Source organism: Gorilla gorilla, chromosome 13 (assembly GCF_029281585.2).
Source record: "Gorilla gorilla gorilla isolate KB3781 chromosome 13, NHGRI_mGorGor1-v2.1_pri, whole genome shotgun sequence".
Lineage (NCBI taxonomy): Eukaryota > Metazoa > Chordata > Mammalia > Primates > Hominidae > Gorilla > Gorilla gorilla.
The window spans coordinates 5,050,160-5,194,338 of record NC_073237.2 but is presented as its reverse complement, the minus strand read 5'-3'; positions in this window follow the sequence as shown (position 1 = coordinate 5,194,338).

The following is a 144,179-nucleotide window of genomic DNA, read 5'->3' as shown; positions in this document are numbered from 1 at the left end:
GGAATGGAATGGAATGGAATGGAATGGAATGGAATGGAATGGAATCGAATGGAATGCAATGGAATGGAATGGAATGGAATGGAATGGAATGGAATGGAATGGAATGGAATCAACCCGAGTAGAATGGAATGGATTGGAATGGAATTGAATGGAATGGAATGGAATGGAATCGAATGGAATCGAATGGAATCGAATGGAATGCAATGGAATGGAATGGAATGGAATGGAATGGAATGGAATGGAATCAACCCGAGGAGAACGGAATGGAATGGAATGGAATGGAATGGAATGGAATGGAATGGAATGGAATGGAATTCAATGGAATAGAATGGAATGGAATCGAATGGAATCGAATGGAGATGAATGGAATGGAATGGATTGGAATGGAATGGAATCAACCAGAGTAGAATGGAATGTATTGGAATGGAATGGAATGGAATGGAATGGAATGGAATGGAATGGAATGGAAAGGAATGGAATGGAATGGAATGGAATGGAATCAATCAGAGTAGAACGGAATGGAATGGAATGGAATGCAATGGAATGGAATTCTATGGAACAGAATGGAATGGAAGGGAATGGAATGGAATGGAATGGAATCGAATGGAATCAAATGGAATCGAACGGAATGGAATGGAGTAGAATGGAATCAACCCGAGTAGAAGAGAATGGAATGGAATGGAATGGAATGGAATGGAATGGAATGGAATGGAATGGAATGGAATGGAATGGAATGGAATGGAATGGAATGAAATGGCATGAAATGGAATGGAATGGAATGGAATGGAATGGAATGGAATGGAATCAACCCGAGAAGAACGGAACGGAATGTAATGGAATGGAATGGGATGGAATGGAATCGAATGATATCGAATGGAATCGAATGGAATGGTATGGAATAGAATGGAATCAACCCGAGTGGAACGGAATGGAATGGAATGGAATGGAATGGAATGGAATGGAATGGAATGGAATGGAATGGAATGGAATGCAATGGAATGGAATGGAATGGAATGGAATGGAATGGAATGGAATGGAATGGAAAGGAATGGAATGGAATGGAATGGAATAGAATGGAATGGAATGGAATGGAATCGAATGGAATCGAATGGAATGGAGTGGAATGGAATGGAATGGAATGGAATGGAATGGAATGGAATGGAATCAACCCGAGTAGAACGGAATGGAATGGAATGGAATGTAATGGAATGGAATGGAATTCAATGGAACAGAATGGAATGGAATCGAATGGAATCGAATGGAGACGAAAGGAATGGAATGGAATGGAATGGAATGGAATCAACCAGAGTAGAATGGAATGTATTGGAATGGAATGGAATGGAATGGAATGGAATGGAATGGAATGGAATGGAATGGAATCGAATGGAATGGAATGGAATGGAATGGAATGGAATGGAATGGAATGGAATGGAATCAATCAGAGTAGAATGGAATGGAATGGTATGGAATGCAATGGAATGGAATGGAATGCAATGGAATGGAATTCAATGGAATACAATGGAATGGAAGGGAATGGAATGGAATGGAATCGAATGGAATCAAATGGAATCGAACGGAATGGAATGGAATAGAATGGAATCAACCCGAGTAGAACAGAATGGAATGGAATGTAATGAAATGGAATGGAATGGAATGGAATGGAATGGAATGGAATGGAATGGAATGGAATGAAATGGAATGGAATGGAATGGAATGGAATGGAATGGAATGGAATGGAATGGAATGGAATGGAATGGAATCAACCCGAGTAGAACGGAATGGGTTGGAATGGAAAGGAATGGAATGGAATGGAATGGAATGGAATGGAATGGAATGGAATGGAGTGGAATCAACCCGAGTAGAACGGAATGGGATGGAATGGAATGGAATGGAATGGAATGGAATGGAATGGAATGGAATGGAATGGAATAGAAAGGAATGGAATGGAATGGAATGGAATGGAATGGAATGGAATGGAATCGAATCGAATTTAATCGAATGGAATGCAATGGAATGGAATGGAATGGAATGGAATGGAATGGAATGGAATGGAATGGAATGGAATGGAAAGGAATGGAATCAACCCGAGTAGAACGGAATGGGTTGGAATGGAAAGGAATGGAATGGAATGGAATGGAATGGAATGGAATGGAATGGAGTGGAATCAACCCGAGTAGAACGGAATGGAATGTAATGAAATGGAATGGAATGGAATGGAATGGAATGGAATGGAATGGAATGGAATGGAATGGAATGAAATGGAATGGAATGGATTGGAATGTAATGGAAAGGAATGGAATGGAATCGAGTGGAATCAAATGGAATGGAATGGAATGGAATGGAATGGAATGGAATGGAATGTAATCAACCTGAGTAGAATGGAATGGATTGGAATGGAATGGAATGGAATGGAATCGAATGGAATCGAAAGAAATGGAATGGAATGGAATGGAATGAAATGGAATGGAATGGAATCAACCCGAGTAGAACGGAATGGAATGGAATGGAATGGAATGGGATGGAATGGAATCGAATGGAATCGAATGGAATGGAGTGGAATCGAATGGAATGGAATGGAATGGAATGGAATGGAATGGAATGGAACGGAATGGAATGGAAAGGAATCCACCCGAGTAGAATGGAATGGATTGGAATGGAATGGAAAGGAATGGAATGGAATTGAGTGGAATCGAATGGAATGGAATGGAATGGAATGGAATGGAATGGAATGGAATGGAATGGAATCAACCTGAGTAGAATGGAATGGATTGGAATGGAATGGAATGGAATGGAATCGAATGGAATCGAAAGAAATGGAATGGAATGGAATGGAATGAAATGGAATGGAATGGAATCAACCCGAGTAGATCGGAATGGAATGGAATGGAATGGAATGGGATGGAATGGAATGGAATGGAATGGAATGGAATGGAATCAACCCGAGTAGAATGGAATGGATTGGAATGGAATGGAATGGAATGGAATGGAATCGAATGGAATCGAATGGAATGGAGTGGAATGGAATGGAATGGAATGGAACGGAATGGAATGGAATGGAATGGAATGGAATCAACCCGAGTAGAACGGAATGGAATGGAATGGAATGGAATGGAATGGAATGGAATGGAATGGAATGGAATGGAATGGAATGGAATTCAATGGAATAGAATGGAATGGAATCGAATGGAATCGAATGGAGACGAATGGAATGGAATGGAATGGAATGGAATGGAATCAACCAGAGTAGAATGGAATGTATTGGAATGGAATGGAATGGAATGGAATGTAATGGAATGGAATCGAATGGAATGGAATGGAATGGAATGGAATGGAATGGAATGGAATGGAATGGAATGGAATCAATCAGAGTAGAACGGAATGGAATGGAATGGAATGCAATGGAATGGAATTCAATGGAATAGAATGGAATGGAAGGGAATGGAATGGAATGGAATGGAATCGAATGGAATCAAATGGAATCGAACGGAATGGAATGGAATAGAATGGAATCAACCTGAGTAGAACAGAATGGAATGGAATGGAATGGAATGGAATGGAATGGAATGGAATGGAATGGAATGGAATGGAATGGAATGGAATGGAATGAAATGCAATGGAATGGAATGGAATGGAATGGAATGGAATGGAATGGAATGGAATGGAATGGAATGGAATAGAATGGAATCAACCCGATTAGAATGGAATGGATTGGATTGGAAAGGAATGGAATGGAATGGAATGGAATGGAATGGAATGGAATGGAATGGAATGGAATGGAATGGAATCAATCCGAGTAGAATGGAATGGAATGGAATTCAATGTAACCGAAAGGAATTGATTCAACACATGTGGAACGGAACGGGATGGGACGGGACGGGACGGTATGGGACGGGTCGGGATGAGACGGAATGGAACGTAACGGAATGGCATGGAATCAACCCGAGTAGAATGGAATGGAATGGAATGGAATGGAAAGGAAAGGAATAGAATAGAATAGAATGGAATTGAACCAACCCGCGTGGAACGGAATGGAACGTAACGGAACCGAGCGTAACGGAATGGAAAGGAATCAACCCGAGTAAAACGGCACGGGACGGGACGGGACGGGACGGGACGGGACGGAACGGAACGGAACCAAACTCAATGGAATCAACCCGAGTAGAAAGGAATGGAGTAAATTGAAAGGAAAGGAATGGAATGGAATGGAATGCAATGGAATGGAATGGAATGGAATGGAATGGAATGGAATCGAATGGAATGGAATGGAATCGAAAGGAATGGAATGGAATGGAATGGAATGGAATGGAATGGAATGGAATGGAATGGAATGGAATGGAATGGAATGGAATGGAATGGAATGGAATGGAATCAACCCGAGTAGAATGGAATGGATTGGAATGGAATGGAATGGAATGGAATGGAATGGAGTCGAATGGAATCGAATGGAATGGAGTGGAATGGAATGGAATGGAATGGAATGGAATGGAATGGAATGGAATGGAATGGAATCAACCCGAGGAGAACGGAATGGAATGGAATGGAATGGAATGGAATGGAATGGAATGGAATGGAATGGAATGGAATGAAATGGAATGGAATGGAATGGAATGGAATGGAATGGAATGGAATAGAATGGAATCAACCTGAGTAGAATGGAATGGATTGGAATGGAAAGGAATGGAATGGAATGGAATGGAATGGAATGGAATGGAATGGAATGGAATGGAATGGAATCAATCCGAGTAGAATGGAATGGAATGGAATTCAATGTAACAGAAAGGAATTGATTCAACACATGTGGAACGGAACGGGATGGGACGGGACGGGACGGGATGGGACGGGTCGGGATGAGACGGAATGGAACGGAACGGAATGGCATGGAATCAACCCGAGTAGAATGGAATGGAATGGAATGGAATGGAAAGGAAAGGAATAGAATAGAATAGAATGGAATTGAACCAACCCACGTGGAACGGAATGGAACGTAACGGAAACGAGCGGAACGGAATGGAAAGGAATCAACCCGAGTAAAACGGCACGGGACGGGACGGGACGGGACGGGACGGGACGGGACGGGACGGGACGGAACGGAACGGAACCAAACTCAATGGAATCAACCCGAGTAGAACGGAATGGAGTAAATGGAAAGGAATGGAAAGGAATGGAATGGAATGGAATGGAATGGAATGGAGTGGAAAGGAATGGAATGGAATCGAATGGAATGGAATGGAATCGAATGGAATGGAATGGAATGGAATGGAATGGAATGGAATGGAATGGAATGGAATCAATCAGAGTAGAACGGAATGGAATGGAATGGAATGCAATGGAATGGAATTCAATGGAATAGAATGGAATGGAAGGGAATGGAACGGAATGGAATGGAATCGAATGGAATCAAATGGAATCGAACGGAATGGAATGGAATAGAATGGAATCAACCCGAGTAGAACAGAATGGAATGGAATGGAATGGAATGGAATGGAATGGAATGGAATGGAATGGAATGGAATGGAATGGAATGAAATGGAATGGAATGGAATGGAATGGAATGAAATGGAATGGAATGGAATGGAATGGAATGGAATGAAATGGAATAGAATGGAATCAACCCGAGTAGAATGGAATGGATTGGAATGGAAAGGAATGGAATGGAATGGAATCGAATGGAATGGAATGGAATGGAATGGAATGGAATGGAATGGAATCAATCCGAGTAGAATGGAATGGAATGGAATTCAATGTAACCGAAAGGAATTGATTCAACACATGTGGAACGGAACGGGATGGGACGGGACGGGACGGGATGGGACGGGTCGGGATGAGACGGAATGGAACGGAACGGAATGGCATGGAATCAACCCGAGTAGAATGGAATGGAATGGAATGGAATGGAAAGGAAAGGAATAGAATAGAATAGAATGGAATTGAACCAACCCGCGTGGAACGGAATGGAACGTAACGGAAACGAGCGGAACGGAATGGAAAGGAATCAACCCGAGTAAAACGGCACGGGACGGGACGGGACGGGACGGGACGGGACGGAACGGAACGGAACCAAACTCAATGGAATCAACCCGAGTAGAATGGAATGGAGTAAATGGAAAGGAATGGAATGGAATGGAATGGAATGCAATGGAATGGAATGGAATGGAATGGAATGGAATGGAATCGAATGGAATGGAATGGAATCGAATGGAATGGAATGGAATGGAATGGAATGGAATGGATTCAAATGGAATCGAATGGAATAGAATGGAATATAATGGAATGGAATGGAATGGAATGGAATGGAGTCAACCCGAGTAGAATGGAATGGATTGGAATGGAATGGAATGGAAAGGAATGGAATGGAATGGCATGGAATGGAATGGAATGGAAAGGAGTCAACCCGAGTAGAACTAAATGGAATGGAATGGAATGGAATGGAATGGAATGGAATGGAATGGAATGGAATGGAATCAACACGACTAGAACGGAATGGAATGGAATGGAATGGAATGGAATGGAATGGAATGGAATGGAATGGAATGAAATCCACCCGAGTAGAATGGAATGGATTGGAATGGAATGGAAAGGAATGGAATGGAATTGAGTGGAATCGAATGGAATGAAATGGAATGGAATGGAATGGAATGGAATGGAATGGAATGGAATGGAATCGAATCGAATTTAATCGAATGGAATGCAATGGAATGGAATGGAATGGAATGGATTGGAATGGAATGGAATCCACCCGAGTAGAATGGAATGGATTGGAATGGAATGGAAAGGAATGGAATGGAATCGAGTGGAATCGAATGGAATGGAATGGAATGGAATGGAATGGAATGGAATGGAATGGAATGGAATCAACCTGAGTAGAATGGAATTCATTGGAATGGAATGGAATGGAATGGAATCGAATGGAATCGAAAGAAATGGAATGGAATGGAATGGAATGAAATGGAAGGGAATGGAATCAACCCGAGTAGAACGGAATGGAATGGAATGGCATGGAATGGGATGGAATGGAATCGAATGATATCGAATGGAATCGAATGGAATGGAATGGAATAGAATGGAATCAACCCGAGTGGAAAGGAATGGAATGGAATGGAATGGAATGGAATAGAATGGAATGGAATGGAATGGAATGGAATGGAATGGAATAGAATGGAATGGAATCTAATGGAATCGAATGGAATGCAATGGAATGGAATGGAATGGAATGGAATGGAATGGAATGGAATGGAAAGGAATGGAATGGAATCAACCCGAGTAGAATGGAATGGATTGGAATGGAATGGAATGGAATGGAATGGAATCGAATGGAATCGAATGGAATGGAGTGGAATGGAATGGAATGGAATAGAATGGAATGGAATGGAATGGAATCAACACGAGTAGAACGGAATGGAATGGAATGGAATGGAATGGAATGGAATGGAATGGAATGGAATGGAATGGAATGGAATTCCATGGAATAGAATGGAATGGAATCGAATGGAATCGAATGGAGATGAATGGAATGGAATGGAATGGAATCAACCAGAGTAGAATGGAATGTATTGGAATGGAATGGAATGGAATGGAATGGAATGGAATGGAATGGAATGGAATGGAATGGAATGGAATGGAATGGAATCAATCAGAGTAGAACGGAATGGAATGGAATGGAATGGAATGGAATGGAATGGAATTCAATGGAATAGAATGGAATGGAAGGGAATGGAATGGAATGGAATGGAATCGAATGGAATCAAATGGAATCGAACGGAATGGAATGGAATAGAATGGAATCAACCCGAGTAGAACGGAATGGAATGGAATGGAATGGAATGGAATGGAATGGAATGGAATGGAATGGAATGGAATGGAATGGAATGGAATGGAATGGAATGGAATGGAATGGAATGGAAAGGGAATGCAATGGAATGGAATGGAATGGAATGAAATGGAATGGAATGGAATGGAATGGAATGGAATGGAATGGAATGGAATAGAATGGAATCAACCCGAGTAGAATGGAATGGATTGGAATGGAAAGCAATGGAATGGAATGGAATGGAATGGAATGGAATCAATCCGAGTAGAATGGAATGGAATGGAGTTCAATGTAACCGAAAGGAATTGAATCAACCCATGTGGAATGGAACGGGATGGGACGGGACGGGACGGGATGGGACGGGTCGGGATGGGACGGAATGGAACAGAACGGAATGGCATGGAATCAACCCGAGAAGAATGGAATGGAATGGAATAGAATGGAAGGGAAAGGAATAGAATAGAATAGAATGGAATTGAACCAACCCGCGTGGAACGGAATGGAACCGAACGGAAACGAGCGGAACGGAATGGAAAGGAATCAACCTGAGTAAAACGGCACGGGACGGGACGGGACGGGACGGGACGGGACGGAACGGAACGGAACCAAACTCAATGGAATCAACCCGAGTAGAACGGAATGGAGTAAATGGAAAGGAATGGAATGGAATGGAATGGAATGGAATGGAATGGAATGGAATGGAGTCAACCCGAGTAGAATGGAATGGATTGGAATGGAATGGAATGGAAAGGAATGGAATGGAATGGAATGGAATGGAATGGAATGGAATGGAATGGAATGGAATGGAATCAACCCGAGTAGAACTAAATGGAATGGAAAGGAATGGAATGGAATGGAATTGAATGGAATGGAATGGAATTCAATGGAGTAGAATGGAATGGAATAGAATGGAATGGAATGGAATGGAATGGAATGGAATGGAATGGAATGGAATGGAATGGAATCAACCCGACTAGAACGGAATGGAATGGAATGGAATGGAATGGAATGTAATGCAATGGAATGGAATGGAATGGAATGGAATGGAATGGAATGGAATGGAATGGAAAGGAATCCACCAGAGTAGAATGGAATGGATTGGAATGGAATGGAATGGAATGGAATGGAATCGAATGGAATCGAATGGAATGGAGTGGAATGGAATGGATTGGAATGGAATGGAATGGAATGGAATGGAATCGAATGGAATCGAATGGAATGGAGTGGAATGGAATGGAATGGAATAGAATGGAATGGAATGGAATGGAATGGAGTGGAATCAACCCGAGTAGAACAGAATGGAATGGAATGGAATGGAATGGAATGGAATGGAATGGAATGGAATGGAATGGAATAGAATAGAATCGAATTGAATCAACCCGCGTGGAACTGAATGGAAGGGAACGGAAAGGAACGGAACGGAGTGGAATGGAATCATCCCGAGTACAACGGCACGGGACGGGACGGGACGGGACGGGACGGGACGGGACGGGACGGGACGTGTCGGGACGGAACGGAACGGAACGGAACTCAGTGGATTCAAGCCGAGTAGAACGGAATGGAATGGAATGGAATGGAATGGAATGGAATGGAATGGAACGGAATGGAATGGAATGGAATTCCATGGAATAGAATGGAATGGAATCGAATGGAATCGAATGGAGATGAATGGAATGGAATGGAATGGAATGGAATGGAATGGAATGGAATGGAATGGAATGGAATCAATCAGAGTAGAACGGAATGGAATGGAATGGAATGGAATGGAATGGAATGGAATGGAATGGAATGGAATGGAACGGAATGGAATTCAATGGAATAGAATGGAATGGAATGGAATGGAATAAAATGAAATGGAATGGAATTGAATTGAATGGAATAGAATGGAATCGAATGGAATGGAATGGAATAGAAAGGAATGGAATGGAGTGGAATCAACCCGAGTAAAACAGAATGGAATGGAATGGAATGGAATGGAATGGAATGGAATCGAATGGAATAGAATGGAATGGAATGGAATGGAATGGAATGAACCCAAGTAGAATGGAATGGATTGGAATGGAATGGAATGGAATGGAATGGAATCGAATCGAATGGAACGCAATGGAATGGAATGGAATGGAATGGAATGGAATGGAATGGAATGGAATGGAATGGAATGGAATCAACCCGAGTAGAATGGAATGGATTGGAATGGACTGGAATGGAATGGAATGGAATGCAATCAATCCGAGTAGAATGGAATGGAATGGAATGGAATAGAATTCAATGTAATAGAATGGAATTGAATCAACCCGCGTGTAACGGAATGGAATGGAACGGAAAGGAACGGAATGGAATGGAACGGAATCAACCCGATCAGAACGGAACGGAATGGAACGGAACGGAACGGCATGGAATCAACCCGAGTAAAATGGAATGGAATGGAATGGAATGGAATGGAATGGAATGGAATGGAATAGAATAGAATGGAATTCAATCAACCCGCGTGGAACTGAATGGAAGGGAACGGAAAGGAATGGAACGGAGTGGAATGGAATCAACCCGAGTACAACGGCACGGGACGGGACGGGACGGGACGGGACGGGACGGGACGAGACGGGACGTGTCGGGACGGAACGGAACGGAACGGAACTCAATGGATTCAAGCCGAGTAGAACGGAATGGAATGGAATGGAATGGAATGGAATGGAATGGAATGGAATGGAATGGAATGGAATGGAATTCCATGGAATAGAATGGAATGGAATCGAATGGAATCGAATGGAGATGAATGGAATGGAATGGAATGGAATGGAATGGAATGGAATCGAATGGAATGCTCAACCCGAGGGGAATAGAATGGAATGGAATGGAATGGAATGGAATGGAATGGAATGGAATGGAGTGGAATCAACCCGAGTAGAACGGAATGGAATGGAATGGAATGGAATGGAATGGAATGGAATGGAATGGAATGGAATGGAATGGAATGGAATGGAATGGAATTCAATGGAATAGAATGGAATGGAATGGAATGGAATAAAATGAAATGGAATGGAATGGAATCGAATGGAATAGAATGGAATCGAATGGAATGGAATGGAATAGAATGGAATGGAATGGAATGGAATGGAGTGGAATCACCCCGAGTAGAACAGAATGGAATGGAATGGAATGGAATGGAATGGAATGGAATCGAATGGAATAGAATGGAATGGAATGGAATGGAATGGAATGAACCCAAGTAGAATGGAATGGATTGGAATGGAATGGAATGGAATGGAATGGAATGGAATCGAATCGAATGGAACGCAATGGAATGGAATGGAATGGAATGGAATGGAATGGAATGGAATGGAATGGAATGGAATGGAATCAACCCGAGTAGAATGGAATGGATTGGAATGGACTGGAATGGAATGGAATGGAATGCAATCAATCCGAGTAGAATGGAATGGAATGGAATGCAATAGAATTCAATGTAATAGAATGGAATTGAATCAACCCGCGTGTAACGGAATGGAATGGAACGGAAAGGAACGGAATGGAATGGAACGGAATCAACCAGATCAGAACGGAACGGAATGGAACGGAACGGAACGGCATGGAATCAACCCGAGTAAAATGGAATGGAATGGAATGGAATGGAATGGAATGGAATGGAATGGAATGGAATGGAATGGAATGGAATAGAATCAACCCGCGTGGAACTGAATGGAAGGGAACGGAAAGGAACGGAACGGAGTGGAATGGAATCAACCCGAGTACAACGGCACGGGACGGGACGGGACGGGACGGGACGGGACGGGACGGGACGGGACGTGTCGGGACGTAACGGAACGGAACGGAACTCAATGGATTCAAGCCGAGTAGAACGGAATGGAATGAAATGGAATGGAATGGAATGGAATGGAATGGAATGGAATGGAATGGAATGGAATGGAATGGAATGGAATGGAATTCCATGGAATAGAATGGAATGGAATCGAATGGAATCGAATGGAGATGAATGGAATGGAATGGAATGGAATGGAATGGAATTGAATGGAATGGAATGGAATCGAATGGAATGCTCAACCCGAGGGGAATGGAATGGAATGGAATGGAATGGAATGGAATGGAGTGGAATCAACCCGAGTAGAACGGAATGGAATGGAATGGAATGGAATGGAATGGAATGGAATCGAATGGAATCGAATGGAATGGAGTGGAATGGAATGGAATGGAATAGAATGGAATGGAATGGAATGGAATCAACCCGAGTAGAACGGAATGGAATGGAATGGAATGGAATGGAATGGAATGGAATGGAATGGAATGGAATGGAATGGAATGGAATGGAATGGAATAGAATGGAATGGAATGGAATGGAATTCCATGGAATAGAATGGAATGGAATCGAATGGAATCGAATGGAGATGAATGGAATGGAATGGAATGGAATGGAATGGAATGGAATCAACCAGAGTAGAATGGAATGTATTGGAATGGAATGGAATGGAATGGAATGGAATGGAATGGAATGGAATGGAATGGAATGGAATGGAATGGAATGGAATCAATCAGAGTAGAACGGAATGGAATGGAATGGAATGGAATGGAATGGAATGGAATTCAATGGAATAGAATGGAATGGAAGGGAATGGAATGGAATGGAATGGAATCGAATGGAATCAAATGGAATCGAACGGAATGGAATGGAATAGAATGGAATCAACCCGAGTAGAACGGAATGGAATGGAATGGAATGGAATGGAATGGAATGGAATGGAATGGAATGGAATGGAATGGAATGGAATGGAATGGAATCAACGCGAGTAGAAAGGAATGGAACGGAATGGAATGGAATGGAATGGAATGGAATGGAATGGAATGGAATGGAATTCAATGGAATAGAATGGAATGGAATCGAATGGAATTGAATGGAGACGAATGGAATGGAATGGAATGGAATGGAATGGAATCAACCAGAGTAGAATGGAATGTATTGGAATGGAATGGAATGGAATGGAATGGAATGGAATGGAATCGAATGGAATGGAATGGAATGGAATGGAATGGAATGGAATGGAATGGAATGGAATCAATCAGAGTAGAACGGAATGGAATGGAATGGAATGCAATGGAATGGATTTCAACGGAATAGAATGGAATGGAAGGGAATGGAATGGAATGGAATGGAATCGAATGGAATCAAATGGAATCGAACGGAATGGAATGGAATAGAATGGAATCAACCCGAGTAGAACAGAATGGAATGGAATGGAATGGAATGGAATGGAATGGAATGGAATGGAATGGAATGGAATGGAATGGAATGGAATGGAATGGAATGAAATGGAATGGAATGGAATGGAATGGAATGGAATGGAATGGAATAGAATGGAATCAACCCGAGTAGAATGGAATGGATTGGAATGGAAAGGAATGGAATGCAATGGAATCGAATGGAATGGAATGGAATGGAATGGAATGGAATGGAATGGAATGGAATGGAATGGAATGGAATGGAATTCAATGGAGTAGAATGGAATGGAATAGAATGGAATGGAATGGAATGGAATGGAATGGAATTGAATGGAATGGAATGGAATGGAATGAAATGGAATCAACACGACTAGAACGGAAAGGAATGGAATGGAATGGAATGGAATGGAATGGAATGGAATGGAATGGAATGGAATGGAATGGAATGGAATGGAATGGAATGGAATGGAATGGAATGGAAACCACCCGAGTAGAATGGAATGGATTGGAATGGAATGGAAAGGAATGGAATGGAATCGAGTGGAATCGATTGGAATGGAATGGAATGGAATGGAATGGAATGGAATGGAATGGAATGGAATGGAATCGAATCGAATTTAATCGATTGGAATGCAATGGAATGGAATGGAATGGTATGGATTGGAATGGAATGGAATCCACCCGAGTAGCATGGAATGGATTGGAATGGAATGGAAAGGAATGGAATGGAATCGAGTGGAATAGAATGGAATGGAATGGAATGGAATGGAATGGAATGGAATGGAATGGAATGGAATCAACCTGAGTAGAATGGAATGGATTGGAATGGAATGAAATGGAATGGAATGGAATCAACCCGAGTAGAACGGAATGGAATGGAATGGCATGGAATGGGATGGAATGGAATCGAATGATATCGAATGGAATCGAATGGAATGGAATGGAATAGAATGGAATCAACCCGAGTGGAACGGAATGGAATGGAATGGAATGGAATGGAATAGAATGGAATGGAATGGAATGGAATGGAATAGAATGGAATGGAATCTAATGGAATCGAATGGAATGCAATGGAATGGAATGGAATGGAAAGGAATGGAATGGAATGGAATGGAATGGAATGGAATGGAATGGAATCAACCCGAGTAGAATGGAATGGATTGGAATGGAATGGAATGGAATGGAATGGAATCGAATGGAATCGAATGGAATGGAGTGAAATGGAATGGAATGGAATAGAATGGAATGGAATGGAATGGAATCAGCCCGAGTAGAACGGAATGGAATGGAATGGAGTGGAATGGAATGGAATGGAATGGAATGGAATGGAATGGAATTCCATGGAATAGAATGGAATGGAATCGAATGGAATCGAATGGAGATGAATGGAATGGAATGGAATGGAATCAACCAGAGTAGAATGGAATGTATTGGAATGGAATGGAATGGAATGGAATGGAATGGAATGGAATGGAATGGAATGGAATGGAATGTAATGGAATGGAATGGAATGGAATCAGTCAGAGAAGAACGGAATGGAATGGAATGGAATGGAATGGAATGGAATGGAATGGAATTCAATGGAATAGAATGGAATGGAAGGGAATGGAATGGAATGGAATGGAATCGAATGGAATCAAATGGAATCAAACGGAATGGAATGGAATAGAATGGAATCAACCCGAGTAGAACGGAATGGAATTGAATGGAATGGAATGGAATGGAATGGAATGGAATGGAATCGAATGGAAAGGAATGGAATGGAATCGAATGGAATGGAATGGAATCGAATGGAATGGAATGGAATGGAATGGAATGGAATGGAATCGAACGGAATCGAATGGAATAGAATGGAATATAATGGAATGGAATGGAATGGAATGGAATGGAGTCAACCCGAGCAGAATGGAATGGATTGGAATGGAATGGAATGGAAAGGAATGGAATGGAATGGAATGGAATGGAATGGAATCTATCAGAGTAGAACGGAATGGAATGGAATGGAATGGAATGGAATGGAATGGAATTCAATGGAATAGAATGGAATGGAAGGGAATGGAATGGAATGGAATGGAATCGAATGGAATCAAATGGAATCGAACGGAATGGAATGGAATAGAATGGAATCAACCCGAGTAGAACGGAATGGAATGGAATGGAATGGAATGGAATGGAATGGAATGGAATGGAATGGAATGGAATGGAATGGAATGGAATGCAATGGAATGGAATGGAATGGAATGAAATGGAATGGAATGGAATGGAATGGAATGGAATAGAATGGAATCAACCCGAGTAGAATGGAATGGATTGGAATGGAAAGCAATGGAATGGAATGGAATGGAATGGAATGGAATCAATCCGAGTAGAATGGAATGGAATGGAGTTCAATGTAACCGAAAGGAATTGAATCAACCCATGTGGAATGGAACGGGATGGGACGGGACGGGACGGGATGGGACGGGTCGGGATGGGACGGAATGGAACGGAACGGAATGGCATGGAATCAACCCGAGAAGAATGGAATGGAATGGAATAGAATGGAAGGGAAAGGAATAGAATAGAATAGAATGGAAATGAACCAACCCGCGTGGAACGGAATGGAACCGAACGGAAACGAGCGGAACGGAATGGAAAGGAATCAACCTGAGTAAAACGGCACGGGACGGGACGGGACGGGACGGGACGGGACGGAACGGAACGGAACCAAACTCAATGGAATCAACCCGAGTAGAACGGAATGGAGTAAATGGAAAGGAATGGAATGGAATGGAATGGAATGGAATGGAATGGAATGGAATGGAATGGAGTCAACCCGAGTAGAATGGAATGGATTGGAATGGAATGGAATGGAAAGGAATGGAATGGAATGGAATGGAATGGAATGGAAAGGAATGGAATGGAATGGAATGGAATGGAATCAACCCGAGTAGAACTAAATGGAATGGAAAGGAATGGAATAGAATGGAATTGAATGGAATGGAATGGAATTCAATGGAGTAGAATGGAATGGAATAGAATGGAATGGAATGGAATGGAATGGAGTGGAATGGAATGGAATGGAATGGAATGGAATGGAATGGAATGGAATGGAATGGAATCAACCCGACTAGAACGGAATGGAATGGAATGGAATGGAATGGAATGGAATGGAATGGAATGGAATGGAATGGAATCGAATGGAATGGAATGGAATGGAATGGAATGGAATGGAATGGAATGGAACGGAATGGAAAGAATCCACCCGAGTAGAATGGAATGGATTGGAATGGAATGGAAAGGAATGGAATGGAATCGAGTGGAATCGAATGGAATGGAATGGAATGGAATGGAATGGAATGGAATGGAATGGAATGGAATGGAATGGAATGGAATGGAATCAACCTGAGTAGAAAGGAATGGATTGGAATGGAATGGAATGGAATGGAATCGAATGGAATCGAAAGAAATGGAATGGAATGGAATGGAATGAAATGGAATGGAATGGAATCAACCCTAGTAGAACGGAATGGAATGGAATGGAATGGAATGGGATGGAATGGAATGGAATGGAATGGAATGGAATGGAATGGAATGGAATGGAATGGAATCAACCCGAGTTGAATGGTATGGATTGGAATGGAATGGAATGGAATGGAATGGAATCGAATGGAATCGAATGGAATGGAGTGGAATGGAATGGAATGGAATGGAATGGAATGGAATGGAATGGAATGGAATGGAATGGAATGGAATCAACCCGAGTAGAACGGAATGGAATGGAATGGAATGGAATGGAATGGAATGGAATGGAATGGAATTCAATGGAATAGAATGGAATGGAATCGAATGGAATTGAATGGAGACGAATGGAATGGAATGGAATGGAATGGAATGGAATCAACCAGAGTAGAATGGAATGTATTGGAATGGAATGGAATGGAATGGAATGGAATGGAATGGAATGGAATCGAATGGAATGGAATGGAATGGAATGGAATGGAATGGAATGGAATGGAATGGAATGGAATCAATCAGAGTAGAACGGAATGGAATGGAATGGAATGCAATGGAATGGAATTCAACGGAATAGAATGGAATGGAAGGGAATGGAATGGAATGGAATGGAATCGAATGGAATCAAGTGGAATCGAACGGAATGGAATGGAATAGAATGGAATCAACCCGAGTAGAACAGAATGGAATGGAATGGAATGGAATGGAATGGAATGGAATGGAATGGAATCGAATGGAATGGAATGGAATGGAATGGAATGGAATGGAATGGAATGGAATGGAATGGAATGGAATGGAATGGAATGGAATGGAATGGAATGGAATCAACCTGAGTAGAATGGAATGGATTGGAATGGAATGAAATGGAATGGAATGGAATCAACCCGAGTAGAACGGAATGGAATGGAATGGCATGGAATGGGATGGAATGGAATCGAATGATATCGAATGGAATCGAATGGAATGGAACGGAATAGAATGGAATCAACCCGAGTGGAACGGAATGGAATGGAATGGAATGGAATGGAATAGAATGGAATGGAATGGAATGGAATGGAATGGAATAGAATGGAATGGAATCTAATGGAATCGAATGGAATGCAATGGAATGGAATGGAATGGAATGGAATGGAATGGAATGGAATGGAATGGAATGGAATGGAATGGAATCAACCCGAGTAGAATGGAATGGATTGGAATGGAATGGAATGGAATGGAATGGAATCGAATGGAATCGAATGGAATGGAGTGAAATGGAATGGAATGGAATAGAATGGAATGGAATGGAATGGAATCAACCCGAGTAGAACGGAATGGAATGGAATGGAATGGAATGGAATGGAATGGAATTGAATGGAATGGAATGGAATGGAATGGAATTCCATGGAATAGAATGGAATGGAATCGAATGGAATCGAATGGAGATGAATGGAATGGAATGGAATGGAATGGAATGGAATCAACCAGAGTACAATGGAATGTATTGGAATGGAATGGAATGGGATGGAATGGAATGGAAAGGAATGGAATGGAATGGAATGGAATGGAATCAATCAGAGATGAACGGAATGGAATGGAATGGAATGGAATGGAATGGAATGGAATGGAATTCAATGGAATAGAATGGAATGGAAGGGAATGGAATGGAATGGAATGGAATCGAATGGAATCAAATGGAATCAAACGGAATGGAATGGAATAGAATGGAATCAACCCGAGTAGAACGGAATGGAATGGAATGGAATGGAATGGAATGGAATGGAATGGAATGGAATCGAATGGAATGGAATGGAATGGAATCGAATGGAATGGAATGGAATCGAATGGAATGGAATGGAATGGAATGGAATGGAATGGAATGGAATGGAATCGAACGGAATCGAATGGAATAGAATGGAATATAATGGAATGGAATGGAATGGAATGGAATGGAGTCAACCCGAGCAGAATGGAATGGATTGGAATGGAATGGAATGGAAAGGAATGGAATGGAATGGAATGGAATGGAATGGAATGGAATTGAAAGGAGTCAACCCGAGTAGAACTAAATGGAAAGGAATGGAATGGAATGGAATGGAATGGAATGGAATGGAATGGAATGGAATTCAATGGAGTAGAATTGAATGGAATAGAATGGAATGGAATGAAATGGAATGGAATGGAATGGAATGGCATGGAATGGGATGGAATGGAATCGAATGATATCGAATGGAATCGAATGGAATGGAATGGAATAGAATGGAATCAACCCGAGTGGAACGGAATGGAATGGAATGGAATGGAATGGAATAGAATGGAATGGAATGGAATGGAATGGAATAGAATGGAATGGAATCTAATGGAATCGAATGGAATGCAATGGAATGGAATGGAATGGAATGCAATGGAATGGAATGGATTGGAATGGAATGGAATCAACCCGAGTAGAATGGAATGGATTGGAATGGAATGGAATGGAATGGAATGGAATCGAATGGAATCGAATGGAATGGAGTGGAATGGAATCGAATGGAATAGAATGGAATGGAATGGAATGGAATCAACCCGAGTAGAACGGAATGTAATGGAATGGAATGGAATGGAATGGAATGGAATGGAATGGAATGGAATGGAATGGAATGGAATTCCATGGAATAGAATGGAATGGAATCGAATGGAATCGAATGGAGATGAATGGAATGGAATGGAATGGAATGGAATGGAATGGAATCAACCAGAGTAGAATGGAATGTATTGGAATGGAATGGAATGGAATGGAATGGAATGGAATGGAATGGAATGGAATGGAATGGAATGGAATCAATCAGAGTAGAACGGAATGGAATGGAATGGAATGGAATGGAATGGAATGGAATGGAATTCAATGGAATATAATGGAATGGAAGGGAATGGAATGGAATGGAATGGAATGGAATGGAATCAAATGGAATCGAACGGAATGGAATGGAATAGAATGGAATCAACCCGAGTAGAACGGAATGGAATGGAATGGAATGGAATGGAATGGAATGGATTGGAATCGAATCGAATGGAATGGAATGGAATGGAATGGAATGGAATGGAATGAAATGGAATGGAATGGAATGGAATGGAATGGAATAGAATGGAATCAACCCGAGTAGAATGGAATGGATTGGAATGGAAAGGAATGGAATGGAATGGAATGGAATGGAATGGAATCAATCCGAGTAGAATGGAATGGAATGGAGTTCAATGTAACCGAAAGGAATTGAATCAACCCATGTGGAATGGAACGGGATGGGACGGGAAGGGACGGGATGGGACGGGTCGGGATGGGACGGAATGGAACGGAACGGAATGGCATGGAATCAACCAGAGAAGAATGGAATGGAATGGAATAGAATGGAAGGGAAAGGAATAGAATAGAATAGAATGGAATTGAACCAACCCGCGTGGAACGGAATGGAACAGAACGGAAACGAGCGGAACGGAATGGAAAGGAATCAACCTGAGTAAAACGGCACGGGACGGGACGGGACGGGACGGGACGGGACGGAACGGAACGGAACCAAACTCAATGGAATCAACCCGAGTAGAACGGAATGGAGTAAATGGAAAGGAATGGAATGGAATGGAATGGAATGGAATGGAATGGAATGGAATGGAATGGAATGGAATGGAATGGAGTCAACCCGAGTAGAATGGAATGGATTGGAATGGAATGGAATGGAGTCAACCCGAGTAGAATGGAATGGATTGGAATGGAATGGAATGGAATGGAATGGAATGGAATGGAATGGAATGGAATGGAATGGAATGGAATGGAATCAACCAGAGTAGAATGGAATGTATTGGAATGGAATGGAATGGAATGGAATGGAATGGAATGGAATCGAATGGAATGGAATGGAATGGAATGAAATGGAATGGAATGGAATGGAATGGAATGGAATGGAATGGAATGGAATCAATCAGAGTAGAACGGAATGGAATGGAATGGAATGCAATGGAATGGAATTCAATGGAATAGAATGGAATGGAAGGGAATGGAATGGAATGGAATGGAATCGAATGGAATCAAATGGAATCGAACGGAATGGAATGGAATAGAATGGAATCAACCCGAGTAGAACAGAATGGAATGGAATGGAATGGAATGGAATGGAATGGAATGGAATGGAATCGAATGGAATGGAATGGAATGGAATGGAATGGAATGGAATGGAATGGAATGGAATGGAATGGAATGGAATGGAATAGAATGGAATCAACCCGAGTAGAATGGAATGGATTGGAATGGAAAGGAATGGAATGCAATGGAATCGAATGGAATGGAATGGAATGGAATGGAATGGAATGGAATCAATCCGAGTAGAATGGAATGGAATGGAATTCAATGTAACCGAAAGGAATTGATTCAACCCATGTGGAACGGAACGGGATGGGACGGGACGGGACGGGATGGGACGGGTCGGGATGAGACGGAATGGAACGGAACGGAATGGCATGGAATCAACCCGAGTAGAATGGAATGGAATGGAATGGAATGGAAAGGAAAGGAATAGAATAGAATAGAATGGAATTGAACCAACCCGCGTGGAACAGAATGGAACGTAACGGAAACGAGCGGAACGGAATGGAAAGGAATCAACCCGAGTAAAACGGCACGGGACGGGACGGGACGGGACGGGACGGGACGGAACGGAACGGAACCAAACTCAATGGAATCAACCCGAGTAGAACGGAATGGAGTAAATGGAAAGGAATGGAATGGAATGGAATGGAATGGAATGGAATGGAATGGAATGGAATGGAATGGAATGGAATGGAATCGAATGGAATGGAATGGAATCGAATGGAATGGAATGGAATCGAATGGAATGGAATGGAATGGAATGGAATGGAATGGAATGGAATGGAATGGAATCAAATGGAATCGAATGGAATAGAATGGAATATAATGGAATGGAATGGAATGGAGTCAACCCGAGTAGAATGGAATGGATTGGAATGGAATGGAATGGAACGTAATGGAATGGAATGGAATGGAATGGAATGGAATGGAATGGAATCAACCCGAGTAGAACTAAATGGAATGGAAAGGAATGGAATGGAATGGAATGGAATGGAATGGAATTCAATGGAGTGGAATGGAAAGGAATGGAATGGAATGGAATGGAATGGAATGGAATTCAATGGAGTAGAATGGAAAGGAATAGAATGGAATGGAATGGAATGGAATGGAATGGAATGGAATGGAATGGAATGGAATGGAATGGAATGGAATCAACCCGACTAGAACGGAATGGAATGGAATGGAATGGAATGGAATGGAATGGAATGGAATGGAATGGAATGGAATGGAATGGAATGGAATCCACCCGAGTAGAATGGAATGGATTGGAATGGAATGGAAAGGAATGGAATGGAATCGAGTGGAATCGAATGGAATGAAATGGAATGGAATGGAATGGAATGGAATGGAATGGAATGGAATCAACCTGAGTAGAATGGAATGGATTGGAATGGAATGGAATGGAATGGAATCGAATGGAATCGAAAGAAATGGAACGGAATGGAATGCAATGAAATGGAATGGAATGGAATCAACCCGAGTAGAACGGAATGGAATGGAATGGAATGGAATGGGATGGAATGGAATCGAATGATATCGAATGGAATCGAATGGAATGGAATGGAATAGAATGGAATCAACCCGAGTGGAGCGGAATGGAACGGAATGGAATGGAATGGAATGGAATGGAATGGAATGGAATGGAAATCAACCTGAGTTGAACGGAATGGAATGGAATGGAATGGAATGGAATGGAATGGAATGGAATGGAATCAACCTGAGAAGAATGGAATGGATTGGAATGGAATGGAATGGAATGGAATCGAATGGAATCGAAAGAAATGGAATGGAATGGAATGGAATGAAATGGAATGGAATGGAATCAACCCGAGTAGAACGGAATGGAATGGAATGGAATGGAATGGGATGGAATGGAATGGAATGGAATGGAATGGAATGGAATGGAATGGGATGGAATGGAATGGAATGGAATGGAGTGGAATGGAATGGAATGGAATGGAATGGAATGGAATCAAGCCGAGTAGAATGGAATGGATTGGAATAGAATGGAATGGAATGGAATGGAATCGAATTGAATCGAATGGAATGGAGTGGAATGGAATGGAATGGAATGGAATGGAACGGAATGGAATGGAATGGAATGGAATCAACCCGAGTAGAACGGAATGGAATGGAATGGAATGGAATGGAATGGAATGGAATGGAATGGAATGGAATCAACCTGAGAAGAATGGAATGGATTGGAATGGAATGGAATGGAATAGAATCGAATGGAATCGAAAGAAATGGAATGGAATGGAATGGAATGAAATGGAATGGAATGGAATCAACCCGAGTAGAACGGAATGGAATGGAATGGAATGGAATGGGATGGAATGGAATGGAATGGAATGGAATGGAATGGAATGGAATGGAATGGAATCAACCCGAGTAGAATGGAATGGATTGGAATAGAATGGAATGGAATGGAATGGAATCGAATTGAATCGAATGGAATGGAGTGGAATGGAATGGAATGGAATGGAATGGAACGGAATGGAATGGAATGGAATGGAATCAACCCGAGTAGAACGGAATGGAATGGAATGGAATGGAATGGAATGGAATGGAATGGAATGGAATGGAATGGAATGGAATGGAATGGAATTCAATGGAATAGAATGGAATGGAATCGAATGGAATCGAATGGAGACGAATGGAATGGAATGGAATGGAATGGAATGGAATGGAATCAACCAGAGTAGAATGGAATGTATTGGAATGGAATGGAATGGAATGGAATGGAATGGAATGGAATGGAATGGAATCGAATGGAATGGAATGGAATGGAATGGAATGGAACGGAATGGAATGGAATGGAATGGAATCAATCAGAGTAGAACGGAATGGAATGGAATGGAATGCAATGGAATGGAATTCAATGGAATAGAATGGAATGGAAGGGAATGGAACGGAATGGAATGGAATCGAAAGGAATCAAATGGAATCGAACGGAATGAAATGGAATAGAATGGAATCAACCCGAGTAGAACAGAATGGAATGGAATGGAATGGAATGGAATGGAATGGAATGGAATGGAATGGAATGGAATGGAATGGAATAGAATGGAATCAACCCGAGTAGAATGGAATGGATTGGAATGCAAAGGAATGGAATGGAATGGAATCGAATGGAATGGAATGGAATGGAATGGAATGGAATGGAATGGAATCAATCCGAGTAGAATGGAATGGAATGGAATTCAATGTAACCGAAAGGAATTGATTCAACACATGTGGAACGGAACGGGATGGGACGGGACGGGACGGGATGGGACGGGTCGGGATGAGACGGAATGGAATGGAACGGAATGGCATGGAATCAACCCGAGTAGAATGGAATGGAATGGAATGGAATGGAAAGGAAAGGAATAGAATAGAATAGAATGGAATTGAACCAACCCGCGTGGAACGGAATGGAACGTAACGGAAACGAGCGGAACGGAATGGAAAGGAATCAACCCGAGTAAAACGGCACGGGACGGGACGGGACGGGACGGGACGGGACGGAACGGAACGGAACCAAACTCAATGGAATCAACCCGAGTAGAATGGAATGGAGTAAATGGAAAGGAATGGAATGGAATGGAATGGAATGCAATGGAATGGAATGGATTCGAACGGAATCGAATGGAATAGAATGGAATATAATGGAATGGAATGGAATGGAATGGAATGGAATCAACCCGACTAGAACGGAATGGAATGGAATGGAATGGAATGGAATGGAATGGAATGGAATGGAATGGAAATCAACCTGAGTAGAACGGAATGGAATGGAATGGAATGGAATGGAATGGAATGGAATGGAATGGAATGGAATGGAATGGAATCAACCTGAGAAGAATGGAATGGATTGGAATGGAATGGAATGGAATGGAATCGAATGGAATCGAAAGAAATGGAATGGAATGGAATGGAATGAAATGGAATGGAATGGAATCAACCCGAGTAGAACGGAATGGAATGGAATGGAATGGAATGGGATGGAATGGAATGGAATGGAATGGAATGGAATGGAATGGAATGGAATGGAATGGAATCAACCCGAGTAGAATGGAATGGATTGGAATAGAATGGAATGGAATGGAATGGAATCGAATTGAATCGTATGGAATGGAGTGGAATGGAATGGAATGGAATGGAATGGAACGGAATGGAATGGAATGGAATGGAATCAACCCGAGTAGAACGGAATGGAATGGAATGGAATGGAATGGAATGGAATGGAATGGAATGGAATGGAATGGAATGGAATGGAATTCAATGGAATAGAATGGAATGGAATCGAATGGAATCGAATGGAGACGAATGGAATGGAATGGAATGGAATGGAATGGAATCAACCCGACTAGAACGGAATGGAATGGAATGGAATGGAATGGAATCGAATGGAATGGAATGGAATCGAATGGAATGGAATGGAATGGAATGGAATGGAATGGAATGGAATGGAATGGAATGGATTCGAACGGAATCGAATGCAATAGAATGGATTATAATGGAATGGAATGGAATGGAATGGAATGGAGTCAACCCGAGTAGAATGGAATGGATTGGAATGGAATGGAATGGAAAGGAATGGAATGGAATGGCATGGAATGGAATGGAATGGAAAGGAGTCAACCCGAGTAGAACTAAATGGAATGGAATGGAATGGAATGGAATGGAATGGAATGGAATGGAATGGAATTCAATGGAGTAGAATGGAATGGAATAGAATGGAATGGAATGGAATGGAATGGAATGGAATGGAATGGAATGGAATGGAATGGAATCAACACGACTAGAACGGAATGGAATGGAATGGAATGGAATGGAATGGAATGGAATGGAATGGAATGGAATGGAATGGAATGGAATCCACCCGAGTAGAATGGAATGGATTGGAATGGAATGGAAAGGAATGGAATGGAATTGAGTGGAATCGAATGGAATGGAATGGAATGGAATGGAATGGAATGGAATGGAATGGAATGGAATGGAATCGAATCGAATTTAATCGAATGGAATGCAATGGAATGGAATGGAATGGAATGGATTGGAATGGAATGGAATCCACCCGAGTAGAATGGAATGGATTGGAATGGAATGGAAAGGAATGGAATGGAATCGAGTGGAATCGAATGGAATGGAATGGAATGGAATGGAATGGAATGGAATGGAATCAACCTGAGTAGAATGGAATGGATTGGAATGGAATGGAATGGAATGGAATCGAATGGAATCGAAAGAAATGGAATGGAATGGAATGGAATGAAATGGAAGGGAATGGAATCAACCCGAGTAGAACGGAATGGAATGGAATGGCATGGAATGGGATGGAATGGAATCGAATGATATCGAATGGAATCGAATGGAATGGAATGGAATAGAATGGAATCAACCCGAGTGGAACGGAATGGAATGGAATGGAATGGAATGGAATAGAATGGAATGGAATGGAATGGAATGGAATGGAATGGAATAGAATGGAATGGAATCTAATGGAATCGAATGGAATGCAATGGAATGGAATGGAATGGAATGGAATGGAATGGAATGGAATAAAATGGAATCAACCCGAGTAGAATGGAATGGATTGGAATGGAATGGAATGGAATGGAATGGAATCGAATGGAATCGAATGGAATGGAGTGGAATGGAATGGAATGGAATAGAATGGAATGGAATGGAATGGAATCAACCCGAGTAGAACGGAATGGAATGGAATGGAATGGAATGGAATGGAATGGAATGGAATGGAATGGAATTCCATGGAATAGAATGGAATGGAATCGAATGGAATCGAATGGAGATGAATGGAATGGAATGGAATGGATTGGAATGGAATCAACCAGAGTAGAATGGAATGTATTGGAATGGAATGGAATGCAATGGAATGGAATGGAATGGAATGGAATGGAATGGAATGGAATGGAATGGAATCAATCAGAGTAGAACGGAATGGAATGGAATGGAATGGAATGGAATGGAATGGAATTCAATGGAATAGAATGGAATGGAAGGGAATGGAATGGAATGGAATGGAATCGAATGGAATCAAATGGAATCGAACGGAATGGAATGGAATAGAATGGAATCAACCCGAGTAGAACGGAATGGAATGGAATGGAATGGAATGGAATGGAATGGAATGGAATGGAATGGAATGGAATGGAATGGAATGCAATGGAATGGAATGGAATAGAATGGAATCAACCCGAGTAGAATGGAATGGATTGGAATGGAAAGCAATGGAATGGAATGGAATGGAATGGAATGGAATCAATCCGAGTAGAATGGAATGGAATGGAGTTCAATGTAACCGAAAGGAATTGAATCAACCCATGTGGAATGGAACGGGATGGGACGGGACGGGACGGGATGGGACGGGTCGGGATGGGACGGAATGGAACGGAACGGAATGGCATGGAATCAACCCGAGAAGAATGGAATGGAATGGAATAGAATGGAAGGGAAAGGAATAGAATAGAATAGAATGGAATTGAACCAACCCGCGTGGAACGGAATGGAACCGAACGTAAACGAGCGGAACGGAATGGAAAGGAATCAACCTGAGTAAAACGGCACGGGACGGGACGGGACGGGACGGGACGGAACGGAACGGAACCAAACTCAATGGAATCAACCCGAGTAGAACGGAATGGAGTAAATGGAAAGGAATGGAATGGAATGGAATGGAATGGAATGGAATGGAGTCAACCCGAGTAGAATGGAATGGATTGGAATGGAATGGAATGGAAAGGAATGGAATGGAATGGAATGGAATGGAATGGAATGGAATGGAATGGAATGGAATGGAATCAACCCGAGTAGAACTAAATGGAATGGAAAGGAATGGAATGGAATGGAATTGAATGGAATGGAATGGAATTCAATGGAGTAGAATGGAATGGAATAGAATGGAATGGAATGGAATGGAATGGAATGGAATGGAATGGAATGGAATGGAATGGAATGGAATGGAATCAACCCGACTAGAATGGAATGGAATGGAATGGAATGGAATGGAATGGAATGGAATGGAATGGAATGGAATGGAATGGAATGGAACGGAATGGAAAGAATCCACCCGAGTAGAATGGAATGGATTGGAATGGAATGGAAAGGAATGGAATGGAATCGAGTGGAATCGAATGGAATGGAATGGAATGGAATGGAATGGAATGGAATGGAATGGAATGGAATGGAATGGAATGGAATGGAATGGAATCAACCTGAGTAGAAAGGAATGGATTGGAATGGAATGGAATGGAATGGGATGGAATGGAATCGAAAGAAATGGAATGGAATGGAATGGAATGAAATGGAATGGAATGGAATCAACCCGAGTAGAACGGAATGTAATGGAATGGAATGGAATGGGATGGAATGGAATGGAATGGAATGGAATGGAATGGAATGGAATGGAATGGAATCAACCCGAGTAGAATGGAATGGATTGGAATGGAATGGAATGGAATGGAATGGAATGGAATGGAATGGAATTCAATGGAATAGAATGGAATGGAATCGAATGGAATTGAATGGAGACGAATGGAATGGAATGGAATGGAATGGAATGGAATCAACCAGAGTAGAATGGAATGTATTGGAATGGAATGGAATGGAATGGAATGGAATGGAATGGAATGGAATGGAATGGAATGGAATCGAATGGAATGGAATGGAATGGAATGGAATGGAATGGAATGGAATGGAATGGAATGGAATCAATCAGAGTAGAACGGAATGGAATGGAATGGAATGCAATGGAATGGAATTCAATGGAATAGAATGGAATGGAAGGGAATGGAATGGAATGGAATGGAATCGAATGGAATCAAATGGAATCGAACGGAATGGAATGGAATAGAATGGAATCAACCCGAGTAGAACAGAATGGAATGGAATGGAATGGAATGGAATGGAATGGAATGGAATGGAATGGAATGGAATGGAATGGAATGGAATGGAATGGAATGAAATGGAATGGAATGGAATGGAATGGAATGGAATGGAATGGAATGGAATGGAATGGAATAGAATGGAATCAACCCGAGTAGAATGGAATGGATTGGAATGGAAAGAAATGGAATGCAATGGAATCGAATGGAATGGAATGGAATGGAATGGAATGGAATGGAATGGAATGGAATGGAATGGAATTCCATGGAGTAGAATGGAATGGAATAGAATGGAATGGAATGGAATGGAATGGAATGGAATGGAAAGGAATGGAATGGAATGGAATGGAATGGAATCAACACGACTAGAACGGAATGGAATGGAATGGAATGGAATGGAATGGAATGGAATGGAATGGAATGGAATGGAATGGAATGGAATCCACCCGAGTAGAATGGAATGGATTGGAATGGAATGGAAAGGAATGGAATGGAATCGAGTGGAATCGAATGGAATGGAATGGAATGGAATGGAATGGAATGGAATGGAATGGAATGGAATGGAATGGAATCGAATTTAATCGATTGGAATGCAATGGAATGGAATGGAATGGAATGGATTGGAATGGAATGGAATCCACCCGAGTAGAATGGAATGGATTGGAATGGAATGGAAAGGAATGGAATGGAATCGAGTGGAATCGAATGGAATGGAATGGAATGGAATGGAATGGAATGGAATGGAGTGGAATCAACCCGAGTAGAACGGAATGGAATGGAATGGAATGGAATGGAATGGAATGGAATGGAATGGAATGGAATGGAATGGAATGGAATGGAAAGGAATGGAATGGAATCAACCCGAGTAGAATGGAATGGATTGGAATGGAATGGAATGGAATGGAATGGAATGGAATGGAATCGAATGGAACGGAATGGAATCGAATGGAATGGAATGGAATGGAATGGAATGGAATGGAATGGAATGGAATCGAACGGAATCGAATGGAATAGAATGGAATATAATGGAATGGAATGGAATGGAATGGAATGGAATGGAATGGAATGGAATGGAATGGAGTCAACCCGAGTAGAATGGAATGGATTGGAATGGAATGGAATGGAAGTAATGGAATGGAATGGAATGGAATGCAATGGAATGGAATGGAATGGAATGGAATGGAATGGAATGGAATGGAATGGAATGGAATGGAATGGAATCAACCCGAGTAGAACTAAATGGAATGGAAAGGAATGGAATGGAATGGAATTGAATGGAATGGAATGGAATTCAATGTAGTAGAATGTAATGGAATAGAATGGAATGGAATGGAATGGAATGGAATGGAAAGGAATGGAATGGAATGGAATAGAATGGAATGAAACTGAATGGAATGGAATGGAATGGAATGGAATGGAATGGAATGGAATGGAATGGAATGGAATGGAATGGAATGGATTGGAATGGAATGGAATCAACCCGAGTAGAATGGAATGGAATGGAATGGAATGGAATGGAATGGAATGGAATGGAATGGAATCAATCCGAGTAGAATGGAATGGAATGGAATTCAATGTAACCGAAAGGAATTGAATCAACCCATGTGGAACGGAACGGGATGGGACGGGACGGGACGGGATGGGACGGGTCGGGATGGGACGGAATGGAACGGAATGGAACGGCATGGAATCAACCCGAGTAGAATGGAATGGAATGGAAAGGAATAGAATAGAATAGAATGGAATTGAACCAACCCGCGTGGAACGGAATGGAACGGAATGGAAACGAGCGGAACGGAATGCAAAGGAATCAACCCGAGTAAAACGGAACGGGACGGGACGGGACGGGATGGGACGGAACGGAACGTAACCAAACTCAATGGAATCAACCCGAGTAGAACGGAATGGAATAAATGGAAAGGAATGAAATGGAATGGAATGGAATGAAATGGAATGGAATGTAATGGAATGGAATGGAGTGGAATGGAATGGAATGGAATGGAATGGAATGGAATGGAATGGAATGGAATGGAGTGGAATGGAATGGAATGGAATGGAATGGAAATCAACCCGAGTAGAACGGAATGGAATGGAATGGAATGTAATGGAATGGAATGGAATGGAATGGAATGGAATGGAATGGAATGGAATGGAATGAGCCCGAGTGGAATGGAATGGAATGGAATGGAATGGAATGGAATGGAATGGAATGGAATGGAATGGAATCAACCCGAGTAGAATGGAATGGATTGGAATGGACTGGAATGGAATGGAATGGAATGCAATCAATCCGAGTAGAATGGAATGGAATGGAATGGAATGGAATTCAATGTAATAGAATGGAATTGAATCAACCCGCGTGTAACTGAATGGAACGGAACGGAAAGCAACGGAACGGAATGGAACGGAATCAACCCGATCAGAACGGAACGTAATTTGACGGGACGGGACGGGACGGGACGCGTCGGGATGGGACGCAATGGAACGGAACGGAACGGCATGGAATCAACCCGAGTAGAATGGAATGGAATGGAATGGAATGGAATGGAATGGAATGGAATGGAATAGAATAGAATGGAATTGAATCAACCCGCGTGGAACTGAATGGAACGGAACGGAAATGAACGGAACGGAGTGGAATGGAATCAACCCGAGTACAACGGCACGGGACGGGACGGGACGGGATGGGACGGGACGGGACGGGACGGGACGGGACGTGTCGGGACGGAACGGAACGGAACGGAACTCAATGGATTCAAGCCGAGTAGAAGGGAATGGAATAGAATGGAATGGAATGGAATGGAATGGAATGGAATGGAATGGAATGGAATGGAATGGAATGGAATCAACCCGAATAGAACGGAATGGAATGGAGTGGAATGGAATGGAATGGAATGGAATGGAATGGAATGGAATGGAATGGAAATCAACCTGAGTAGAACGGAATGGAATGGAATGGAATGGAATGGAATGGAATAGAATGGAATGGAAAGAACCCGAGTGGAATGGAATGGTTTGGAATGAAATGGAATGGAATGGAATGGAATGGAATGGAATCGAATGGAATGGAATGGAATGGAATGGAATGGAATGGAATGGAATGGAATGGAATGGAATGGAATAGAATAGAATGGAATTGAATCAACCCGCGTGGAACTGAATGGAACGGAACGGAAATGAACGGAACGGAGTGGAATGGAATCAACCCGAGTACAACGGCACGGGACGGGACGGGACGGGATGGGACGGGACGGGACGGGACGGGACGGGACGTGTCGGGACGGAACGGAACGGAACGGAACTCAATGGATTCAAGCCGAGTAGAACGGAATGGAATAGTATGGAATGGAATGGAATGGAATGGAATGGAATGGAATGGAATGGAATCAACCCGAATAGAACGGAATGGAATGGAGTGGAATGGAATGGAATGGAATGGAATGGAATGGAATGGAATGGAATGGAATGGAATGGAATGGAAATCAACCTGAGTAGAACGGAATGGAATGGAATGGAATGGAATGGAATGGAATGGAATGGAATGGAAAGAACCCGAGTGGAATGGAATGGAATGGAATGGAATGGAATGATGAACCCGAGTAGAATGGAATGGTTTGGAATGAAATGGAATGGAATGGAATGGAATGGAATCGAATGGAATGGAATGGAATGGAATGGAATGGAATGGAATGGAATGGAATGGAATGGAATGGAATGGAATCAACCCGAGTAGAACGGAATGGGTTGGAATGGAAAGGAATGGAATGGAATTGAATGGAATGGAATGGAGTGGAATCAAACCGATTAGAACGGAATGGAATGGAATGGAATGGAATGGAATGGAATGGAATGAAACGGAATGGAATGGAATCAACCCGAGTAGAACGGAATGGAATGGAATGGAATGGAATGGGATGGAATGGAATCGAATGATATCGAATGGAATCGAATGGAATGGAATCGAATGGAATCGAATGGAATGCAATGGAATGGAATGGAATGGAATGGAATGGAATGGAATGGAATGGAATGGAATGGAATGGAATCAACCCGAGTAGAATGGAATGGATTGGAATGGAATGGAATGGAATGGAATGGAATCGAATGGAATCGAATGGAATGGAGTGGAATGGAATGGAATGGAATGGAATGGAATGGAATGGAATGGAATGGAATCAACCCGAGTAGAACGGAATGGAATGGAATGGAATGGAATAGAATGGAATGGAATGGAATGGAATGGAATGGAATTCAATGGAATAGAATGGAATGGAATCGAATGGAATCGAATGGAGACGAATGGAATGGAATGGAATGGAATGGAATGGAATGGAATGATCAACCCGAGTGGAATGGAATGGAATGGAATGGAATGGAATGGAATGGAATGGAGTGGAATCAACCCGAGTAGAACGGAATGGAATGGAATGGAATGGAATGGAATGGAATGGAATGGAATGGAATGGAATGGAATCGAACGGAATCGAATGGAATGGAATGGAATATAATGGAATGTAATGTAATGGAATGGAATGGAATGGAGTCAACCCGAGTAGAATGGAATGGATTGGAATGGAATGGAATGGAAAGTAATGGAATGGAATGGATTGGAATGGAATGGAAAGGAATGGAATGGAATGGAATGGAATCAACCCGAGTAGAACTAAATGGAATGGAAAGGAATGGAATGGAATGGAATGGAATGGAATGGAATGGAATGGAATGGAATAGAATGGAATCAACCCGATTAGAACGGAATGGAATGGAATGGAATGGAATGGAATGGAATGGAATGGAATGGAATGGAATGGAACCGAATGGAATGTAATGGAATGGAATGGAATGGAATGGAAAGGAATGGAATGGAATGGAATCCACCCGAGTAGAATGCAATGGATTGGAATGGAATGGAATGGAATGGAATGGAATCGAGTGGAATGGAATGGAATGGAATGGAATGGAATGGAATGTAATGGAATGGAATGGAATCAACCCGAGTAGAATGGAATGGATTGGAATGGAATGGAATGGAATGGAATCGAATGGAATCGAATGGAATGGAATGGAATGGAATGGAATGAAATGGAAAGGAATGGAATCAACCCGAGAAGAACGGAATGGAATGGAATGGAATGGAATGGAATGGAATGGAATGGAATGGAATAGAATGGAATGGAATGGAATGGAATGGAATGGAATGGAATGGAATGGAATGGAATCGAATGATATCGAATGGAATCGAATGGAATGGAATGGAATAGAATGGAATCAACCCGAGTGGAACGGAATGGAATGGAATGGAATAGAATGGAATGGAATGGAATGTAATGGAATAGAATGGAATGGAATGGAATGGAATGGAATGGAATGGAATGGACTGGAATCGAATGGAATCGAATGGAATGCAATGGAATAGAATGGAATGGAATGGAATGGAATGGAATGGAATGGAATGGAATGGAATGGAATGGAATCAACCCGAATAGAACGGAAGGGAATGGATTGGAATGGAATGGAATGGAATGGAATGGAATGGAATGGAATGGAATGGAATGGAATGGAATGGAATGGAATGGAATGGAATGGAATCAAATGGAATCGAATGGAATCGAATGGAATCGAATGGAATGGAGTGGAATAGAATGGAATCAACCCGAGTAGAACGTAATGGAATGGAATGGAATGGAATGGAATGGAATGGAATGGAATGGAATGGAATGGAATGGAATGGAATGGAATGGAATGGAATGGAATGGAATGGAATGGAATGGAATCAACACGAGTAGAATGGAATGGATTGGAATGGAATGGAATGGAAGGGAATGGAATGGAATGGAATGGAATCGAATGGAATAGATTGGAATGGAATGGAATGGAATGGAATGGAATGGAATGGAATGGAATGGAATGGAATGGAATGGAATGGAATCAACCCGAGTAGAATGGAATGGATTGGAATGGAATGGAATGGAATTGAATGGAATTGAATGGAATCGAATGGAATCGAATTGAATAGAATGGAGTAGATTGGAATGGAATGGAATGGAATGGAATGGAATGGAATGGAATGGAATGGAATGGAATGGAATCAACCCGAGTACAGCGGAATGGAATGGAATGGAATGGAATGGAATGGAATGGAATGGAATGGAATGGAATGGAATGGAGTGGAATGGAATAGAATAGAATGGAATTGAATCAACCCGCGTGGAACTGAATGGAACGGAACGGAAATGAACGGAACGGAGTGGAATGGAATCAACCCGAGTACAACGGCACGGGACGGGACGGGACGGGATGGGACGGGACGGGACGGGACGGGACGGGACGTGTCGGGACTGAACGGAACGGAACGGAACTCAATGGATTCAAGCCGAGTAGAACGGAATGGAATAGTATGGAATGGAATGGAATGGAATGGAATGGAATGGAATGGAATGGAATCAACCCGAATAGAACGGAATGGAATGGAGTGGAATGGAATGGAATGGAATGGAATGGAATGGAATGGAATGGAATGGAATGGAATGGAATGGAAATCAACCTGAGTAGAACGGAATGGAATGGAATGGAATGGAATGGAATGGAATGGAATGGAATGGAAAGAACCCGAGTGGAATGGAATGGAATGGAATGGAATGGAATGATGAACCCGAGTAGAATGGAATGGTTTGGAATGAAATGGAATGGAATGGAATGGAATGGAATCGAATGGAATGGAATGGAATGGAATGGAATGGAATGGAATGGAATGGAATGGAATGGAATGGAATGGAATCAACCCGAGTAGAACGGAATGGGTTGGAATGGAAAGGAATGGAATGGAATTGAATGGAATGGAATGGAGTGGAATCAAACCGATTAGAACGGAATGGAATGGAATGGAATGGAATGGAATGGAATGGAATGAAACGGAATGGAATGGAATCAACCCGAGTAGAACGGAATGGAATGGAATGGAATGGAATGGGATGGAATGGAATCGAATGATATCGAATGGAATCGAATGGAATGGAATCGAATGGAATCGAATGGAATGCAATGGAATGGAATGGAATGGAATGGAATGGAATGGAATGGAATGGAATGGAATGGAATGGAATCAACCCGAGTAGAATGGAATGGATTGGAATGGAATGGAATGGAATGGAATGGAATCGAATGGAATCGAATGGAATGGAGTGGAATGGAATGGAATGGAATGGAATGGAATGGAATGGAATGGAATGGAATCAACCCGAGTAGAACGGAATGGAATGGAATGGAATGGAATAGAATGGAATGGAATGGAATGGAATGGAATGGAATTCAATGGAATAGAATGGAATGGAATCGAATGGAATCGAATGGAGACGAATGGAATGGAATGGAATGGAATGGAATGGAATGGAATGATCAACCCGAGTGGAATGGAATGGAATGGAATGGAATGGAATGGAATGGAATGGAGTGGAATCAACCCGAGTAGAACGGAATGGAATGGAATGGAATGGAATGGAATGGAATGGAATGGAATGGAATGGAATGGAATGGAATGGAATCGAACGGAATCGAATGGAATGGAATGGAATATAATGGAATGTAATGTAATGGAATGGAATGGAATCGAGTCAACCCGAGTAGAATGGAATGGATTGGAATGGAATGGAATGGAAAGTAATGGAATGGAATGGATTGGAATGGAATGGAAAGGAATGGAATGGAATGGAATGGAATCAACCCGAGTAGAACTAAATGGAATGGAAAGGAATGGAATGGAATGGAATGGAATGGAATGGAATGGAATGGAATGGAATAGAATGGAATCAACCCGATTAGAACGGAATGGAATGGAATGGAATGGAATGGAATGGAATGGAATGGAATGGAATGGAATGGAATGGAATGGAACCGAATGGAATGTAATGGAATGGAATGGAATGGAATGGAAAGGAATGGAATGGAATGGAATCCACCCGAGTAGAATGCAATGGATTGGAATGGAATGGAATGGAATGGAATGGAATCGAGTGGAATGGAATGGAATGGAATGGAATGGAATGGAATGTAATGGAATGGAATGGAATCAACCCGAGTAGAATGGAATGGATTGGAATGGAATGGAATGGAATGGAATCGAATGGAATCGAATGGAATGGAATGGAATGGAATGGAATGAAATGGAAAGGAATGGAATCAACCCGAGAAGAACGGAATGGAATGGAATGGAATGGAATGGAATGGAATGGAATGGAATGGAATAGAATGGAATGGAATGGAATGGAATGGAATGGAATGGAATGGAATGGAATGGAATCGAATGATATCGAATGGAATCGAATGGAATGGAATGGAATAGAATGGAATCAACCCGAGTGGAACGGAATGGAATGGAATGGAATAGAATGGAATGGAATGGAATGTAATGGAATAGAATGGAATGGAATGGAATGGAATGGAATGGAATGGAATGGACTGGAATCGAATGGAATCGAATGGAATGCAATGGAATAGAATGGAATGGAATGGAATGGAATGGAATGGAATGGAATGGAATGGAATGGAATGGAATCAACCCGAATAGAACGGAAGGGAATGGATTGGAATGGAATGGAATGGAATGGAATGGAATGGAATGGAATGGAATGGAATGGAATGGAATGGAATGGAATGGAATGGAATGGAATGGAATCAAATGGAATCGAATGGAATCGAATGGAATCGAATGGAATGGAGTGGAATAGAATGGAATCAACCCGAGTAGAACGTAATGGAATGGAATGGAATGGAATGGAATGGAATGGAATGGAATGGAATGGAATGGAATGGAATGGAATGGAATGGAATGGAATGGAATGGAATGGAATGGAATCAACACGAGTAGAATGGAATGGATTGGAATGGAATGGAATGGAAGGGAATGGAATGGAATGGAATGGAATCGAATGGAATAGATTGGAATGGAATGGAATGGAATGGAATGGAATGGAATGGAATGGAATGGAATGGAATGGAATGGAATGGAATCAACCCGAGTAGAATGGAATGGATTGGAATGGAATGGAATGGAATTGAATGGAATTGAATGGAATCGAATGGAATCGAATTGAATAGAATGGAGTAGATTGGAATGGAATGGAATGGAATGGAATGGAATGGAATGGAATGGAATGGAATGGAATGGAATCAACCCGAGTACAGCGGAATGGAATGGAATGGAATGGAATGGAATGGAATGGAATGGAATGGAATGGAATGGAATGGAGTGGAATGGAATGGAATTCAATGGAATAGAATGGAATGGAATGGAATGGAATGGAACGGAATGGAATGGAATGGAATCGAATGGAATCGAATGGAGTTGAATGCAATGGAATGGAATGGAATCAACCCGAGTAGAATGGAATGGATTGGAATGGAATGCAATGGAAGGGAATGGAATGGAATGGAATGGAATGAAATGGAATGGAATGGAATGGAAAGGAATGGAATGGAATCAACCCGAGTAGAACGGAATGGAATGGAATGGAACGGAATGGAATGGAATGGAATGGAATGGAATCGAACGGAATCGAATGGAATAGAATGGAATATAATGGAATGGAAAGGAATGGAATGGAATGGAGTCAACCCGAGTAGAATGGAATGGATTGGAATTGAATGGAATGGAAAGTAACGGAATGGAATGGAATTGAATGGAATGGAATGGAATGGAATGGAATGGAATGGAATGGAATGGAATCAACCCGAGTAGAACTAAATGGAATGGAAAGGGATGGAATGGAATGGAATTGAATGGAATGGAATGGAATTCAATGGAGTAGAATGGAATGGAATAGAATGGAATGGAATGGAATGGAATCGAATAGAATGGAATGGAATGGAATGGAATGGAATAGAATGGAATCAACCCGACTAGAACGGAAAGGAATGGAATGGAATGGAATGGAATGGAATGGAATGGAATCGAATGGAATGGAATGGAATGGAGTCAATCCGAGTAGAATGGAATGGATTGGAATGGAATGGAATGGAAAGTAAAGGAATGGAATGGAATGGAATGGAATGGAATGGAATGGAATGGAATTCAATGGAGTAGAATGGAATGGAATAGAATGGAATGGAATGGAACGGAATGGAAAGGAATGGAATGGAATGGAATGGAATAGAATGGAATCAACCCGACTAGAACGGAATGGAATGGAATGGAATGGAATGGAATGGAATGGAATGGAATGGAATGGAATGCAATGGAATCGAATGGAGTGGAATGGAATGGAATGGAATGGAATGGAACGGAATGGAATCCACCCGAGTAGAATGGAATGGATTGGAATGGAATGGAAAGAATGGAATGGAATCGAGTGGAATCGAATGGAATGGAATGGAATGGAATGGAATGGAATGGAATGGAATGGAATGGAATCAACCCGAGTAGAATGGAATGGATTGGAATGGAATGGAATGGAATGGAATAGAATGGAATCGAATGGAATGGAATGGAATGGAATGGAATGAAATGGAATGGAATGGAATCAACCCGAGTAGAACGGAATGGAATGGAATGGATTGGAATGGGATGGAATGGAATGGAATGGAATGGAATCAACCCGAGTAGAATGGAATGGATTGGAATGGAATGGAATGGAATGGAATGGAATCGAATGGAATCGAATGGAATGGAGTGGAATGGAATGGAATGGAATGGAATGGAATGGAATGGAATCAACCCGAGTAGAACGGAATGGAATGGAATGGAATGGAATGGAATGGAATGGAATGGAATGGAATGGAATGGAACGGAATGGAATGGAATGGAATGGAATTCAATGGAATAGAATGGAATGGAATCGAATGGAATCGAATGGAGAAGAATGGAATGGAATGGAATGGAATGGAATCAACCAGAGTAGAATGGAATGCATTGGAATGGAATGGAATGGAATGGAATGGAATGGAATGGAATGGAATGGAATGGAATGGAATGGAATGGAATGGAATGGAATGGAATCAATCAGAGTAGAATGGAATGGAATGGAATGGAATGCAATGGAATGGAATTCAATGGAATACAATGGAATGGAAGGGAATGGAATGGAATGGAATGGAATCGAATGGAATCAAATGGAATCGAACGGAATGGAATGGAATAGAATGGAATCAACCCGAGTACAACAGAATGGAATGGAATATAATGGAATGGAATGGAATGGAATCGAATGGAATGGAATGGAATGGAATGGAATGGAATGGAATGGAATGGAATGGAATGGAATGGAATGGAATGGAATGGAATGGAATGGAATCAACCCGAGTAGAACGGAATGGGTTGGAATGGAAAGGAATGGAATGGAATGGAATGGAATGGAATGGAATGGAATGGAATGGAGTGGAATCAACCCGAGTAGAACGGAATGGGATGGAATGGAATGGAATGGAATGGAATGGAATGGAATAGAAAGGAATGGAATGGAATGGAATGGAATGGAATGGAATGGAATGGAATGGAATGGAATGGAATCAACCCGAGTAGAATGGAATGGATTGGAATGGAATGGAATGGAATGGAATGGAATGGAATGGAATCGAATGGAATGGAATGGAATCGAATGGAATGGAATGGAATGGAATGGAATGGAATGGAATGGAATGGAATGGAATCGAAAGGAATCGAATGGAATAGAATGGAATATAATGGAATGGAATGGAATGGAATGGAGTCAACCCGAGTAGAATGGAATGTATTGGAATGGAATGGAATGGAAAGTAATGGAATGGAATGGAATGGAATGGAATGGAATGGAATGGAATGGAATGGAATGGAATGGAATGGAATGGAATGGAATCAACCCGACTAGAACGGAATGGAATGGAATGGAATGGAATGGAATGGAATGGAATGGAATTCAATGGAGTAGAATGGAATGGAATAGAATGGAATGGAATGGAATGGAATGGAATGGAATGGAATGGAATGCAATGGAATGGAATGGAATCAACCCGACTAGAACGGAATGGAATGGAATGGAATGGAATGGAATGGAATGGAATGGAATGGAATGGAATGGAATGGAATGGAATGGAATCCACCCGAATAGAATGGAATGGATTGGAATGGAATGGAAAGGAATGGAATGGAATCAAGTGGAATCGAATGGAATGGAATGGAATGGAATGGAATGGAATGGAATGGAATGGAATCAACCTGAGTAGAATTCAATGGATTGGAATGGAATGGAATGGAATGGAATCGAATGGAATCGAAAGAAATGGAATGGAATGGAATGGAATGAAATGGAATGGAATGGAATCAACCAGAGAAGAACGGAATGGAATGGAATGGAATGGAATGGGATGGAATGGAATCTAATGATATCGAATGGAATCGAATGGAATGGAATGGAATAGAATGGAATCAACCCGCGTGGAACGGAATGGAATGGAATGGAATGGAATGGAATGGAATGGAATGGAATGGAATGGAATGGAATGGAATGGAATGGAATGGAATGGAATGGAATGGAATCGAATGGAATGCAATGGAATGGAATGGAATGGAATGGAATGGAATGGAATGGAATGGAATGGAATGGAATTAACCCGAGTAGAATGGAATGGATTGGAATGGAATGGAATGGAATGGAATGGAATCAAATGGAATCGAATGGAATGGAGTGGAATGGAATGGAATGGAATGGAATGGAATGGAATGGAATGCAATCAACCCGAGGAGAACGGAATGGAATGGAATGGAATGGAATGGAATCGAATGGAATGGAATGGAATGGAATTCAATGGAATAGAATGGAATGGAATCGAATGGAATTGAATGGAGATGAATGGAATGGAATTGAATGGAATGGAATGGAATCAACCAGAGTAGAATGGAATGTATTGGAATGGAATGGAATGGAATGGAATGGAATGGAATCGAATGGAATGGAATGGAATGGAATGGAATGGAAGGGAATGGAATGGAATGGAATGGAATCGAATGGAATCAAATGGAATGGAGTCAACCCGAGTAGAATGGAATGGATTGGAATGGAATGGAATGGAACGTAATGGAATGGAATGGAATGGAATGGAATGGAATGGAATGGAATCAACCCGAGTAGAACTAAATGGAATGGAATGGAATGGAATGGAATGGAATGGAATTCAATGGAGTAGAATGGAATGGAATAGAATGGAATGGAATGGAATGGAATGGAATGGAATGGAATGGAATGCAATGGAATGGAATGGAATCAACCCGACTAGAACGGAATGGAATGGAATGGAATGGAATGGAATGGAATGGAATGGAATGGAATGGAATGGAATGGAATGGAATGGAATCCACCCGAATAGAATGGAATGGATTGGAATGGAATGGAAAGGAATGGAATGGAAAGTAATGGAATGGAATGGAATGGAATGGAATGGAATGGAATCGAGTGGAATCGAATGGAATGAAATGGAATGGAATGGAATGGAATGGAATGGAATGGAATGGAATCAACCTGAGTAGAATGGAATGGATTGGAATGGAATGGAATGGAATGGAATCGAATGGAATCGAAAGAAATGGAACGGAATGGAATGCAATGAAATGGAATGGAATGGAATCAACCCGAGTAGAACGGAATGGAATGGAATGGAATGGAATGGGATGGAATGGAATCGAATGATATCGAATGGAATCGAATGGAATGGAATGGAATAGAATGGAATCAACCCGAGTGGAGCGGAATGGAACGGAATGGAATGGAATGGAATGGAATGGAATGGAATGGAATGGAAATCAACCTGAGTTGAACGGAATGGAATGGAATGGAATGGAATGGAATGGAATGGAATGGAATGGAATCAACCTGAGAAGAATGGAATGGATTGGAATGGAATGGAATGGAATGGAATCGAATGGAATCGAAAGAAATGGAATGGAATGGAATGGAATGAAATGGAATGGAATGGAATCAACCCGAGTAGAACGGAATGGAATGGAATGGAATGGAATGGGATGGAATGGAATGGAATGGAATGGAATGGAATGGAATGGAATGGGATGGAATGGAATGGAATGGAATGGAGTGGAATGGAATGGAATGGAATGGAATGGAATGGAATCAAGCCGAGTAGAATGGAATGGATTGGAATAGAATGGAATGGAATGGAATGGAATCGAATTGAATCGAATGGAATGGAGTGGAATGGAATGGAATGGAATGGAATGGAACGGAATGGAATGGAATGGAATGGAATCAACCCGAGTAGAACGGAATGGAATGGAATGGAATGGAATGGAATGGAATGGAATGGAATGGAATGGAATCAACCTGAGAAGAATGGAATGGATTGGAATGGAATGGAATGGAATAGAATCGAATGGAATCGAAAGAAATGGAATGGAATGGAATGGAATGAAATGGAATGGAATGGAATCAACCCGAGTAGAACGGAATGGAATGGAATGGAATGGAATGGGATGGAATGGAATGGAATGGAATGGAATGGAATGGAATGGAATGGAATGGAATCAACCCGAGTAGAATGGAATGGATTGGAATAGAATGGAATGGAATGGAATGGAATCGAATTGAATCGAATGGAATGGAGTGGAATGGAATGGAATGGAATGGAATGGAACGGAATGGAATGGAATGGAATGGAACCAACCCGAGTAGAACGGAATGGAATGGAATGGAATGGAATGGAATGGAATGGAATGGAATGGAATGGAATGGAATGGAATGGAATGGAATTCAATGGAATAGAATGGAATGGAATCGAATGGAATCGAATGGAGACGAATGGAATGGAATGGAATGGAATGGAATGGAATGGAATCAACCAGAGTAGAATGGAATGTATTGGAATGGAATGGAATGGAATGGAATGGAATGGAATGGAATGGAATCGAATGGAATGGAATGGAATGGAATGGAATGGAACGGAATGGAATGGAATGGAATGGAATCAATCAGAGTAGAACGGAATGGAATGGAATGGAATGCAATGGAATGGAATTCAATGGAATAGAATGGAATGGAAGGGAATGGAACGGAATGGAATGGAATCGAAAGGAATCAAATGGAATCGAACGGAATGAAATGGAATAGAATGGAATCAACCCGAGTAGAACAGAATGGAATGGAATGGAATGGAATGGAATGGAATGGAATGGAATGGAATGGAATGGAATGGAATGGAATAGAATGGAATCAACCCGAGTAGAATGGAATGGATTGGAATGCAAAGGAATGGAATGGAATGGAATCGAATGGAATGGAATGGAATGGAATGGAATGGAATGGAATGGAATCAATCCGAGTAGAATGGAATGGAATGGAATTCAATGTAACCGAAAGGAATTGATTCAACACATGTGGAACGGAACGGGATGGGACGGGACGGGACGGGATGGGACGGGTCGGGATGAGACGGAATGGAATGGAACGGAATGGCATGGAATCAACCCGAGTAGAATGGAATGGAATGGAATGGAATGGAAAGGAAAGGAATAGAATAGAATAGAATGGAATTGAACCAACCCGCGTGGAACGGAATGGAACGTAACGGAAACGAGCGGAACGGAATGGAAAGGAATCAACCCGAGTAAAACGGCACGGGACGGGACGGGACGGGACGGGACGGGACGGAACGGAACGGAACCAAACTCAATGGAATCAACCCGAGTAGAATGGAATGGAGTAAATGGAAAGGAATGGAATGGAATGGAATGGAATGCAATGGAATGGAATGGATTCGAACGGAATCGAATGGAATAGAATGGAATATAATGGAATGGAATGGAATGGAATGGAATGGAATCAACCCGACTAGAACGGAATGGAATGGAATGGAATGGAATGGAATGGAATGGAATGGAATGGAATGGAAATCAACCTGAGTAGAACGGAATGGAATGGAATGGAATGGAATGGAATGGAATGGAATGGAATGGAATGGAATGGAATGGAATCAACCTGAGAAGAATGGAATGGATTGGAATGGAATGGAATGGAATGGAATCGAATGGAATCGAAAGAAATGGAATGGAATGGAATGGAATGAAATGGAATGGAATGGAATCAACCCGAGTAGAACGGAATGGAATGGAATGGAATGGAATGGGATGGAATGGAATGGAATGGAATGGAATGGAATGGAATGGAATGGAATGGAATGGAATGGAATCAACCCGAGTAGAATGGAATGGATTGGAATAGAATGGAATGGAATGGAATGGAATCGAATTGAATCGTATGGAATGGAGTGGAATGGAATGGAATGGAATGGAATGGAACGGAATGGAATGGAATGGAATGGAATCAACCCGAGTAGAACGGAATGGAATGGAATGGAATGGAATGGAATGGAATGGAATGGAATGGAATGGAATGGAATGGAATGGAATTCAATGGAATAGAATGGAATGGAATCGAATGGAATCGAATGGAGACGAATGGAATGGAATGGAATGGAATGGAATGGAATCAACCCGACTAGAACGGAATGGAATGGAATGGAATGGAATGGAATCGAATGGAATGGAATGGAATCGAATGGAATGGAATGGAATGGAATGGAATGGAATGGAATGGAATGGAATGGAATGGATTCGAACGGAATCGAATGCAATAGAATGGATTATAATGGAATGGAATGGAATGGAATGGAATGGAGTCAACCCGAGTAGAATGGAATGGATTGGAATGGAATGGAATGGAAAGGAATGGAATGGAATGGCATGGAATGGAATGGAATGGAAAGGAGTCAACCCGAGTAGAACTAAATGGAATGGAATGGAATGGAATGGAATGGAATGGAATGGAATGGAATGGAATTCAATGGAGTAGAATGGAATGGAATAGAATGGAATGGAATGGAATGGAATGGAATGGAATGGAATGGAATGGAATGGAATGGAATCAACACGACTAGAACGGAATGGAATGGAATGGAATGGAATGGAATGGAATGGAATGGAATGGAATGGAATGGAATGGAATGGAATCCACCCGAGTAGAATGGAATGGATTGGAATGGAATGGAAAGGAATGGAATGGAATTGAGTGGAATCGAATGGAATGGAATGGAATGGAATGGAATGGAATGGAATGGAATGGAATGGAATGGAATCGAATCGAATTTAATCGAATGGAATGCAATGGAATGGAATGGAATGGAATGGATTGGAATGGAATGGAATCCACCCGAGTAGAATGGAATGGATTGGAATGGAATGGAAAGGAATGGAATGGAATCGAGTGGAATCGAATGGAATGGAATGGAATGGAATGGAATGGAATGGAATGGAATCAACCTGAGTAGAATGGAATGGATTGGAATGGAATGGAATGGAATGGAATCGAATGGAATCGAAAGAAATGGAATGGAATGGAATGGAATGAAATGGAAGGGAATGGAATCAACCCGAGTAGAACGGAATGGAATGGAATGGCATGGAATGGGATGGAATGGAATCGAATGATATCGAATGGAATCGAATGGAATGGAATGGAATAGAATGGAATCAACCCGAGTGGAACGGAATGGAATGGAATGGAATGGAATGGAATAGAATGGAATGGAATGGAATGGAATGGAATGGAATGGAATAGAATGGAATGGAATCTAATGGAATCGAATGGAATGCAATGGAATGGAATGGAATGGAATGGAATGGAATGGAATGGAATAAAATGGAATCAACCCGAGTAGAATGGAATGGATTGGAATGGAATGGAATGGAATGGAATGGAATCGAATGGAATCGAATGGAATGGAGTGGAATGGAATGGAATGGAATAGAATGGAATGGAATGGAATGGAATCAACCCGAGTAGAACGGAATGGAATGGAATGGAATGGAATGGAATGGAATGGAATGGAATGGAATGGAATTCCATGGAATAGAATGGAATGGAATCGAATGGAATCGAATGGAGATGAATGGAATGGAATGGAATGGATTGGAATGGAATCAACCAGAGTAGAATGGAATGTATTGGAATGGAATGGAATGCAATGGAATGGAATGGAATGGAATGGAATGGAATGGAATGGAATGGAATGGAATCAATCAGAGTAGAACGGAATGGAATGGAATGGAATGGAATGGAATGGAATGGAATTCAATGGAATAGAATGGAATGGAAGGGAATGGAATGGAATGGAATGGAATCGAATGGAATCAAATGGAATCGAACGGAATGGAATGGAATAGAATGGAATCAACCCGAGTAGAACGGAATGGAATGGAATGGAATGGAATGGAATGGAATGGAATGGAATGGAATGGAATGGAATGGAATGGAATGCAATGGAATGGAATGGAATAGAATGGAATCAACCCGAGTAGAATGGAATGGATTGGATTGGAAAGCAATGGAATGGAATGGAATGGAATGGAATGGAATCAATCCGAGTAGAATGGAATGGAATGGAGTTCAATGTAACCGAAAGGAATTGAATCAACCCATGTGGAATGGAACGGGATGGGACGGGACGGGACGGGATGGGACGGGTCGGGATGGGACGGAATGGAACGGAACGGAATGGCATGGAATCAACCCGAGAAGAATGGAATGGAATGGAATAGAATGGAAGGGAAAGGAATAGAATAGAATAGAATGGAATTGAACCAACCCGCGTGGAACGGAATGGAACCGAACGTAAACGAGCGGAACGGAATGGAAAGGAATCAACCTGAGTAAAACGGCACGGGACGGGACGGGACGGGACGGGACGGAACGGAACGGAACCAAACTCAATGGAATCAACCCGAGTAGAACGGAATGGAGTAAATGGAAAGGAATGGAATGGAATGGAATGGAATGGAATGGAATGGAATGGAATGGAGTCAACCCGAGTAGAATGGAATGGATTGGAATGGAATGGAATGGAAAGGAATGGAATGGAATGGAATGGAATGGAATGGAATGGAATGGAATGGAATGGAATGGAATCAACCCGAGTAGAACTAAATGGAATGGAAAGGAATGGAATGGAATGGAATTGAATGGAATGGAATGGAATTCAATGGAGTAGAATGGAATGGAATAGAATGGAATGGAATGGAATGGAATGGAATGGAATGGAATGGAATGGAATGGAATGGAATGGAATGGAATCAACCCGACTAGAATGGAATGGAATGGAATGGAATGGAATGGAATGGAATGGAATGGAATGGAATGGAATGGAATGGAATGGAACGGAATGGAAAGAATCCACCCGAGTAGAATGGAATGGATTGGAATGGAATGGAAAGGAATGGAATGGAATCGAGTGGAATCGAATGGAATGGAATGGAATGGAATGGAATGGAATGGAATGGAATGGAATGGAATGGAATGGAATGGAATGGAATCAACCTGAGTAGAAAGGAATGGATTGGAATGGAATGGAATGGAATGGGATGGAATGGAATCGAAAGAAATGGAATGGAATGGAATGGAATGAAATGGAATGGAATGGAATCAACCCGAGTAGAACGGAATGTAATGGAATGGAATGGAATGGGATGGAATGGAATGGAATGGAATGGAATGGAATGGAATGGAATGGAATGGAATCAACCCGAGTAGAATGGAATGGATTGGAATGGAATGGAATGGAATGGAATGGAATGGAATGGAATGGAATTCAATGGAATAGAATGGAATGGAATCGAATGGAATTGAATGGAGACGAATGGAATGGAATGGAATGGAATGGAATGGAATCAACCAGAGTAGAATGGAATGTATTGGAATGGAATGGAATGGAATGGAATGGAATGGAATGGAATGGAATGGAATGGAATGGAATCGAATGGAATGGAATGGAATGGAATGGAATGGAATGGAATGGAATGGAATGGAATGGAATGGAATCAATCAGAGTAGAACGGAATGGAATGGAATGGAATGCAATGGAATGGAATTCAATGGAATAGAATGGAATGGAAGGGAATGGAATGGAATGGAATGGAATCGAATGGAATCAAATGGAATCGAACGGAATGGAATGGAATAGAATGGAATCAACCCGAGTAGAACAGAATGGAATGGAATGGAATGGAATGGAATGGAATGGAATGGAATGGAATGGAATGGAATGGAATGGAATGGAATGGAATGGAATGAAATGGAATGGAATGGAATGGAATGGAATGGAATGGAATGGAATGGAATGGAATGGAATAGAATGGAATCAACCCGAGTAGAATGGAATGGATTGGAATGGAAAGAAATGGAATGCAATGGAATCGAATGGAATGGAATGGAATGGAATGGAATGGAATGGAATGGAATGGAATTCCATGGAGTAGAATGGAATGGAATAGAATGGAATGGAATGGAATGGAATGGAATGGAATGGAAAGGAATGGAATGGAATGGAATGGAATGGAATCAACACGACTAGAACGGAATGGAATGGAATGGAATGGAATGGAATGGAATGGAATGGAATGGAATGGAATGGAATGGAATGGAATCCACCCGAGTAGAATGGAATGGATTGGAATGGAATGGAAAGGAATGGAATGGAATCGAGTGGAATCGAATGGAATGGAATGGAATGGAATGGAATGGAATGGAATGGAATGGAATGGAATGGAATGGAATCGAATTTAATCGATTGGAATGCAATGGAATGGAATGGAATGGAATGGATTGGAATGGAATGGAATCCACCCGAGTAGAATGGAATGGATTGGAATGGAATGGAAAGGAATGGAATGGAATCGAGTGGAATCGAATGGAATGGAATGGAATGGAATGGAATGGAATGGAATGGAGTGGAATCAACCCGAGTAGAACGGAATGGAATGGAATGGAATGGAATGGAATGGAATGGAATGGAATGGAATGGAATGGAATGGAATGGAATGGAATGGAATGGAAAGGAATGGAATGGAATCAACCCGAGTAGAATGGAATGGATTGGAATGGAATGGAATGGAATGGAATGGAATGGAATGGAATCGAATGGAACGGAATGGAATCGAATGGAATGGAATGGAATGGAATGGAATGGAATGGAATGGAATGGAATCGAACGGAATCGAATGGAATAGAATGGAATATAATGGAATGGAATGGAATGGAATGGAATGGAATGGAATGGAATGGAATGGAATGGAGTCAACCCGAGTAGAATGGAATGGATTGGAATGGAATGGAATGGAAGTAATGGAATGGAATGGAATGGAATGCAATGGAATGGAATGGAATGGAATGGAATGGAATGGAATGGAATGGAATGGAATGGAATGGAATGGAATCAACCCGAGTAGAACTAAATGGAATGGAAAGGAATGGAATGGAATGGAATTGAATGGAATGGAATGGAATTCAATGTAGTAGAATGTAATGGAATAGAATGGAATGGAATGGAATGGAATGGAATGGAAAGGAATGGAATGGAATGGAATAGAATGGAATGAAACTGAATGGAATGGAATGGAATGGAATGGAATGGAATGGAATGGAATGGAATGGAATGGAATGGAATGGAATGGATTGGAATGGAATGGAATCAACCCGAGTAGAATGGAATGGAATGGAATGGAATGGAATGGAATGGAATGGAATGGAATGGAATCAATCCGAGTAGAATGGAATGGAATGGAATTCAATGTAACCGAAAGGAATTGAATCAACCCATGTGGAACGGAACGGGATGGGACGGGACGGGACGGGATGGGACGGGTCGGGATGGGACGGAATGGAACGGAATGGAACGGCATGGAATCAACCCGAGTAGAATGGAATGGAATGGAAAGGAATAGAATAGAATAGAATGGAATTGAACCAACCCGCGTGGAACGGAATGGAACGGAATGGAAACGAGCGGAACGGAATGCAAAGGAATCAACCCGAGTAAAACGGAACGGGACGGGACGGGACGGGATGGGACGGAACGGAACGTAACCAAACTCAATGGAATCAACCCGAGTAGAACGGAATGGAATAAATGGAAAGGAATGAAATGGAATGGAATGGAATGAAATGGAATGGAATGTAATGGAATGGAATGGAGTGGAATGGAATGGAATGGAATGGAATGGAATGGAATGGAATGGAATGGAATGGAGTGGAATGGAATGGAATGGAATGGAATGGAAATCAACCCGAGTAGAACGGAATGGAATGGAATGGAATGTAATGGAATGGAATGGAATGGAATGGAATGGAATGGAATGGAATGGAATGGAATGAGCCCGAGTGGAATGGAATGGAATGGAATGGAATGGAATGGAATGGAATGGAATGGAATGGAATGGAATCAACCCGAGTAGAATGGAATGGATTGGAATGGACTGGAATGGAATGGAATGGAATGCAATCAATCCGAGTAGAATGGAATGGAATGGAATGGAATGGAATTCAATGTAATAGAATGGAATTGAATCAACCCGCGTGTAACTGAATGGAACGGAACGGAAAGCAACGGAACGGAATGGAACGGAATCAACCCGATCAGAACGGAACGTAATTTGACGGGACGGGACGGGACGGGACGCGTCGGGATGGGACGCAATGGAACGGAACGGAACGGCATGGAATCAACCCGAGTAGAATGGAATGGAATGGAATGGAATGGAATGGAATGGAATGGAATGGAATAGAATAGAATGGAATTGAATCAACCCGCGTGGAACTGAATGGAACGGAACGGAAATGAACGGAACGGAGTGGAATGGAATCAACCCGAGTACAACGGCACGGGACGGGACGGGACGGGATGGGACGGGACGGGACGGGACGGGACGGGACGTGTCGGGACGGAACGGAACGGAACGGAACTCAATGGATTCAAGCCGAGTAGAAGGGAATGGAATAGAATGGAATGGAATGGAATGGAATGGAATGGAATGGAATGGAATGGAATGGAATGGAATGGAATCAACCCGAATAGAACGGAATGGAATGGAGTGGAATGGAATGGAATGGAATGGAATGGAATGGAATGGAATGGAATGGAAATCAACCTGAGTAGAACGGAATGGAATGGAATGGAATGGAATGGAATGGAATAGAATGGAATGGAAAGAACCCGAGTGGAATGGAATGGTTTGGAATGAAATGGAATGGAATGGAATGGAATGGAATGGAATCGAATGGAATGGAATGGAATGGAATGGAATGGAATGGAATGGAATGGAATGGAATGGAATGGAATAGAATAGAATGGAATTGAATCAACCCGCGTGGAACTGAATGGAACGGAACGGAAATGAACGGAACGGAGTGGAATGGAATCAACCCGAGTACAACGGCACGGGACGGGACGGGACGGGATGGGACGGGACGGGACGGGACGGGACGGGACGTGTCGGGACGGAACGGAACGGAACGGAACTCAATGGATTCAAGCCGAGTAGAACGGAATGGAATAGTATGGAATGGAATGGAATGGAATGGAATGGAATGGAATGGAATGGAATCAACCCGAATAGAACGGAATGGAATGGAGTGGAATGGAATGGAATGGAATGGAATGGAATGGAATGGAATGGAATGGAATGGAATGGAATGGAAATCAACCTGAGTAGAACGGAATGGAATGGAATGGAATGGAATGGAATGGAATGGAATGGAATGGAAAGAACCCGAGTGGAATGGAATGGAATGGAATGGAATGGAATGATGAACCCGAGTAGAATGGAATGGTTTGGAATGAAATGGAATGGAATGGAATGGAATGGAATCGAATGGAATGGAATGGAATGGAATGGAATGGAATGGAATGGAATGGAATGGAATGGAATGGAATGGAATGGAATGGAATCAACCCGAGTAGAACGGAATGGGTTGGAATGGAAAGGAATGGAATGGAATTGAATGGAATGGAATGGAGTGGAATCAAACCGATTAGAACGGAATGGAATGGAATGGAATGGAATGGAATGGAATGGAATGAAACGGAATGGAATGGAATCAACCCGAGTAGAACGGAATGGAATGGAATGGAATGGAATGGGATGGAATGGAATCGAATGATATCGAATGGAATCGAATGGAATGGAATCGAATGGAATCGAATGGAATGCAATGGAATGGAATGGAATGGAATGGAATGGAATGGAATGGAATGGAATGGAATGGAATGGAATCAACCCGAGTAGAATGGAATGGATTGGAATGGAATGGAATGGAATGGAATGGAATCGAATGGAATCGAATGGAATGGAGTGGAATGGAATGGAATGGAATGGAATGGAATGGAATGGAATGGAATGGAATCAACCCGAGTAGAACGGAATGGAATGGAATGGAATGGAATAGAATGGAATGGAATGGAATGGAATGGAATGGAATTCAATGGAATAGAATGGAATGGAATCGAATGGAATCGAATGGAGACGAATGGAATGGAATGGAATGGAATGGAATGGAATGGAATGATCAACCCGAGTGGAATGGAATGGAATGGAATGGAATGGAATGGAATGGAATGGAGTGGAATCAACCCGAGTAGAACGGAATGGAATGGAATGGAATGGAATGGAATGGAATGGAATGGAATGGAATGGAATGGAATCGAACGGAATCGAATGGAATGGAATGGAATATAATGGAATGTAATGTAATGGAATGGAATGGAATGGAGTCAACCCGAGTAGAATGGAATGGATTGGAATGGAATGGAATGGAAAGTAATGGAATGGAATGGAATGGAATGGAATGGAATGGAATGGAATGGAATAGAATGGAATCAACCCGATTAGAACGGAATGGAATGGAATGGAATGGAATGGAATGGAATGGAATGGAATGGAATGGAATGGAACCGAATGGAATGTAATGGAATGGAATGGAATGGAATGGAAAGGAATGGAATGGAATGGAATCCACCCGAGTAGAATGCAATGGATTGGAATGGAATGGAATGGAATGGAATGGAATCGAGTGGAATGGAATGGAATGGAATGGAATGGAATGGAATGTAATGGAATGGAATGGAATCAACCCGAGTAGAATGGAATGGATTGGAATGGAATGGAATGGAATGGAATCGAATGGAATCGAATGGAATGGAATGGAATGGAATGGAATGAAATGGAAAGGAATGGAATCAACCCGAGAAGAACGGAATGGAATGGAATGGAATGGAATGGAATGGAATGGAATGGAATGGAATAGAATGGAATGGAATGGAATGGAATGGAATGGAATGGAATGGAATGGAATGGAATCGAATGATATCGAATGGAATCGAATGGAATGGAATGGAATAGAATGGAATCAACCCGAGTGGAACGGAATGGAATGGAATGGAATAGAATGGAATGGAATGGAATGTAATGGAATAGAATGGAATGGAATGGAATGGAATGGAATGGAATGGAATGGACTGGAATCGAATGGAATCGAATGGAATGCAATGGAATAGAATGGAATGGAATGGAATGGAATGGAATGGAATGGAATGGAATGGAATGGAATGGAATCAACCCGAATAGAACGGAAGGGAATGGATTGGAATGGAATGGAATGGAATGGAATGGAATGGAATGGAATGGAATGGAATGGAATGGAATGGAATGGAATGGAATCAAATGGAATCGAATGGAATCGAATGGAATCGAATGGAATGGAGTGGAATAGAATGGAATCAACCCGAGTAGAACGTAATGGAATGGAATGGAATGGAATGGAATGGAATGGAATGGAATGGAATGGAATGGAATGGAATGGAATGGAATGGAATGGAATGGAATGGAATGGAATGGAATGGAATCAACACGAGTAGAATGGAATGGATTGGAATGGAATGGAATGGAAGGGAATGGAATGGAATGGAATGGAATCGAATGGAATAGATTGGAATGGAATGGAATGGAATGGAATGGAATGGAATGGAATGGAATGGAATGGAATGGAATGGAATCAACCCGAGTAGAATGGAATGGATTGGAATGGAATGGAATGGAATTGAATGGAATTGAATGGAATCGAATGGAATCGAATTGAATAGAATGGAGTAGATTGGAATGGAATGGAATGGAATGGAATGGAATGGAATGGAATGGAATGGAATGGAATGGAATCAACCCGAGTACAGCGGAATGGAATGGAATGGAATGGAATGGAATGGAATGGAATGGAATGGAATGGAATGGAATGGAGTGGAATGGAATAGAATAGAATGGAATTGAATCAACCCGCGTGGAACTGAATGGAACGGAACGGAAATGAACGGAACGGAGTGGAATGGAATCAACCCGAGTACAACGGCACGGGACGGGACGGGACGGGATGGGACGGGACGGGACGGGACGGGACGGGACGTGTCGGGACGGAACGGAACGGAACGGAACTCAATGGATTCAAGCCGAGTAGAACGGAATGGAATAGTATGGAATGGAATGGAATGGAATGGAATGGAATGGAATGGAATGGAATCAACCCGAATAGAACGGAATGGAATGGAGTGGAATGGAATGGAATGGAATGGAATGGAATGGAATGGAATGGAATGGAATGGAATGGAATGGAAATCAACCTGAGTAGAACGGAATGGAATGGAATGGAATGGAATGGAATGGAATGGAATGGAATGGAAAGAACCCGAGTGGAATGGAATGGAATGGAATGGAATGGAATGATGAACCCGAGTAGAATGGAATGGTTTGGAATGAAATGGAATGGAATGGAATGGAATGGAATCGAATGGAATGGAATGGAATGGAATGGAATGGAATGGAATGGAATGGAATGGAATGGAATGGAATGGAATCAACCCGAGTAGAACGGAATGGGTTGGAATGGAAAGGAATGGAATGGAATTGAATGGAATGGAATGGAGTGGAATCAAACCGATTAGAACGGAATGGAATGGAATGGAATGGAATGGAATGGAATGGAATGAAACGGAATGGAATGGAATCAACCCGAGTAGAACGGAATGGAATGGAATGGAATGGAATGGGATGGAATGGAATCGAATGATATCGAATGGAATCGAATGGAATGGAATCGAATGGAATCGAATGGAATGCAATGGAATGGAATGGAATGGAATGGAATGGAATGGAATGGAATGGAATGGAATGGAATGGAATCAACCCGAGTAGAATGGAATGGATTGGAATGGAATGGAATGGAATGGAATGGAATCGAATGGAATCGAATGGAATGGAGTGGAATGGAATGGAATGGAATGGAATGGAATGGAATGGAATGGAATGGAATCAACCCGAGTAGAACGGAATGGAATGGAATGGAATGGAATAGAATGGAATGGAATGGAATGGAATGGAATGGAATTCAATGGAATAGAATGGAATGGAATCGAATGGAATCGAATGGAGACGAATGGAATGGAATGGAATGGAATGGAATGGAATGGAATGATCAACCCGAGTGGAATGGAATGGAATGGAATGGAATGGAATGGAATGGAATGGAGTGGAATCAACCCGAGTAGAACGGAATGGAATGGAATGGAATGGAATGGAATGGAATGGAATGGAATGGAATGGAATGGAATGGAATGGAATCGAACGGAATCGAATGGAATGGAATGGAATATAATGGAATGTAATGTAATGGAATGGAATGGAATCGAGTCAACCCGAGTAGAATGGAATGGATTGGAATGGAATGGAATGGAAAGTAATGGAATGGAATGGATTGGAATGGAATGGAAAGGAATGGAATGGAATGGAATGGAATCAACCCGAGTAGAACTAAATGGAATGGAAAGGAATGGAATGGAATGGAATGGAATGGAATGGAATGGAATGGAATGGAATAGAATGGAATCAACCCGATTAGAACGGAATGGAATGGAATGGAATGGAATGGAATGGAATGGAATGGAATGGAATGGAATGGAATGGAACCGAATGGAATGTAATGGAATGGAATGGAATGGAATGGAAAGGAATGGAATGGAATGGAATCCACCCGAGTAGAATGCAATGGATTGGAATGGAATGGAATGGAATGGAATGGAATCGAGTGGAATGGAATGGAATGGAATGGAATGGAATGGAATGTAATGGAATGGAATGGAATCAACCCGAGTAGAATGGAATGGATTGGAATGGAATGGAATGGAATGGAATCGAATGGAATCGAATGGAATGGAATGGAATGGAATGGAATGAAATGGAAAGGAATGGAATCAACCCGAGAAGAACGGAATGGAATGGAATGGAATGGAATGGAATGGAATGGAATGGAATGGAATAGAATGGAATGGAATGGAATGGAATGGAATGGAATGGAATGGAATGGAATCGAATGATATCGAATGGAATCGAATGGAATGGAATGGAATAGAATGGAATCAACCCGAGTGGAACGGAATGGAATGGAATGGAATAGAATGGAATGGAATGGAATGTAATGGAATAGAATGGAATGGAATGGAATGGAATGGAATGGAATGGAATGGACTGGAATCGAATGGAATCGAATGGAATGCAATGGAATAGAATGGAATGGAATGGAATGGAATGGAATGGAATGGAATGGAATGGAATGGAATGGAATCAACCCGAATAGAACGGAAGGGAATGGATTGGAATGGAATGGAATGGAATGGAATGGAATGGAATGGAATGGAATGGAATGGAATGGAATGGAATGGAATGGAATGGAATCAAATGGAATCGAATGGAATCGAATGGAATCGAATGGAATGGAGTGGAATAGAATGGAATCAACCCGAGTAGAACGTAATGGAATGGAATGGAATGGAATGGAATGGAATGGAATGGAATGGAATGGAATGGAATGGAATGGAATGGAATGGAATGGAATGGAATGGAATGGAATGGAATGGAATCAACACGAGTAGAATGGAATGGATTGGAATGGAATGGAATGGAAGGGAATGGAATGGAATGGAATGGAATCGAATGGAATAGATTGGAATGGAATGGAATGGAATGGAATGGAATGGAATGGAATGGAATGGAATGGAATGGAATGGAATGGAATCAACCCGAGTAGAATGGAATGGATTGGAATGGAATGGAATGGAATTGAATGGAATTGAATGGAATCGAATGGAATCGAATTGAATAGAATGGAGTAGATTGGAATGGAATGGAATGGAATGGAATGGAATGGAATGGAATGGAATGGAATGGAATGGAATCAACCCGAGTACAGCGGAATGGAATGGAATGGAATGGAATGGAATGGAATGGAATGGAATGGAATGGAATGGAATGGAGTGGAATGGAATGGAATTCAATGGAATAGAATGGAATGGAATGGAATGGAATGGAACGGAATGGAATGGAATGGAATCGAATGGAATCGAATGGAGTTGAATGCAATGGAATGGAATGGAATCAACCCGAGTAGAATGGAATGGATTGGAATGGAATGCAATGGAAGGGAATGGAATGGAATGGAATGGAATGAAATGGAATGGAATGGAATGGAAAGGAATGGAATGGAATCAACCCGAGTAGAACGGAATGGAATGGAATGGAACGGAATGGAATGGAATGGAATGGAATGGAATCGAACGGAATCGAATGGAATAGAATGGAATATAATGGAATGGAAAGGAATGGAATGGAATGGAGTCAACCCGAGTAGAATGGAATGGATTGGAATTGAATGGAATGGAAAGTAACGGAATGGAATGGAATTGAATGGAATGGAATGGAATGGAATGGAATGGAATGGAATGGAATGGAATCAACCCGAGTAGAACTAAATGGAATGGAAAGGGATGGAATGGAATGGAATTGAATGGAATGGAATGGAATTCAATGGAGTAGAATGGAATGGAATAGAATGGAATGGAATGGAATGGAATCGAATAGAATGGAATGGAATGGAATGGAATGGAATAGAATGGAATCAACCCGACTAGAACGGAAAGGAATGGAATGGAATGGAATGGAATGGAATGGAATGGAATCGAATGGAATGGAATGGAATGGAGTCAATCCGAGTAGAATGGAATGGATTGGAATGGAATGGAATGGAAAGTAAAGGAATGGAATGGAATGGAATGGAATGGAATGGAATGGAATGGAATTCAATGGAGTAGAATGGAATGGAATAGAATGGAATGGAATGGAACGGAATGGAAAGGAATGGAATGGAATGGAATGGAATAGAATGGAATCAACCCGACTAGAACGGAATGGAATGGAATGGAATGGAATGGAATGGAATGGAATGGAATGGAATGGAATGCAATGGAATCGAATGGAGTGGAATGGAATGGAATGGAATGGAATGGAACGGAATGGAATCCACCCGAGTAGAATGGAATGGATTGGAATGGAATGGAAAGAATGGAATGGAATCGAGTGGAATCGAATGGAATGGAATGGAATGGAATGGAATGGAATGGAATGGAATGGAATGGAATCAACCCGAGTAGAATGGAATGGATTGGAATGGAATGGAATGGAATGGAATAGAATGGAATCGAATGGAATGGAATGGAATGGAATGGAATGAAATGGAATGGAATGGAATCAACCCGAGTAGAACGGAATGGAATGGAATGGATTGGAATGGGATGGAATGGAATGGAATGGAATGGAATCAACCCGAGTAGAATGGAATGGATTGGAATGGAATGGAATGGAATGGAATGGAATCGAATGGAATCGAATGGAATGGAGTGGAATGGAATGGAATGGAATGGAATGGAATGGAATGGAATCAACCCGAGTAGAACGGAATGGAATGGAATGGAATGGAATGGAATGGAATGGAATGGAATGGAATGGAATGGAACGGAATGGAATGGAATGGAATGGAATTCAATGGAATAGAATGGAATGGAATCGAATGGAATCGAATGGAGAAGAATGGAATGGAATGGAATGGAATGGAATCAACCAGAGTAGAATGGAATGCATTGGAATGGAATGGAATGGAATGGAATGGAATGGAATGGAATGGAATGGAATGGAATGGAATGGAATGGAATGGAATGGAATGGAATCAATCAGAGTAGAATGGAATGGAATGGAATGGAATGCAATGGAATGGAATTCATTGGAATACAATGGAATGGAAGGGAATGGAATGGAATGGAATGGAATCGAATGGAATCAAATGGAATCGAACGGAATGGAATGGAATAGAATGGAATCAACCCGAGTACAACAGAATGGAATGGAATATAATGGAATGGAATGGAATGGAATCGAATGGAATGGAATGGAATGGAATGGAATGGAATGGAATGGAATGGAATGGAATGGAATGGAATGGAATGGAATGGAATGGAATCAACCCGAGTAGAACGGAATGGGTTGGAATGGAAAGGAATGGAATGGAATGGAATGGAATGGAATGGAATGGAATGGAATGGAGTGGAATCAACCCGAGTAGAACGGAATGGGATGGAATGGAATGGAATGGAATGGAATGGAATGGAATAGAATCAACCAGAGAAGAACGGAATGGAATGGAATGGAATGGAATGGGATGGAATGGAATCTAATGATATCGAATGGAATCGAATGGAATGGAATGGAATAGAATGGAATCAACCCGCGTGGAACGGAATGGAATGGAATGGAATGGAATGGAATGGAATGGAATGGAATGGAATGGAATGGAATGGAATGGAATGGAATGGAATGGAATGGAATGGAATCGAATGGAATGCAATGGAATGGAATGGAATGGAATGGAATGGAATGGAATGGAATGGAATGGAATGGAATTAACCCGAGTAGAATGGAATGGATTGGAATGGAATGGAATGGAATGGAATGGAATCAAATGGAATCGAATGGAATGGAGTGGAATGGAATGGAATGGAATGGAATGGAATGGAATGGAATGCAATCAACCCGAGGAGAACGGAATGGAATGGAATGGAATGGAATGGAATCGAATGGAATGGAATGGAATGGAATTCAATGGAATAGAATGGAATGGAATCGAATGGAATTGAATGGAGATGAATGGAATGGAATTGAATGGAATGGAATGGAATCAACCAGAGTAGAATGGAATGTATTGGAATGGAATGGAATGGAATGGAATGGAATGGAATCGAATGGAATGGAATGGAATGGAATGGAATGGAAGGGAATGGAATGGAATGGAATGGAATCGAATGGAATCAAATGGAATCGAACGGAATGGAATGGAGTAGAATGGAATCAACCCGAGTAGAACAGAATGGAATGGAATGGAATGGAATGGAATGGAATGGAATGGAATGGAATGGAATGGAATGGAATGGAATGGAATGAAATGGAATGGAATGGAATGGAATGGAATGGAATGGAATGGAATGGAATGGAATGGAATGGAATGGAATGGAATAGAATGGAATCAACCCGAGTAGAATGGAATGGATTGGAATGGAAAGGAATGGAATGGAATGGATTCGAATCGAGTGGAATGGAATGGAATGGAATGGAATCAATCCGAGTAGAATGGAATGGAATGGAATTCAATGTAACCGAAAGGAATTGATTCAACCCATGTGGAACGGAACAGGATGGGACGGGACGGGACGGGATGGGACGTGTCGGGATGGGACGGAATGGAACGGAACGGAATGGCATGGAATCAACCCGAGTAGAATGGAATGGAATGGAATGGAATGGAAAGGAAAGGAATAGAATAGAATAGAATGGAATTGAACCAACCCGCGTGGAACGGAATGGAACGTAACGGAAACGAGCGGAACGGAATGGAAAGGAATCAACCCGAGTAAAACGGAACGGGACGGGACGGGACGGGACGGAACGGAACGGAACCAAACTCAATGGAATCAACCCGAGTAGAACGGAATGGAGTAAATGGAATGGAATGGAATGGAATGGAATGGAATGGAATCGAATGGAATGGAATGGAATGGAATGGAATGGAATGGAATGGAATGGAATGGAATGGAATGGAATGGAATGGAATCGAGCGGAATCGAATGGAATAGAATGGAATATAATGGAATGGAATGGAAAGGAATGGAATGGAGTCAACCCGAGTAGAATGGAATGGATTGGAATGTAATGGAATGGAAAGTAATGGAATGGAATGGAATGTAATGGAATGGAATGGAATGGAATCAACCCGAGTAGAACTAAATGGAATGGAAAGGAATGGAATGGAATGGAATTGAATGGAATGGAATGGAATTCAATGGAGTAGAATGGAATGGAATAGAATGGAATGGAATGGAATGGAATGGAATGGAATGGAATGGAATGGAATGGAATGGAATGGAATCAACCCGACTAGAACGGAATGGAATGGAATGGAATGGAATGGAATGGAATGGAATGGAATGGAATGGAATGGAATGGAATCGAATGGAATGGAATGGAATGGAATGGAATGGAATGGAATGGAATGGAATGGAAAGGAATCCACCTGAGTAGAATGGAATGGATTGGAATGGAATGGAAAGGAATGGAATGGAATTGAGTGGAATCGAATGGAATGGAATGGAATGGAATGGAATGGAATGGAATGGAATCAACCTGAGTAGAATGGAATGGATTGGAATGGAATGGAATGGAATGGAATCGAATGGAATCGAAAGAAATGGAATGGAATGGAATGGAATGAAATGGAATGGAATGGAATCAACCCGAGTAGAACGGAATGGAATGGAATGGAATGGAATGGGATGGAATGGAATGGAATGGAATGGAATGGAATGGAATGGAATGGAATGGAATGGAATCAACCCGAGTAGAATGGAATGGATTGGAATGGAATGGAATGGAATGGAATGGAATCGAATGGAATCGAATGGAATGGAGTGGAATGGAATGGAGTGGAATGGAATGGAATGGAATGGAATGGAATGGAATGGAATGGAATCAACCCGAGTAGAACGGAATGGAATGGAATGGAATGGAATGGAATGGAATGGAATGGAATGGAATGGAATTCAATGGAATAGAATGGAATGGAATCGAATGGAATCGAATGGAGACGAATGGAATGGAATGGAATGGAATGGAACGGAATCAACCAGAGTAGAATGGAATGTGTTGGAATGGAATGGAATGGAATGGAATGGAATGGAATGGAATGGAATAGAATGGAATGGAATGGAATGGAATGGAATGGAATGGAATGGAATGGAATCAATCACAGTAGAACGGAATGGAATGGAATGGAATGGAATGGAATGGAATGGAATTCAATGGAATAGAATGGAATGGAAGGGAATGGAATGGAATGGAATGGAATCGAATGGAATCAAATGGAATCGAACGGAATGGAATGGAATAGAATGGAATCATCCCGATTAGAACGGAATGGAATGGAATGGAATGGAATGGAATGGAATGGAATGGAATGGAATGGAATGGAATCGAATGGAATGGAATGGAATGGAATGGAATGGAATGAAATGGAATGGAATGGAATGGAATGGAATCGAATGGAATGGAATGGAATGGCATAGAATGGAATCAACCAGAGTAGAATGGAATGGATTGGAATGGAATGGAATGGAATGGAATGGAGTGGAAAGGAATGGAATGGAATGGAATGGAATGGAATCAATCCGAGTAGAATGGAATGGAATGGAGTTCAATGTAACCGAAAGGAATTGAATCAACCCATGTGGAATGGAACGGGATGGGACGGGACGGGACGGGATGGGACGGGTCGGGATGGGACGGAATGGAACGGAACGGAATGGAAATCAACCTGAGTAGAACGGAATGGAATGGAATGGAATGGAATGGAATGGAATGGAATGGAATGGAATGAACCCGAGCGGAATGGAATGGAATGGAATGGAATGGAATGGAATCATGAACCCGAGTAGAATGGAACGGTTTGGAATGAAATGGAATGGAATGGAATGGAATGGAATCGAATGGAATGGAATGGAAGGGAATGGAATGGAATGGAATGGAATGGAATGGAATGGAATGGAATGGAATGGAACGGAATGGAATCAACCCGAGTAGAACGGAATGGGTTGGAATGGAAAGGAATGGAATGGAATGGAATGGAATGGAATGGAATGGAATGGAATGGAGTGGAATCAACCCGAGTAGAACGGAATGGAATGGAATGGAATGGAATGGAATGGAATGGAATGGAATGGAATGGAATGGAATGGAATAGAAAGGAATGGAATGGAATGGAATGGAATGGAATGGAATGGAATGGAATGGACTGGAATGGAATGGAATGGAATGGAATCAACCCGAGTAGAATGGAATGGATTGGAATGGAATGGAATGGAATGGAATGGAATGGAATGGAATGGAATCGAATGGAATGGAATGGAATCGAATGGAATGGAATGGAATGGAATGGAATGGAATGGAATGGAATGGAATGGAGTCAACCCGAGTAGAATGGAATGGATTGGAATGGAATGGAATGGAAAGTAATGGAATGGAATGGAATGGAATGGAATGGAATGGAATGGAATGGAATCAACCAGAGAAGAACGGAATGGAATGGAAAGGAATGGAATGGGATGGAATGGAATCGAATGATATCGAATGGAATCGAATGGAATGGAATGGAATAGAATGGAATCAACCCGAGTGGAACGGAATGGAATGGAATGGAATGGAATGGAATGGAATGGAATGGAATGGAATGGAATGGAATGGAATCGAATGGAATGCAATGGAATGGAATGGAATGGAATGGAATGGAATGGAATGGAATGGAATGGAATGGAATCAACCCGAGTAGAATGGAATGGATTGGAATGGAATGGAATGGAATGGAATGGAATCGAATGGAATCGAATGGAATGGAGTGGAATGGAATGGAATGGAATGGAATGGAATGGAATGGAATGGAATCAACCCGAGGAGAACGGAATGGAATGGAATGGAATGGAATGGAATGGAATGGAATGGAATGGAATGGAATGGAATGGAATGGAATTCAATGGAATAGAATGGAATGGAATCGAATGGAATCGAATGGAGATGAATGGAATGGAATTGAATGGAATGGAATGGAATCAACCAGAGTAGAATGGAATGTATTGGAATGGAATGGAATGGAATGGAATGGAATGGAATCGAATGGAATGGAATGGAATGGAATGGAATGGAATGGAATCAACCTGAGTAGAATGGAATGGATTGGAATGGATTGGAATGGAATGGAAAGGAATGGAATGGAATTGAGTGGAATCGAATGGAATGGAATGGAATGGAATGGAATGGAATGGAATGGAATGGAATGGAATGGAATGGAATCAACCTGAGTAGAATGGAATGGATTGGAATGGAATGGAATGGAATGGAATCGAATGGAATCGAAAGAAATGGAATGGAATGGAATGGAATGAAATGGAATGGAATGGAATCAACCCGAGTAGAACGGAATGGAATGGAATGGAATGGAATGGGATGGGATGGAATGGAATGGAATGGAATGGAATGGAATGGAATGGAATGGAATGGAATGGAATGGAATGGAATGGAATCAACCCGAGTAGAATGGAATGGATTGGAATGGAATGGAATGGAATGGAATGGAATCGAATGGAATCGAATGGAATGGAGTGGAATGGAATGGAATGGAATGGAATGGAATGGAATGGAATGGAATGGAATGGAATGGAATCAACCCGAGTAGAACGGAATGGAATGGAATGGAATGGAATGGAATGGAATGGAATGGAATGGAATGGAATGGAATGGAATGGAATGGAATTCAATGGAATAGAATGGAATGGAATCGAATGGAATCGAATGGAGACGAATGGAATGGAATGGAATGGTATGGAATGGAATCAACCAGAGTAGAATGGAATGTATTGGAATGGAATGGAATGGAACGGAATGGAATGGAATGGAATGGAATGGAATGGAATGGAATGGAATGGAATGGAATGGAATGGAATGGAATGGAATCAATCAGAGTAGAACGGAATGGAATGGAATGGAATGGAATGGAATGGAATGGAATTCAATGGAATAGAATGGAATGGAAGGGAATGGAATGGAATGGAATGGAATCGAATGGAATCAAATGGAATCGAACGGAATGGAATGGAATAGAATGGAATCAACCCGAGTAGAACGGAATGGAATGGAATGGAATGGAATGGAATGGAATGGAATGGAATGGAATGGAATGGAATCGAATGGAATGGAATGGAATGGAATGGAATGGAATGGAATGGAATGGAATGGAATGGAATGGAATGAAATGGAATGGAATGGAATGGAATGGAATGGAATGGAATGGAATGGAATGGAATGGAATGAAATGGAATGGAATGGAATGGAATGGAATCGAATGGAATGGAATGGAATGGCATAGAATGGAATCAACCCGAGTAGAATGGAATGGATTGGAATGGAATGGAATGGAATGGAATGGAATGGAATGGAATGGAATGGAATGGAATGGAATGGAATCAATCCGAGTAGAATGGAATGTATTGGAATGGAATGGAATGGAATGGAATGGAATGGAATCGAATGGAATGGAATGGAATGGAATGGAATGGAATGGAATGGAATGGAATGGAATCAATCAGAGTAGAACGGAATGGAATGGAATGGAATGCAATGGAATGGAATTCTATGGAACAGAATGGAATGGAAGGGAATGGAATGGAATGGAATGGAATCGAATGGAATCAAATGGAATCGAAAGGAATGGAATGGAATGGAATGGAATGGAATGCAATGGAATGGAATAGAATGGAATCAACCCGAGTAGAATGGAATGGATTGGAATGGAAAGGAATGGAATGGAATGGAATCGAATCGAGTGGAATGGAATGGAATGGAATGGAATCAATCCGAGTAGAATGGAATGGAATGGAATTCAATGTAACCGAAAGGAATTGATTCAACCCATGTGGAACGGAATAGGATGGGACGGGACGGGACGGGATGGGAAGGGTCGGGATGGGACGGAATGGAACGGAACGGAATGGCATGGAATCAACCCGAGTAGAATGGAATGGAATGGAATGGAATGGAAAGGAAAGGAATAGAATAGAATAGAATGGAATTGAACCAACCCGCGTGGAACGGAATGGAACGTAACGGAAACGAGCGGAACGGAATGGAAAGGAATCAACCCGAGTAAAACGGAACGGGACGGGACGGGACGGGACGGGACGGGATGGAACGGAACGGAACCAAACTCAATGGAATCAACCCGAGTAGAACGGAATGGAGTAAATGGAATGGAATGGAATGGAATGGAATGGAATGGAATGGAAAGGAATGGAATGGAATGGAATGGAATCGAGCGGAATCGAATGGAATAGAATGGAATATAATGGAATGGAATGGAATGGAATGGAATCATGAACCCGAGTAGAATGGAACGGTTTGGAATGAAATGGAATGGAATGGAATGGAATGGAATCGAATGGAATGGAATGGAATGGAATGGAATGGAATGGAATGGAACGGAATGGAATGGAATGGAACGGAATGGAATCAACCCGAGTAGAACGGAATGGGTTGGAATGGAAAGGAATGGAATGGAATGGAATGGAATGGAATGGAATGGAGTGGAATCAACCCGAGTAGAACGGAATGGAATGGAATGGAATGAAATGGAATGGAATGGGATGGAATGGAATCGAATGATATCGAACAGAATAGAATGGAATGGTATGGAATAGAATGGAATCAACACGAGTGGAACGGAATGGAATGGAATGGAATGGAATGGAATGGAATGGAATGGAATGGAATGGAATAGAAAGGAATGGAATGGAATGGAATGGAATGGAATGGAATGGAATGGAATGGAATGGATTGGAATGGAATGGAATGGAATGGAATCAACCCGAGTAGAATGGAATGGATTGGAATGGAATGGAATGGAATGGAATGGAATGGAATGGAATCGAATGGAATGGAATGGAATCGAATGGAATGGAATGGAATGGAATGGAATGGAACGGAATCGAATGGAATAGAATGGAATATAATGGAATGGAATGGAATGGAATGGAATGGAATGGAATGGAATGGAGTCAACCCGAGTAGAATGGAATGGATTGGAATGGAATGGAATGGAAAGTAATGGAATGGAATGGAATGGAATGGAATGGAATGGAATGGAATGGAATGGAATGGAATGGAATGGAATCAACCCGAGTAGAACTAAATGGATTGGAAAGGAATGGAATGGAATGGAATTGAATGGAATGGAATGGAATTCAATGGAGTAGAATGGAATGGAATAGAATGGAATGGAATGGAATGGAATGGAATGGAATGGAATGGAATGGAATGGAATGGAATGGAATGCAATGGAATGCAATGGAATGGAATGGAATCAACCCGACTAGAACGGAATGGAATGGAATGGAATGGAATGGAATCGAATGGAATGGAATGGAATGGAATGGAATGGAATGAAATGGAATGGAATGGAATGGAATGGAATCGAATGGAATGGAATGGAATGGCATAGAATGGAATCAACCAGAGTAGAATGGAATGGATTGGAATGGAATGGAATGGAATGGAATGGAATGGAATGGAATGGAATGGAATGGAATCAATCCGAGTAGAATGGAATGGAATGGAGTTCAATGTAACCGAAAGGAATTGAATCAACCCATGTGGAATGGAACGGGATTGGACGGGACGGGACGGGATGGGACGGGTCGGGATGGGACGGAATGGAACGGAACGGAATGGAAATCAACCTGAGTAGAACGGAATGGAATGGAATGGAATGGAATGGAATGGAATGAACCCGAGCGGAATGGAATGGAATGGAATGGAATGGAATGGAATCATGAACCTGAGTAGAATGGAACGGTTTGGAATGAAATGGAATGGAATGGAATGGAATGGAATCGAATGGAATGGAATGGAAGGGAATGGAATGGAATGGAATGGAATGGAATGGAATGGAATGGAATGGAATGGAACGGAATGGAATCAACCCGAGTAGAACGGAATGGGTTGGAATGGAAAGGAATGGAATGGAATGGAATGGAATGGAATGGAGTGGAATCAACCCGAGTAGAACGGAATGGAATGGAATGGAATGGAATGGAATGGAATGGAATGGAATGGAATGGAATGGAATGGAATGGAATAGAAAGGAATGGAATGGAATGGAATGGAATGGAATGGAATGGAATGGAATGGAATGGAATGGATTGGAATGGAATGGAATGGAATGGAATCAACCCGAGTAGAATGGAATGGATTGGAATGGAATGGAATGGAATGGAATGGAATGGAATGGAATGGAATCGAATGGAATGGAATGGAATCGAATGGAATGGAATGGATTGGAATGGAATGGAACGGAATCGAATGGAATTGAATGGAATATAATGGAATGGAATGGAATGGAATGGAATGGAATGGAATGGAATGGAATGGAGTCAACCCGAGTAGAATGGAATGGATTGGAATGGAATGGAATGGAAAGTAATGGAATGGAATGGAATGGAATGGAATGGAATGGAATGGAATCAACCAGAGAAGAACGGAATGGAATGGAATGGAATGGAATGGGATGGAATGGAATCGAATGATATCGAATGGAATCGAATGGAATGGAATGGAATAGAATGGAATCAACCCGAGTGGAACGGAATGGAATGGAATGGAATGGAATGGAATGGAATGGAATGGAATGGAATGGAATGGAATGGAATGGAATGGAATGGAATGGAATGGAATCAACCCGAGTAGAATGGAATGGATTGGAATGGAATGGAATGGAATGGAATGGAATCGAATGGAATCGAATGGAATGGAGTGGAATGGAATGGAATGGAATGGAATGGAATGGAATGGAATGGAATCAACCCGAGGAGAACGGAATGGAATGGAATGGAATGGAATGGAATGGAATGGAATGGAATGGAATTCAATGGAATAGAATGGAATGGAATTGAATGGAATCGAATGGAGATGAATGGAATGGAATTGAATGGAATGGAATGGAATCAACCAGAGTAGAATGGAATGTATTGGAATGGAATGGAATGGAATGGAATGGAATGGAATGGAATGGAATCGAATGGAATGGAATGGAATGGAATGGAATGGAATGGAATGGAATCAACCTGAGTAGAATGGAATGGATTGGAATGGATTGGAATGGAATGGAAAGGAATGGAATGGAATTGAGTGGAATCGAATGGAATGGAATGGAATGGAATGGAATGGAATGGAATGGAATGGAATGGAATGGAATCAACCTGAGTAGAATGGAATGGATTGGAATGGAATGGAATGGAATGGAATCGAATGGAATCGAAAGAAATGGAATGGAATGGAATGGAATGAAATGGAATGGAATGGAATCAACCCGAGTAGAACGGAATGGAATGGAATGGAATGGAATGGGATGGAATGGAATGGAATGGAATGGAATGGAATGGAATGGAATGGAATGGAATGGAATCAACCCGAATAGAATGGAATGGATTGGAATGGAATGGAATGGAATGGAATGGAATCGAATGGAATCGAATGGAATGGAGTGGAATGGAATGGAATGGAATGGAATGGAATGGAATGGAATGGAATGGAATGGAATGGAATGGAATCAACCCGAGTAGAACGGAATGGAATGGAATGGAATGGAATGGAATGGAATGGAATGGAATGGAATGGAATGGAATGGAATGGAATTCGATGGAATAGAATGGAATGGAATCGAATGGAATCGAATGGAGACGAATGGAATGGAATGGAATGGAATGGAATGGAATGGAATGGAATCAACCAGAGTAGAATGGAATGTATTGGAATGGAATGGAATGGAACGGAATGGAATGGAATGGAATGGAATGGAATGGAATGGAATGGAATGGAATGGAATGGAATGGAATGGAATGGAATGGAATCAATCAGAGTAGAACGGAATGGAATGGAATGGAATGGAATGGAATGGAATGGAATTCAATGGAATAGAATGGAATGGAAGGGAATGGAATGGAATGGAATGGAATAGAATGGAATCAAATGGAATCGAACGGAATGGAATGGAATAGAATGGAATCAACCCGAGTAGAACGGAATGGAATGGAATGGAATGGAATGGAATGGAATGGAATGGAATGGAATGGAATGGAATGGAATGGAATGGAATGGAATGGAATGGAATGGAATGAAATGGAATGGAATGGAATGGAATGGAATCGAATGGAATGGAATGGAATGGCATAGAATGGAATCAACCCGAGTAGAATGGAATGGATTGGAATGGAATGGAATGGAATGGAATGGAATGGAATGGAATGGAATGGAATGGAATGGAATGGAATGGAATGGAATGGAATGGAATGGAATGGAATCAATCCGAGTAGAATGGAATGTATTGGAATGGAATGGAATGGAATGGAATGGAATGGAATCGAATGGAATGGAATGGAATGGAATGGAATGGAATGGAATGGAATGGAATGGAATGGAATGGAATCAATCAGAGTAGAACGGAATGGAATGGAATGGAATGCAATGGAATGGAATTCTATGGAACAGAATGGAATGGAAGGGAATGGAATGGAATGGAATGGAATCGAATGGAATCAAATGGAATCGAACGGAATGGAATGGAGTAGAATGGAATCAACCCGAGTAGAACAGAACGGAATGGAATGGAATGGAATGGAATGGAATGGAATGGAATGGAATGGAATGTAATGGAATGGAATGGAATGGAATGCAATGGAATGGAATAGAATGGAATCAACCCGAGTAGAATGGAATGGATTGGAATGGAAAGGAATGGAATGGAATGGAATCGAATCGAGTGGAATGGAATGGAATGGAATGGAATCAATCCGAGTAGAATGGAATGGAATGGAATTCAATGTAACCGAAAGGAATTGATTCAACCCATGTGGAACGGAACAGGATGGGACGATGCGGGACGGGATGGGATGGGTCGGGATGGGACGGAATGGAACGGAACGGAATGGCATGGAATCAACCCGAGTAGAATGGAATGGAATGGAATGGAATGGAAAGGAAAGGAATAGAATAGAATAGAATGGAATTGAACCAACCCGCGTGGAACGGAATGGAACGTAACGGAAACGAGCGGAACGGAATGGAAAGGAATCAACCCGAGTAAAACGGAACGGGACGGGACGGGACGGGACGGGACGGAACGGAACGGAACCAAACTCAATGGAATCAACCCGACTAGAACGTAATGGAGTAAATGGAATAGAATGGAATGGAATGGAATGGAATGGAATGGAATGGAATGGAATGGAATGGAATGGAATGGAATGGAATGGAATCGAGCGGAATCGAATGGAATAGAATGGAATATAATGGAATGGAATGGAATGGAATGGAATCATGAACCCGAGTAGAATGGAACGGTTTGGAATGAAATGGAATGGAATGGAATGGAATGGAATCGAATGGAATGGAATGGAATGGAATGGAATGGAATGGAATGGAATGGAATGGAATGGAACGGAATGGAATCAACCCGAGTAGAACGGAATGGGTTGGAATGGAAAGGAATGGAATGGAATGGAATGGAATGGAATGGAATGGAATGGAGTGGAATCAACCCGAGTAGAACGGAATGGAATGGAATGGAATGAAATGGAATGGAATGGGATGGAATGGAATCGAATGATATCGAATGGAATCGAATGGAATGGTATGGAATAGAATGGAATCAACTCGAGTGGAACGGAATGGAATGGAATGGAATGGAATGGAATGGAATGGAATGGAATGGAATGGAATGGAATAGAAAGGAATGGAATGGAATGGAATGGAATGGAATGGAATGGAATGGATTGGAATGGAATGGAATGGAATGGAATCAACCCGAGTAGAATGGAATGGATTGGAATGGAATGGAATGGAATGGAATGGAATGGAATGGAATCGAATGGAATGGAATGGAATCGAATGGAATGGAATGGAATGGAATGGAATGGAACGGAATCGAATGGAATAGAATGGAATATAATGGAATGGAATGGAATGGAATGTAATGGAATGGAATGGAGTCAACCCGAGTAGAATGGAATGGATTGGAATGGAATGGAATGGAAAGTAATGGAATGGAATGGAATGGAATGGAATGGAATGGAATGGAATGGAATGGAATGGAATGGAATGGAATGGAATCAACCCGAGTAGAACTAAATGGATTGGAAAGGAATGGAATGGAATGGAATTGAATGGAATGGAATGGAATTCAATGGAGTAGAATGGAATGGAATAGAATGGAATGGAATGGAATGGAATGGAATGGAATGGAATGGAATGGAATCGAATGGAATGGAATGGAATGGAATGGAATGCAATGGAATGCAATGGAATGGAATGGAATCAACCTGACTAGAACGGAATGGAATGGAATGGAATGGAATGGAATGGAATGGAATGGAATGGAATGGAATGGAATGGAATGGAATGGAATCCACCCGAGTAGAATGGAATGGATTGGAATGGAATGGAAAGGAATGGAATGGAATCGAGTGGAATGGAATGGAATGGAATGGAATGGAATGGAATGGAATGGAATGGAATGGAATGGAATGAACCTGAGTAGAATGCAATGGATTGGAATGGAATGGAATGGAATGGAATCGAATGGAATTGAAAGAAATGGAATGGAATGGAATGGAATGAAATGGAATGGAATGGAATCAACCCGAGAAGAACGGAACGGAATGTAATGGAATGGAATGGGATGGAATGGAATCGAATGATATCGAATGGAATCGAATGGAATGGTATGGAATAGAATGGAATCAACCCGAGTGGAACGGAATGGAATGGAATGGAATGGAATGGAATGGAATGGAATGGAATGGAATGGAATGGAATGCAATGGAATGGAATGGAATGGAATGGAATGGAATGGAATGGAATGGAATGGAATAGAATGGAATGGAATGGAATGGAATGGAATGGAATGGAATAGAATGGAATGGAATGGAATGGAATCGAATGGAATCGAATGGAATGGAGTGGAATGGAATGGAATGGAATGGAATGGAATGGAATGGAATGGAATCAACCCGAGTAGAACGGAATGGAATGGAATGGAATGGAATGGAATGGAATGGAATGGAATGGAATTCAATGGAACAGAATGGAATGGAATCGAATGGAATCGAATGGAGACGAAAGGAATGGAATGGAATGGAATGGAATGGAATCAACCAGAGTAGAATGGAATGTATTGGAATGGAATGGAATGGAATGGAATGGAATGGAATGGAATCGAATGGAATGGAATGGAATGGAATGGAATGGAATGGAATGGAATGGAATGGAATCAATCAGAGTAGAATGGAATGGAATGGTATGGAATGCAATGGAATGGAATGGAATGCAATGGAATGGAATTCAATGGAATACAATGGAATGGAAGGGAATGGAATGGAATGGAATCGAATGGAATCAAATGGAATCGAACGGAATGGAATGGAATAGAATGGAATCAACCCGAGTAGAACAGAATGGAATGGAATGTAATGAAATGGAATGGAATGGAATGGAATGGAATGGAATGGAATGGAATGGAATGGAATGGAATGGAATGGAATGGAATGAAATGCAATGGAATGGAATGGAATGGAATGGAATGGAATGGAATGGAATGGAATGGAATAGAATGGAATCAACCCGAGTAAAATGGAATGGATTGGATTGGAAAGGAATGGAATGGAATGGAATGGAATGGAATGGAATGGAATGGAATGGAATCAATCCGAGTAGAATGGAATGGAATGGAATTCAATGTAACCGAAAGGAATTGATTCAACACATGTGGAACGGAACGGGATGGGACGGGACGGGACGGGATGGGACGGGTCGGGATGAGACGGAATGGAACGTAACGGAATGGCATGGAATCAACCCGAGTAGAATGGAATGGAATGGAATGGAATGGAAAGGAAAGGAATAGAATAGAATAGAATGGAATTGAACCAACCCGCGTGGAACGGAATGGAACGTAACGGAACCGAGCGTAACGGAATGGAAAGGAATCAACCCGAGTAAAACGGCACGGGACGGGACGGGACGGGACGGGACGGGACGGAACGGAACGGAACCAAACTCAACGGAATCAACCCGAGTAGAAAGGAATGGAGTAAATTGAAAGGAAAGGAATGGAATGGAATGGAATGCAATGGAATGGAATGGAATGGAATGGAATGGAATGGAATGGAATCGAATGGAATGGAATGGAATCGAAAGGAATGGAATGGAATGGAATGGAATGGAATGGAATGGAATGGAATGGAATGGAATGGAATGGAATGGAATGGAATGGAATCAACCCGAGTAGAATGGAATGGATTGGAATGGAATGGAATGGAATGGAATGGAGTCGAATGGAATCGAATGGAATGGAGTGGAATGGAATGGAATGGAATGGAATGGAATGGAATGGAATGGAATGGAATGGAATGGAATGGAATGGAATGGAATGGAATGGAATCAACCCGAGGAGAACGGAATGGAATGGAATGGAATGGAATGGAATGGAATGGAATGGAATGGAATGAAATGGAATGGAATGGAATGGAATGGAATGGAATGGAATGGAATAGAATGGAATCAACCTGAGTAGAATGGAATGGATTGGAATGGAAAGGAATGGAATGGAATGGAATGGAATGGAATGGAATGGAATGGAATGGAAAGGAATCAATCCGAGTAGAATGGAATGGAATGGAATTCAATGTAACAGAAAGGAATTGATTCAACACATGTGGAACGGAACGGGATGGGACGGGACGGGACGGGATGGGACGGGTCGGGATGAGACGGAATGGAACGGAACGGAATGGCATGGAATCAACCGGAGTAGAATGGAATGGAATGGAATGGAATGGAAAGGAAAGGAATAGAATAGAATAGAATGGAATTGAACCAACCCGCGTGGAACGGAATGGAACGTAACGGAAACGAGCGGAACGGAATGGAAAGGAATCAACCCGAGTAAAACGGCACGGGACGGGACGGGATGGGACGGGACGGGACGGGACGGGACGGAACGGAACGGAACCAAACTCAATGGAATCAACCCGAGTAGAACGGAATGGAGTAAATGGAAAGGAATGGAAAGGAATGGAATGGAATGGAATGGAATGGAATGGAATGGAATGGAATGGAAAGGAATGGAATGGAATCGAATGGAATGGAATGGAATCGAATGGAATGGAATGGAATCGAATGGAATGGAATGGAATGGAATGGAATGGAATGGAATCAATCAGAGTAGAACGGAATGGAATGGAATGGAATGCAATGGAATGGAATTCAATGGAATAGAATGGAATGGAAGGGAATGGAACGGAATGGAATGGAATCGAATGGAATCAAATGGAATCGAACGGAATGGAATGGAATAGAATGGAATCAACCCGAGTAGAACAGAATGGAATGGAATGGAATGGAATGGAATGGAATGGAATGGAATGGAATGGAATGGAATGAAATGGAATGGAATGGAATGGAATGGAATGGAATGAAATGGAATAGAATGGAATCAACCCGAGTAGAATGGAATGGATTGGAATGGAAAGGAATGGAATGGAATGGAATCGAATGGAATGGAATGGAATGGATTGGAATGGAATGGAATGGAATCAATCCGAGTAGAATGGAATGGAATGGAATTCAATGTAACCGAAAGGAATTGATTCAACACATGTGGAACGGAACGGGATGGGACGGGACGGGACGGGATGGGACGGGTCGGGATGAGACAGAATGGAACGGAACGGAATGGCATGGAATCAACCCGAGTAGAATGGAATGGAATGGAATGGAATGGAAAGGAAAGGAATAGAATAGAATAGAATGGAATTGAACCAACCCGCGTGGAACGGAATGGAACGTAACGGAAACGAGCGGAACGGAATGGAAAGGAATCAACCCGAGTAAAACGGCACGGGACGGGACGGGACGGGACGGGACGGGACGGAACGGAACGGAACCAAACTCAATGGAATCAACCCGAGTAGAATGGAATGGAGTAAATGGAAAGGAATGGAATGGAATGGAATGGAATGCAATGGAATGTAATGGAATGGAATGGAATGGAATGGAATGGAATCGAATGGAATGGAATGGAATCGAATGGAATGGAATGGAATGGAATGGAATGGAATGGATTCGAATGGAATCGAATGGAATAGAATGGAATATAATGGAATGGAAAGGAATGGAATGGAATGGAGTCAACCCAAGTAGAATGGAATGGATTGGAATGGAATGGAATGGAAAGGAATGGAATGGAATGGCATGGAATGGAATGGAATGGAATGGCATGGAATGGAATGGAATGGAAAGGAGTCAACCCGAGTAGAACTAAATGGAATGGAATGGAATGGAATGGAATGGAATGGAATCAACACGACTAGAACGGAATGGAATGGAATGGAATGGAATGGAATGGAATGGAATGGAATGGAATGGAATGAAATCCACCCGAGTAGAATGGAATGGATTGGAATGGAATGGAAAGGAATGGAATGGAATTGAGTGGAATCGAATGGAATGAAATGGAATGGAATCGAATGGAATGGAATGGAATGGAATGGAATGGAATGGAATGGAATCGAATCGAATTTAATCGAATGGAATGCAATGGAATGGAATGGAATGGAATGGATTGGAATGGAATGGAATCCACCCGAGTAGAATGGAATGGATTGGAATGGAATGGAAAGGAATGGAATGGAATCGAGTGGAATCGAATGGAATGGAATGGAATGGAATGGAATGGAATGGAATGGAATGGAATCAACCTGAGTAGAATGGAATTCATTGGAATGGAATGGAATGGAATGGAATCGAATGGAATCGAAAGAAATGGAATGGAATGGAATGGAATGAAATGGAAGGGAATGGAATCAACCCGAGTAGAACGGAATGGAATGGAATGGCATGGAATGGGATGGAATGGAATCGAATGATATCGAATGGAATCGAATGGAATGGAATGGAATAGAATGGAATCAACCCGAGTGGAAAGGAATGGAATGGAATGGAATGGAATGGAATAGAATGGAATGGAATGGAATGGAATGGAATGGAATGGAATGGAATGGAATAGAATGGAATGGAATCTAATGGAATCGAATGGAATGCAATGGAATGGAATGGAATGGAATGGAATGGAATGGAATGGAATGGAATGGAATGGAATCAACCCGAGTAGAATGGAATGGATTGGAATGGAATGGAATGGAATGGAATGGAATCGAATGGAATCGAATGGAATGGAGTGGAATGGAATGGAATGGAATAGAATGGAATGGAATGGAATGGAATCAACCCGAGTAGAACGGAATGGAATGGAATGGAATGGAATGGAATGGAATGGAATGGAATGGAATGGAATGGAATGGAATTCCATGGAATAGAATGGAATGGAATCGAATGGAATCGAATGGAGATGAATGGAATGGAATGGAATGGAATGGAATGGAATCAACCAGAGTAGAATGGAATGTATTGGAATGGAATGGAATGGAATGGAATGGAATGGAATGGAATGGAATGGAATGGAATGGAATGGAATGGAATGGAATCAATCAGAGTAGAACGGAATGGAATGGAATGGAATGGAATGGAATGGAATGGAATTCAATGGAATAGAATGGAATGGAAGGGAATGGAATGGAATGGAATGGAATCGAATGGAATCAAATGGAATCGAACGGAATGGAATGGAATGGAATGGAATCAACCCGAGTAGAACAGAATGGAATGGAATGGAATGGAATGGAATGGAATGGAATGGAATGGAATGGAATGGAATGGAATGGAATGGAATGCAATGGAATGGAATGGAATGGAATGAAATGGAATGGAATGGAATGGAATGGAATGGAATGGAATGGAATGGAATAGAATGGAATCAACCCGAGTAGAATGGAATGGATTGGAATGGAAAGCAATGGAATGGAATGGAATGGAATGGAATGGAATGGAATCAATCCGAGTAGAATGGAATGGAATGGAGTTCAATGTAACCGAAAGGAATTGAATCAACCCATGTGGAATGGAACGGGATGGGACGGGACGGGACGGGATGGGACGGGTCGGGATGGGACGGAATGGAACGGAACGGAATGGCATGGAATCAACCCGAGAAGAATGGAAAGGAATGGAATAGAATGGAAGGGAAAGGTATAGAATAGAATAGAATGGAATTGAAGCAACCCGCGTGGAACGGAATGGAACCGAACGGAAACGAGCGGAACGGAATGGAAAGGAATCAACCTGAGTAAAACGGCACGGGACGGGACGGGACGGGACGGGACGGGACGGAACGGAACGGAACCAAACTCAATGGAATCAACCCGAGTAGAACGGAATGGAGTAAATGGAAAGGAATGGAATGGAATGGAATGGAATGGAATGGAATGGAATGGAATGGAATGGAATGGAGTCAACCCGAGTAGAATGGAATGGATTGGAATGGAATGGAATGGAAAGGAATGGAATGGAATGGAATGGAATGGAATGGAATGGAATGGAATGGAATGGAATCAACCCGAGTAGAACTAAATGGAATGGAAAGGAATGGAATGGAATGGAATTGAATGGAATGGAATGGAATTCAATGGAGTAGAATGGAATGGAATAGAAAGGAATGGAATGGAATGGAATGGAATGGAATGGAATGGAATGGAATGGAATGGAATCAACCCGACTAGAACGGAATGGAATGGAATGGAATGGAATGGAATGGAATGGAATGGAATGGAATCGAATGGAATGGAATGGAATGGAATGGAATGGAATGGAATGGAACGGAATGGAAAGAATCCACCCGAGTAGAATGGAATGGATTGGAATGGAATGGAAAGGAATGGAATGGAATCGAGTGGAATCGAATGGAATGGAATGGAATGGAATGGAATGGAATGGAATGGAATGGAATGGAATGGAATGGAATGGAATGGAATGGAATCAACCTGAGTAGAAAGGAATGGATTGGAATGGAATGGAATGGAATGGAATCGAATGGAATCGAAAGAAATGGAATGGAATGGAATGGAATGAAATGGAATGGAATTGAATCAACCCGAGTAGAACGGAATGGAATGGAATGGAATGGAATGGGATGGAATGGAATGGAATGGAATGGAATGGAATGGAATGGAATGGAATCAACCCGAGTAGAATGGTATGGATTGGAATGGAATGGAATGGAATCGAATGGAATCGAATGGAATGGAGTGGAAAGGAATGGAATGGAATGGAATGGAATGGAATGGAATGGAATGGAATGGAATGGAATGGAATGGAATGGAATGGAATCAACGCGAGTAGAACGGAATGGAACGGAATGGAATGGAATGGAATGGAATGGAATGGAATGGAATTCAATGGAATAGAATGGAATGGAATCGAATGGAATTGAATGGAGACGAATGGAATGGAATGGAATGGAATGGAATGGAATCAACCAGAGTAGAATGGAATGTATTGGAATGGAATGGAATGGAATGGAATGGAATGGAATGGAATGGAATGGAATGGAATGGAATGGAATGGAATGGAATGGAATGGAATGGAATGGAATCAATCAGAGTAGAACGGAATGGAATGGAATGGAATGCAATGGAATGGATTTCAACGGAATAGAATGGAATGGAAGGGAATGGAATGGAATGGAATGGAATCGAATGGAATCAAATGGAATCGAACGGAATGGAATGGAATAGAATGGAATCAACCCGAGTAGAACAGAATGGAATGGAATGGAATGGAATGGAATGGAATGGAATGGAATGGAATGGAATGGAATCGAATGGAATGGAATGGAATGGAATGGAATGGAATGGAATGGAATGGAATGGAATGAAATGGAATGGAATGGAATGGAATGGAATGGAATGGAATGAAATGGAATGGAATGGAATGGAATGGAATGGAATGGAATGGAATGGAATGGAATGGAATTCAATGGAGTAGAATGGAATGGAATAGAATGGAATGGAATGGAATGGAATGGAATGGAATGGAATGGAATGGAATGGAATGGAATGGAATGGAATCAACACGACTAGAACGGAATGGAATGGAATGGAATGGAATGGAATGGAATGGAATGGAATGGAATGGAATGGAATGGAATGGAATGGAATGGAATGGAATGGAATCCACCCGAGTAGAATGGAATGGATTGGAATGGAATGGAAAGGAATGGAATGGAATCGAGTGGAATCGATTGGAATGGAATGGAATGGAATGGAATGGAATGGAATGGAATGGAATGGAATCGAATGGAATCGAATCGAATTTAATCGATTGGAATGCAATGGAATGGAATGGAATGGAATGGATTGGAATGGAATGGAATCCACCCGAGTAGAATGGAATGGATTGGAATGGAATGGAAAGGAATGGAATGGAATCGAGTGGAATAGAATGGAATGGAATGGAATGGAATGGAATGGAATGGAATGGAATGGAATGGAATCAACCTGAGTAGAATGGAATGGATTGGAATGGAATGAAATGGAATGGAATGGAATCAACCCGAGTAGAACGGAATGGAATGGAATGGCATGGAATGGGATGGAATGGAATCGAATGATATCGAATGGAATCGAATGGAATGGAATGGAATAGAATGGAATCAACCCGAGTGGAACGGAATGGAATGGAATGGAATGGAATGGAATAGAATGGAATGGAATGGAATGGAATGGAATGGAATGGAATAGAATGGAATGGAATCTAATGGAATCGAATGGAATGCAATGGAATGGAATGGAATGGAATGGAGTGGAATGGAATGGAATGGAATGGAATGGAATGGAATGGAATGGAATGGAATTCCATGGAATAGAATGGAATGTAATCGAATGGAATCGAATGGAGATGAATGGAATGGAATGGAATGGAATCAACCAGAGTAGAATGGAATGTATTGGAATGGAATGGAATGGAATGGAATGGAATGGAATGGAATGGAATGGAATGGAATGGAATGGAATGGAATGGAATGGAATGGAATGGAATGGAATGGAATGGAATCAGTCAGAGAAGAACGGAATGGAATGGAATGGAATGGAATGGAATGGAATGGAATGGAATGGAATTCAATGGAATAGAATGGAATGGAAGGGAATGGAATGGAATGGAATGGAATCGAATGGAATCAAATGGAATCAAACGGAATGGAATGGAATAGAATGGAATCAACCCGAGTAGAACGGAATGGAATTGAATGGAATGGAATGGAATGGAATGGAATGGAATCGAATGGAAAGGAATGGAATGGAATCGAATGGAATGGAATGGAATCGAATGGAATGGAATGGAATGGAATGGAATGGAATGGAATGGAATCGAACGGAATCGAATGGAATAGAATGGAATATAATGGAATGGAATGGAATGGAATGGAATGGAGTCAACCCGAGCAGAATGGAATGGATTGGAATGGAATGGAATGGAAAGGAATGGAATGGAAAGGAATGGAATGGAATGGAATGGAATCTATCAGAGTAGAACGGAATGGAATGGAATGGAATGGAATGGAATGGAATGGAATGGAATTCAATGGAATAGAATGGAATGGAAGGGAATGGAATGGAATGGAATGGAATCGAATGGAATCAAATGGAATCGAACGGAATGGAATGGAATAGAATGGAATCAACCCGAGTAGAACGGAATGGAATGGAATGGAATGGAATGGAATGGAATGGAATGGAATGGAATGGAATGGAATGGAATGGAATGGAATGCAATGGAATGGAATGGAATGGAATGAAATGGAATGGAATGGAATGGAATTGAATGGAATAGAATGGAATCAACCCGAGTAGAATGGAATGGATTGGAATGGAAAGCAATGGAATGGAATGGAATGGAATGGAATGGAATCAATCCGAGTAGAATGGAATGGAATGGAGTTCAATGTAACCGAAAGGAATTGAATCAACCCATGTGGAATGGAACGGGATGGGACGGGACGGGACGGGATGGGACGGGTCGGGATGGGACGGAATGGAACGGAACGGAATGGCATGGAATCAACCCGAGAAGAATGGAATGGAATGGAATAGAATGGAAGGGAAAGGAATAGAATAGAATAGAATGGAATTGAACCAACCCGCGTGGAACGGAATGGAACCGAACCGAAACGAGCGGAACGGAATGGAAAGGAATCAACCTGAGTAAAACGGCACGGGACGGGACGGGACGGGACGGGACGGGACGGAACGGAACGGAACCAAACTCAATGGAATCAACCCGAGTAGAACGGAATGGAGTAAATGGAAAGGAATGGAATGGAATGGAATGGAATGGAATGGAATGGAATGGAATGGAATGGAATGGAGTCAACCCGAGTAGAATGGAATGGATTGGAATGGAATGGAATGGAAAGGAATGGAATGGAATGGAATGGAATGGAATGGAATGGAATGGAATGGAATGGAATGGAATCAACCCGAGTAGAACTAAATGGAATGGAAAGGAATGGAATAGAATGGAATTGAATGGAATGGAATGGAATTCAATGGAGTAGAATGGAATGGAATAGAATGGAATGGAATGGAATGGAATGGAGTGGAATGGAATGGAATGGAATGGAATGGAATGGAATGGAATGGAATGGAATCAACCCGACTAGAACGGAATGGAATGGAATGGAATGGAATGGAATGGAATGGAATGGAATGGAATCGAATGGAATGGAATGGAATGGAATGGAATGGAATGGAATGGAATGGAACGGAATGGAAAGAATCCACCCGAGTAGAATGGAATGGATTGGAATGGAATGGAAAGGAATGGAATGGAATCGAGTGGAATCGAATGGAATGGAATGGAATGGAATGGAATGGAATGGAATGGAATGGAATGGAATCAACCTGAGTAGAAAGGAATGGATTGGAATGGAATGGAATGGAATGGAATCGAATGGAATCGAAAGAAATGGAATGGAATGGAATGGAATGAAATGGAATGGAATGGAATCAACCCTAGTAGAACGGAATGGAATGGAATGGAATGGAATGGGATGGAATGGAATGGAATGGAATGGAATGGAATGGAATGGAATGGAATGGAATCAACCCGAGTTGATTGGTATGGATTGGAATGGAATGGAATGGAATGGAATGGAATCGAATATAATCGAATGGAATGGAGTGGAATGGAATGGAATGGAATGGAATGGAATGGAATGGAATGGAATGGAATGGAATGGAATGGAATGGAATGGAATCAACCCGAGTAGAACGGAATGGAATGGAATGGAATGGAATGGAATGGAATGGAATGGAATGGAATGGAATGGAATTCAATGGAATAGAATGGAATGGAATCGAATGGAATTGAATGGAGACGAATAGAATGGAATGGAATGGATTGGAATGGAATCAACCAGAGTAGAATGGAATGTATTGGAATGGAATGGAATGGAATGGAATGGAATGGAATGGAATGGAATCGAATGGAATGGAATGGAATGGAATGGAATGGAATGGAATGGAATGGAATGGAATGGAATCAATCAGAGTAGAACGGAATGGAATGGAATGGAATGCAATGGAATGGAATTCAACGGAATAGAATGGAATGGAAGGGAATGGAATGGAATGGAATGGAATCGAATGGAATCAAGTGGAATCGAACGGAATGGAATGGAATAGAATGGAATCAACCCGAGTAGAACAGAATGGAATGGAATGGAATGGAATGGAATGGAATGGAATGGAATCGAATGGAATGGAATGGAATGGAATGGAATGGAATGGAATGGAATGGAATGGAATGGAATGGAATGGAATGGAATGGAATGGAATGGAATGGAATGGAATGGAATGGAATCAACCTGAGTAGAATGGAATGGATTGGAATGGAATGAAATGGAATGGAATGGAATCAACCCGAGTAGAACGGAATGGAATGGAATGGCATGGAATGGGATGGAATGGAATCGAATGATATCGAATGGAATCGAATGGAATGGAATGGAATAGAATGGAATCTACCCGAGTGGAACGGAATGGAATGGAATGGAATGGAATGGAATAGAATGGAATGGAATGGAATGGAATGGAATAGAATGGAATGGAATCTAATGGAATCGAATGGAATGCAATGGAATGGAATGGAATGGAATGGAATGGAATGGAATGGAATGGAATGGAATGGAATGGAATCAACCCGAGTAGAATGGAATGGATTGGAATGGAATGGAATGGAATGGAATGGAATCGAATGGAATCGAATGGAATGGAGTGAAATGGAATGGAATGGAATAGAATGGAATGGAATGGAATGGAATCAACCCGAGTAGAACGGAATGGAATGGAATGGAATGGAATGGAATGGAATGGAATTGAATGGAATGGAATGGAATGGAATGGAATTCCATGGAATAGAATGGAATGGAATCGAATGGAATCGAATGGAGATGAATGGAATGGAATGGAATGGAATGGAATGGAATCAACCAGAGTAGAATGGAATGTATTGGAATGGAATGGAATGGAATGGAATGGAATGGAATGGAATGGAATGGAATGGAATGGAATGGAATGGAATGGAATGGAATCAATCAGAGAAGAACGGAATGGAATGGAATGGAATGGAATTCAATGGAATAGAATGGAATGGAAGGGAATGGAATGGAATGGAATGGAATCGAATGGAATCAAATGGAATCAAACGGAATGGAATGGAATAGAATGGAATCAACCCGAGTAGAACGGAATGGAATGGAATGGAATGGAATGGAATGGAATCGAATGGAATGGAATCGAATGGAATGGAATGGAATGGAATCGAATGGAATGGAATGGAATCGAATGGAATGGAATGGAATCGAATGGAATGGAATGGAATGGAATGGAATCGAACGGAATCGAATGGAATAGAATGGAATATAATGGAATGGAATGGAATGGAATGGAATGGAGTCAACCCGAGCAGAATGGAATGGATTGGAATGGAATGGAATGGAAAGGAATGGAATGGAATGGAATGGAATGGAATGGAATGGAATGGAAAGGAGTCAACCCGAGTAGAACTAAATGGAAAGGAATGGAATGGAATGGAATGGAATGGAATGGAATGGAATGGAATGGAATTCAATGGAGTAGAATTGAATGGAATAGAATGGAATGGAATGGAATGGAATGGAATGGAATGGAATGGCATGGAATGGGATGGAATGGATTCGAATGATATCGAATGGAATCGAATGGAATGGAATGGAATAGAATGGAATCAACCCGAGTGGAACGGAATGGAATGGAATGGAATGGAATGGAATAGAATGGAATGGAATGGAATGGAATGGAATAGAATGGAATGGAATCTAATGGAATCGAATGGAATGCAATGGAATGGAATGGAATGGAATGCAATGGAATGGAATGGATTGGAATGGAATGGAATCAACCCGAGTAGAATGGAATGGATTGGAATGGAATGGAATGGAATGGAATGGAATCGAATGGAATCGAATGGAATGGAGTGGAATGGAATGGAATGGAATAGAATGGAATGGAATGGAATGGAATCAACCCGAGTAGAACGGAATGGAATGGAATGGAATGGAATGGAATGGAATGGAATGGAATGGAATGGAATGGAATGGAATTCCATGGAATAGAATGGAATGGAATCGAATGGAATCGAATGGAGATGAATGGAATGGAATGGAATGGAATGGAATGGAATGGAATGGAATCAACCAGAGTAGAATGGAATGTATTGGAATGGAATGGAATGGAATGGAATGGAATGGAATGGAATGGGATCAATCAGAGTAGAACGGAATGGAATGGAATGGAATGGAATGGAATGGAATGGAATTCAATGGAATATAATGGAATGGAAGGGAATGGAATGGAATGGAATGGAATCGAATGGAATCAAATGGAATCGAACGGAATGGAATGGAATAGAATGGAATCAACCCGAGTAGGACGGAATGGAATGGAATGGAATGGAATGGAATGGAATGGAATGGATTGGAATCGAATCGAATGGAATGGAATGGAATGGAATGGAATGGAATAGAATGGAATCAACCCGAGTAGAATGGAATGGAATGGAATGGAATGGAATGGAATGGAATGGAATGGAATGGAATGGAATGGAATGGAATGGAATCAATCAGAGTAGAACGGAATGGAATGGAATGGAATGGAATGGAATGGAATGGAATTCAATGGAATAGAATGGAATGGAAGGGAATGGAATGGAATGGAATGGAATCGAATGGAATCAAATGGAATCGAACGGAATGGAATGGAATAGAATGGAATCAACCCGAGTAGAACGGAATGGAATGGAATGGAATGGAATGGAATGGAATGGAATGGAATGGAATGGAATGGAATGGAATGGAATGGAATGGAATGGAATAGAATGGAATCAACCCGAGTAGAATGGAATGGATTGGAATGGAAAGCAATGGAATGGAATGGAATGGAATGGAATGGAATGGAATCAATCCGAGTAGAATGGAATGGAATGGAGTTCAATGTAACCGAAAGGAATTGAATCAACCCATGTGGAATGGAACGGGATGGGACGGGACGGGACGGGATGGGACGGGTCGGGATGGGACGGAATGGAACGGAACGGAATGGCATGGAATCAACCCGAGAAGAATGGAATGGAATGGAATAGAATGGAAGGGAAAGGAATAGAATAGAATAGAATGGAATTGAACCAACCCGCGTGGAACGGAATGGAACCGAACGGAAACGAGCGGAACGGAATGGAAAGGAATCAACCTGAGTAAAACGGCACGGGACGGGACGGGACGGGACGGGACGGGACGGAACGGAACGGAACCAAACTCAATGGAATCAACCCGAGTAGAACGGAATGGAGTAAATGGAAAGGAATGGAATGGAATGGAATGGAATGGAATGGAATGGAATGGAATGGAATGGAATGGAGTCAACCCGAGTAGAATGGAATGGATTGGAATGGAATGGAATGGAAAGGAATGGAATGGAATGGAATGGAATGGAATGGAATGGAATGGAATGGAATGGAATGGAATCAACCCGAGTAGAACTAAATGGAATGGAAAGGAATGGAATGGAATGGAATTGAATGGAATGGAATGGAATTCAATGGAGTAGAATGGAATGGAATAGAATGGAATGGAATGGAATGGAATGGAATGGAATGGAATGGAATGGAATGGAATGGAATGGAATGGAATGGAATGGAATCAACCCGACTAGAATGGAATGGAATGGAATGGAATGGAATGGAATGGAATGGAATGGAATGGAACGGAATGGAAAGAATCCACCCGAGTAGAATGGAATGGATTGGAATGGAATGGAAAGGAATGGAATGGAATCGAGTGGAATCGAATGGAATGGAATGGAATGGAATGGAATGGAATGGAATGGAATGGAATGGAATGGAATGGAATGGAATCAACCTGAGTAGAAAGGAATGGATTGGAATGGAATGGAATGGAATGGGATGGAATGGAATCGAAAGAAATGGAATGGAATGGAATGGAATGAAATGGAATGGAATGGAATCAACCCGAGTAGAACGGAATGTAATGGAATGGAATGGAATGGGATGGAATGGAATGGAATGGAATGGAATGGAATGGAATGGAATGGAATGGAATGGAATCAACCCGAGTAGAATGGAATGGATTGGAATGGAATGGAATGGAATGGAATGGAATGGAATGGAATGGAATTCAATGGAATAGGATGGAATGGAATCGAATGGAATTGAATGGAGACGAATGGAATGGAATGGAATGGAATGGAATGGAATCAACCAGAGTAGAATGGAATGTATTGGAATGGAATGGAATGGAATGGAATGGAATGGAATGGAATGGAATGGAATCGAATGGAATGGAATGGAATGGAATGGAATGGAATGGAATGGAATGGAATCAATCAGAGTAGAACGGAATGGAATGGAATGGAATGCAATGGAATGGAATTCAATGGAATAGAATGGAATGGAAGGGAATGGAATGGAATGGAATGGAATCGAATGGAATCAAATGGAATCGAACGGAATGGAATGGAATAGAATGGAATCAACCCGAGTAGAACAGAATGGAATGGAATGGAATGGAATGGAATGGAATGGAATGGAATGGAATGGAATGGAATGGAATGGAATGGAATGGAATGGAATGGAATGGAATGGAATGGAATGGAATGGAATGGAATGGAATGGAATGGAATGGAATGGAATGGAATGGAATGGAATAGAATGGAATCAACCCGAGTAGAATGGAATGGATTGGAATTGAAAGGAATGGAATGCAATGGAATCGAATGGAATGGAATGGAATGGAATGGAATGGAATGGAATGGAATGGAATGGAATGGAATGGAATGGAATTCAATGGAGTAGAATGGAATGGAATAGAATGGAATGGAATGGAATGGAATGGAATGGAATGGAATGGAATGGAATGGAATGGAATGGAATCAACACGACTAGAACGGAATGGAATGGAATGGAATGGAATGGAATGGAATGGAATGGAATGGAATGGAATGGAATGGAATGGAATGGAATGGAATGGAATGGAATCCACCCGAGTAGAATGGAATGGATTGGAATGGAATGGAAATGAATGGAATGGAATCGAGTGGAATGGAATGGAATGGAATGGAATGGAATGGAATGGAATGGAATGGAATGGAATCGAATTTAATCGATTGGAATGCAATGGAATGGAATGGAATGGAATGGATTGGAATGGAATGGAATCCACCCTAGTAGAATGGAATGGATTGGAATGGAATGGAAAGGAATGGAATGGAATCGAGTGGAATCGAATGGAATGGAATGGAATGGAATGGAATGGAATGGAATGGAATGGAAAGGAATCAACCTGAGTAGAATGGAATGGATTGGAATGGAATGAAATGGAATGGAATGGAATCAACCCGAGTAGAACGGAATGGAATGGAATGGCATGGAATGGGATGGGATGGAATCGAATGATATCGAATTGAATCGAATGGAATGGAATGGAATAGAATGGAATCAACCCGAGTGGAACGGAATGGAATGGAATGGAATGGAATGGAATAGAATGGAATGGAATGGAATGGAATGGAATGGAATGGAATGGAATAGAATGGAATGGAATCTAATGGAATCGAATGGAATGCAATGGAATGCAATGGAATGGAATGGAATGGAATGGAATGGAATGGAATGGAATGGAATGGAATCAACCCGAGTAGAATGGAATGGATTGGAATGGAATGGAATGGAATGGAATGGAATCGAATGGAATGGAATGGAATGGAGTGAAATGGAATGGAATGGAATAGAATGGAATGGAATGGAATGGAATCAACCCGAGTAGAACGGAATGGAATGGAATGGAATGGAATGGAATGGAATGGAATGGAATGGAATGGAATGGAATGGAATTCCATGGAATAGAATGGAATGGAATCGAATGGAATCGAATGGAGATGAATGGAATGGAATGGAATGGAATGGAATGGAATCAACCAGAGTAGAATGGAATGTATTGGAATGGAATGGAATGGAATGGAATGGAATGGAATGGAATGGAATGGAATGGAATGGAATGGAATGGAATGGAATGGAGTCAATCAGAGAAGAACGGAATGGAATGTAATGGAATGGAATGGAATGGAATGGAATGGAATTCAATGGAATAGAATGGAATGGAAGGGAATGGAATGGAATGGAATGGAATCGAATGGAATCAAATGGAATCAAACGGAATGGAATGGAATAGAATGGAATCAACCCGAGTAGAACGGAATGGAATGGAATGGAATGGAATGGAATGGAATGGAATGGAATGGAATGGAATGGAATGGAATGGAATGGAATGGAATCGAATGGAATGGAATGGAATCGAATGGAATGGAATGGAATGGAATGGAATGGAATGGAATGGAATCGAACGGAATCGAATGGAATAGAATGGAATATAATGGAATGGAATGGAATGGAATGGAATGGAATGGAGTCAACCCGAGCAGAATGGAATGGAATGGAATGGAATGGAATGGAAAGGAATGGAATGGAATGGAATGGAATGGAATGGAATGGAATGGAATGGAATGGAAAGGAGTCAACCCGAGTAGAACTAAATGGAAAGGAATGGAATGGAATGGAATGGAATGGAATGGAATGGAATGGAATTCAATGGAGTAGAATTGAATGGAATAGAATGGAATGGAATGGAATGGAATGGAATGGAATGGAATGCAATGGAGTCGAATGGAATGGAATGGAATGGAATAGAATGGAATCAACCCGAGTAGAATGGAATGGATTGGAATGGTAAGGAATGGAATGCAATGGAATCGAATGGAATGGAATGGAATGGAATGGAATGGAATGGAATGGAATGGAATGGAATTCAATGGAGTAGAATGGAATGGAATAGAATGGAATGGAATGGAATGGAATGGAATGGAATGGAATGGAATGGAATGGAATGGAATGGAATGGAATGGAATGGAATGGAGTGGAATGGAATGGAATGGAATGGAATCCACCCGAGTAGAATGGAATGGATTGGAATGGAATGGAAAGGAATGGAATGGAATCAAGTGGAATCGAATGGAATGAAATGGAATGGAATGGAATGGAATGGAATGGAATGGAATGGAATCAACCTGAGTAGAATGGAATGGATTGGAATCGAATGGAATGGAATGGAATCGAATGGAATCGAAAGAAATGGAATGGAAAGGAATGCAATGAAATGGAATGGAATGGAATCACCCCGAGTAGAACGGAATGGAATGGAATGGAATGGAATGGGATGGAATGGAATCGAATGATATCGAATGGAATCGAATGGAATGGAATGGAATAGAATGGAATCAACCCGAGTGGAACGGAATGGAACGGAATGGAATGGAATGGAATGGAATGGAATGGAATGGAATGGAATGGAATGGAATGGAATGGAAATCAACCTGAGTAGAACGGAATGGAATGGAATGGAATGGAATGGAATGGAATGGAATGGAATGGAAATAACCCGAGTGGAATGGAATGGAATGGAATGGAATGGAATGATGAACCCGAGTAGAATGGAATGGTTTGGAATGAAACGGAATGGAATGGAATGGAATGGAATCGAATGGAATCGAATGGAATGGAATGGAATGGAATGGAATGGAATGGAATGGAATGGAATGGAATGGAATGGAATCAACCCGAGTAGAACGGAATGGGTTAGAATGGAAAGGAAAGAATTGGAATGGAATGGAATGGAATGGAATGGAATGGAATGGAATGGAATGGAGTGGAATCAAACCGATTAGAACGGAATGGAATGGAATGGAATGGAATGGAATGGAATGGAATGGAATGGAATGGAATGGAGTAGAAAGGAATGGAATGGAATGGAATGGAATGGAATGGAATGGAATGGAATCAACCAGAGTAGAATGGAATGGAATGGAATGGAATGGAATGGAATGGAATGGAATGGAATGGAATGGAATGGAATGGAATGGAATGGAATCGAATGGAATGGAATGGAATGGAATGGAATGGAATGGAATCAAACGGAATCGAATGGAATAGAATGCAATATAATGGAATGGAATGGAATGGAATGGAGTCAACCCGAGTAGAATGGAATGGATTGGAATGGAATGGAATGGAAAGTAATGGAATGGAATGGAATGGAATGGAATTGAATGGAATGGAATGGAATTCAATGGAGTAGAGTGGAGTGGAATAGAATGGAATGGAATGTTATGGAACGGAATGGAATGGAATGGAATGGAATGGAATGGAATGGAATGGAATGGCACAGAATGGAATCAACCCGACTAGAACGGAATGGAATGGAATGGAATGGAATGGAATGGAATGGAATGGAATGGAATGGTATGGAATGGAATGGAATGGAATGGAATGGAGTGGAATCAACCCGAGTAGAACGGAATGGAAAGGAATTGAATGGAATGGAATGGAATGGAATTTAATGGAATGGAATGGAATCCAAAGGAATGGAATGGAATGGAGTGGAATGGAATGGAATGGAATGGAATGGAATGGAATCAACCCGTGTAGAATGGAATGGATTGGAATGGAATGGAATGGAATGGAATGGAATGGAATGGAATGGAAATCAACCCGAGTAGAACGGAATGGAATGGAATGGAATGGAATGGAATGGAATGGAATGGAATGGAATGGAATGGAATGGAATGGAATCGAATGGAATGCTCAACCCGAGGGGAATGGAATGGAATGGAATGGAATGGAATGGAATGGAATGGAATGGAATGGAGTGGAATCAACCCGAGTAGAACGGAATGGAATGGAATGGAATGGAATGGAATGGAATGGAATGGAATGGAATGGAATGGAATGGAATGGAATGGAATGGAATTCAATGGAATAGAATGGAATGGAATGGAATGGAATAAAATGAAATGGAATGGAATGGAATCGAATGGAATAGAATGGAATCGAATGGAATGGAATGGAATAGAATGGAATGGAATGGAATGGAATGGAGTGGAATAAACCCGAGTAGAACAGAATGGAATGGAATGGAATGGAATGGAATGGAATGGAATGGAATGGAATGGAATCGAATGGAATAGAATGGAATGGAATGGAATGGAATGGAATGAACCCAAGTAGAATGGAAGGGATTGGAATGGAATGGAATGGAATGGAATGGAATCGAATCGAATGGAACGCAATGGAATGGAATGGAATGGAATGGAATGGAATGGAATGGAATGGAATGGAATGGAATCAACCCGAGTAGAATGGAATGGATTGGAATGGACTGGAATGGAATGGAATGGAATGCAATCAATCCGAGTAGAATGGAATGGAATGGAATGGAATAGAATTCAATGTAATAGAATGGAATTGAATCAACCCGCGTGTAACGGAATGGAATGGAACGGAAAGGAACGGAATGGAATGGAACGGAATCAACCCGATCAGAACAGAACGCAATGGAACGGAACGGAACGGCATGGAATCAACCCGAGTAAAATGGAATGGAATGGAATGGAATGGAATGGAATGGAATGGAATAGAATAGAATGGAATTGAATCAACCCGCGTGGAACTGAATGGAAGGGAACGGAAAGGAACGGAACGGAGTGGAATGGAATCAACCCGAGTACAACGGCACGGGACGGGACGGGACGGGACGGGACGGGACGGGACGGGACATGTTGGGACGGAACGGAACGGAACGGAACTCAATGGATTCAAGCCGAGTAGAACGGAATGGAATGGAATGGAATGGAATGGAATGGAATGGAATGGAATGGAATGGAATGGAATGGAATGGAATTCCATGGAATAGAATGGAATGGAATCGAATGGAATCGAATGGAGATGAATGGAATGGAATGGAATGGAATGGAATGGATTGGAATCAACCAGAGTAGAATGGAATGGAATGGAATGGAATGGAATGGAATGGAATGGAATGGAATGGAATGGAATGGAATGGAATCAATCAGAGTAGAACGGAATGGAATGGAATGGAATGGAATGGAATGGAATGGAATTCAATGGAATAGAATGGAATGGAAGGGAATGGAATGGAATGGAATGGAATCGAATGGAATCAAATGGAATCGAACGGAATGGAATGGAATAGAATGGAATCAACCCGAGTAGAACGGAATGGAATGGAATGGAATGGAATGGAATGGAATGGAATGGAATGGAATGGAATGGAATGGAATGGAATGGAATGGAATGAAATGGAATGGAATGGAATGGAATGGAAGGGAATGGAATGGAATGGAATGGAATAGAATGGAATCAACCCGAGTAGAATGGAATGGATTGGAATGGAAAGGAATGGAATGCAATGGAATCGAATGGAATGGAATGGAATCAATCCGAGTAGAATGGAATGGAATGGAATTCAATGTAACCGAAAGGAATTGATTCAACACATGTGGAACGGAACGGGATGGGACGGGACGGGACGGGATGGGACGGGTCGGGATGAGACGGAATGGAACGGAACGGAATGGCATGGAATCAACCCGAGGAGAATGGAATGGAATGGAATGGAATGGAAAGGAAAGGAATAGAATAGAATAGAATGGAATTGAACCAACCCGCGTGGAACAGAATGGAACGTAACGGAAACAAGCGGAACGGAATGGAAAGGAATCAACCCGAGTAAAATGGCACGGGACGGGACGGGACGGGACGGGACGGGACGGAACGGAACGGAACCAAACTCAATGGAATCAACCCGAGTAGAACGGAATGGAGTAAATGGAAAGGAATGGAATGGAATGGAATGGAATGGAATGGAATGGAATGGAATGGAATGGAATGGAATGGAATCGAATGGAATGGAATGGAATCGAAAGGAATGGAATGGAATCGAATGGAATGGAATGGAATGGAATGGAATGGAATGGAATGGAATGGAATGGAATGGAATGGAATCAAATGGAATCGAATGGAATAGAATGGAATATAATGGAATGCAATGGAATGGAGTCAACCCGAGTAGAATGGAATGGATTGGAATGGAATGGAATGGAAAGTAATGGAATGGAATGGAATGGAATGGAATGGAATGGAATGGAATCAACCCGAGTAGAACTAAATGGAATGGAAAGGAATGGAATGGAATGGAATGGAATGGAATGGAATTCAATGGAGTAGAATGGAATGGAATAGAATGGAATGGAATGGAATGGAATGGAATGGAATGGAATGGAATGGAATGGAATGGAATGGAATGGAATGGAATGGAATCAACCCGACTAGAACGGAATGGAATGGAATGGAATGGAATGGAATGGAATGGAATGGAATGGAATGGAATGGAATGGAATGGAATGGAATGGAATGGAATCCACCCGAGTAGAATGGAATGGATTGGAATGGAATGGAAAAGAATGGAATGGAATCGAGTGGAATCGAATGGAATGAAATGGAATGGAATGGAATGGAATGGAATGGAATGGAATGGAATCAACCTGAGTAGAATGGAATGGATTGGAATGGAATGGAATGGAATGGAATCGAATGGAATCGAAAGAAATGGAATGGAATGGAATGCAATGAAATGGAATGGAATGGAATCAACCCGAGTAGAACGGAATGGAATGGAATGGAATGGAATGGGATGGAATGGAATCGAATGATATCGAATGGAATCGAATGGAATGGAATGGAATAGAATGGAATCAACCCGAGTGGAACGGAATGGAACGGAATGGAATGGAATGGAATGGAATGGAATGGAATTCAATGGAGTAGAATGGAATGGAATAGAATGGAATGGAATGGAATGGAATGGAATGGAATGGAATGGAATGGAATGGAATGGAATGGAATGGAATGGAATGGAATGGAATCAACCCGACTAGAACGGAATGGAATGGAATGGAATGGAATGGAATGGAATGGAATGGAATGGAATGGAATGGAATGGAATGGAATCCACCCGAGTAGAACAGAATGGATTGGAATGGAATGGAAAGGAATGGAATGGAATAGAGTGGAATCGAATGGAATGAAATGGAATGGAATGGAATGGAATGGAATGGAATGGAATGGAATCAACCTGAGTAGAATGGAATGGATTGGAATGGAATGGAATGGAATGGAATCGAATGGAATCGAAAGAAATGGAATGGAATGGAATGCAATGAAATGGAATGGAATGGAATCAACCCGAGTAGAACGGAATGGAATGGAATGGAATGGAATGGGATTGAATGGAATCGAATGATATCGAATGGAATCGAATGGAATGGAATGGAATAGAATGGAATCAACCCGAGTGGAACGGAATGGAACGGAATGGAATGGAATGGAATGGAATGGAATGGAATGGAAAGGAATGGAAATCAACCTGAGTAGAACGGAATGGAATGGAATGGAATGGAATGGAATGGAATTGAATGGAATGGAAATAACCCGAGTGGAATGGAATGGAATGGAATGGAATGGAATGATGAACCCGAGTAGAATGGAATGGTTTGGAATGAAACGGAATGGAATGGAATGGAATGGAATCGAATGGAATCGAATGGAATGGAATGGAATGGAATGGAATGGAATGGAATGGAATGGAATGGAATGGAATGGAATGGAATGGAATGGAATGGAATGGAATGGAATGGAATGGAATCAACCCGAGTAGAACGGAATGGGTTGGAATGGAAAGGAAAGAATTGGAATGGAATGGAATGGAATGGAATGGAATGGAATGGAATGGAATGGGGTGGAATCAAACCGATTAGAACGGAATGGAATGGAATGGAATGGAATGGAATGGAATGGAATGGAATGGAATGGAATGGAATGGAATAGAAAGGAATGGAATGGAATGGAATGGAATGGAATGGAATGGAATGGAATGGAATGGAATGGAATGGAATCAACCCGAGTAGAATGGAATGGATTGGAATGGAATGGAATGGAATGGAATGGAATGGAATGGAATGGAATCGAATGGAATGGAATGGAATCGAATGGAATGGAATGGAATGGAATGGAATGGAATGGAATCAAACGGAATCGAATGGAATAGAATGCAATATAATGGAATGGAATGGAATGGAATGGAGTCAACCCGAGTAGAATGGAATGGATTGGAATGGAATGGAATGGAAAGTAATGGAATGGAATGGAATGGAATGGAATGGAATGGAATCAACCCGAGTAGAACTAAATGGAATGGAAAGGAATGGAATGGAATGGAATTGAATGGAATGGAACGGAATTCAATGGAGTAGAGTGGAATGGAATAGAATGGAATGGAATGTTATGGAATGGAATGGAATGGAATGGAATGGAATGCAATGGAATGGAATGGAATGGAATGGCATAGAATGGAATCAACCCGACTAGAACGGAATGGAATGGAATGGAATGGAATGGAATGGAATGGAATGGAATGGAATGGAATGGAATGGAATGGAATGGAGTGGAATCAACCCGAGTAGAACGGAATGGAAAGGAATGGAATGGAATGGAATGGAATGGAATGGAATGGAATGGAATGGAATGGAATGGAATGGAATGGAATGGAATTTAATGGAATGGAATGGAATCGAAAGGAATGGAATGGAATGGAGTGGAATGGAATGGAATGGAATGGAATGGAATGGAATCAACCCGTGTAGAATGGAATGGATTGGAATGGAATGGAATGGAATGGAATGGAATGGAATGGAACGGAAATCAACCCGAGTAGAACGGAATGGAATGGAATGGAATGGAATGGAATGGAATGGAATGGAATGGAATGGAATGGAATCGAATGGAATGCTCAACCCGAGGGGAATGGAATGCAATGGAATGGAATGGAATGGAATGGAATGGAATGGAATGGAATGGAATGGAATGGAGTGGAATCAACCCGAGTAGAACGGAATGGAATGGAATGGAATGGAATGGAATGGAATGGAATGGAATGGAATGGAATGGAATGGAATTCAATGGAATAGAATGGAATGGAATGGAATGGAATAAAATGAAATGGAATGGAATGGAATCGAATGGAATAGAATGGAATCGAATGGAATGGAATGGAATAGAATGGAATGGAATGGAATGGAATGGAGTGGAATCAACCCGAGTAGAACAGAATGGAATGGAATGGAATGGAATGGAATGGAATGGAATCGAATGGAATAGAATGGAATGGAATGGAATGGAATGGAATGAACCCAAGTAGAATGGAATGGATTGGAATGGAATGGAATGGAATGGAATGGAATCGAATCGAATCTAACGCAATGGAATGGAATGGAATGGAATGGAATGGAATGGAATGGAATGGAATGGAATCAACCCGAGTAGAATGGAATGGATTGGAATGGACTGGAATGGAATGGAATGGAATGCAATCAATCCGAGTAGAATGGAATGGAATTGAATGGAATAGAATTCAATGTAATAGAATGGAATTGAATCAACCCGATCAGAACGGAACGGAATGGAACGGAACGGAACGGCATGGAATCAACCCGAGTAAAATGGAATGGAATGGAATGGAATGGAATGGAATGGAATGGAATAGAATAGAATGGAATTGAATCAACCCGCGTGGAACTGAATGGAAGGGAACGGAAAGGAACGGAACGGAGTGGAATGGAATCAACCCGAGTACAACGGCACGGGACGGGACGGGACGGGACGGGACGGGACGGGACGGGATGGGACGGGACGTGTAGGGACGGAACGGAACGGAACGGAACTCAATGGATTCAAGCCGAGAAGAACGGAATGGAATGGAATGGAATGGAATGGAAAGAAATGGAATGGAATGGAATGGAACGGAATGGAATGGAATGGAATTCCATGGAATAGAATGGAATGGAATCGAATGGAATCGAATGGAGATGAATGGAATGGAATGGAATGGAATGGAATGGAATCAACCAGAGTAGAATGGAATGTATTGGAATGGAATGGAATGGAATGGAATGGAATGGAATGGAATGGAATGGAATGGAATCAATCAGAGTAGAACGGAATGGAATGGAATGGAATGGAATGGAATGGAATGGAATGGAATGGAATGGAATGGAATGGAATGGAATTCAATGGAATAGAATGGAATGGAATGGAATGGAATAAAATGAAATGGAATGGAATGGAATCGAATGGAATAGAATGGAATCGAATGGAATGGAATGGAATAGAATGGAATGGAATGGAATGGAATGGAGTGGAATCAACCCGAGTAGAACAGAATGGAATGGAATGGAATGGAATGGAATGGAATGGAATGGAATCGAATGGAATAGAATGGAATGGAATGGAATGGAATGGAATGAACCCAAGTAGAATGGAATGGATTGGAATGGAATGGAATGGAATGGAATGGAATCGAATCGAATGGAACGCAATGGAATGGAATGGAATGGAATGGAATGGAATGGAATGGAATGGAATGGAATGGAATGGAATGGAATGGAATGGAATGGAATGGAATGGAATGGAATAGAATGGAATCAACCCGAGTAGAATGGAATGGATTGGAATGGAAAGGAATGGAATGCAATGGAATCGAATGGAATGGAATGGAATGGAATGGAATGGAATCAATCCGAGTAGAATGGAATGGAATGGAATTCAATGTAACCGAAAGGAATTGATTAAACCCATGTGGAACGGAACGGGATGGGACGGGACGGGTCGGGATGGGACGGGTCGGGATGAGACGGAATGGAACGGAACGGAATGGCATGGAATCAACCCGAGTAGAATGGAATGGAATGGAATGGAATGGAAAGGAAAGGAATAGAATAGAATAGAATGGAATTGAACCAACCCGCGTGGAACAGAATGGAACGTAACGGAAACGAGCGGAACGGAATGGAAAGGAATCAACCCGAGTAAAACGGCACGGGACGGGACGGGACGGGACGGGACGGGACGGAACGGAACGGAACCAAACTCAATGGAATCAACCCGAGTAGAACGGAATGGAGTAAATGGAAAGGAATGGAATGGAATGGAATGGAATGCAATGGAATGGAATGGAATGGAATGGAATGGAATGGAATGGAATGGAATGGAATGGAATGGAATCGAATGGAATGGAATGGAATCGAATGGAATGGAATGGAATCGAATGGAATCGAATGGAATGGAATGGAATGGAATGGAATGGAATGGAATGGAATCAAATGGAATCGAATGGAATAGAATGGAATATAATGGAATGGAATGGAATGGAGTCAACCCGAGTAGAATGGAATGGATTGGAATGGAATGGAATGGAAAGTAATGGAATGGAATGGAATGGAATGGAATGGAATGGAATGGAATCAACCCGAGTAGAACTAAATGGAATGGAAAGGAATGGAATGGAATGGAATGGAATCGAATGATATCGAATGGAATCGAATGGAATGGAATGGAATAGAATGGAATCAACCCGAGTGGAACGGAATGGAACGGAATGGAATGGAATGGAATGGAATGGAATGGAATGGGATGGAATGGAATCGAATGATATCGAATGGAATCGAATGGAATGGAATGGAATAGAATGGAATCGAATGGAATCGAATGGAATGGAATGGAATGGAATGGAATGGAATGGAATGGAATGGAATGGAATGGAATCAAATGGAATCGAATGGAATAGAATGGAATATAATGGAATGGAATGGAATGGAGTCAACCCGAGTAGAATGGAATGGATTGGAATGGAATGGAATGGAAAGTAATGGAATGGAATGGAATGGAATGGAATGGAATGGAATGGAATCAACCCGAGTAGAGCGGAATGGAATGGAATGGCATGGAATGGGATGGAATGGAATCGAATGATATCGAATGGAATCGAATGGAATGGAATGGATTAGAATGGAATCAACCCGAGTGGAACGGAATGGAACGGAATGGAATGGAATGGAATGGAATGGAATGGAATTCAATGGAGTAGAATGGAATGGAATAGAATGGAATGGAATGGAATGGAATGGAATGGAATGGAATGGAATGGAATGGAATGGAATGGAATGGAATGGAATGGAATCAACCCGACTAGAACGGAATGGAATGGAATGGAATGGAATGGAATGGAATGGAATGGAATGGAATGGAATGGAATGGAATGGAATGGAATCCACCCGAGTAGAATGGAATGGATTGGAATGAAATGGAAAGGAATGGAATGGAATCGAGTGGAGTCGAATGGAATGAAATGGAATGGAATGGAATGGAATGGAATGGAATGGAATGGAATCAACCTGAGTAGAATGGAATGGATTGGAATGGAATGGAATGGAATGGAATCGAATGGAATCGAAAGAAATGGAATGGAATGGAATGCAATGAAATGGAATGGAATGGAATCAACCCGAGTAGACCGGAATGGAATGGAATGGAATGGAATGGGATTGAATGGAATCGAATGATATCGAATGGAATCGAATGGAATGGAATGGAATAGAGTGGAATCAACCCGAGTGGAACGGAATGGAACGGAATGGAATGGAATGGAATGGAATGGAATGGAATGGAATGGAAATCAACCTGAGTAGAACGGAATGGAATGGAATGGAATGGAATGGAATGGAATGGAATGGAATGGAATGGAAATAACCCGAGTGGAATGGAATGGAATGGAATGGAATGGAATGATGAACCCGAGTAGAATGGAATGGTTTGGAATGAAACGGAATGGAATGGAATCGAATGGAATCGAATGGAATGGAATGGAATGGAATGGAATGGAATGGAATGGAATGGAATGGAATGGAATGGAATGGAATGGAATGGAGTGGAATCAAACCGATTAGAACGGAATGGAATGGAATGGAATGGAATGGAATGTAATGGAATGGAATGGAATGGAATAGAAAGGAATGGAATGGAATGGAATGGAATGGAATGGAATGGAATGGAATCAACACGAGTAGAATGGAATGGATTGGAATGGAATGGAATGGAATGGAATGGAATGGAATGGAATCGAATCGAATGGAATGGAATGGAATGGAATGGAATGGAATGGAATGGAATGGAATGGAATGGAATGGAATGGAATGGAATGGAATCAAACGGAATCGAATGGAATAGAATGCAATATAATGGAATGGAATGGAATGGAATGGAGTCAACCCGAGTAGAATGGAATGGATTGGAATGGAATGGAATGGAAAGTAATGGAATGCAATGGAATGGAATGGAATGGAATGGAATCAACCCGAGTAGAACTAAATGGAATGGAAAGGAATGGAATGGAATGGAATTGAATGGAATGGAATGGAATTCAATGGAGTAGAGTGGAATGGAATAGAATGGAATGGAATGTTATGGAATGGAATGGAATGGAATGGAATGGAATGGAATGGAATGGAATGGCATAGAATGGAATCAACCCGACTAGAACGGAATGGAATGGAATGGAATGGAATGGAATGGAATGGAATGGAATGGAATGGAATGGAATGGAATGGAGTGGAATCAACCCGAGTAGAACGCAATGGAAAGGAATGGAATGGAATGGAATGGAATGGAATGGAATGGAATGGAATTTAATGGAATGGAATGGAATCGAAAGGAATGGAATGGAATGGAGTGGAATGGAATGGAATGGAATGGAATGGAATGGAATCAACCCGTGTAGAATGGAATGGATTGGAATGGAATGGAATGGAATGGAATGGAATGGAACGGAAATCAACCCGAGTAGAACGGAATGGAATGGAATGGAATGGAATGGAATGGAATGGAATGGAATGGAATGGAATCGAATGGAATGCTCAACCCGAGGGGAATGGAATGCAATGGAATGGAATGGAATGGAATGGAATGGAATGGAATGGAATGGAGTGGAATCAACCCGAGTAGAACGGAATGGAATGGAATGGAATGGAATGGAATGGAATGGAATGGAATGGAATGGAATGGAATGGAATGGAATGGAATGGAATTCAATGGAATAGAATGGAATGGAATGGAATGGAATAAAATGAAATGGAATGGAATGGAATCGAATGGAATAGAATGGAATCGAATGGAATGGAATGGAATAGAATGGAATGGAATGGAATGGAATGGAGTGGAATCAACCCGAGTAGAACAGAATGGAATGGAATGGAATGGAATGGAATGGAATGGAATGGAATGGAATGGAATGGAATAGAATAGAATGGAATTGAATCAACCCGCGTGGAACTGAATGGAAGGGAACGGAAAGGAACGGAACGGAGTGGAATGGAATCAACCCGAGTACAACGGCACGGGACGGGACGGGACGGGACGGGACGGGACGGGACGGGACGGGACGTGTCGGGACGGAACGGAACGGAACGGAACTCAATGGATTCAAGCCGAGTAGAACGGAATGGAATGGAATGGAATGGAATGGAATGGAATGGAATGGAACGGAATGGAATGGAATGGAATTCCATGGAATAGAATGGAATGGAATCGAATGGAATCGAATGGAGATGAATGGAATGGAATGGAATGGAATGGAATGGAATCAACCAGAGTAGAATGGAATGTATTGGAATGGAATGGAATGGAATGGAATGGAATGGAATGGAATGGAATGGAATGGAATGGAATCAATCAGAGTAGAACGGAATGGAATGGAATGGAATGGAATGGAATGGAATGGAATGGAATGGAATGGAATGGAATGGAATGGAATTCAATGGAATAGAATGGAATGGAATGGAATGGAATAAAATGAAATGGAATGGAATGGAATCGAATGGAATAGAATGGAATCGAATGGAATGGAATGGAATAGAATGGAATGGAATGGAATGGAATGGAGTGGAATCAACCCGAGTAGAACAGAATGGAATGGAATGGAATGGAATGGAATGGAATGGAATCGAATGGAATAGAATGGAATGGAATGGAATGGAATGGAATGAACCCAAGTAGAATGGAATGGATTGGAATGGAATGGAATGGAATGGAATCGAATCGAATCGAATGGAACGCAATGGAATGGAATGGAATGGAATGGAATGGAATGGAATGGAATGGAATGGAATGGAATGGAATGGAATCAACCCGAGTAGAATGGAATGGATTGGAATGGACTGGAATGGAATGGAATGGAATGCAATCAATCCGAGTAGAATGGAATGGAATGGAATGGAATAGAATTCAATGTAATAGAATGGAATTGAATCAACCCGCGTGTAACGGAATGGAATGGAACGGAAAGGAACGGAATGGAATGGAACGGAATCAACCCGATCAGAACGGAACGGAATGGAACGGAACGGAACGGCATGGAATCAACCCGAGTAAAATGGAATGGAATGGAATGGAATGGAATGGAATGGAATGGAATGGAATAGAATAGAATGGAATTGAATCAACCCGCGTGGAACTGAATGGAAGGGAACGGAAAGGAATGGAACGGAGTGGAATGGAATCAACCCGAGTACAACGGCACGGGACGGGACGGGACGGGACGGGACGGGACGGGACGAGACGGGACGTGTCGGGACGGAAAGGAACGGAACGGAACTCAATGGATTCAAGCCGAGTAGAACGGAATGGAATGGAATGGAATGGAATGGAATGGAATGGAATGGAATGGAATGGAATTCCATGGAATAGAATGGAATGGAATCGAATGGAATCGAATGGAGATGAATGGAATGGAATGGAATGGAATGGAATGGAATCGAATGGAATGCTCAACCCGAGGGGAATGGAATGGAATGGAATGGAATGGAATGGAATGGAATGGAATGGAGTGGAATCAACCCGAGTAGAACGGAATGGAATGGAATGGAATGGAATGGAATGGAATGGAATGGAATGGAATGGAATGGAATGGAATGGAATGGAATGGAATTCAATGGAATAGAATGGAATGGAATGGAATGGAATAAAATGAAATGGAATGGAATGGAATCGAATGGAATAGAATGGAATCGAATGGAATGGAATGGAATAGAATGGAATGGAATGGAATGGAATGGAGTGGAATCACCCCGAGTAGAACAGAATGGAATGGAATGGAATGGAATGGAATGGAATGGAATCGAATGGAATAGAATGGAATGGAATGGAATTGAATGGAATGAACCCACGTAGAATGGAATGGATTGGAATGGAATGGAATGGAATGGAATGGAATGGAATCGAATCGAATGGAACGCAATGGAATGGAATGGAATGGAATGGAATGGAATGGAATGGAATGGAATGGAATGGAATCAACCCGAGTAGAATGGAATGGATTGGAATGGACTGGAATGGAATGGAATGGAATGCAATCAATCCGAGTAGAATGGAATGGAATGGAATGGAATAGAATTCAATGTAATAGAATGGAATTGAATCAACCCGCGTGTAACGGAATGGAATGGAACGGAAAGGAACGGAATGGAATGGAACGGAATCAACCAGATCAGAACGGAACGGAATGGAACGGAACGGAACGGCATGGAATCAACCCGAGTAAAATGGAATGGAATGGAATGGAATGGAATGGAATGGAATGGAATGGAATGGAATGGAATGGAATCAACCCGCGTGGAACTGAATGGAAGGGAACGGAAAGGAACGGAACGGAGTGGAATGGAATCAACCCGAGTACAACGGCACGGGACGGGACGGGATGGGACGGGACGGGACGGGACGGGACGGGACGTGTCGGGACGGAACGGAACGGAACGGAACTCAATGGATTCAAGCCGAGTAGAACGGAATGGAATGAAATGGAATGGAATGGAATGGAATGGAATGGAATGGAATGGAATGGAATGGAATGGAATGGAATGGAATGGAATGGAATTCCATGGAATAGAATGGAATGGAATCGAATGGAATCGAATGGAGATGAATGGAATGGAATGGAATGGAATGGAATGGAATGGAATGGAATGGAATGGAATCGAATGGAATGCTCAAACCGAGGGGAATGGAATGGAATGGAATGGAATGGAATGGAATGGAATGGAGTGGATTCAACCCGAGTAGAACGGAATGGAATGGAATGGAATGGAATGGAATGGAATGGAATGGAATGGAATGGAATGGAATGGAATTCAATGGAATAGAATGGAATGGAATGGAATGGAATAAAATGAAATGGAATGGAATTGAATCGAATGGAATAGAATGGAATCGAATGGAATGGAATGGAATAGAAAGGAATGGAATGGAGTGGAATCAACCCGAGTAGAACAGAATGGAATGGAATGGAATGGAATGGAATGGAATGGAATCGAATGGAATAGAATGGAATGGAATGGAATGGAATGGAATGAACCCAAGTAGAATGGAATGGATTGGAATGGAATGGAATGGAATGGAATGGAATCGAATCGAATCGAATGGAACGCAATGGAATGGAATGGAATGGAATGGAATGGAATGGAATGGAATGGAATGGAATGGAATGGAATCAACCCGAGTAGAATGGAATGGATTGGAATGGACTGGAATGGAATGGAATGGAATGCAATCAATCCGAGTAGAATGGAATGGAATGGAATGGAAGAGAATTCAATGTAATAGAATGGAATTGAATCAACCCGCGTGTAACGGAATGGAATGGAACGGAAAGGAACGGAATGGAATGGAACGGAATCAACCCGATCAGAACGGAACGGAATGGAACGGAACGGAACGGCATGGAATCAACCCGAGTAAAATGGAATGGAATGGAATGGAATGGAATGGAATGGAATGGAATGGAATAGAATAGAATGGAATTCAATCAACCCGCGTGGAACTGAATGGAAGGGAACGGAAAGGAATGGAACGGAGTGGAATGGAATCAACCCGAGTACAACGGCACGGGACGGGACGGGACGGGACGGGACGGGACGGGACGAGACGGGACGTGTCGGGACGGAACGGAACGGAACGGAACTCAATGGATTCAAGCCGATTAGAACGGAATGGAATGGAATGGAATGGAATGGAATGGAATGGAATGGAATGGAATTCCATGGAATAGAATGGAATGGAATCGAATGGAATCGAATGGAGATGAATGGAATGGAATGGAATGGAATGGAATGGAATCGAATGGAATGCTCAACCCGAGGGGAATGGAATGGAATGGAATGGAATGGAATGGAATGGAATGGAATGGAGTGGAATCAACCCGAGTAGAACGGAATGGAATGGAATGGAATGGAATGGAATGGAATGGAATGGAATGGAATGGAATGGAATGGAATGGAATGGAATGGAATGGAATTCAATGGAATAGAATGGAATGGAATGGAATGGAATGGAATCGAATGGAATAGAATGGAATCGAATGGAATGGAATGGAATAGAATGGAATGGAATGGAATGGAATGGAGTGGAATCACCCCGAGTAGAACAGAATGGAATGGAATGGAATGGAATGGAATGGAATGGAATCGAATGGAATAGAATGGAATGGAATGGAATGGAATGGAATGAACCCAAGTAGAATGGAATGGATTGGAATGGAATGGAATGGAATGGAATGGAATGGAATGGAATCGAATCGAATGGAACGCAATGGAATGGAATGGAATGGAATGGAATGGAATGGAATGGAATGGAATGGAATGGAATCAACCCGAGTAGAATGGAATGGATTGGAATGGACTGGAATGGAATGGAATGGAATGCAATCAATCCGAGTAGAATGGAATGGAATGGAATGCAATAGAATTCAATGTAATAGAATGGAATTGAATCAACCCGCGTGTAACGGAATGGAATGGAACGGAAAGGAACGGAATGGAATGGAACGGAATCAACCAGATCAGAACGGAACGGAATGGAACGGAACGGAACGGCATGGAATCAACCCGATTAAAATGGAATGGAATGGAATGGAATGGAATGGAATGGAATGGAATGGAATGGAATGGAATGGAATGGAATGGAATAGAATCAACCCGCGTGGAACTGAATGGAAGGGAACGGAAAGGAACGGAACGGAGTGGAATGGAATCAACCCGAGTACAACGGCACGGGACGGGACGGGACGGGACGGGACGGGACGGGACGGGACGGGACGTGTCGGGACGTAACGGAACGGAACGGAACTCAATGGATTCAAGCCGAGTAGAACGGAATGGAATGAAATGGAATGGAATGGAATGGAATGGAATGGAATGGAATGGAATGGAATGGAATGGAATTCCATGGAATAGAATGGAATGGAATCGAATGGAATCGAATGGAGATGAATGGAATGGAATGGAATGGAATGGAATGGAATGGAATGTAATGGAATGGAATGGAATCGAATGGAATGCTCAACCCGAGGGGAATGGAATGGAATGGAATGGAATGGAATGGAATGGAGTGGAATCAACCGGAGTAGAACGGAATGGAATGGAATGGAATGGAATGGAATGGAATGGAATTCAATGGAATAGAATGGAATGGAATGGAATGGAATAAAATGAAATGGAATGGAATGGAATCGAATGGAATAGAATGGAATCGAATGGATTGGAATGGAATAGAATGGAATGGAATGGAATGGAATGGAGTGGAATCAACCCGAGTAGAACAGAATGCAATGGAATGGAATGGAATGGAATGGAATCGAATCGAATGGAATAGAATGGAATGGAATGGAATGGAATGGAATGAACCCAAGTAGAATGGAATGGATTGGAATGGAATGGAATGGAATGGAATCGAATCGAATCGAATGGAACGCAATGGAATGGAATGGAATGGAATGGAATGGAATGGAATGGAATGGAATCAACCCGAGTAGAATGGAATGGATTGGAATGGACTGGAATGGAATGGAATGGAATGCAATCAATCCGAGTAGAATGGAATGGAATGGAATGGAATAGAATTCAATGTAATAGAATGGAATTGAATCAACCCGCGTGTAACGGAATGGAATGGAACGGAAAGGAACGGAATGGAATGGAACGGAATCAACCCGATCACAACGGAACGGAATGGAACGGAACGGAACGGCATGGAATCAACCCGAGTAAAATGGAATGGAATGGAATGGAATGGAATAGAATGGAATGGAATGGAATGGAATAGAATAGAATGGAATTGAATCAACCCGCGTGGAACTGAATGGAAGGGAACGGAAAGGAACGGAACGGAGTGGAATGGAATCAACCCGAGTACAACGGCACGGGACGGGACGGGACGGGACGGGACGGGACGGGACGGGACGGGATGGGACGGGACGTGTCGGGACGGAACGGAACGGAACGGAACTCAATGGATTCAAGCCGAGTAGAACAGAACAGAATGGAATGGAATGGAATGGAATGGAATGGAATGGAATGGAATGGAATGGAATGGAATGGAATGGAATGGAATTCCATGGAATAGAATGGAATGGAATCGAATGGAATCGAATGGAGATGAATGGAATGGAATGGAATGGAATGGAATGGAATGGAATGGAATGGAATGGAATGGAATGGAATGGAATTCCATGGCATAGAATGGAATGGAATCGAATGGAATCGAATGGAGATGAATGGAATGGAATGGAATGGAATGGAATAAAATGGAATGGAATGGAATTTAATGGAATGGAATGGAATCGAAAGGAATGGAATGGAATGGAGTGGAATGGAATGGAATGGAATGGAATGGAATGGAATCAACCCGTGTAGAATGGAATGGATTGGAATGGAATGGAATGGAATGGAATGGAATGGAACGGAAATCAACCCGAGTAGAACGGAATGGAATGGAATGGAATGGAATGGAATGGAATGGAATGGAATGGAATCGAATGGAATGCTCAACCCGAGGGGAATGGAATGCAATGGAATGGAATGGAATGGAATGGAATGGAATGGAATGGAATGGAGTGGAATCAACCCGAGTAGAATGGAATGGAATGGAATGGAATGGAATGGAATGGAATGGAATGGAATGGAATTCAATGGAATAGAATGGAATGGAATGGAATGGAATAAAATGAAATGGAATGGAATGGAATCGAATGGAATAGAATGGAATCGAATGGAATGGAATGGAATAGAATGGAATGGAATGGAATGGAATGGAGTGGAATCAACCCGAGTAGAACAGAATGGAATGGAATGGAATGGAATGGAATGGAATGGAATGGAATGGAATAGAATAGAATGGAATTGAATCAACCCGCGTGGAACTGAATGGAAGGGAACGGAAAGGAACGGAACGGAGTGGAATGGAATCAACCCGAGTACAACGGCACGGGACGGGACGGGACGGGACGGGACGGGACGGGACGGGACGGGACGTGTCGGGACGGAACGGAACGGAACGGAACTCAATGGATTCAAGCCGAGTAGAACGCAATGGAATGGAATGGAATGGAATGGAATGGAATGGAATGGAATGGAATCGAATGGAATCGAATGGAGATGAATGGAATGGAATGGAATGGAATGGAATGGAATCAACCAGAGTAGAATGGAATGTATTGGAATGGAATGGAATGGAATGGAATGGAATGGAATGGAATGGAATGGAATGGAATGGAATCAATCAGAGTAGAACGGAATGGAATGGAATGGAATGGAATGGAATGGAATGGAATGGAATGGAATGGAATGGAATTCAATGGAATAGAATGGAATGGAATGGAATGGAATAAAATGAAATGGAATGGAATGGAATCGAATGGAATAGAATGGAATCGAATGGAATGGAATGGAATAGAATGGAATGGAATGGAATGGAATGGAGTGGAATCAACCCGAGTAGAACAGAATGGAATGGAATGGAATGGAATGGAATGGAATGGAATCGAATGGAATAGAATGGAATGGAATGGAATGGAATGGAATGAACCCAAGTAGAATGGAATGGATTGGAATGGAATGGAATGGAATGGAATCGAATCGAATCGAATGGAACGCAATGGAATGGAATGGAATGGAATGGAATGGAATGGAATGGAATGGAATGGAATGGAATGGAATCAACCCGAGTAGAATGGAATGGATTGGAATGGACTGGAATGGAATGGAATGGAATGCAATCAATCCGAGTAGAATGGAATGGAATGGAATGGAATAGAATTCAATGTAATAGAATGGAATTGAATCAACCCGCGTGTAACGGAATGGAATGGAACGGAATGGAACGGAATGGAATGGATCGGAATCAACCCGATCAGAACGGAACGGAATGGAACGGAACGGAACGGCATGGAATCAACCCGAGTAAAATGGAATGGAATGGAACGGAATGGAATGGAATGGAATGGAATGGAATAGAATAGAATGGAATTGAATCAACCCGCGTGGAACTGAATGGAAGGGAACGGAAAGGAATGGAACGGAGTGGAATGGAATCAACCCGAGTACAACGGCACGGGACGGGACGGGACGGGACGGGACGGGACGGGACGGGACGGGACGTGTCGGGACGGAACGGAACGGAACGGAACTCAATGGATTCAAGCCGAGTAGAACGGAATGGAATGGAATGGAATGGAATGGAATGGAATGGAATGGAATGGAATGGAATGGAATGGAATGGAATGGAATGGAATGGAATTCCATGGAATAGAATGGAATGGAATCGAATGGAATCGAATGGAGATGAATGGAATGGAATGGAATGGAATGGAATGGAATCGAATGGAATGCTCAACCCGAGGGGAATGGAATGGAATGGAATGGAATGGAATGGAATGGAATGGAATGGAATGGAATGGAGTGGAATCAACCCGAGTAGAACGGAATGGAATGGAATGGAATGGAATGGAATGGAATGGAATGGAATGGAATGGAATGGAATGGAATTCAATGGAATAGAATGGAATGGAATGGAATGGAATAAAATGAAATGGAATGGAATGGAATCGAATGGAATAGAATGGAATCGAATGGAATGGAATGGAATAGAATGGAATGGAATGGAATGGAATGGAGTGGAATCAACCCGAGTAGAACAGAAAGGAATGGAATGGAATGGAATGGAATGGAATGGAATCGAATGGAATAGAATGGAATGGAATGGAATGGAATGGAATGAACCCAAGTAGAATGGAATGGATTGGAATGGAATGGAATGGAATGGAATGGAATCGAATCGAATCGAATGGAACGCAATGGAATGGAATGGAATGGAATGGAATGGAATGGAATGTAATGGAATGGAATCAACCCGAGAAGAATGGAATGGATTGGAATGGACTGGAATGGAATGGAATGGAATGCAATCAATCCGAGTAGAATGGAATGGAATGGAATGGAATAGAATTCAATGTAATAGAATGGAATTGAATCAACCCGCGTGTAACGGAATGGAATGGAACGGAAAGGAACGGAATGGAATGGAACGGAATCAACCAGATCAGAACGGAACGGAATGGAACGGAACGGAACGGCATGGAATCAACCCGAGTAAAATGGAATGGAATGGAATGGAATGGAATGGAATGGAATGGAATGGAATGGAATGGAATGGAATCAACCCGCGTGGAACTGAATGGAAGGGAACGGAAAGGAACGGAACGGAGTGTAATGGAATCAACCCGAGTACAACGGCACGGGACGGGACGGGACGGGACGGGACGGGACGGGACGGGACGGGACGGGACGTGTCGGGACGGAACGGAACGGAACGGAACTCAATGGATTCAAGCCGAGTAGAACGGAATGGAATGAAATGGAATGGAATGGAATGGAATGGAATGGAATGGAATGGAATGGAATGGAATGGAATGGAATTCCATGGAATAGAATGGAATGGAATCGAATGGAATTGAATGGAGATGAATGGAATGGAATGGAATGGAATGGAATGGAATGGAATGGAATGGAATGGAATGGAATCGAATGGAATGCTCAACCCGAGGGGAATGGAATGGAATGGAATGGAATGGAATGGAGTGGAATCAACCCGAGTAGAACGGAATGGAATGGAATGGAATGGAATGGAATGGAATGGAATGGAATGGAATGGAATGGAATGGAATTCAATGGAATAGAATGGAATGGAATGGAATGGAATAAAATGAAATGGAATGGAATGGAATCGAATGGAATAGAATGGAATCGAATGGAATGGAATGGAATAGAATGGAATGGAATGGAATGGAATGGAGTGGAATCAACCCGAGTAGAACAGAATGGAATGGAATGGAATGGAATGGAATGGAATGGAATCGAATGGAATAGAATGGAATGGAATGGAATGGAATGGAATGAACCCAAGTAGAATGGAATGGATTGGAATGGAATGGAATGGAATGGAATCGAATCGAATAGAATGGAACGCAATGGAATGGAATGGAATGGAATGGAATGGAATGGAATGGAATGGAATGGAATGGAATCCACCCGAGTAGAATGGAATGGATTGGAATGGACTGGAATGGAATGGAATGGAATGCAATCAATCCGAGTAGAATGGAATGGAATGGAATGGAATAGAATTCAATGTAATAGAATGGAATTGAATCAACCCGCGTGTAACGGAATGGAATGGAACGGAAAGGAACGGAATGGAATGGAACGGAATCAACCCGATCAGAACGGAACGGAATGGAACGGAACGGAACGGCATGGAATCAACCCGAGTAAAATGGAATGGAATGGAATGGAATGGAATGGAATGGAATGGAATGGAATAGAATAGAATGGAATTGAATCAACCCGCGTGTAACTGAATGGAAGGGAACGGAAAGGAACGGAACGGAGTGGAATGGAATCAACCCGAGTACAACGGCACGGGACGGGACGGGACGGGACGGGACGGGACGGGACGGGACGGGACGTGTCGGGACGGAACGGAACGGAACGGAACTCAATGGATTCAAGCCGAGTAGAACGGAATGGAATGGAATGGAATGGAATGGAATGGAATGGAATGGAATGGAATGGAATGGAATGGAATGGAATGGAATTCCATGGAATAGAATGGAATGGAATCGAATGGAATCGAATGGAGATGAATGGAATGGAATGGAATGGAATGGAATGGAATGGAATGGAATGGAATGGAATGGAATGGAATTCCATGGAATAGAATGGATTGGAATCGAATGGAATCGAATGGAGATGAATGGAATGGAATGGAATGGAATGGAATGGAATGGAATGGAATGGAATGGAATGGAATGGAATGGAAAGGAAATCAACCTGAGTAGAAAGGAATGGAATGGAATGGAATGGAATGGAATGGAATGGAATGGAATGAACCCGAGTGGAATGGAATGGAATGGAATGGAATGGAATGATGAATCCGAGTAGAATGGAACGGTTTGGAATGAAATGGAATGGAATGGAATGGAATGGAATCGAATGGAATGGAATGGAATGGAATGGAATGGAATGGAATGGAATGGAATGGAATGGAATGGAATGGAATGGAATGGAAACAACCCGGGTAGAAAGGAATGGGTTGGAATGGAAAGGAATGGAATGGAATGCAATGAAATGGAATGGAATGGAATGGAATGGAATGGAATGGAAGGGAATGGAATGGAGTGGAATCAACCCGAGTAGAACGGAATGGAATGGAATGGAATGGAATGGAATGGAATGGAATGGAATTGAATGGAATGGAAAGAACCCGAGTGGAATGGAATGGAATGGAATGGAATGGAATGATGAACCCGAGTAGAATGGAAAGGTTTGGAATGAAAAGGAATGGAATGGAATGGAATGGAATCGAATGGAATCGAATGGAATCGAATGGAATGGAATGGAATGGAATGGAATGGAATGGAATGGAAAGGAATGGAATGGAATGGAGTGGAATCAAACCGATTAGAACGGAATGGAATGGAATGGAATGGAATGGAATGGAATGGAATGGAATGGAATGGAATGGAATAGAAAGGAATGGAATGGAATGGAATGGAATGGAATGGAATGGAATGGAATGGAAGGGAATCAACCCGAGTAGAATGGAATGGATTGGAATGGAATGGAATGGAATGGAATGGAATCGAATCGAATGGAATGGAATGGAATCGAATGGAATGGAATGGAATGGAATGGAATGGAATGGAATGGAATGGAATCAAACGGAATCGAATGGAATAGAATGCAATATAATGGAATGGAATGGAATGGAATGGAGTCAACCCGAGTAGAATGGAATGTATTGGAATGGAATGGAATGGAATGCAATGGAATGGAATGGAATGGAATGGAATCAACCCGAGTAGAACTAAATGGAATGGAAAGGAATGGAATGGAATGGAATGGAATGGAATGGAATGGAATGGAATAGAATGGAATCAACCCGACTAGAACGGAATGGAATGGAATGGAATGGAATGGAATGGAATGGAATGGAATGGAATGGAATGGAATGGAATGGAATGGAATGGAATGGAGTGGAATCAACACGAGTAGAACGGAATGGAAAGGAATGGAATGGAATGGAATGGAATGGAATGGAATGGAATGGAATTTAAAGGAATGGATTGGAATGGAATGGAATGGAAAGTAATGGAATGGAATGGAATGGAATGGAATGGAATGGAATCAACCCGAGTAGAACTAAATGGAATGGAAAGGAATGGAATGGAATGGAATGGAATGGAATGGAATGGAATGGAATTCAATGGAGTAGAATGGAATGGAATAGAATGGAATGGAATGGAATGGAATGGAATGGAATGGAATGGAATGGAATGGAATGGAATGGAATGAAATGGAATGGAATGGAATGGAATCAACCCAACTGGAACGGAATGGAATGGAATGGAATGGAATGGAATGGAATGGAATGGAATGGAATGGAATGGAATGGAATGGAATGGAATGGAATGGAATGGAATGGAATCCACCCGAGTAGAATGGAATGGATTGGAATGGAATGGAAAGGAATGGAATGGAATCGAGTGGAATCGAATGGAATGAAATGGAATGGAATGGAATCGAATGGAATGGAATGGAATGGAATCAACCTGAGTAGAATGGAATGGATTGGAATGGAATGGAATGGAATGGAATCGAATGGAATCGAAAGAAATGGAATGGAATTGAAAGGAATGAAATGGAATGGAATGGAATCAACCCGAGTAGAACGGAATGGAATGGAATGGAATGGAATGGGATGGAATGGAATCGAATGATATCGAATGGAATCGAATGGAATGGAATGGAATAGAATGGAATCAACCCGAGTGGAACGGAATGGAACGGAATGGAATGGAATGGAATGGAATGGAATGGAATGGAATGGAATGGAAATCAACCTGAGTAGAACGGAATGGAATGGAATGGAATGGAATGGAATGGAATGGAATGCAATGGAATGGAATGGAATGGAAAGAACCCGAGTGGAATGGAATGGAATGGAATGGAATGGAATGATGAACCCGAGTAGAATGGAATGGTTTGGAATGAAATGGAATGGAATGGAATGGAATGGAATCGAATGGAATCGAATGGAATGGAATGGAATGGAATGGAATGGAATGGAATGGAATGGAATGGAATGGAATGGAATGGAATGGAATGGAATGGAATCAACCCGAGTAGAACGGAATGGGTTGGAATGGAAAGGAAAGAATTGGAATGGAATGGAATGGAATGGAATGGAATGGAGTGGAATCAACCCGAGTAGAACAGAATGGAATGGAATGGAATGGAATGGAATGGAATGGAATCGAATGGAATAGAATGGAATGGAATGGAATGGAATGGAATGAACCCAAGTAGAATGGAATGGATTGGAATGGAATGGAATGGAATGGAATGGAATCGAATCGAATGGAACGCAATGGAATGGAATGGAATGGAATGGAATGGAATGGAATGGAATCAACCCGAGTAGAATGGAATGGATTGGAATGGACTGGAATGGAATGGAATGGAATGCAATCAATCCGAGTCGAATGGAATGGAATGGAATGGAATAGAATTCAATGTAATGGAATGGAATAGAATTCAATGTAATAGAATGGAATTGAATCAACCCGCGTGTAACGGAATGGAATGGAACGGAAAGGAACGGAATGGAATGGAACGGAATCAACCCGATCAGAACGGAACGGAATGGAACGGAACGGAACGGCATGGAATCAACCCGAGTAAAATGGAATGGAATGGAATGGAATGGAATGGAATGGAATGGAATGGAATGGAATGGAATGGAATGGAATGGAATGGAATGGAATGGAATCAACCCGCGTGGAACTGAATGGAAGGGAACGGAAAGGAACGGAACGGAGTGGAATGGAATCAACCCGAGTACAACGGCACGGGACGGGACGGGACGGGACGGGACGGGACGGGACGGGACGGGACGGGACGGGACGTGTCGGGACGGAACGGAACGGAACGGAACTCAATGGATTCAAGCCGAGTAGAACGGAATGGAATGGAATGGAATGGAATGGAATGGAATGGAATGGAATGGAATGGAATGGAATGGAATGGAATGGAATGGAATGGAATGGAATGGAATGGAATTCCATGGAATAGAATGGAATGGAATCGAATGGAATCGAATGGAGATGAATGGAATGGAATGGAATGGAATGGAATGGAATGGAATGGAATGGAATGGAATGGAATGGAATCGAATGGAATGCTCAACCCGAGGGTAATGGAATGGAATGGAATGGAATGGAATGGAATGGAATGGAATGGAATGGAGTGGAATCAACCCGAGTAGAACGGAATGGAATGGAATGGAATGGAATGGAATGGAATGGAATGGAATGGAATGGAATGGAATGGAATGGAATTCAATGGAATAGAATGGAATGGAATGGAATGGAATAAAATGAAATGGAATGGAATGGAATCGAATGGAATAGAATGGAATCGAATGGAATGGAATGGAATAGAATGGAATGGAATGGAATGGAATGGAGTGGAATCAACCCGAATAGAACAGAATGGAATGGAATGGAATGGAATGGAATGGAATGGAATCGAATGGAATAGAATGGAATGGAATGGAATGGAATGGAATGAACCCAAGTAGAATGGAATGGATTGGAATGGAATGGAATGGAATGGAATGGAATCGAATCGAATGGAACGCAATGGAATGGAATGGAATGGAATGGAATGGAATGGAATGGAATGGAATGGAATGGAATGGAATCAACCCGAGTAGAATGGAATGGATTGGAATGGACTGGAATGGAATGGAATGGAATGCAATCAATCCGAGTAGAATGGAATGGAATGGAATGGAATAGAATTCAATGTAATAGAATGGAATTGAATCAACCCGCGTGTAACGGAATGGAATGGAACGGAAAGGAACGGAATGGAATGGAACGGAATCAACCCGATCAGAACGGAACGGAATGGAACGGAACGGAACGGCATGGAATCAACCCGAGTAAAATGGAATGGAATGGAACGGAATGGAATGGAATGGAATGGAATGGAATAGAATAGAATGGAATTGAATCAACCCGCGTGGAACTGAATGGAAGGGAACGGAAAGGAACGGAACGGAGTGGAATGGAATCAACCCGAGTACAACGGCACGGGACGGGACGGGACGGGACGGGACGGGACGGGACGGGACGGGACGTGTCGGGACGTAACGGAACGGAACGGAACTCAATGGATTCAAGCCGAGTAGAACGGAATGGAATGGAAAGGAATGGAATGGAATGGAATGGAATGGAATGGAATGGAATGGAATGGAATGGAATGGAATTCCATGGAATGGAATGGAATGGAATCGAATGGAATCGAATGGAGATGAATGGAATGGAATGGAATGGAATGGAATGGAATGGAATGGAATGGAATGGAATGGAGTGGAATGGAATGGAAATCAACCTGAGTAGAACGGAATGGAATGGAATGGAATGGAATGGAATGGAATGGAATGGAATGAACCCGAGTGGAATGGAATGGAATGGAATGGAATGGAATGGAATGATGAATCCGAGTAGAATGGAACGGTTTGGAATGAAATGGAATGGAATGGAATGGAATGGAATCGAATGGAATGGAATGGAATGGAATGGAATGGAATGGAATGGAATGGAATGGAATTTAATGGAATGGAATGGAATGGAATGGAATGGAATGGAAACAACCCGAGTAGAAAGGAATGGGTTGGAATGGAAAGGAATGGAATGGAATGCAATGGAATGGAATGGAATGGAATGGAATGGAAGGGAATGGAATGGAGTGGAATCAACCCGAGGAGAACGGAATGGAATGGAATGGAATGGAATGGAATGGAATGGAATTGAATGGAATGGAAAGAACCCGAGTGGAATGGAATGGAATGGAATGGAATGGAATGATGAACCCGAGTAGAATGGAAAGGTTTGGAATGAAATGGAATGGAATGGAAAGGAATGGAATCGAATGGAATGGAATGGAATGGAATGGAATGGAATGGAATGGAATGGAATGGAATGGAATGGAATGGAATGGAATGGAATCAACCCTAGTAGAACGGAATGGGTTGGAATGGAAAGGAAAGAATTGGAATGGAATGGAATGGAATGGAATGGAATGGAATGGAGTGGAATCAAACCGATTAGAACGGAATGGAAAGGAATGGAATGGAATGGAATGGAATGGAATGGAATGGAATGGAATGGAATGGAATAGAAAGGAATGGAATGGAATGGAATGGAATGGAATGGAATGGAATGGAATGGAAGGGAATCAACCCGAGTAGAATGGAATGGATTGGAATGGAATGGAATGGAATGGAATGGAATGGAATGGAATCGAATGGAATGGAATGGAATGGAATGGAATGGAATCGAATGGAATAGAATGGAATGGAATGGAATGGAATGGAATGAACCCAAGTAGAATGGAATGGATTGGAATGGAATGGAATGGAATGGAATGGAATCGAATCGAATGGAACGCAATGGAATGGAATGGAATGGAATGGAATGGAATGGAATGGAATCAACCCGAGTAGAATGGAATGGATTGGAATGGACTGGAATGGAATGGAATGGAATGCAATCAATCCGAGTCGAATGGAATGGAATGGAATGGAATAGAATTCAATGTAATAGAATGGAATTGAATCAACCCGCGTGTAACGGAATGGAATGGAACGGAAAGGAACGGAATGGAATGGAACGGAATCAACCCGATCAGAACGGAACGGAATGGAACGGAACGGAACGGCATGGAATCAACCCGAGTAAAATGGAATGGAATGGAATGGAATGGAATGGAATGGAATGGAATGGAATGGAATGGAATGGAATGGAATGGAATGGAATGGAATGGAATGGAATCAACCCGCGTGGAACTGAATGGAAGGGAACGGAAAGGAACGGAACGGAGTGGAATGGAATCAACCCGAGTACAACGGCACGGGACGGGACGGGACGGGACGGGACGGGACGGGACGGGACGGGACGGGACGGGACGTGTCGGGACGGAACGGAACGGAACGGAACTCAATGGATTCAAGCCGAGTAGAACGGAATGGAATGGAAGGGAATGGAATGGAATGGAATGGAATGGAATGGAATGGAATGGAATGGAATGGAATGGAATGGAATGGAATGGAATGGAATGGAATTCCATGGAATAGAATGGAATGGAATCGAATGGAATCGAATGGAGATGAATGGAATGGAATGGAATGGAATGGAATGGAATGGAATGGAATGGAATGGAATGGAATCGAATGGAATGCTCAACCCGAGGGTAATGGAATGGAATGGAATGGAATGGAATGGAATGGAATGGAATGGAATGGAGTGGAATCAACCCGAGTAGAACGGAATGGAATGGAATGGAATGGAATGGAATGGAATGGAATGGAATGGAATGGAATGGAATGGAATGGAATTCAATGGAATAGAATGGAATGGAATGGAATGGAATAAAATGAAATGGAATGGAATGGAATCGAATGGAATAGAATGGAATCGAATGGAATGGAATGGAATAGAATGGAATGGAATGGAATGGAATGGAGTGGAATCAACCCGAATAGAACAGAATGGAATGGAATGGAATGGAATGGAATGGAATGGAATCGAATGGAATAGAATGGAATGGAATGGAATGGAATGGAATGAACCCAAGTAGAATGGAATGGATTGGAATGGAATGGAATGGAATGGAATGGAATCGAATCGAATGGAACGCAATGGAATGGAATGGAATGGAATGGAATGGAATGGAATGGAATGGAATGGAATGGAATGGAATCAACCCGAGTAGAATGGAATGGATTGGAATGGACTGGAATGGAATGGAATGGAATGCAATCAATCCGAGTAGAATGGAATGGAATGGAATGGAATAGAATTCAATGTAATAGAATGGAATTGAATCAACCCGCGTGTAACGGAATGGAATGGAACGGAAAGGAACGGAATGGAATGGAACGGAATCAACCCGATCAGAACGGAACGGAATGGAACGGAACGGAACGGCATGGAATCAACCCGAGTAAAATGGAATGGAATGGAACGGAATGGAATGGAATGGAATGGAATGGAATAGAATAGAATGGAATTGAATCAACCCGCGTGGAACTGAATGGAAGGGAACGGAAAGGAACGGAACGGAGTGGAATGGAATCAACCCGAGTACAACGGCACGGGACGGGACGGGACGGGACGGGACGGGACGGGACGGGACGGGACGTGTCGGGACGTAACGGAACGGAACGGAACTCAATGGATTCAAGCCGAGTAGAACGGAATGGAATGGAAAGGAATGGAATGGAATGGAATGGAATGGAATGGAATGGAATGGAATGGAATGGAATGGAATTCCATGGAATGGAATGGAATGGAATCGAATGGAATCGAATGGAGATGAATGGAATGGAATGGAATGGAATGGAATGGAATGGAATGGAATGGAATGGAATGGAGTGGAATGGAATGGAAATCAACCTGAGTAGAACGGAATGGAATGGAATGGAATGGAATGGAATGGAATGGAATGGAATGGAATGGAATGAACCCGAGTGGAATGGAATGGAATGGAATGGAATGGAATGGAATGATGAATCCGAGTAGAATGGAACGGTTTGGAATGAAATGGAATGGAATGGAATGGAATGGAATCGAATGGAATGGAATGGAATGGAATGGAATGGAATGGAATGGAATGGAATGGAATTTAATGGAATGGAATGGAATGGAATGGAATGGAATGGAAACAACCCGAGTAGAAAGGAATGGGTTGGAATGGAAAGGAATGGAATGGAATGCAATGGAATGGAATGGAATGGAATGGAATGGAAGGGAATGGAATGGAGTGGAATCAACCCGAGGAGAACGGAATGGAATGGAATGGAATGGAATGGAATGGAATTGAATGGAATGGAAAGAACCCGAGTGGAATGGAATGGAATGGAATGGAATGGAATGATGAACCCGAGTAGAATGGAAAGGTTTGGAATGAAATGGAATGGAATGGAAAGGAATGGAATCGAATGGAATGGAATGGAATGGAATGGAATGGAATGGAATGGAATGGAATGGAATGGAATGGAATGGAATGGAATGGAATCAACCCTAGTAGAACGGAATGGGTTGGAATGGAAAGGAAAGAATTGGAATGGAATGGAATGGAATGGAATGGAATGGAATGGAGTGGAATCAAACCGATTAGAACGGAATGGAAAGGAATGGAATGGAATGGAATGGAATGGAATGGAATGGAATGGAATGGAATGGAATAGAAAGGAATGGAATGGAATGGAATGGAATGGAATGGAATGGAATGGAATGGAAGGGAATCAACCCGAGTAGAATGGAATGGATTGGAATGGAATGGAATGGAATGGAATGGAATGGAATGGAATCGAATGGAATGGAATGGAATGGAATGGAATGGAATCGAATGGAATAGAATGGAATGGAATGGAATGGAATGGAATGAACCCAAGTAGAATGGAATGGATTGGAATGGAATGGAATGGAATGGAATGGAATCGAATCGAATGGAACGCAATGGAATGGAATGGAATGGAATGGAATGGAATGGAATGGAATCAACCCGAGTAGAATGGAATGGATTGGAATGGACTGGAATGGAATGGAATGGAATGCAATCAATCCGAGTCGAATGGAATGGAATGGAATGGAATAGAATTCAATGTAATAGAATGGAATTGAATCAACCCGCGTGTAACGGAATGGAATGGAACGGAAAGGAACGGAATGGAATGGAACGGAATCAACCCGATCAGAACGGAACGGAATGGAACGGAACGGAACGGCATGGAATCAACCCGAGTAAAATGGAATGGAATGGAATGGAATGGAATGGAATGGAATGGAATGGAATGGAATGGAATGGAATGGAATGGAATGGAATGGAATGGAATGGAATCAACCCGCGTGGAACTGAATGGAAGGGAACGGAAAGGAACGGAACGGAGTGGAATGGAATCAACCCGAGTACAACGGCACGGGACGGGACGGGACGGGACGGGACGGGACGGGACGGGACGGGACGGGACGGGACGGGACGTGTCGGGACGGAACGGAACGGAACGGAACTCAATGGATTCAAGCCGAGTAGAACGGAATGGAATGGAATGGAATGGAATGGAATGGAATGGAATGGAATGGAATGGAATGGAATGGAATGGAATGGAATGGAATGGAATGGAATGGAATGGAATTCCATGGAATAGAATGGAATGGAATCGAATGGAATCGAATGGAGATGAATGGAATGGAATGGAATGGAATGGAATGGAATGGAATGGAATGGAATGGAATGGAATGGAATGGAATCGAATGGAATGCTCAACCCGAGGGTAATGGAATGGAATGGAATGGAATGGAATGGAATGGAATGGAATGGAATGGAGTGGAATCAACCCGAGTAGAACGGAATGGAATGGAATGGAATGGAATGGAATGGAATGGAATGGAATGGAATGGAATGGAATGGAATGGAATTCAATGGAATAGAATGGAATGGAATGGAATGGAATAAAATGAAATGGAATGGAATGGAATCGAATGGAATAGAATGGAATCGAATGGAATGGAATGGAATAGAATGGAATGGAATGGAATGGAATGGAGTGGAATCAACCCGAATAGAACAGAATGGAATGGAATGGAATGGAATGGAATGGAATGGAATCGAATGGAATAGAATGGAATGGAATGGAATGGAATGGAATGAACCCAAGTAGAATGGAATGGATTGGAATGGAATGGAATGGAATGGAATGGAATCGAATCGAATGGAACGCAATGGAATGGAATGGAATGGAATGGAATGGAATGGAATGGAATGGAATGGAATGGAATGGAATCAACCCGAGTAGAATGGAATGGATTGGAATGGACTGGAATGGAATGGAATGGAATGCAATCAATCCGAGTAGAATGGAATGGAATGGAATGGAATAGAATTCAATGTAATAGAATGGAATTGAATCAACCCGCGTGTAACGGAATGGAATGGAACGGAAAGGAACGGAATGGAATGGAACGGAATCAACCCGATCAGAACGGAACGGAATGGAACGGAACGGAACGGCATGGAATCAACCCGAGTAAAATGGAATGGAATGGAACGGAATGGAATGGAATGGAATGGAATGGAATAGAATAGAATGGAATTGAATCAACCCGCGTGGAACTGAATGGAAGGGAACGGAAAGGAACGGAACGGAGTGGAATGGAATCAACCCGAGTACAACGGCACGGGACGGGACGGGACGGGACGGGACGGGACGGGACGGGACGGGACGTGTCGGGACGTAACGGAACGGAACGGAACTCAATGGATTCAAGCCGAGTAGAACGGAATGGAATGGAAAGGAATGGAATGGAATGGAATGGAATGGAATGGAATGGAATGGAATGGAATGGAATGGAATTCCATGGAATGGAATGGAATGGAATCGAATGGAATCGAATGGAGATGAATGGAATGGAATGGAATGGAATGGAATGGAATGGAATGGAATGGAATGGAATGGAGTGGAATGGAATGGAAATCAACCTGAGTAGAACGGAATGGAATGGAATGGAATGGAATGGAATGGAATGGAATGGAATGGAATGAACCCGAGTGGAATGGAATGGAATGGAATGGAATGGAATGGAATGATGAATCCGAGTAGAATGGAACGGTTTGGAATGAAATGGAATGGAATGGAATGGAATGGAATCGAATGGAATGGAATGGAATGGAATGGAATGGAATGGAATGGAATGGAATGGAATGGAATTTAATGGAATGGAATGGAATGGAATGGAATGGAATGGAAACAACCCGAGTAGAAAGGAATGGGTTGGAATGGAAAGGAATGGAATGGAATGCAATGGAATGGAATGGAATGGAATGGAATGGAATGGAATGGAATGGAATGGAATTGAATGGAATGGAAAGAACCCGAGTGGAATGGAATGGAATGGAATGGAATGGAATGATGAACCCGAGTAGAATGGAAAGGTTTGGAATGAAATGGAATGGAATGGAAAGGAATGGAATCGAATGGAATGGAATGGAATGGAATGGAATGGAATGGAATGGAATGGAATGGAATGGAATGGAATGGAATGGAATGGAATCAACCCTAGTAGAACGGAATGGGTTGGAATGGAAAGGAAAGAATTGGAATGGAATGGAATGGAATGGAATGGAATGGAATGGAGTGGAATCAAACCGATTAGAACGGAATGGAAAGGAATGGAATGGAATGGAATGGAATGGAATGGAATGGAATGGAATGGAATGGAATAGAAAGGAATGGAATGGAATGGAATGGAATGGAATGGAATGGAATGGAAGGGAATCAACCCGAGTAGAATGGAATGGATTGGAATGGAATGGAATGGAATGGAATGGAATGGAATGGAATCGAATGGAATGGAATGGAATGGAATGGAATGGAATGGAATGGAATGGAATGGAATGGAATGGAGTGGAATCAAACGGAATCGAATGGAATAGAATGCAATATAATGGAATGGAATGGAATGGAATGGAGTCAACCCGAGTAGAATGGAATGTATTGGAATGGAATGGAATGGAAAGTAATGGAATGGAATGGAATGGAATGGAATCAACCCGAGTAGAACTAAATGGAATGGAAAGGAATGGAATGGAATGGAATGGAATGGAATGGAATGGAATGGAATGGAATGGAATGGAATGGAATGGAATTCAATGGAGTAGAGTGGAATGGAATAGAATGGAATGGAATGGAATGGAATGGAATGGAATGGAATGGAATGGAATGGAATGGAATGGAATAGAATGGAATCAACCCGACTAGAACGGAATGGAATGGAATGGAATGGAATGGAATGGAATGGAATGGAATGGAATGGAATGGAATGGAGTGGAATCAACCCGAGTAGAACGGAATGGAAAGGAATGGAATGGAATGGAATGGAATGGAATGGCATGGAATTTAATGGAATGGATTGGAATGGAATGGAATGGAAAGTAATGGAATGGAATGGAATGGAATGGAATGGAATGGAATCAACCCGAGTAGAACTAAATGGAATGGAAAGGAATGGAATGGAATGGAATGGAATGGAATGGAATGGAATGGAATTCAATGGAGTAGAATGGAATGGAATAGAATGGAATGGAATGGAATGGAATGGAATGGAATGGAATGGAATGGAATGAAATGGAATGGAATGGAATGGAATCAACCCGACTAGAACGGAATGGAATGGAATGGAATGGAATGGAATGGAATGGAATGGAATGGAATGGAATGGAATGGAATGGAATCCACCCGAGTAGAATGGAATGGATTGGAATGGAATGGAATGGAATGGAATCGAATGGAATCGAAAGAAATGGAATGGAATGGAAAGGAATGAAATGGAATGGAATGGAATCAACCCGAGAAGAACGGAATGGAATGGAATGGAATGGAATGGGATGGAATGGAATCGAATGATATCGAATGGAATCGAATGGAATGGAATGGAATAGAATGGAATCAACCCGAGTGGAACGGAATGGAACGGAATGGAATGGAATGGAATGGAACGGAATGGAATGGAATGGAAATCAACCTGAGTAGAACGGAATGGAATGGAATGGAATGGAATGGAATGAAATGGAATGGAATGGAATGGAAAGAACCCGAGTGGAATGGAATGGAATGGAATGGAATGGAATGATGAACCCGAGTAGAATGGAATGGTTTGGAATGAAATGGAATGGAATGGAATGGAATGGAATCGAATGGAATCGAATGGAATGGAATGGAATGGAATGGAATGGAATGGAATGGAATGGAATGGAATGGAATGGAATCAACCCGAGTAGAGCGGAATGGGTTGGAATGGAAAGGAAAGAATTGGAATGGAATGGAATGGAATGGAATGGAATGGAGTGGAATCAAACCGATTAGAACGGAATGGAATGGAATGGAATGGAATGGAATGGAATGGAATGGAACGGAACAGAAAGGAATGGAATGGAATGGAATGGAATCAACCCGAGTAGCATGGAATGGATTGGAATGGAATGGAATGGAATGGAATGGAATGGAATCGCATGGAATGGAATGGAATCGAATGGAATGGAATGGAATGGAATGGAATGGAATGGAATGGAAAGGAATCAAACGGAATCGAATGGAATAGAATGCAAAATAATGGAATGGAATGGAATGGAATGGAGTCAACCCGAGTAGAATGGAATGGATTGGAATGGAATGGAATGGAAAGTAATGGAATGGAATGGAATGGAATGGAATGGAATGGAATCAACCCGAGTAGAACTAAATGGAATGGAAAGGAATGGAATGGAATGGAATGGAATGGAATGGAATGGAATTCAATGGAGTAGACTGGAATGGAATAGAATGGAATGGAATGGAATGGAATGGAATGGAATGGAATGGAATGGAATGGAATGGAATGGAATAGAATGGAATCAACCCGACTAGAACGGAATGGAATGGAATGGAATGGAATGGAATGGAATGGAATGGAATGGAATGGATTGGAATGGAATGGAATGGAATGGAATGGAGTGGAATCAACCCGAGTTGAACGGAATGGAAAGGAATGGAATGGAATGGAATGGAATGGAATGGAATTTAATGGAATGGAATGGAATCGAAAGGAATGGAATGGAATGGAATGGAATGGAATGGAATGGAATGGAATGGAATGGAATCAACCCGTGTAGAATGGAATTGATTGGAATGGAATGGAATGGAATGGAATGGAATGGAATCGAATGGAATCGAATGGAATCGAATGGAATCGAATGGAATGGAATGGAATCTAACGGAATCGAATGGAATGGAATGGAATATAATGGAATGGAATGGAATGGAATGGAATGGAATGGAATGGAATGGAATGGAATGGAGTCAACCCGAGTAGAATGGAATGGATTGGAATGGAATGGAATGGAAAGTAATGGAATGGAATGGTATGGAATGGAATGGAATGGAATGGAATGGAATGGAATCAACCAGAGTAGAACTAAATGGAATGGAAAGGAATGGAATGGAGTGGAATAGAATGGAATGGAATGGAATTCAATGGAGTAGAATGGAATGGAATAGAATGGAATGGAATGGAATGGAATGGAATAGAATGGAATCAACCCGACTAGAACGGAATGGAATGGAATGGAATGGAATCGAATCGAATGGAATGGAATGGAATGGAATGGAATGGAATGGAATGGAATGAAACTGAATGGAATGGAATGGAATGGAATGGAATGGAATGGAATGGAATGGAATGGAATGGAATCAACCCGAGTAGAATGGAATGGATTGGAATGGAATGGAATGGAATGGAATGGAATGGAATGGAATGGAATGGAATGGAATGGAATGGAATCAATCCGAGTAGAATGGAATGGAATGGAATTCAATGTAACCGAAAGGAATTGAATCAACCCATGTGGAACGGAACGGGATGGGACGGGAAGGGACGGGATGGGACGGGTCGGAATGGGACGGAATGGAACGGAATGGAACGGAATGGAACGGCATGGAATCAACCCGAGTAGAATGGAATGGAATGGAAAGGAATAGAATAGAATAGAATGGAATTGAACCAACCCGCGTGGAACGGAATGGAACGGAATGGAAACGAGCGGAACGGAATGCAAAGGAATCAACCCGAGTAAAACGGAACGGGACGGGACGGGACGGGACGGGACGGAACGGAACGGAAAAACTCAATGGAATCAACCCGAGTAGAATGGAATGGAATAAATGGAAAGGAATGGAATGGAATGGAATGGAATGGAATGGAATGGAATGGAATGGAGTGGAATGGAATGGAATGGAATGGAATGGAAATCAACCCGAGTAGAATGGAATGGAATGGAATGGAATGGAATGGAATGGAATGGAATGAGCCCGAGTGGAATGGAATGGAATGGAATGGAATGGAATGGAATGGAATCGAATGGAATGCTCAACCCGAGTGGAATGGAATGGAATGGAATGGAATGGAATGGAATTCCATGGAATAGAATGGAATGGAATCGAATGGAATCGAATGGAGATGAATGGAATGGAATGGAATGGAATGGAATGGAATGGAATGGAATGGAATGGAATGGAATGGAATGGAATGGAAATAAACCTGAGTAGAACGGAATGGAATGGAATGGAATGGAATGGAATGGAATGGAATGGAATGGAATGAACCCGAGTGGAATGGAATGGAATGGAATGGAATGGAATGGAATGATGAATCCGAGTAGAATGGAACGGTTTGGAATGAAATGGAATGGAATGGAATGGAATGGAATGGAATGGAATGGAATGGAATGGAATGGAATGGAATGGAATGGAATTTAATGGAATGGAATGGAATGGAATGGAATGGAATGGAAACAACCCGAGTAGAAAGGAATGGGTTGGAATGGAAAGGAATGGAATGGAATGCAATGGAATGGAATGGAATGGAATGGAATGGAAGGGAATGGAATGGAGTGGAATCAACCCGAGGAGAACGGAATGGAATGGAATGGAATGGAATGGAATGGAATTGAATGGAATGGAAAGAACCCGAGTGGAATGGAATGGAATGGAATGGAATGGAATGATGAACCCGAGTAGAATGGAAAGGTTTGGAATGAAATGGAATGGAATGGAATGGAATGGAATCGAATGGAATGGAATGGAATGGAATGGAATGGAATGGAATGGAATGGAATGGAATGGAATGGAATGGAATGGAATCAACCCTAGTAGAACGGAATGGGTTGGAATGGAAAGGAAAGAATTGGAATGGAATGGAATGGAATGGAGTGGAATCAAACCGATTAGAACGGAATGGAAAGGAATGGAATGGAATGGAATGGAATGGAATGGAATGGAATGGAATGGAATGGAATAGAAAGGAATGGAATGGAATGGAATGGAATGGAATGGAATGGAATGGAATGGAAGGGAATCAACCCGAGTAGAATGGAATGGATTGGAATGGAATGGAATGGAATGGAATGGAATGGAATGGAATGGAATCGAATGGAATGGAATGGAATGGAATGGAATGGAATGGAATGGAATGGAATGGAGTGGAATCAAACGGAATCGAATGGAATAGAATGCAATATAATGGAATGGAATGGAATGGAATGGAGTCAACCCGAGTAGAATGGAATGTATTGGAATGGAATGGAATGGAAAGTAATGGAATGGAATGGAATGGAATGGAATCAACCCGAGTAGAACTAAATGGAATGGAAAGGAATGGAATGGAATGGAATGGAATGGAATGGAATGGAATGGAATGGAATGGAATGGAATGGAATGGAATGGAATTCAATGGAGTAGAGTGGAATGGAATAGAATGGAATGGAATGGAATGGAATGGAATGGAATGGAATGGAATGGAATGGAATGGAATGGAATGGAATAGAATGGAATCAACCCGACTAGAACGGAATGGAATGGAATGGAATGGAATGGAATGGAATGGAATGGAATGGAATGGAATGGAATGGAGTGGAATCAACCCGAGTAGAACGGAATGGAAAGGAATGGAATGGAATGGAATGGAATGGAATGGAATGGAATTTAATGGAATGGATTGGAATGGAATGGAATGGAAAGTAATGGAATGGAATGGAATGGAATGGAATGGAATGGAATCAACCCGAGTAGAACTAAATGGAATGGAAAGGAATGGAATGGAATGGAATGGAATGGAATGGAATGGAATGGAATTCAATGGAGTAGAATGGAATGGAATAGAATGGAATGGAATGGAATGGAATGGAATGGAATGGAATGGAATGGAATGAAATGGAATGGAATGGAATGGAATCAACCCGACTAGAACGGAATGGAATGGAATGGAATGGAATGGAATGGAATGGAATGGAATGGAATGGAATGGAATGGAATGGAATGGAATCCACCCGAGTAGAATGGAATGGATTGGAATGGAATGGAATGGAATGGAATCGAATGGAATCGAAAGAAATGGAATGGAATGGAAAGGAATGAAATGGAATGGAATGGAATCAACCCGAGTAGAACGGAATGGAATGGAATGGAATGGGATGGAATGGAATCGAATGATATCGAATGGAATCGAATGGAATGGAATTGAATAGAATGGAATCAACCCGAGTGGAACGGAATGGAACGGAATGGAATGGAATGGAATGGAACGGAATGGAATGGAATGGAAATCAACCTGAGTAGAACGGAATGGAATGGAATGGAATGGAATGGAATGAAATGGAATGGAATGGAATGGAAAGAACCCGAGTGGAATGGAATGGAATGGAATGGAATGGAATGATGAACCCGAGTAGAATGGAATGGTTTGGAATGAAATGGAATGGAATGGAATGGAATGGAATCGAATGGAATCGAATGGAATGGAATGGAATGGAATGGAATGGAATGGAATGGAATGGAATGGAATGGAATGGAATCAACCCGAGTAGAACGGAATGGGTTGGAATGGAAAGGAAAGAATTGGAATGGAATGGAATGGAATGGAATGGAATGGAGTGGAATCAAACCGATTAGAACGGAATGGAATGGAATGGAATGGAATGGAATGGAATGGAATGGAACGGAACAGAAAGGAATGGAATGGAATGGAATGGAATCAACCCGAGTAGCATGGAATGGATTGGAATGGAATGGAATGGAATGGAATGGAATGGAATCGCATGGAATGGAATGGAATCGAATGGAATGGAATGGAATGGAATGGAATGGAATGGAAAGGAATCAAACGGAATCGAATGGAATAGAATGCAAAATAATGGAATGGAATGGAATGGAATGGAGTCAACCCGAGTAGAATGGAATGGATTGGAATGGAATGGAATGGAAAGTAATGGAATGGAATGGAATGGAATGGAATGGAATGGAATCAACCCGAGTAGAACTAAATGGAATGGAAAGGAATGGAATGGAATGGAATGGAATGGAATGGAATGGAATTCAATGGAGTAGACTGGAATGGAATAGAATGGAATGGAATGGAATGGAATGGAATGGAATGGAATGGAATGGAATGGAATGGAATAGAATGGAATCAACCCGACTAGAACGGAATGGAATGGAATGGAATGGAATGGAATGGAATGGAATGGAATGGAATGGATTGGAATGGAATGGAATGGAATGGAATGGAGTGGAATCAACCCGAGTAGAACGGAATGGAAAGGAATGGAATGGAATGGAATGGAATGGAATGGAATGGAATTTAATGGAATGGAATGGAATCGAAAGGAATGGAATGGAATGGAATGGAATGGAATGGAATGGAATGGAATGGAATGGAATCAACCCGTGTAGAATGGAATTGATTGGAATGGAATGGAATGGAATGGAATGGAATGGAATGGAATCGAATGGAATCGAATGGAATCGAATGGAATCGAATGGAATGGAATGGAATCTAACGGAATCGAATGGAATGGAATGGAATATAATGGAATGGAATGGAATGGAATGGAATGGAATGGAATGGAATGGAATGGAGTCAACCCGAGTAGAATGGAATGGATTGGAATGGAATGGAATGGAAAGTAATGGAATGGAATGGTATGGAATGGAATGGAATGGAATGGAATGGAATGGAATCAACCAGAGTAGAACTAAATGGAATGGAAAGGAATGGAATGGAGTGGAATAGAATGGAATGGAATGGAATTCAATGGAGTAGAATGGAATGGAATAGAATGGAATGGAATGGAATGGAATGGAATAGAATGGAATCAACCCGACTAGAACGGAATGGAATGGAATGGAATGGAATCGAATGGAATGGAATGGAATGGAATGGAATGGAATGGAATGGAATGAAACTGAATGGAATGGAATGGAATGGAATGGAATGGAATGGAATGGAATGGAATGGAATGGAATGGAATGGAATCAACCCGAGTAGAATGGAATGGATTGGAATGGAATGGAATGGAATGGAATGGAATGGAATGGAATGGAATGGAATGGAATGGAATGGAATGGAATCAATCCGAGTAGAATGGAATGGAATGGAATTCAATGTAACCGAAAGGAATTGAATCAACCCATGTGGAACGGAACGGGATGGGACGGGAAGGGACGGGATGGGACGGGTCGGAATGGGACGGAATGGAACGGAATGGAACGGAATGGAACGGCATGGAATCAACCCGAGTAGAATGGAATGGAATGGAAAGGAATAGAATAGAATAGAATGGAATTGAACCAACCCGCGTGGAACGGAATGGAACGGAATGGAAACGAGCGGAACGGAATGCAAAGGAATCAACCCGAGTAAAACGGAACGGGACGGGACGGGACGGGACGGGACGGAACGGAACGGAAAAACTCAATGGAATCAAACCGAGTAGAATGGAATGGAATAAATGGAAAGGAATGGAATGGAATGGAATGGAATGGAATGGAATGGAATGGAATGGAATGGAGTGGAATGGAATGGAATGGAATGGAATGGAAATCAACCCGAGTAGAATGGAATGGAATGGAATGGAATGGAATGGAATGGAATGAGCCCGAGTGGAATGGAATGGAATGGAATGGAATGGAATGGAATGGAATCGAATGGAATGCTCAACCCGAGTGGAATGGAATGGAATGGAATGGAATGGAATGGAATGGAATGGAATGGAATGGAATGGAGTGGAATCAACCCGAGTAGAACGGAATGGAATGGAATGGAATGGAATGGAATGGAATGGAATGGAATGGAATGGAATGGAATGGAATGGAATTCAATGGAATAGAATGGAATGGAATGGAATGGAATAAAATGAAATGGAATGGAATGGAATTGAATGGAATAGAATGGAATCGAATGGAATGGAATGGAATAGAATGGAATGGAATGGAATGGAATGGAGTGGAATCAACCCGAGTAGAACAGAATGGAATGGAATGGAATGGAATGGAATGGAATGGAATGGAATCGAATGGAATAGAATGGAATGGAATTAAATGGAATGGAATGAACCCAAGTAGAATGGAATGGATTGGAATGGAATGGAATGGAATGGAATGGAATCGAATCGAATGGAACGCAAAGGAATGGAATGGAATGGAATGGAATGGAATGGAATGGAATGGAATGGAATGAACCCGAGTAGAATGGAATGGATTGGAATGGACTGGAATGGAATGGAATGGAATGCAATCAATCCGAGTAGAATGGAATGGAATGGAATGGAATAGAATTCAATGTAATAGAATGGAATTGAATCAACCCGCGTGTAAAGGAATGGAATGGAACGGAAAGGAACGGAATGGAATGGAACGGAATCAACCCGATCAGAACGGAACGGAATGGAACGGAACGGAACGGCATGGAATCAACCCGAGTAAAATGGAATGGAATGGAATGGAATGGAATGGAATGGAATGGAATGGAATGGAATCGAATAGAATGGAATTGAATCAACCCGCGTGGAACTGAATGGAAGGGAACGGAAAGGAACGGATCGGAGTGGAATGGAATCAACCCGAGTACAACGGCACGGGACGGGACGGGACGGGACGGGACGGGACGGGACGGGACGTGTCGGGACGGAACGGAACGGAACGGAACTCAATGGATTCAAGCCGAGTAGAACGGAATGGAATAGAATGGAATGGAATGGAATGGAATGGAATGGAATGGAATGGAAAGGAATGGAATGGAATGGAATGGAATGGAATGGAATGGAATGGAAATCAACCTGAGTAGAACGGAATGGAATGGAATGGAATGGAATGGAATGGAATGGAATGGAATGAACCCGAGTGGAATGGAATGGAATGGAATGGAATGGAATGATGAATCCGAGTAGAATGGAACGGTTTGGAATGAAATGGAATGGAATGGAATGGAATGGAATCGAATGGAATGGAATGGAATGGAATGGAATGGAATGGAATGGAATGGATTAGAATGGAATGGAATCAACCCGAGTAGAAAGGAATGGGTTGGAATGGAATGGAATGGAATGGAATGGAATGGAATGGAATGGAATGGAAGGGAATGGAATGGAGTGGAATCAACCCGAGTAGAACGGAATGGAATGGAATGGAATGGAATGGAATGGAACGCAATGGAATGGAATGGAATGGAAAGAACCCGAGTGGAAAGGAATGGAATGGAATGGAATGGAATGATGAACCCGAGTAGAATGGAATGGTTTGGAATGAAATGGAATGGAATGGAATGGAATGGAATGGAATCGAATGGAATCGAATGGAATGGAATGGAATGGAATGGAATGGAATAGAATGGAATGGAATGGAATGGAATGGAATGGAATGGAATGGAATAGAATGGAATGGAATCAACCCGAGTAGAACGGAATGGGTTGGAATGGAAAGGAAAGAATTGGAATGGAATGGAATGGAATGGAATGGAGTGGAATCAAACCGAGTAGAATGGATTGGAATGGAATTCAATGTAACCGAAAGGAATTGAATCAAACCATGTGGAACGGAACGGGATGGGACGGGAAGGGACGGGATGGGACGGGTCGGAATGGGACGGAATGGAACGGAATGGAACGGCATGGAATCAACCCGAGTAGAATGGAATGGAATGGAAAGGAATAGAATAGAATAGAATGGAATTGAACCAACCCGCGTGGAACGGAATGGAACGGAATGGAAACGAGCGGAACGGAATGCAAAGGAATCAACCCGAGTAAAACGGAACGGGACGGGACGGGACGGGACGGGACGGAACGGAACGGAAAAACTCAATGGAATCAACCCGAGTAGAATGGAATGGAATAAATGGAAAGGAATGGAATGGAATGGAATGGAATGGAATGGAATGGAATGGAATGGAATGGAGTGGAATGGAATGGAATGGAATGGAATGGAAATCAACCCGAGTAGAATGGAATGGAATGGAATGGAATGGAATGGAATGGAATGAGCCCGAGTGGAATGGAATGGAATGGAATGGAATGGAATGGAATGGAATCGAATGGAATGCTCAACCCGAGTGGAATGGAATGGAATGGAATGGAATGGAATGGAATGGAATGGAATGGAATGGAGTGGAATCAACCCGAGTAGAACGGAATGGAATGGAATGGAATGGAATGGAATGGAATGGAATGGAATGGAATGGAATGGAATGGAATGGAATTCAATGGAATAGAATGGAATGGAATGGAATGGAATAAAATGAAATGGAATGGAATGGAATTGAATGGAATAGAATGGAATCGAATGGAATGGAATGGAATAGAATGGAATGGAATGGAATGGAATGGAGTGGAATCAACCCGAGTAGAACAGAATGGAATGGAATGGAATGGAATGGAATGGAATGGAATGGAATCGAATGGAATAGAATGGAATGGAATTAAATGGAATGGAATGAACCCAAGTAGAATGGAATGGATTGGAATGGAATGGAATGGAATGGAATGGAATCGAATCGAATGGAACGCAAAGGAATGGAATGGAATGGAATGGAATGGAATGGAATGGAATGGAATGGAATGAACCCGAGTAGAATGGAATGGATTGGAATGGACTGGAATGGAATGGAATGGAATGCAATCAATCCGAGTAGAATGGAATGGAATGGAATGGAATAGAATTCAATGTAATAGAATGGAATTGAATCAACCCGCGTGTAAAGGAATGGAATGGAACGGAAAGGAACGGAATGGAATGGAACGGAATCAACCCGATCAGAACGGAACGGAATGGAACGGAACGGAACGGCATGGAATCAACCCGAGTAAAATGGAATGGAATGGAATGGAATGGAATGGAATGGAATGGAATGGAATGGAATCGAATAGAATGGAATTGAATCAACCCGCGTGGAACTGAATGGAAGGGAACGGAAAGGAACGGATCGGAGTGGAATGGAATCAACCCGAGTACAACGGCACGGGACGGGACGGGACGGGACGGGACGGGACGGGACGGGACGTGTCGGGACGGAACGGAACGGAACGGAACTCAATGGATTCAAGCCGAGTAGAACGGAATGGAATAGAATGGAATGGAATGGAATGGAATGGAATGGAATGGAATGGAAAGGAATGGAATGGAATGGAATGGAATGGAATGGAATGGAATGGAAATCAACCTGAGTAGAACGGAATGGAATGGAATGGAATGGAATGGAATGGAATGGAATGGAATGAACCCGAGTGGAATGGAATGGAATGGAATGGAATGGAATGATGAATCCGAGTAGAATGGAACGGTTTGGAATGAAATGGAATGGAATGGAATGGAATGGAATCGAATGGAATGGAATGGAATGGAATGGAATGGAATGGAATGGAATGGAATGGAATGGAATGGAATGGATTAGAATGGAATGGAATCAACCCGAGTAGAAAGGAATGGGTTGGAATGGAATGGAATGGAATGGAATGGAATGGAATGGAATGGAATGGAAGGGAATGGAATGGAGTGGAATCAACCCGAGTAGAACGGAATGGAATGGAATGGAATGGAATGGAATGGAACGCAATGGAATGGAATGGAATGGAAAGAACCCGAGTGGAAAGGAATGGAATGGAATGGAATGGAATGATGAACCCGAGTAGAATGGAATGGTTTGGAATGAAATGGAATGGAATGGAATGGAATGGAATGGAATCGAATGGAATCGAATGGAATGGAATGGAATGGAATGGAATGGAATAGAATGGAATGGAATGGAATGGAATGGAATGGAATGGAATGGAATGGAATGGAATCAACCCGAGTAGAACGGAATGGGTTGGAATGGAAAGGAAAGAATTGGAATGGAATGGAATGGAATGGAATGGAATGGAGTGGAATCAAACCGATTAGAACGGAATGGAATGGAATGGAATGGAATGGAATGGAATGGAATGGAATGGAATGGAATGGAATAGAAAGGAATGGAATGGAATGGAATGGAATGGAATGGAATGGAATGGAATGGAATGGAATGGAATCAACCCGAGTAGAATGGAATGGATTGGAATGGAATGGAATGGAATGGAATGGAATGGAATGGAATCGAATGGAATGGAATGGAATCGAATGGAATGGAATGGAATGGAATGGAATGGAATGGAATGGAATCAAACGGAATCGAATGGAATAGAATGCAATATAATGGAATGGAATGGAATGGAATGGAGTCAACCCGAGTAGAATGGAATGTATTGGAATGGAATGGAATGGAAAGTAATGGAATGGAATGGAATGGAATGGAATCAACCCGAGTAGAACTAAATGGAATGGAAAGGAATGGAATGGAATGGAATGGAATGGAATGGAATGGAATGGAATGGAATGGAATGGAATGGAATGCAATTCAATGGAGTAGAGTGGAATGGAATAGAATGGAATGGAATGGAATGGAATGGAATGGAATGGAATGGAATGGAATGGAATGGAATGGAATCAACCCGAGTAGAACGGAATGGGTTGGAATGGAAAGGAAAGAATTGGAATGGAATGGAATGGAATGGAATGGAATGGAGTGGAATCAAACCGATTAGAACGGAATGGAATGGAATGGAATGGAATGGAATGGAATGGAATGGAACGGAACAGAAAGGAATGGAATGGAATGGAATGGAATCAACCCGAGTAGCATGGAATGGATTGGAATGGAATGGAATGGAATGGAATGGAATGGAATCGCATGGAATGGAATGGAATCGAATGGAATGGAATGGAATGGAATGGAATGGAATGGAAAGGAATCAAACGGAATCGAATGGAATAGAATGCAAAATAATGGAATGGAATGGAATGGAATGGAGTCAACCCGAGTAGAATGGAATGGATTGGAATGGAATGGAATGGAAAGTAATGGAATGGAATGGAATGGAATGGAATGGAATGGAATCAACCCGAGTAGAACTAAATGGAATGGAAAGGAATGGAATGGAATGGAATGGAATGGAATGGAATGGAATTCAATGGAGTAGACTGGAATGGAATAGAATGGAATGGAATGGAATGGAATGGAATGGAATGGAATGGAATGGAATGGAATGGAATAGAATGGAATCAACCCGACTAGAACGGAATGGAATGGAATGGAATGGAATGGAATGGAATGGAATGGAATGGAATGGATTGGAATGGAATGGAATGGAATGGAATGGAGTGGAATCAACCCGAGTAGAACGGAATGGAAAGGAATGGAATGGAATGGAATGGAATGGAATGGAATGGAATGGAATTTAATGGAATGGAATGGAATCGAAAGGAATGGAATGGAATGGAATGGAATGGAATGGAATGGAATGGAATGGAATGGAATCAACCCGTGTAGAATGGAATTGATTGGAATGGAATGGAATGGAATGGAATGGAATGGAATGGAATCGAATGGAATCGAATGGAATCGAATGGAATCGAATGGAATGGAATGGAATCTAACGGAATCGAATGGAATGGAATGGAATATAATGGAATGGAATGGAATGGAATGGAATGGAATGGAATGGAATGGAATGGAGTCAACCCGAGTAGAATGGAATGGATTGGAATGGAATGGAATGGAAAGTAATGGAATGGAATGGTATGGAATGGAATGGAATGGAATGGAATGGAATGGAATCAACCAGAGTAGAACTAAATGGAATGGAAAGGAATGGAATGGAGTGGAATAGAATGGAATGGAATGGAATTCAATGGAGTAGAATGGAATGGAATAGAATGGAATGGAATGGGATGGAATGGAATAGAATGGAATCAACCCGACTAGAACGGAATGGAATGGAATGGAATGGAATCGAATGGAATGGAATGGAATGGAATGGAATGGAATGGAATGGAATGGAATGGAATGAAACTGAATGGAATGGAATGGAATGGAATGGAATGGAATGGAATGGAATGGAATGGAATGGAATGGAATCAACCCGAGTAGAATGGAATGGATTGGAATGGAATGGAATGGAATGGAATGGAATGGAATGGAATGGAATGGAATGGAATGGAATGGAATCAATCCGAGTAGAATGGAATGGAATGGAATTCAATGTAACCGAAAGGAATTGAATCAACCCATGTGGAACGGAACGGGATGGGACGGGAAGGGACGGGATGGGACGGGTCGGAATGGGACGGAATGGAACGGAATGGAACGGAATGGAACGGCATGGAATCAACCCGAGTAGAATGGAATGGAATGGAAAGGAATAGAATAGAATAGAATGGAATTGAACCAACCCGCGTGGAACGGAATGGAACGGAATGGAAACGAGCGGAACGGAATGCAAAGGAATCAACCCGAGTAAAACGGAACGGGACGGGACGGGACGGGACGGGACGGAACGGAACGGAAAAACTCAATGGAATCAACCCGAGTAGAATGGAATGGAATAAATGGAAAGGAATGGAATGGAATGGAATGGAATGGAATGGAATGGAATGGAATGGAATGGAGTGGAATGGAATGGAATGGAATGGAATGGAAATCAACCCGAGTAGAATGGAATGGAATGGAATGGAATGGAATGGAATGGAATGAGCCCGAGTGGAATGGAATGGAATGGAATGGAATGGAATGGAATGGAATCGAATGGAATGCTCAACCCGAGTGGAATGGAATGGAATGGAATGGAATGGAATGGAATGGAATGGAATGGAATGGAATGGAATGGAATGGAATGGAATGGAATGGAGTGGAATCAACCCGAGTAGAACGGAATGGAATGGAATGGAATGGAATGGAATGGAATGGAATGGAATGGAATGGAATGGAATGGAATTCAATGGAATAGAATGGAATGGAATGGAATGGAATAAAATGAAATGGAATGGAATGGAATTGAATGGAATAGAATGGAATCGAATGGAATGGAATGGAATAGAATGGAATGGAATGGAATGGAATGGAGTGGAATCAACCCGAGTAGAACAGAATGGAATGGAATGGAATGGAATGGAATGGAATGGAATGGAATCGAATGGAATAGAATGGAATGGAATTAAATGGAATGGAATGAACCCAAGTAGAATGGAATGGATTGGAATGGAATGGAATGGAATGGAATGGAATCGAATCGAATGGAACGCAAAGGAATGGAATGGAATGGAATGGAATGGAATGGAATGGAATGGAATGGAATGAACCCGAGTAGAATGGAATGGATTGGAATGGACTGGAATGGAATGGAATGGAATGCAATCAATCCGAGTAGAATGGAATGGAATGGAATGGAATAGAATTCAATGTAATAGAATGGAATTGAATCAACCCGCGTGTAAAGGAATGGAATGGAACGGAAAGGAACGGAATGGAATGGAACGGAATCAACCCGATCAGAACGGAACGGAATGGAACGGAACGGAACGGCATGGAATCAACCCGAGTAAAATGGAATGGAATGGAATGGAATGGAATGGAATGGAATGGAATGGAATGGAATCGAATAGAATGGAATTGAATCAACCCGCGTGGAACTGAATGGAAGGGAACGGAAAGGAACGGATCGGAGTGGAATGGAATCAACCCGAGTACAACGGCACGGGACGGGACGGGACGGGACGGGACGGGACGGGACGGGACGTGTCGGGACGGAACGGAACGGAACGGAACTCAATGGATTCAAGCCGAGTAGAACGGAATGGAATAGAATGGAATGGAATGGAATGGAATGGAATGGAATGGAATGGAAAGGAATGGAATGGAATGGAATGGAATGGAATGGAATGGAATGGAAATCAACCTGAGTAGAACGGAATGGAATGGAATGGAATGGAATGGAATGGAATGGAATGGAATGAACCCGAGTGGAATGGAATGGAATGGAATGGAATGGAATGATGAATCCGAGTAGAATGGAACGGTTTGGAATGAAATGGAATGGAATGGAATGGAATGGAATCGAATGGAATGGAATGGAATGGAATGGAATGGAATGGAATGGAATGGATTAGAATGGAATGGAATCAACCCGAGTAGAAAGGAATGGGTTGGAATGGAATGGAATGGAATGGAATGGAATGGAATGGAATGGAATGGAAGGGAATGGAATGGAGTGGAATCAACCCGAGTAGAACGGAATGGAATGGAATGGAATGGAATGGAATGGAACGCAATGGAATGGAATGGAATGGAAAGAACCCGAGTGGAAAGGAATGGAATGGAATGGAATGGAATGATGAACCCGAGTAGAATGGAATGGTTTGGAATGAAATGGAATGGAATGGAATGGAATGGAATGGAATCGAATGGAATCGAATGGAATGGAATGGAATGGAATGGAATGGAATAGAATGGAATGGAATGGAATGGAATGGAATGGAATGGAATGGAATGGAATGGAATGGAATCAACCCGAGTAGAACGGAATGGGTTGGAATGGAAAGGAAAGAATTGGAATGGAATGGAATGGAATGGAATGGAGTGGAATCAAACCGATTAGAACGGAATGGAATGGAATGGAATGGAATGGAATGGAATGGAATGGAATGGAATGGAATAGAAAGGAATGGAATGGAATGGAATGGAATGGAATGGAATGGAATGGAATGGAATCAACCCGAGTAGAATGGAATGGATTGGAATGGAATGGAATGGAATGGAATGGAATGGAATGGAATGGAATCGAATGGAATGGAATGGAATCGAATGGAATGGAATGGAATGGAATGGAATGGAATGGAATGGAATCAAACGGAATCGAATGGAATAGAATGCAATATAATGGAATGGAATGGAATGGAATGGAGTCAACCCGAGTAGAATGGAATGTATTGGAATGGAATGGAATGGAAAGTAATGGAATGGAATGGAATGGAATGGAATCAACCCGAGTAGAACTAAATGGAATGGAAAGGAATGGAATGGAATGGAATGGAATGGAATGGAATGGAATGGAATGGAATGGAATGGAATGGAATGGAATGGAATGGAATGGAATTCAATGGAGTAGAGTGGAATGGAATAGAATGGAATGGAATGGAATGGAATGGAATGGAATGGAATGGAATGGAATGGAATGGAATGGAATAGAATGGAATCAACCCGACTAGAACGGAATGGAATGGAATGGAATGGAATGGAATGGAATGGAATGGAATGGAATGGAATGGAATGGAGTGGAATCAACCCGAGTAGAACGGAATGGAAAGGAATGGAATGGAATGGAATGGAATGGAATGGAATGGAATGGAATTTAATGGAATGGATTGGAATGGAATGGAATGGAAAGTAATGGAATGGAATGGAATGGAATGGAATGGAATGGAATCAACCCGAGTAGAACTAAATGGAATGGAAAGGAATGGAATGGAATGGAATGGAATGGAATGGAATGGAATGGAATTCAATGGAGTAGAATGGAATGGAATGGAATGGAATGGAATGGAATGGAATGGAATGGAATGGAATGGAATGAAATGGAATGGAATGGAATGGAATCAACCCGACTAGAACGGAATGGAATGGAATGGAATGGAATGGAATGGAATGGAATGGAATGGAATGGAATGGAATGGAATCCACCCGAGTAGAATGGAATGGATTGGAATGGAATGGAATGGAATGCAATCGAATGGAATCGAAAGAAATGGAATGGAATGGAAAGGAATGAAATGGAATGGAATGGAATCAACCCGAGTAGAACGGAATGGAATGGAATGGAATGGAATGGGATGGAATGGAATCGAATGATATCGAATGGAATCGAATGGAATGGAATTGAATAGAATGGAATCAACCCGAGTGGAACGGAATGGAACGGAATGGAATGGAATGGAATGGAACGGAATGGAATGGAATGGAAATCAACCTGAGTAGAACGGAATGGAATGGAATGGAATGGAATGGAATGAAATGGAATGGAATGGAATGGAAAGAACCCGAGTGGAATGGAATGGAATGGAATGGAATGGAATGATGAACCCGAGTAGAATGGAATGGTTTGGAATGAAATCGAATGGAATGGAATGGAATGGAATCGAATGGAATCGAATGGAATGGAATGGAATGGAATGGAATGGAATGGAATGGAATGGAATGGAATGGAATGGAATCAACCCGAGTAGAACGGAATGGGTTGGAATGGAAAGGAAAGAATTGGAATGGAATGGAAT